Source organism: Peromyscus leucopus, chromosome 23 (assembly GCF_004664715.2).
Source record: "Peromyscus leucopus breed LL Stock chromosome 23, UCI_PerLeu_2.1, whole genome shotgun sequence".
Classification (NCBI taxonomy): domain Eukaryota; kingdom Metazoa; phylum Chordata; class Mammalia; order Rodentia; family Cricetidae; genus Peromyscus; species Peromyscus leucopus.
In genome coordinates this window covers 21,313,624-21,457,079 of record NC_051082.1, presented here as the reverse complement: position 1 = coordinate 21,457,079, position 143,456 = coordinate 21,313,624, and the positions used below count along the sequence as shown (strand labels likewise).

At 45.0% G+C, this 143,456-nt stretch overlaps 3 protein-coding genes across 6 annotated transcripts in view; all 3 read left to right on the top strand.

The window, feature by feature from the left end:
• LOC114693664 (protein-tyrosine sulfotransferase 1-like) overlaps positions 1-11,274 on the top strand; it is a 32,936-nt gene extending 21,662 nt beyond the window's left edge. For all 3 annotated transcript variants that reach the window (XM_028870150.2, XM_037198279.1, XM_028870153.2), the window contains exons 3-4: positions 7,576-7,774; positions 10,267-11,274. In XM_028870150.2, coding sequence (XP_028725983.1) covers positions 7,576-7,774; positions 10,267-10,416 — 349 coding nt within the window. In that variant the 3' untranslated portion in view covers positions 10,417-11,274. The remainder of the gene's footprint in view (positions 1-7,575; positions 7,775-10,266) is intronic.
• Positions 11,275-55,689: 44,415 nt separating this feature from the next.
• Positions 55,690-105,494, top strand: Tpst1 (tyrosylprotein sulfotransferase 1). 2 transcript variants are annotated; one of them, XM_037198280.1, is made up of 5 exons: positions 55,690-56,566; positions 75,741-75,939; positions 99,206-99,256; positions 104,244-104,286; positions 104,989-105,494. In XM_037198280.1, the coding sequence occupies exons 1-4, from the start codon at positions 55,722-55,724 to the stop codon at positions 104,259-104,261; spliced, it is 1,113 nt and encodes a 370-aa protein (XP_037054175.1). In that variant the 5' UTR covers positions 55,690-55,721; the 3' UTR covers positions 104,262-104,286; positions 104,989-105,494. The 2 variants fall into 2 exon arrangements, with proteins under 2 accessions (XP_037054175.1, XP_028725990.1); XM_028870157.2 differs by lacking the exon at positions 99,206-99,256.
• Positions 105,495-117,961: 12,467 nt separating this feature from the next.
• Positions 117,962-130,506, top strand: Kctd7 (potassium channel tetramerization domain containing 7). Its single transcript, XM_028870149.2, has 4 exons — positions 117,962-118,451; positions 121,311-121,480; positions 125,558-125,736; positions 126,241-130,506. The coding sequence occupies exons 1-4, from the start codon at positions 118,308-118,310 to the stop codon at positions 126,615-126,617; spliced, it is 870 nt and encodes a 289-aa protein (XP_028725982.1). The 5' UTR covers positions 117,962-118,307; the 3' UTR covers positions 126,618-130,506.
• The last annotated feature ends 12,950 nt before the right edge of the window (positions 130,507-143,456 follow it).

Here is a 143,456-nt window from a genome sequence, read left to right as displayed (position 1 = left end):
GGGCTGGCTGGCCACACACCAAGATGTTGCTCCACAGAGAAAATAAGACAACCAGGGGCGAACTGCAACACAACTGCTTTGTCCCCACACAAAAGAATAAAGGCTGAGGCATGGCCAGCATGTGGGGGAGCTGCAGAGAAGACTGAAGGGAGGCCTTTTTCTCCTTACTCTTGTGTTAACTGTTATTGTAAACTGAGAAATGCTCATATTTCTGAAGAATAGAAACAGATTTCCCCAGTTTCTTTTATTCAGTAGATGAGGAGAAATAATCGGATATAAAGTGTATTTAAAGCAGTCATGAAAATGCATGTTTATTAATTTCATTCTAGAGACAATCACTGATTTTACAAGATGGATATTGAACTTAAACAGGTTGATTAGCATCAAAGAAATTAAAGATGGTGAAGAGATGTCATTTATAAGGTGATCACAACTAGATTGTTTCCATCCATTAGAGAACAGATAGTCTGTTACATAAATTACTTGAGAGAGGGGGAGAGGGAGAGAGAGAAAGAGAGAGAGAGAGAGAGAGAGAGAGAGAGAGAGAGAGAGAGAGAGAGGAGAGAAAGAAAGAAGAAGAAGAGAAGAAGAAGAAGAAGAAGAAGAAGAAGAAGAAGAAGAAGAAGAAGAAGAAGAAGAAGAAGAAGAAGAAGAAGAAGAAAGAAGAAAGCATTGTGGCTGACACCTGTAGTCCCAGCACTTGAACTAGACGGGGGATCAGGCGTTGAAGGCTAGCTAGGGTCTGATCTATGGAGAATTGGAAACTGTCTCAGTCAGAGTTACTAGTGCTGTGATGAAACACCATGACCAAAAGCAAGTCGGGGAGAAAAGGGTTTTCAGCTTACATTCCCATATCACTGTGCATCTTTGAAGGAGGTCAGGAGATAAACTCAAGCAGGGCAGGAACCTGGAGGCAGGAGCTGATGCAGAGGCCATGGAGGGGAGCTGCTTACTGGCTTGCTCCTCGTGGCTTGCTCAGCCTGCTTTCTTATAGCACCCAGGACCACCAGCCCAGGGATGGCAGCACCCACATTGGGCTCGACCCTCCTCTATCAATCAATAATTAAGGTGCCCCACAGCCAATTTTATGGAGGCATTTTCTTAATTGAGTTTCCCTCCTCTCAAATGATTTTAGTTTGTGTCAAGTTGATACAAAACTACCCAGCACAGGCACTAACTGGGCTACTTCAGACCTTATCTCAAAAGCAAACAAAAATCTGGGAAGAGTTTGGAAAAAACGACCCAGAAATTAATAGGGAATTCTGCTTTTGCAGAGGACCCGTTTGAATTCCAGAACCCATGTCAAAGTAATTCTAATTCCAAGGGATGTATTGTATTGTATGTGGTTTTAATGTCAACTTGCCACAAGTTAGACTCATCTGAGTAGGGAGCCTCACCTGAGGAACTGTCCTGTTCGCCCTGATGGATGTGGGAAGACCCACCCCCATTGTATCAGTGCCTTCTGGTGGGAGCTCAGAATTAAAAAAAAAAAAAAAAAAAGTGTGTTTTTTTGTTGTTGTTTTGTTTTTTTATTTTTTGAGACAGGGTTTCTCTGTGTAGCTTTAGAGCCTTTCCTGGAACTCAATCTCTAGACCAGGCTGCCTTCGAACTCACAGAGATCTGCCTGGCTCTGCCTCCTGAGTGCTGGGATTAAAGTCGTGCACCACCGTTGCTGGCGATAAAGAAAGGTTTATGGTGGAAGACTTTTGCCTGCTTGGCTTCCCTCCTCATGCTGATGGATTTGCCCTTTGGTTGCTGCTGACTCCTTAGATAGCAGAATCAGGGTTTCCATGCTTCCACTGTGGAATAGACCAGTGGCTCTCCAGGTGTGATTTGGCTGTTGTTACTGTTTAAACCCCTTGGTTCCGGTCATCTAGAGAACTCTGATTAAAAGAGGATCTGACACCTCTGACCTCTATGGGCACCTGCACTCACAGGCACACACACAAACATACACACAGTTAAAAATAGAAATAGGTTTGGGAAGATGTCTCACCAGTTAAAACTTGCTCCTTTTCCGGAGGACCTGGGTTCCATCGCTAGCACCTGCATGGCAGAAAACAACCACCTGAACGTCAGTTTCAGAGGATTCAGTGTCCTCCTCTGACTCCTGTGCTCAACCACACCTGTGATGCACAGACATCCTGGCAGGAAAACACCCGTACACATAATATAAATATAATAATTAAACTTTTTTCTTTAGTTTTTTTTTTTTTAATTAGAGTTTCTTTGTGTAGCCCTGTCCTGGAACTCGCTCTGTAGACCAGGCTAGCCTCAAACTCACAGATCCTCCTGCTACTGCCTCCCAAATGCTAGAATTAAAGTCGTGTGCCACCACCACCCGGCTTTAAAAAATTATTTTTTTTTAATCTTTAAAAAAGTGTCATTTTATGAAACCTTTATTTAATCACAATACTAAGTAGAAATTACAGGAAGGAAATTTCAGATAATATCTATTAGATGCTTAAACCATAAACAATAGCAATAAGAAGAATTCAATTGTGTATCAAAGACTGTTAAGATATCGTGACCAAATAACTTTTATTTTAGCAACTATCAACATAATTTACTTCATCAGTAAATTAAAGAAGAAAAAAAAAACACTGGGTTATCTCATTGGTTCTGAGAAGACTTCTTGGTTAAAATTTCTTTGCCTTAAAGAAGGAAGAGAAAACCTTAAATATAACATTTTTTTTTTTTAATTGCTCACCCTATTACATGCTAGGGAGTGTTTTCCACCATGGGTGACAGCAGCTAGCGAGACATACAAAGCAAATCTTCCTCCCTCCTTGGAATCTTATTAGCATTAAGAAGCCTTCCTATATAGTAAGTTGGAAGCCAGGTTAAATGTGTTTTGTGAAGTGGTAATAAACACTTGATAACAAGCAATAAAGCAAAGGGCTGGATATTTGGGAGAAACTGGGCTGAAGGAGCGTCAGGAAGAGCGTGGTGACATTTGAGTGGAGAACTGTAGGACAAATGGACCAAGCAGACAAAAATAAAAGCACAATAAAATCTGTATAAAATAAGAAAACCACATTGTAGCGAGTGTAGTGAAGAAAAGGAAGAAAATCGGTGATGAGGAGTCCCTGCCTCAAAAACAGAACAGTACTAATTTGACATGTTTTATGTTACCTCGTCTACAAGTTTCCAAGTGCTCCATTCCTTTCTTTACCATACATTAAAAAAAAAAAGAATTAAAAACTTTTTTTATGGCTCTATGTTATATGTCCATGTATCTGTGTTTTAGTGAGAGTATGTGATGTGTCATATTCCTTCAGCCCAGTTTCTTTCTTTTTTCTTTTTCTTTTTTTTTTTGGTTTTTCGAGACAGGGTTTCTCTGTGTTGTTTTGGTACCTGTCCTGGATCTCGCTCTGTAGACCAGGCTGGCCTCGAACTCACAGAGATCTGCCTGGCTCTGCCTCCTGAATGCTGGGGTTAAAGGCACGCACCACCACCGCCAGGCTTTCAACCCAATTTCTTACAAATATTCATCCTTCTGCTTTATTGCTTGTTATCCAGTGTTTATTACCATCTCACAAAACACACCTTTAACTTGTCTTTTAACTTACTTAATAGGATGGCTTCTTAATGCTAATAAGATTCCAAGGAGGGTGGAAGATTTGCTGGTACCTCCTGGATGGCAGAATAGGGCATTGTATCCCCTGTAGCTGGGCATACAGGCTGTTGTGAGTTGCCTGGTGTGAGTGTTGGGAACTGAACTCAGATACTCTGCAAAGGTAGGAAGTGCTCTTAACTGCTGAGCCATCTCAACAGCCCCTCTTTACCACTCATGTAAGATATGATTTTATTTGTTGGGAGGATCACACAGTGTAGCCTTGGGTGACCTGGAACTGGATCTAGCCAGCCTCAAACTTATGGAGTTCACACTTCCTGAGTGCTGGGTATTTTTATTTTTATGTGTTTGTATGTGTGTGTGCATGTCATCTCTCCGTAGGCCTGTGAAAACCAGGAAAAGTTGTTGGAGCTCCTAGAGATGTGTTTCTCAACCTGTGGGTCTTGACCCCTTAGGGGGTCAAACAACCCTTTTGCGGGAGTTCCTGACATCACTGGAAAACACAGATATTTACATTAAGATTCATAACAGGCCAGAGAGATGGCTTAGAGGTTAAGAGCACCAGCTGCTCTTCCAGAGGTCCTGAGTTCAACTCCCAACAATCACTTGGTGGCTCACAGTCATCTATAGTGAGATCGGATGTCCTCTTCTGGTGTGCAGGCATACATGCAGATAGAGCACTCATATACATAAAAATAAATAAATCTTATTAGAAAAACCATCCATAACAGTAACAAAATTATAGTTATTAAGTAGTAATGAAAATAATTTTATGGTCGGGGGTCACTACAACATGAGGAACTATATTAAAGGGTCGCAACCTTAGGAAGGTTGAAGGTTGACAACCACTGCCCTGGAGCCATATGTTATGGGTGGCTGGAGACTGAATGTGGGATCTTCTGCAAGAGCAGCTCTAACCTTAGAGCCATCTCACCAGCCATTTTTTTTTTTTTACTATATATTTTATTTTTGAAGGATACAGGGATAATAGTCTAATGTTATTTGTGGCATGCTGATTGTCCCACACATTCTTCTCAGTTCTATACTACTTACCAGTTGGCAGCTGAATCTGGAGGCTTAGGCAGGCCCACAGTCTGATTTGGCAATGTTAGCATTAGTGTGTGGTTCTCTTTCTTCCATGATGTTAGCATGATGTTGATCTTCCATGCCTAGATTTATCAGTTTGCTGTATTTTGTGTCTTTTTACAATCTAATTTTGATTGCTTTTTCATATATTAGTTATAAAACTTAATGACCTTTATCCCACTGCTCTATTTGTTAGCATTTGTGCATGGTTCTTTGTGTGCACATTGCCCACATGTGTAAGCAGTTATGTTATATATCTATCTATCTATATCTATATCTATATCTATATCTATATATCATCTATGTATAGCACATTTTTTTATTTTCATATTGACATATTTTGTTTTATGTGTATGGGATTTGTCTGCATGTATGTGTGTCACCTGCATGCCTGGTGCCTGTGGAGGTCAGAATAAGACATCACCCGGAAAGTGGAGTTACAGATAGTTGTGAGCTGCCATTTGGATGCTGGGAGCTCAATCTTGCTCCTTTGCAAGAACATGTGCTCCTAACTACTGAGCCATCATTCTATCCTATAATATAACACATTTTAAAAAAGATTTTATCTGTGCATATGTGTGTGTCTTTGTGTACACCCATGTGCTCTGTGGGTGCCCACCCAGGCCAGAAGAGGGTGTTGGATCATCTGGAGCTGGAGTGACAGGCAGTCATGAGCCACCCAAAGTGTGTGCTAGGATCTGAACTCTGGTCCACAATAAGAGCAGCAAGTGTTCTTAGCTACTGAGCCATGTCTCCAGTCCCATAACACCTGAATTTCTGTTGTATATGCATTTAAAAATACGTTTGTTAGAATTATTAAAATTAGATGTATTTGTGTGTCTGTGTGTTTCTGTCTGTCTATACACATGACGTGGTGTGTATATGTGGAATCAGAGGACAATTGTAGAAGTTACTTTTCTACCATGTAGGTTCCTGGGATGAAACTTGAGTCATCAGGCTTGGCGGAAATACTTTTCTTGGCTCAGCTATCTCATTGGTCTTGAGCATTTTAAAACCATCTTTCTTGGGCTGGAGAGATGGCTCAGAGGTTAAGAGCACCAGCTGCTCTTCCAGAGGCCCTGAGTTTGATTCCCAGCAACCACATGGTGGCCTACAACCATCTATAATGAGATCTGGTGCCCTCTTCTTATCTGCAGGCATACATGCAGGCAGAACACTGTATATATAATAAACAAATAAATTAAAAAAAAATCTTTCCCAAAGAGAAATCCTGAACATTTTCTAATATTAGCCTTTAAAAATATGGCTTCTGGTGGCATTTCATTGTGTATTTCCCTGTGATCATCTGGCTTCGGTTTACTGACTTTCATTCATTCCTCTTGGCATGTCCACTCCAACACTGATGCTGTAATATGGAGGTTTTGAGTTCTGGTAGTAGTTGCTGCATACTGTAATTCAGCTGCGGCTTGACAGACAGTCTGGCTGTGGTGTTTAGTTACTCAACACAGTCATTAAGGGCTTTGTCCTTGATCCCATTTTTTTTTTTTTTTGGTTTTTCTTGTTGTTGTTTGTTTGTTTGGTTGGTTTGGTTTGGTTTTTTGAGACAGGGTTTCTCTGTGTAGTTTTGGTGCCTGTCCTGGATCTTGCTCTGTAGACCCAGGTTGGCCTCGAACTCACAGAGATCCACCTGGCTCTGCCTCTTGAGTGCTGGGAATAAGGTGTGTGCCACTGCCCCCCCCCCTTGATCCCATTTCTTGAGATGGAGCAGCTATCACAGGGGTGGCTGGGCAGAGGCTAATGGGGGTGATGGCTGGTTCATGTGGGTTTTTGAAGCACACCAATGTGTCAAGCTGTGTTTTAAGGTTCCAGGGAGATGGAGAGTGCCAGAATCATAACCGAAAGCCCTAGTGCATATCAAGACTACATGTTGGCTACTTTCTAAAACTGAAGGAGACACTCTTCTGTTGTCCATTCTTTTAAATTTTTTTATTATATTTAGTTGTGTGTGTGTGTGTGTGTGTGTGTGTGTGTGTGTGTGTGTGTGTGGTCAACCAGTGGGAGTCAGGTCTCCCCTTTGACCCAGTTGGTCCTGGGGATCAAACTCAGGTTGATAGGCTTGTTGGCAAGTGGAAAGACTAAACCATTTCACCCGCCCGTATTGTCCATTCTTTTTTCTTGAGACAGGTCTCACTAATTAGCCTTGGCTGACTTTGAACTCACTATATAGACCAAACTGGTTTTGAACATAAAGAAGTCCTGTTGTTTCTGTCTTCCAAGTGCTGGGATTAAAGGTGTATACCACCATACCTAGTTCCCATACCATCTATTCTAATGAATCACGACAACATCCATCTAACCTTTTATAATTGCTTTATAAAATAGTGCCAACAATTATGATTTTATTTATTTCCATGTGTGTGGTGTGACTCTCTCTCTCTCTCTCTCTCTCTCTCTCTCTCTCTCTCTCTCTCTCTCTCTCTGTGTGTGTGTGTGTGTGTGTGTGTGTGTTAGAGAGAGTGTGTGAGTGAGTGAATATGGGCACATTGTTTAGCTCAGAGAACATATACACACAGAGATAGAGATATTTGGTGGAGGGAGAAAGTGGAGAGAGAGAGAGGGAGACAGTATATCAACACACTGTATGGGTCAGAAGACAAGGTTTGAGAGTCAGCCATCTTTTCCATTAAGTGCTTTTAGCCATCTTAGCAGCTCAGACAGTTAAAGAATTTAAAGCTGTCAAAGAGAATTTACAATTGTTTAACTGTTTTTGAGATGAGAGTCTCATGAAGTCAGGCTGACCTCTGATTTGCTCTTGTACACAGGGTTATCCTGGAACTCCTGATCAGGAGTCCTGCCTCTGCTTTTGGAGTGCTAAGATTATAGGTGCCTGCCACCATGTTTTGGTTTTCTTTAGATTTGAAGTAAGTTATTGTTCATGTTGTTGTTTTCAGAATGGAAAGATCAACAAACGAAGTCATCAAGCCTGTCAATGTGGGGGCTCTATCAAAGTGGGTTGGGAAGATACCCCCAGATGTTTTACAAGACATGGCAGTGATTGCACCCATGCTTGCCAAACTTGGATATGACCCATATGCCAATCCCCCTAACTACGGAAAACCTGACCCCAAGATCCTTGAAAACACCAGAAGGGTAAGTGAGACTCCCAAAGTAACTAAGGAAACTAGACCTGGAATTTGGTTTTGAGTAGATTTTTCTTGTTTTGTTTCTTACTTTTTATGACCAGAAAATTATTTTAAATTACCCTTGTTGTAACTTGTTGAATGCTCTATCATCAGAAGTCTGCAATGTCAGCAAAACCCTTCTTTCAAAGAGCTGTGGAGACAGTTCTGACCTGTGCTCTGCTCAGTTTGTAGGATGCTGTCCTCTGACTCCCGTTTGCATGCTGACATCTGTTCCCATAGCTGATTACCCCAAATTCGCACAAACACCAGAATTTTAGTGACCTTACTTCTGGCTTCTTTTTCCTTTCCTTAAGTATGAGGAGCACTTTACTTTTAAGGCTTTGTTTAGATGAGATGTGATTTCTTGACCCCCCGGAAGGCCAGACGTTAGCTACATGAGAAGAAAGATTAGATATGCTAGCGCTCTGTTCAAAGTTACTAGTTAGGGCTGGGGGGGAGATGACTCAGTCAGTAAAGCTTGTTACTCAGATAGAAGGTCCTGGGTTCAGTCCCCAGAACCCACAGAAAAGCTAGGTGTGATGTCCACCTCCACACACATGTGGACATGCAGTTCCCCCAACATATATAGTCACACACACATTAAAAATAAATACATTTTGTCGTGGCGAGATGTCTCAGGAGTGAAGAGCACAGGCTGCCACCTGGCAGCTCACAACTGCCTCTAAGTTCAGCTCCAGGGCATCAGATGCCATTTATGGCCTCCAAGGGTACTCTGTACACATGGTGCACTACATCCATGCAGGCAAAACACTTAAATACATACAACAAAAATAAACAGGGTTGCAGCTTTACAGAATGTTGTTTCAGAAAGTGCTAAAGACTTGAACTAATATGAATAAATACATTGGTGGTTAGGTCTGGTTTCAAATCAGCATTTTATATTTTTGCTGAAAGTTTTTATTGGGTAAGATAAACATGAAATTTACATTTTTTTTTGACATCCTGGTTGGGGTTGGATTTGGTCAGAGTCTCCTATGGCTCAAGCTGGCCTTTAACTCACTGTATAGAAGAGGTGCTGGGTACTGAAGTTAAGTTATATATTTTAGGGTTTTCATTAAGGTTAGATTAATAAAGGTGAGATTGAACAGGTCGAAGTCTCTGAGATTTTTTTTTAAGGTGCTTGATATATGTTGCTGAACACACATGTATACTGCAGAAACTTTTGAAAACCAACATAATGGAGGTGATGTAGATTTTTCCTAATTCTAATAGGCATAACTGATTAATATAATTGAACATTTTCAGTTTATCAGCTGTTTGTATGTGGATTTGTTTGTTTGTTTTGTTTTTGTTTTTTCAAGACATGGTTTCTCTGTGTTTCTCTTGGCTGTCCTGACCTTGCTTTGTAGACAAGGCTGGACTTGAACTTAGAGATCTGCCTCTCAAGTGCTGGCATTAAAGGTGTGCGCCACCAATGCCCAACTCTTGGCATGTGTTTTATGAACTGCCTTTTAAGTTTCTAAAATGTTTTAGTATTTCATATATTGAACTTTTGAACTACAGTTTGCTAAAGCCAGCCAACATTAGTCTAGCCTCCCACTTGGCAATCCCTGACTGTCTTTTTGTAATGGGCTGTAACCAGTTGCTTTCTCCTGTGCACAGGACTCAAAGGGATTTCTGTAAACCAAGATACGTGTGTCAACAATATTTCCAGAGTCCCAGGACAGTAGTCACTACAGTTTCACATGTGCAAGTGGTCTTAGCTAGATTACTCTTGGCTTTCTTGAGGGGTAGTTGGGAAGAATGCTGTGGTTTGAATCCATGTGACTCGAGAATGTGTTTTATACACACTGTGGCTTTTGAAAGGGTTTCTTAATGCATCCTTGGGGTGGAGAGTTAAGAAAGAAAAGAAAAATTCTATTATTGATCCCTTTGTAATAATGTATGCAATACTAGTGTGTTTGGATTTTTGTTTGTTATTGTACATTTACTGTGTATGCTATGACATGCATGTGGAAGTCAGAGGAGAATTCTGTGGAGAAAATTCTCTCCTTCCATTTTACATGGGTTCCAGGAGTCAGGCTCAGCTTGCCAGGTTTGCACTGCTAGCTGTTCAAACCTCGTGTACCATCTTGCTGACCCCAGCCTTGTTTTTGAATTTGAGTTTCATTGTCTGTCCTACTAGCTAGCTGAATTTCAAACCAAATCCTGTGTATCTTCAATTTTTTTCCTTTTTTTCCCTCTTTTTTTCTTTTGCCTTTGATGACTGAGATGCTGCAGGTGGCAGGCAGATGGACAGACACCCAGCTTCACAGACCCATTTTATGTGCATGCTTTGGCTAGGTCTGGGGTCTGAGCTGGCTTCATCCTGCCGTGGAACCTAGATGAAATCCTGGCTGGCTCAGGACCAGGGTCTGGGCTGGCACTGGACAGCATGGCTGGGGTGGGCCATGATGGGAGGCTTCCCTCTAAAGCCCTGACAGCTTCCTTCCCTTGTAGATGGTAGAAGAGAGTGAAGAGCGGCTCACGGAGGAGCAGATTGAAGCCCTTCTGCTTACTGTCACCAGCATTCTGCCTGCGGGCCCAGAGGATGAGCAGAGGAAAAGCACTAGCAATGATGTGGCCATGGAAGAGGAAGACCCGGCATAGATGTGCACAGCTGGCCAGGATGTTCGTGAAGTTCGAAACCCAACAGCCATTTCCTGGATGTTCAGAGGATTGTGTGTTTGGTTTTACCCCCTCTCTCAATATGCCTGATCTCAGGGTGGGTTGGGAAAATCACAAAACTAAGATAAAAAGAATCTTTGTGCCTTGGGATCAAGAAACATGGGATCAGAGAAGGGCAGAGAACTCAAGATGAGGGAACGTGGCCCTCTGGGGTAGAAAGACTTCTGTGGCCTCTGCCACACTTGTACACAGTGGTGAACCAGCCAGTCAGGTGCTTTGTGTTGTAGGCAATGTCAGGAGCTCCTGGGTGAGAGCAGAGCTGTGGGAATGGGCTCAGATGGTTGAGAGCGCCCAGAGCTGCACACAGCTGCTCCAGGGGAATGACCCAGAGCTTAGCTCACTCTACAGGAATGTCCTCAGCAGAAACAGGAGGTGAGAAAAGGAGATTAAGAGCCCAGCCTGGTCTACATAGTAAGGAACACGCATGTGAACACAGCTAACATGCATGCATGCCACATACATACAAAAAAATTAGTCCATTTTCTTGTTGCTAAAAACAACTCTATAGCCTTGGTAAGTGACAAGAAAACGAGACTTATTTTGGCTCATGGTTCTGGACCAAGGTCATAGGGCATCCTGGGTTTGCACCTCTTATTACTAGACTGCTGGGGTAGCATAGGATACCAGCTGATGGAAAATGAGAAGCACTTATTTTCAGTCTCTTGTAGCCCAAATTGTCCTTGAACTCAGTATGTAACCCACTCTGTCATTAGACTTTTGATGATTCTTCTGCCTCAGCCTCCTGAATGCTTGGATTAAAAATGTGTGCCACTCACTTGAGAGACCAGGTAAAGGCCAGCCTGGTCCACATAGCAAGTTCCAGCCACCCAGAGCTCCACAGTGAGACCCTGTCTCATAAAAACAAAAATGAACCAGTGTGTGCCACCACACCTGGTGTGTGTGTGTGTGTGTGTGTGTGTGTGTGTGTGTGTATGTGTGTGTGTGTGTGTTGGGGGGAGAGGAGGTTAATTTCTTTTGATTTTTTTTGAGACCTTTTTTTTTCATATTTAATAGGAGTTTAATGGAGTTACTATATAATGGGGAGAGAGTTTCTCTCCAGACACCATGGTCTATCAAATAAAATGTGCATTGCAAGGTATAGGTAATCTTTTTTGAGTCCCATAGATGTCCCCACCTCCCACCCCCCAAAAAATGACAGGACATTGCTATGGCTCTTTAAAAGTCAGTGGTGGATCCTCTTGCTAAAGACATCTATAGTTGGGTCATAGGACATAAAGGAATCAGTGTGGTTCTAAGCCACATGTTCTTCCTCCAGAAGTACTAGGTAGTGGTTCTTCATCAGAAGCACCGGGTTCAGTTTTCAGTACCTTCTTTCATCCTCTCTTTCAGTCTTTCTCTTAGGTACTGGGTAAGAAACGAATACTGTGTGGCCTCCAGCTGGGCCCAGCTTTCCTCATGTGAGTCCCCAGGGAGGCTGGAAATGGACAGTTGTATAGTCACTGTCACGGTTACTTTTTTCTTGGTCTTATTTTCTGCATCAAGGACAGCATGCAGTGTGGTTTTTCTTCAGAGCTGTTTATTAGGTAGTGGCTCTCCCACAAGAACGCCGTTAGCTGCAGTTCTTCCAGAAAGTCCACAAACTAGCTTTGTGTTTCTTTTTTGATGGGGCTGTCACCTTGTGTGTACTTTTGCTCCGTCAACACATCGTCACTCCTGTCCTCAGGAGGAAGTCCAGGAGGGGAGGCAAAGATTCTCTGTCAAGTATCTTCATTGCTGGGTCTGCAGAGGCATACATTCTTTACGGGTATTTGTCCTTCAGAGGGATGAGGGGGTGGCTCTCCCTGAGGACCAGTGAACTTCATGTCTTCTTAAAAGTTTCCAGCCCCCTTCTCTACCCTTCTTCTGGCCAGCTTGATCCCCTGTGAAAACCGTGATGAAGTTTGATCAAGAAAGAGATGCTTTCTTGTGCACAGAGATATGTTCTCTATCATTGAATTTCATTTGTGGGTCCTCAATGTTTTCTTAGTAACAGAGTGATTGTCCCTGTCCTCTGTCGCTTGTCAGGGAGCCTGATAATGACTTCTGTTTGCTATTGTTTTTTGTTTTGATTTTTTTTTTTTGAGACTCTTTTTTGTCTTCTAGTTTTTCGAGACACGGTTTCAGTGTAGCCCTGACTGTCCTGAAACTCACTCTGTAGACCAGGCTGGCTTTACACTCAGAGATCCACCTGCCTCTGGCTCTGCTGGAATTAAGGCGTGTGCCTCCACCTCCTGGATTTGTTTTGCTTTTTGGGACAGGGTGTCACTGTGTTGCTCTGGTCTGCCTCAAATTCACAGAGATCTACCTCTGAAAGAGGGAATAGCGCACCTCTGGGTGTATCTGTGAGGGTGTTTCCAGAGATAGATCATGAAGACTGAACTAGGCTTGATCCCCTCATGGATTAGAATGTTGAATGGATAGTTGGGGATAGAACGGTAGAAAGTCCTTTCTGGTTGGAGGAAGTAGGTCACGAGGAACATATCTTGGTGGCTGTGTTGGCCTGTCCTCTTCCTATCATTTCTCCTCTTTGCTTCCTGTTGCTGCCTGCTCTCCCACCACCGTGATGTTCTGCCTCACACTAGGCCCAGAAACACAACCAACCCAGCAGCCACTCAATTTTGTCTAGTTTTGCTTACAAAAGTCTCTAGTATGGAGGGGCAGCAATTGGTGGCTCACATGCATTGTTCCTGAGTCACAGATGAAGACCCTGCCGCTAACAGGGAGAAAGAAGCGATGGCCTGAAGAATCAGAGCCAGAAAGCAGCTGAAATGGGGGTGCACACCCCAGGAGTATCTGATCCAGATATAGATATGGATTGGATTGTCAGGCCTACTAATCAAGCCTGGTTCTTTTCTTTCAATTGTTTCTTATTAGCTGGGAGTTGAACCTAAGGTCTCATCCATGCCAGACAAGTGTTCTGCCACTGAGCCACGCCCCTGGAAACACTGGGGGCTCCTAGGTAAAGCTGTCTTGCTGAGCCACACTGCTGGCTCCTCACTGGAGGAGCATTCTAGCAAGCACTCTCCCACTGAGTGGCACTCTTCAGGCCTTCCCTGATAGATTCTAGGAAAGTCATACTGCTGAACTCCATCCCTTGCCCCTTTTGAGACAGGCTTAGCACACAGGCTCATGATCCCCCTGCTCTAGTAGACCCCGCAAGTGAGTCGCTGGTCTGAGGCTGCATCACCATACTTGGTGAAGCAATCCCTTTACTGATTTTTCTTCCTTGGTTCCTGAATACTTGAACAATTGAAAGGGGTTGTTTTACTTAGGGTTGGTTGGTTTGTTGTTTTTGGTAGGGGTTTCCTGTTGTAGCCCTGGCTGTCTTAGAACTCGCTCTGTAGACCAGGCTAGCCTCAAACTCACAGAGATCCACCTGCCTCTGCCTCCCGAGTCTTGGGTGTGTGTGTCACCAGTGCCTGGCTGGTTAGGATTTCTATTGCTGTGACCAAAGGCTATGACCAAAAGCAACTTAGACTTCCAGATCAGAACTGAGGAAGCCAGGTAGGACTGATGCAGAGGCTGGAGGACCACTGCTCACAGATTGCTCCCTCCTGGTTTGCTCAGCCGGCTTCATATGTGTTACCCAAGACCACCAGCCCAGAGATGGTGCCACTCAGAAATGGGCTGGGCCCTCCCACATCAGTGACTAATTAAGAAGTGCACCACAGATTTTGATGCAGGCAAGTTTCATGGAGCTATTTTCTCAGTTGAGGTTTCCTCTTCTACTGTAAAGAGTTGACATAAACTAGCCAGCATAAGGGCAGAGCAGGCAGTCTTGGGCTGGAGGCTGACATGCTGGGTGGTTATATTCTTTAGTCTGTAGTTAGTTCCTGGATGGAGCTACAGCTATTCCTGCCTAGAGCCTCGTTAGGCACCCGCATGACATGTTTTTGGTGTCCTGTGTCATAGTTGGGTTGGTAATGGTGTTCACAGACTCAGAAGCTCCAAGTTGTCCTTTTTGAGGGCGGGCTGCAGGGGCCTGGAAACCTGGGAGATTTGGGATTAAATATTCCAGTTCTTTCCCAGTGAGGGCCTCAGAGGGGAGACCCAGAGCATGCATAGGCAGGGTGGGGTCGTGGGGCAAGGAGCCAATGTCCTGAGTCATAGGGGAGCCAGGGAGTCAGGGCCAGGGCAAGGCGCACAATGCCAGAACTGCTGAAGGAAGGAAAGCCAGGGACTGCACTATCATGGGATGTCAGCAGCTGGAGGCAAAGTCACAGGACAGAGCTGCAGTCAGGCCGGGGCCAGGAACAGACCTGACAAGCAAGGTCTCAAGGACTGGGCCAGGCGAGGCTGGTGTGTCTGCAGATCCCAGAGCTGCTGCCTGGTCTCAGGGTGGACAGTGGCCTAAGCCCGCTGGACTGATTGGTCCCGTGCTGGGAGTGCTCAAGACTAGGGAGAGAGGATCAGATCGGGGTGTGCCGGGCTGGGAGGGAGCACCACATAGGGTGTCTGGAGCTCTCCAGCTATGGTGAAGCAGCTCCAACAGACCCCTCAGGCCCAGATGAACCTAACTACATGCAGGCCCAGCTTCTCTGGAGTCTTCTCAGTTGGGGGCACTGGACGCTGCAGCTCATCTGTGGCTTCTCCATTGACCCCAGCTTCTCTTTGGAGGTACACTACATTTCTCAAGAACCTTCTTCTATGTCATGACTTTTTCTTTTTTAAAATATGTGGAAACAAATTTATAAAATGTGATAAAAATAAAAGCAAGTGATATCAAAATAAATGCACATGTTTCTTGAATTCTCTGTGTGTGCATAAGCACTTGTGAGAGCGTGCGCTGGTTTATGTGCGCATGTGTGCAGTTGGAGGTCCAAGGACAGCCTCGGGTGTTGTCCCTTGGGAAGCATTCATCTTGGCTTTTGCTACAGTGTCTAGTTTCTGCCTCTGGATTCTGGGGTTACAAATTCGTCTCACCACACCTGGCTTGTTTTCTTTTTTTGTTTTTTTGTAAATTACATTTATTTATTATGTGTGTCGGGGATGCCATGGTGTGCATTTAATGACCATCTTTAGCTGCACGGCGAGTTTGAGATTAGTCTGGTCTCCACAAGACTCAAGCTAAAAACAAATTCACTGAATTATTTTGGTGTTCGAATTGCCTCAGATTTGTTAGTAGAAACCTCTTCCAGATGGGTCCTTGTGGCATAACCCTGTCCTTTAAAAAATCACTTTGTGACTCTTTGATAGAATCAGATGTTCCCACTGTCTGTCTTGCCAACTGTGGATTAAACTACTACTTTAAAGTGATTCAAACAAGCAGTTTAATTTCTATTAGCAGTGAATGGTGTTAAAGGTCAAGGTGAGGGTGTTGGGGTCATTGCTACTAGGAGGCAGTATAGGCTTTCTTCTGCTTAAAAAAAATTTTTTTTTTTTTTGTCTTTGTGTATGCCTATGTGTCTGTGCCTGTGTGCGCATGATTGCAGTGCTGGTGACGGCCAGAAGAGGGCACTGGAGCCCTAAAGTGGAGTTACTGGTGGTTGTAGCCTCCTGACATGGTTGCTGGCGACCAAACTCACTCATTTGCTCTTAAGTGCTGAGCCATCTCTCCTGCCCCTCACACATTTAGTGTCTGGGTTTTTTTTTTTAAATAATATTTTTATTTTATAATTAATTTAATTTCACATATCAGCCAGGGATTCCCCCGTCCTCCCTCCTCCTACCCTTCCCTTTTTAAAATATTTTTATTTTATAATGTGTAGCCCAGACTGGCCTCAAACTCGTGATCCTCCTGCCTCCGCCTCCTTCAGCAAATCCTACCAGCGTGTGCCATCACAACAGGCTGGGCTTTGTTTATGGAGCCAGGGTCTCTCTATTTAGTCCAGGTTCAAGCTTGTAATCCTCCTGCCTCATTTTTCCAAATACTGAAATTGCACATGTATACTACCACACCTGATCTTCCCCGCCCCCATTACATATGTTTATATTTCTTCCTCTACGAATCCTGGCTTCCGACCACATCACCATATAAACTCCGTCCTCTATTCTGTCTCTGAATGGCTTCATGCATGCCCTTAGAAACAATAGCTATTTTAAAGAGTTTAGGGGCTAGTCAGGGACTTGGGGTAAAGGTGCTTCCTGCATAAGCCTGGCCCCAGACCTGCATCCAGGTGGAAGGAGAGAACCCACTCCACAGAGTTGTCCTCTGACCTCTACATACCTGTGTCACGGTCATCAACACACAGCACAAAACCAGTAATACACTTTTATTTTGAAAAATAAGGGTTTAAGGCCTGTCAGTGGTGGGCATGTGGATCTCTGAGTTCCAGGACAGCCAGGGCTACATAGAGAAACCCTGTCTCAAATGGGGGAAAAAAAAGTTTAAGCTAGGCATTGGTGGATCACACCTTTAACCCAGTAATTGGGAGGCAGAGGCAGGTGGATGTCTGTGAGTTGAAGGCCAGCCAGGTCTACAGAGTGAGTTCCAGGACAGCCAGGGCTACACAGACCTTGTCTTAACAAAACAAAACAACCACAAGTAGTTTGGGATTTGTTGATTCTTCTCCAACCACGTCCTCTGCCCCCAGCTGAGGGTATGGAGTCAAATGCTGTGCAAGTTAGTGGAATTTGTTCTTTAGAAAATTTCAGTGTGGTTGTGGAACTAATTTGAAATCAAATTGGTTTCATTATGTGCAATCTGCCTTCAATTCTTGCTTTCTTTCCATTGTTACTGATTTATATCTCTTTGTTGTTTATTTTTGAGACACTATAGCTTAGGTTGTTCTAGAACCTGTGTGTGCTCTATTCTGTAATTCTGTATTATGTAATTCAATGTATCTATTTAAATCTTCTCAAAGTTATTCCATACCACTTCATAGAAATACTCTCTCTCTCTCTGTATGTGTGTGTGTGTGTGTGTGAGAGAGAGCGTGCGCGCGCACGTGCGCGCGCGTGCTTTTTTTGTTTCGTTGATTTTATTTTGTTTTTGAGATGGGTTTCATGTGTCCTCAGCTAACCTCAAATTGCTGTGTAGCTGAGAACTAAATTGAACATTTCTTTGTTTTGTTTTGGTTTGGTTTTTTGAGACAGAGTTTCTCTCTGTGGCCCTGGATGTCCTGGAATTTGCTCTGTAGCCCAGGCTTGCCTGGAACTGTCAGAGATCCGCCTGTCTCTGCCTCCCAAGTGCTGGGATTAAAGTTGTGTGCCACCACCGCCTGGCTTAACTTGAATTTATCCTCCTGCCTTCACCTCCTGAGTCTAAGATTACAGGCCTGTGACATTACTTGCCTGCTTTCTATATTGCATGGAATCAAATTCAGGGATTTGTACATGCCAGATAAGTACTTTAAAAGGTAACTGAGCCTCAGCCCCAGCCTCCAAACGATGTATTTATTACCAAGTCCTTGGTGCCACTGGTGATGACACACACTTTAAATACCAAGCATCTATAACTACAGTTCATCTGGAAACACCACCTTCATTGTTTAGTCCTGCCTGCTGGGTCAGATAAGACTTCTTGACACGTAGCAAAACCCCCTTGCAGTTAGTTTGCACAGGAAAAGCACCTGTTACTGGGCAGTGGGAAACTGAGAACCACCTGCAACTGAGCCTGCAGGAACAGTGCCCAGACGACGTGGCAGAATGGGCCTGATGAGGACACCAGTATTCTCGCCACAGAGCTGTGGACGTGGCTGCCAAAGGATAACCACACCTACTTCTGTCACCAGCACCAATGCTGCTGTGTCTGTGTCGAAGTCACCCTTACAGCAATTGCCCACCCCAACACTGGGTGTACCTTCCTGGCATCTTCACTGACAAACGCATTCCTCATGGAGCCTGCTTCCTTATTTCCTCTCCCTTCCCTCATTTCTCATGTAGCTCAGGCTTGTCTCAGAATTGCTATGTAATCAAAGATAGCCATGAACTCCTGGTTCTTCGGTAAGTGAGATCTAATGAATGCTTTGGACCGATCCACTGGGCAGTTGTGATTCCCCCCCCTGCCCCCCTGACAATGGAATCCCAACCGTCCCAATCTCAGAATGGTTGTGGGGCTCTCCCTTGTGGGAGCCCCCATGCCGCTGCTTTTAGTGTTTCACCCTAGAGCCAGCTCAAGAGATCCTTACACGGTGGGTGGATTGTAACACATGTAAACACACTGGAGGCCTTTGTCTGTAATAGTCTTAAGTATATTCTCTCTGTTACATAGTTTCAAATTTAGTTTTCAGTGCTGTGGATGAAACCTAGGGCCTTGCACATGGTGGACAAGTGCTCTACCACTGACCCACACTTCCAACTTCCTCATTTATGTTTTTTTTTTTCTCTTTGTAACAGGTATTTGTGAGCCACCTGGCCTGGGTGCTGGGAGCCAGAGTGGGTCCTCTTCAACAGCAGTATGTGCTTCTTAAGGGCTAATAAGTCTCCACCTTATTATTATTATTTTTGAGACACTATTGAGGACTTAAGGTAGAGTCCACCCAGGCGTTCTCTGCTTCCATGTCCCTGGGACTACAAGTGCATTCTCCCACATCCAGCTTTCTTACCTGAGGTCTGGAGGGTCAAGTTCAGGCCCTCATGCCGTTGTGACCACAGTAACTGAGCCACTTCCCTAGCTTTTGTAGGTGACCGGATGCTGAGGCTGCCTCGTCTCTCAGAGTACCGGGTAGATTTTGTGACTCCAGCCAAGGCTGGAGCAGATCTATGTGGTGGGAGGTCTCTGCCTTGCTGCAGCATGGGGTGAGAGAAAGGACAGCCAGCATCCCGTGACAGCCCAGCTGGAGCGCTGAACCCCTTCCAGACAAAGCGTGGCACTGGAAGTTGTGCCTGGCTTCGTCCCAGGCTCCCAGGCCAGCTTCTCCCAAGTCCTTAGATGCTCCTTTATCATCTAACCTCTCTTGTGGGTAGCACCGTTGCATGATCTGGGGTTCTGAACTACATAGAAAGGAGATAGTGAGCTGAACATCAGCGTTCATCTCTGGATGCTTCCAGACTGGATGAAGTGGACCAGTTGCCTCATGCTCCTGCCCCCTTGCCTTCCCTATCACAGCCATCTGTATCCAATTGTGAGCCAGAACAAATCCTAACAGTTATCTAACTGTATCGTGTCAGGATTTGGAACTGGCAATGAAAAAGGTTAACTTACATGTCAGTCTTTTTTTTTTTTTTTTAAAGATTTATTTATTATGTATACAGTGTTCTGTCTGCACATATCCCCACAGGGCAGAAGAGGGCACCAGATCTCATTACAGATGGTTGTGAGCCACCATGTGGTTGCTGGGAATTGAACTCAGGACCTTTGGAAGAGCAAGCAGTGATCTTAACCTCTGAGCCATCTCTCCAGTCCCACATGTCAGTCTTTAATTTGAGGCTTGCCATAAGAATCTCCATGGTCTTTTCTCATATAATGTGGACAAGGCTCCAGATCCAAATGGGTGGGATTAGAGTGTGTGTTGGGGGGGGGGTCTATATTACTTTTCTCTTTGTCATGACAAAGCCACGCAAGGAAAGGTGTATTTGTCTCAAAGTTGCGGGGTTCCATCATAGCTGGGAAATGATGGTCACAGAGCAGCTGCAGTCAGGAAGCAGAGAAAATGAATACTGGTGTTGAGATCTACCTTTGGAGTGGGCCTTCCCTCCCCAGTTAACACAGGCTAGAAACTCACAGGTGTACCCAGAGTTGTGTTTCCGTGGTGATTGTAAATCCCATCAAGTTTGAAATCAAGATGGTCACACCTTGAAGCAGCTGGCGCACTTTAAGTGGTGGCACACGCGTGTTAGCCCCACACATGAAAGGCTCAGGCGAGGAGATCAGGAGTGGGAGGCCAGCCTGGGCTACAAAATGAGTTCTGTGGCAACCTGTGCTACTCAAACCAACTAAACAAACAAGTAACAAGCCAGAATGAAGTCTGGAACCAAGGGTGTAGTTACAGCTGTATGTGACATACGAGATCACTTTTTACAGCTGCCACGTTTTGTGATGCAGTTTGGGCCAAGAAATGAGCTCTGGTTGGATTTCAGGAGCACAGGGGAAACAGGGTCATAGCTGGCCTGTGGAGGCCGGCCTCCTCTGTGGCCTCCAGACCCAGAAGACTGTGGTCTCCCTGGAAGGGGCTGGCTGCTGGCTCCTCTTCTCATCCATCACACCCCTTTGCATACACCCCTCCTGAGAGCTGGCCACCATGTGAGGGCACAACTTCCCCTCCAGGCTTGCCTGGCTCTTTGGTGTCATCCATCAAGAAGGGCTGGAAAAAGCGAGAGGGCAGGGTTTCTTGGAAAGCAATCTGGCCCGCATCAACGCTAATGAATAAAATGTGTCATCGTCCATTCAGAACTGCAAATTCCAGCATTCCTATTTCCAGTTCTTGAAGTCTGGATCCTTTTTACTCCAGAGAATGTAACCTAGATACAATTGCCCAGAACACTCTATAGGCTCCATGAAATTATCTATCTTTCTGTCATCTATCTATCTATCTATCTATCTATCTATCTATCTATCTATCTATCATCTATTATCTATCTAATATCTATTATTTATCAAATCTTGTCATCTATATTATCTATCAACTCTATTATTATTTATCACCTTTCTGTTTTCATGTATCATACATAAAATAAATCTTTTAAAGAAGAAGCTAATCAACTTGTATATTATGCACAATCCTTATAAAAAATGTCAGTATATTCCTCCTTTTGGGTTTTTGAAACAGGGTTGCACTCTGTAGCTCAGCCCTAGAACTCACTATGTGAACTCATAGCAATAGTCTCGCTTCCAATCCTGGGTGCTGGAACAGGAAGGGCATGACGCATAGCTCAGCATTTTTCCTAATAGAGTTCAGGAAGTAGATTTTAAGTTTATATGAATGTGCAAAGCAGGGGGCTGGGGAGATGGCCGAGTGGTTAAAGCATTGTTCTACAAGTTCAGATCCTCAGGATCCACATCAATTTTGGGTGGGTGTGGTGGCCCACCTGCAACTCTGGCCCCTGAAGGCAGAGACGGGGATCCCTAGAGCAAGCTGACTAGCAAGGCCTGCTATCCTAGCAAGTTCTGGACTTGATCTAGAGACCCTACTTCAGTGACTAATGGGATGGAATAATCCAGCATGATTCCTCGTGTTGACTTGGGCCTCCATATGCACATATACATACATGCCTACACATGCACCCTCGCCCCACACATGCAAAAGCATGCGTACACACATGCACATCACACACAAGAAAAACAAAAAAAGTAAAAAGAAAATTCAAATAGTCAAACATACTGGTCTTTCTGGAAGCTCTAGTCTGTGAGGTGATCTGGTTCTGACAAGCTGGAGAGGTGACCAAAACAAAAATGAAAGTGAAGTGTGGTTGGGCATGCTTGTGATCCTAGCACCTGGAAAACTGAAGCAGTATGGTCAAGTGTTCAAGGTCAGCATCGGCTATATTGTAAATTCTAGACCAGCCTCCACAGTAGGATGCATGAGATCCTGTCTCATATATACATATACACATACATACATATGTATATGAAATTTCTAATGGTTTATAAATATATTATTGTATTAGAGACTAAATTAAGGAAAACCAGTACAATGTGTCAATACATGCATGTATGTGTGTATGTGAATGCATGCACAGAATCATTATTAACACAAAAATAAGATCTTTAGGTAATTTGATCACTATGCATAATGTTATAGTGTAGATGGATTTTTCTGTGGGCCACCAGCTCACAAAAAAAAAATGACAGAAACTTATTAATTATGAAAGCTTGGTCTTAGCTTAGGTTTGTTCCCAACTAGTTTTGTTGTTGTTTTTTTTGTTTTGTTGTTGTTGTTTTTTGAGACAGGGTTTCTCTGTGTAACTTTGTACCTTTCCTGGAACTCGCTTTGCAGACCATGCTAGCCTCAAACTCACAGAGATCCACCTGCCTCTGCCTCCCAAGTGCTGGGATTAAAGGCGTGCGCCGCCGCCGCCAGTTCTTTTTTTTTTTTTTTTCCGGGTTAAGGGGACTTGCAGCTTTTTTTTTTTTTTTTTTAACTAGTTCTTACAACTTAAGCCATTTCTATTAATTTATGTTCTGTCACGGACTGTCCATCTTGCTTCTACTGTGCCTACTGGCTTCTCTCTCATGTACCTAGATTCCTCCTCCTTTCCCTCTCTACCTGGAATTACCACCTATACCTCCTGCCTAGCTATTGGCCATCTAGCATTTTATTATACCAATCACTCAATACACCTTCATACAGTGGGCAGACATCCCACAACATTATAGTTTCCTTTCTGTTACTGTTATAAAAATCTCTAACCAGCCGGGCGGTGGTGGCGCACGCCTTTAATCCCAGCACTCGGGAGGCAGAGGCAGGCGGATCTCTGTGAGTTCGAGGCCAGCCTGGTCTACCAAGTGAGTTCCAGGAAAGGTGCAAAGCTACACAAAGAAACTCTCTCGAAAAAACCAAAAAAAAAAAAAAAAAAAAATCTCTAGCCAAAAGCAGTTTAGGAGAGGACAGGGTTACTTGGCTTATATATTTCCAGCCATAGTCAGTTGTTGAAGGGGATCAGGACAAGGAAATCAAACTTTAACCTGAAGCAGAAGCCTTGAAGAACTTTCTGGTTTATTCACAGACTTTTACTCAACTAGCAGTCTTATACAGCCCAGGGAATGGTGCTGCCCACAGTGGGCTGGTCCCTCCTCCATCAATTAACAATCAAGACAATCCCTCCACAGACGTGCCCACAGGACAATCTGATTTAGCCAATGTCTCAGGATGACTGGTAGGCTGTGTCACACTGACAATTATTGCTAACTAGGATGCTAAGACCACAATGCCTAAAAGAAACCATGCAAATTTGGGGCTTGCAGTTCTAGGGTGCTTTATTCTGTACCTATTTGGCCCCATGTGTTTGAGGAGGATGGCATGGTAGTGGGAGCATGTAAAGGAACCGCTCACATCCCAGCAGACCAGGATACAGAGAGAGACAGGCAGGAGCAAAAGCTGAGTCCTGTCTTCAGAGGCACACCTCTTAAGGGGCTGGAGGGTAGTGCAGCCAAGCATGAGGATCTGAATTTGATCCCCCCAGAACCTCTATGTTAGAAAGTCACACATGGGCTGAAGAGATAGTTCAGAGTTTGAGAGCAAAGAGCCCAGGAATATGAAAAATTGTATGCCTATAGCCTATACGCATATTCTAGGGGTATTGGGGCTGCATTAAACAAGCTACCTGACCCTTTGCCTTACATTCTTCCCAGAGATGGGAAAAGCAGTTAAAACTGAACCACAGTTATGTAAATATCTTGAACTAACACCTTGTAATCAGAGGTTGTAAATCCCAACTGGGCGGGGAGGACACTCCCTAGATATAGATGTAACCAACCGTCCCACCAAATAAGAAACACAGAAACAATGCGGAAAGAGAAAGCCGAGAGGTCAGAGCTCAGAGCCAAAATCTCACCCTTCGGCCTGCGGTCTCCCAGCCTCCCGAATGAGAGCCCTATTTCCTGACTGTTCGTCTATTTAAAGAGACAGAACAAGCCACAGCTATCTCACCTCACCAGTTCCTCAGCTGGTCCTGTTTCCTCAGACTGGAAGCTTCTGTGTCCTCATCCCAATAGCTCTCAGCTGAACTGTGTTGCTCCAAAGCCTGAAAGCTTAACCAGCCAAATGCTTCTAGTTTCTGGGTCTCACGCCTTATATATCTTTTTGCTTTATATCACCACTCCCAGGGATTAAAGGCTGGTTTTCTGGGATTAAAGGAGTGTGTCACCACCATGCTTGGCTATTTCCAATGTGGCCTTGAACTCACAGAGATCCAGAGGGATTTCTATCTCTGGAATGCTAGGATTAAAGGCGTGTACCACCACCGCCACACTCTTGCTATAGCTCTAATAGCTCTGACCCCCGGGCAACTTTATTTATTAACATACAATCAAAATCACATTTCAGTATAATTAAATTACCACCACACCTAGAGGCTGTCAATCCTGACCCTAGGAATGCACTTCCCTACCGTGTTTATGGTCTTTTGCTATAAAAAGACATTTATGGGCGGGGCTGTGGTGGCGCACACCTCTAATCCCAGCACTGGGAGGCAGAGCCAGGCGGATCTCTGTAAATTCAAGGACACAGAAGCACTGGGGCGGTGGTGGTGGCACACGCCTTTAATCTCAGCACTCGGGAGGCAGAGGCAGGCGGATCTCTGTGAGTTTGAGGCCAGCCTGGTCTCCAGAGCGAGATCCAGGAAAGGCGCAAAGCTACACAGAGAAATCCTGTCTCGAAAAACCAAAAAAAAAAAAAAAAAAAAAAAAAAAAAAAAAAAGACACAGAAGCTTCTAGTTCCCTGGTACTTGGAAGATTTAAAGGAACTGGAGAATGATGATTTCAGGCCCAACTACTATGTGGAGCATTGCTCCAGCTATAAGGATTGCAGCTCAAATGGAAGGGATTCTGTCAATCAGGAGCCAAGAATTACTAAGTGTTACAGCTCAGATGGAAAAGTATTCTGGCCGTCGGGAGCCAAGGAATCCCACAGCTCACAGTAAGCATAGCAACTTACAGCCCTGCTCCAGGGAAAGGCTTCTCCAATGCAATAGCTCTGCTTCAGCAAGGGAGGGTTTCCCCCGGAGGAAGCGAAAGTGTTACAGACTTGCTCGGTTCTGCTCTGCCCAAGCCGGAGCCTGGGCGAAAGAAGGTCTCACCCAAACCTCATTCAGGAGAATTATTGGGAGGGAAGAATCCAGAGAAGTGGCTGCCTCCACCAGGGTGGAAAAAAAAAGGGCAGCAGCAAACTGAACAGACGCAGGGTTTATAGAGGTCTTTTGGGGGAGCGAGTTTTCTCAGGGAGATTTTCAGGGTAGGAACTGGTCAGATTTCAGTCCTTGAGCTCAGATTGCCTAGATCTCATGTTCAGGGATTGGTTGGTTTTCTGCTTAGGGATTGGTTGGTTTTCCTGCCCAGGGATTGGTTGGTTTTCTGCTTAGTTGGCCAGGGGAAGATTTGACTCTGGTTTCAGGGCCAAAGTGTGTTTCTTTCATTGGCCCTTTTTAGCCTTTTGGCTCTAGTTTCAGGGCTAGGGCATAGTCTTTTGCTGGCTCTGATTCTAGGACTGAAGTGTGTTTCTTTGACTCTGGTTTCAGAGTCAGGATGTGTTTCTTTGGTTCTTGGTTCAGTGTGGAAGTGTTTCTGTCACTGGCTCTGGTGTCAGGGCCAGGGTGGGTTTCTTTGGTTTGGTGCCCTTTATACCAGCAAGTCCTAAATCCTCAAAAAAAAAAAAAAAAAAAAAAAAAAAAAAAAAAAAAAAAAAAAAAAAGAAAAGGAAAAAAAAAACTCAGGACTGGAGCGATGGCTCAGCACTTAAGAGTACTTACTGACTGTTCTTCCTTTCAGAAGACCCAGGTTTAATTGCCCACACTTAAATTGCAGCTTCTATCTGTAATTCCAGTTTCTGGGGTTCAGTGCCCTCTTCTGGCCTCCAGGGGCACTGCAAACACATGGTGCATAGTCATACATGCAGGCAAAACACCCACACACATTAAAAAAAAAAATTCAGGGCTGGAGAGATGGCTTAGTGGTTAAAGCAATGTACTGCTCTTCCAGAGGACCTGAGTTTGGTTTCCAACATCCATGTTAGGTGGCTCACAAGCCGTATGTTTAGCTCCATGGTGATCTGACACCTCTGACTTGTGGGTATCCTGCACACACACACACACACACACACACACACACACACACACACACGTAAATCTTTAGCTGGGTGTGATGCACACACCTTTAATGCCAGCATTTGGGAGGCTGGGGCAGGTGATCAATGTGAGTTCCAGGCCAATCAGGGTTACAGAGTGAGATCTTTCTCTCTCTCTCTCTCAAAAAAAAAAAAAGGAAAGATAGAAAAAGAAGAAATGTTACCACTGGGTTGGAAATGACTCACTTATTAACTGGCACCCTAGGAGATTAATAGACCTTCTGTCAAACATAGAGTGACTTGACGCATGGCCAATTTGTCCAGGGTTGTGTTTGTATCCTGTGGGCTTCATGCTTGCTTCCTTCCCCCATTCCATATTGACTATCAGCCTAGGGCCAGGAACAACAGCACAGCAAATATTTGCAGAGAGCTGAGCAAACTGGCAGGGGCATGTTGAGTTACCGTGGAGGAGGCCACGCCAGACCCAGAAGCTCGTAACCGATTTGCTGAGCCTCCGAGGATTCTAGAAATGATGCAGGACTTCTGTCCCAGGCATATTCACCCCAAGGCATCATCAGAGACCAGAAGAGGGTGAAGAGGGACTTATTGGTCTCGGGTCCCTTCTTTTCCTGCAAACTGGTCCCTGTGCAAGGCATGAAGGCAAAAAGGTAAGCCCCATTGGGGTGCCCAGAGGTTTGTGATGGATAATGAAGGGGAAGGAAGGGTGCCTGATACCTACCCCATTGAGACACTGCTCGGCATACAATCTGTCCCATGGCTCTAGGCAGAGATTTCTGCTCTGATTACTTTCCCTTCCCTGCCCAAACCTGGCACTGGATCTTGAACCCTGGCCAGCTCCACTTTCCTTGAATGACTGGCAAGCTCAGTAGGGCTGGGCATGGAATCCTCAGTGGCCAGCCCAGAGTACTTCCACAGACTCGAAGGATCTCTCCATTAATTGTCACCAAGGCCAGCATGGTAACTTTGTACTGGAGACACTTTGCAGATTCTGCCTTCACCGAAGATGTGTATGTCCCCAAAGTGAGACAGGCAGACAGACAGACTTGTTTCTACTGAGAAAGGCAACGTACTGCAGCTGGGACAGATAACTACTCTGCCTTCTCAATGAAAGAGAGAGGAAATGGCCCAGAGTCAGAGAGATGAGGTAATAATTCAGGGAAAACATCATGTGAGAATGGTGTTTGTTAGTAATAGAATCAAATTAATGCTAGATTCTTGAAATTTTTTTTTTCAGATATGGTCTTACTATATAGCCCAGGCTAGTTCAGGACTCACAACCCTTCCGCTTCAACTTCTGTACTGCTGGTTTGCAAGCTTGCACCGACACGCCCATTTTACATTTCTTTCATGTCATCATTAAATAAGAGAATGTTCTGTGGCTGGAGAGCTGGCCCGGCTGTTAAGAGCAAATACTCCTTCTCCAGAGGACCCAACTTCAGTTGCCAGCACCTGCAATGGATAGCTCACAAGCATGTGTAAGTCCAGCTCTGTAGGCTGCACTCTCTTTGATGGCCTCTGTGGGCACTGCACTCATGTGGCATACACGGACACATACTTGTAAATTAAAAAAAATAAACATAGAGATAAAAATGTTTTTTTTTTTTTTTTTTTTTTGGTTTTTCGAGACAGGGTTTCTCTGTGTAGCTTTGCGCCTTTCCTGGGACTCACTTGGTAGCCCAGGCTGGCCTCGAACTCACAGAGATCCGCCTGGCTCTGCCTCCCGAGTGCTGGGATTAAAGGCATGCGCCACCACCACCTGGCTTAGAGATAAAAATGTTTTTAAAAGAGTGCTCTTATCGTTAGGTGATACTGTTTATGTATTTGGGGGAAAAGAACACAAGACTGCCTGAAGTTTACTCTCAAATGGATCAGTGTGGTAATGGTGGTGAAGTCTGTCTGTCCATTGTCTCTGCCTGTCATCTGTCAGTCATCTACTTATCATCTGTCTATCTAGCTATCCATCTATTATCTATCTATTTATCTGTCATCTGTAATGTACCATCTATTATCTGTCTACCATCAAGGTATCTATCCATCTATCATCTGTCACCCATGTATCATCCATTATCTATCTATTTATCTATCTATCTACCTTCCTACCTATCATCTGTCTATCATCCATCTATCTAGCGTCCATCTAGCATCCATCTGTCTTCTCTTTTTAGCAAATATGATATTATTAACAACTACCGAACCGACAGCTGGTTCCCTGCTGAAGAGTAAGCATTATGAAGTTAATTTCATTCTCATCATTGATTTTAATGCTTACTATGTTTTCTAAATAAAGGGTTTTGCTGGTCTTTTTCATTTTATTTTTTTGAAGCAAGGTCACACTGTCACCACGCTAGCCTTGAACTCCTGATCCTCCTGCCTCTAACTGTGAATGTATACCACCGTCCCCAGTCTTTATTTCTTTAAGGCTGTGTAAATGTGCATATAATATGGAACGCTCACTAAGTGAGTGAACTGAGTAACTGCATCCTAGTCAAGAACAATATCACTACGTGCCATAACAGCAGTGCCCGCCTGTCCTCTCAGCCTCTGAAGGCCGAAGCAGGAGAATCAAGAGTCCAAAGCTATCTTTGGTTATATAGTAAGCTTGAGGCTAGCCTGGGACACATGAGGATCTGTCTCAAAACAAAACAAAACAAAACAAAACAAAACAAACAAAAAAACAAAAGTAAAACTAGAAAAGCCAGGTGTCTTAGCTCATCCCTATAATGCTAGCAATCAGGAGGCCTGAGGTAGGAGGTTTGCCTCAAGTTACAGGGCTACATAATGCAAAACAAAAACACCCAAGTAAAACTAGAGGGTGCTTGAAGTTTTCAGCCTGAGGCTTTGCTCTAGGAGCATCCTGGTCTGGCTTACCTTCCAAGCAGTAAGCATTTCCTGTCTGGGGGGGTCTGTAGAGCACGTGGTGGTAGCTCCTGGGGCTTAGGACATCCCATTGGCTGGTTCTAGCCTGGGCATGTGGCCCTTGTTCCCTGGCATGAGTTACTCCAAGTGGTATTTTTGGAAGGTGCCAAGTTCTGTAGCCATTCGGAAAATGCCTGCTCACAAGCTGGGCTGGGTTTTAAGATGCTGATGTGGCTGAAGGGCCTGACCTGGCCAGGGCTCTGGGATCCAGAGGTGGGGAAAAGTGAGGAGGCATGCTCATTTCTCTCTTTTTCCTTGAAGTTGTATCACTAGTTTCTCTTTGCCTCCACTCCGTCTATTCCACAGGCTTCAAAAGGACGGTGAGGGGGTCTCCTGCAGCTTGCGGCGTCTTTGATGTTATCTGCAGGTAAGCAAGCTCTTTCTTGTCCCAAATTAGCCAAGGCTCTTGGATCCCTTTATGGAATGCAAGTTTACCTTTCAATCCCTACATCGCAGGTCTTGGCTCTGAACCCCTCACCTGGAATCTCCCTTCCTTTCCCTGGCCTGGCAGGACCCCTCTGCTCTCCTGTTTCTTCCCTGTATCTCTGGTCGACCCCATGAATGACTGCAGACTTGTTATTCATTCATTACTTACTCGTCCATCCACCCGGCCACCCAAGCACCATCCAAGCAGTGGCAGGTCAGAGTGGAAAGTTGGACAGACAACCATCTGTTGCCATATCGTTTCTCTGCCCTTCACGGCCCTCTTTGTGCCCACGGTTCCACTCATGGCCGTGTCTGTATGCACCTCTGAAAAAAAATCTCTGTACCTTCCCTTCCCTTGAGGACCTAACCTGCCTTTCCATTTCCGTTTGCGAGCCCTTTGCCATAGCCTCCCCATTTCTAGATCCTCAGGGGCTCAGTTTTTCACTTCTGACCTCCCCATCTCCCCCTCTGCTCCACCATAGCATCCTTTTGCCCAGCCAGAGCCTGGAATGACGATGTTATAACAGTAGACCCTGTCAGTGTTTAGGTTTGTTTTGTTTTCAATACTGGGATTGTTGAACCCGGGGATTGAGTGATCTGGACAAGGCTATACTGCTGAAGCCCCTTACTAGGGATTCTAGGCAGGTGCCCTACCACTGAGCCACACCCCAGCCCCTCACTGGGGGATTCTAGGCAGGTGCTCTACCACTGAGCCACACCCCAGCCCCTCACTGTGGGGTTCTAGGCAGGTGCTCTACCACTGAGTCACACCCCTAGTCCCTCACTGAGGGATTCTAGGCAGGTGCCCTACCACTGAGTCACACCCCTAGTCCCTCACTGAGGGATTCTAGGCAGGGGCTCTACCACTGAGTCACACCCCTAGTCCCTCACTGAGGGATTCTAGGCAGGTGCTCTACTGCTGACTTGCACCTCCAGCCATTCACGGGGGCCTTCTAGGAAGAGCTCCCCCACTGAGTGATGCCCCAGCCTCTTACAGAGCTCAAGGAAAGCTCTCTTTGAGGCTTTTGTTTTTGAGACAGGGGCTCCTCAAGTTACCCAGGCTAGCTCTGGACTCACATTATGACCCCAGCTGGTCCTGAATTTTCCACCCTCATGCCTTAGCCTCTGGAGTAGCTGGGATTACAGGATTGAGCCACCAGGCTTTGGCATTTTTGTCATTTCCAAAAGCAACGCCAATAACCAAGCCGTGAGTGCTTGAGGTCTGTGGTGCCTTTTCACCTCTCAAACCTCGAACATCTCTGTGTATAGCATGGAGACTTCCTTTCCAGAGGTGACGTTACTGTAGCAAGAAACCCTTAACCTCAGCTAGACCTTCTTCTTTGGACCAGTCTCTGAGGGACAGTTACTGGTCCAAATGGGACAGGCTTCTGGCTCCTTCCATGGGTACCAGCAAGCACCTCTTCTCGCTTCTGAGACTGTAGGCACTGCCTGGGCTATTCCCCCAAATAGACAGGAGCTATGCCTTTTGAGCTCCTTGTTCAAAGGTGCCTGTAGCCTGCAGTCTCTGGTGAGAGTTTTATGAGTCTCATCTGATTACCTGGAAGAGGTAAGTCTGGAGCACAAAAATAGATACAGAGGCAGAATTATGAAAATATTTAGGGCTTTAGCTTTTTTAAAAAATGTGTTTGTGTGTGGCTTATGCATTCACTTGCAGGTGTTCATAGAGTCTGGAAGATTGTGTTGGATCCCTTGGAGCTGGACTTTACAGGCCTTTGATAAAACCTGGCATAGATGTGCAGGGGGGTTGTAAATGAGAATGATTGTTTTTCAGTTCTGCAGTTTCAGCCCTCTGCTCTCCCTCTCATTTCTCTTTACCTTTTTCACTGTGTCCTTTCATGCAATGACTTACTTATCACCTTTTATTTATTTATGTACTTATCTATAGCTCAGACTGGCCTCAAACTCAGTATGTACATAAGGATGACCCTGAACGCCCTATCCTCCTAAGTGCTGGGATAATAGGCATGTGTCATCATTTCTAGTTTATATGGAGCTTGAGATGGGACTCAGGGCCTTATGCACATAGGGCAAGCATTCTAGTAGCTCCGTTCCATCCCTGACTTTCCTCTTTAAAAAATTTAAAGTCTGAGACAGGATCTTCTTCTTCTTCTTCTTCTCCTTCTTCTTCTTCTTCTTCTTCTTCTTCTTCTTCTTCTTCTTCTTCTTCTTCTTCTTCTTCTTTTGTTTGTTTGTTTGTTTTTTCGAGACAAGGTTTCTCTGTGTTGCTTTGTGCCTTTCCTGGAACTCGCTTTGGAGACCAGGCTGGCCTCGAACTCACAGAGATCCACCTGCCTCTGCCTCCCGAGTGCTGGGATTAAAGGCATGTGCCACCACTGCCCGGCCAAGAGATAGGATCTTCTTGTGCAGCCCAGGCTGGTCTGAAATTCTGCCCTGCCTTGGCCTCTAAAGTCTTGGGATAATAGGTATGCACCACTTTGCCTGGCTTCTGGGCAGGTGGCAAAGGGGGGTTGAGATAAGATCTTGTTCTGTAATAGACATATTTGTCTGGAACTTACTTTGGAGCCCAGACTGGCTTCAAACTCCTGGCAATCCTCCTGCCTCAGCCTTCTGAGATATTACAGATGTGAGTCATCACACCTCCTTTCATTTATACGTTTTTTTTTTCTTCCCCCAGACAGGGTCTCACACTGTCCAGGATGGCCTCACACTCCCTTTGTAGCCAAGGATAGCCTCGAAGTTCAGATCCTCTTGCCTCTATGACCTCAGTATTCGGATTAGAGACGCACCGCCACTTCCAGTTCATGCAGTGCTGTGGTTGGAACCCAGGGCTTCACTCTAGGCAAGCACGCTACCCACTGAGCCCCATCCTCAGCCCTCATTTACACTTTTCTGTGGTATGGAATATTGTGCCAATTTTGATTTGAGTGCTTGACTGCTGTGTCAAGGCGGGGAGGGGTCTTCCTAGGAACGCTCTTTTGTTTGTCCCTCCCTTGGTTTAGGGATGAAGACCTTCTTGGACATCCCATGAGGGCTCAGGACGCTGTCCTGGCTCCCTTCCAGTTAGGCCACCGGCTCCGTTGCTCTAGCAACAAACCACCCCTGCAGGTAGTGGCAGGGGAGCCCCCTCCGGCCGGTTGGCCAAACGCTGGGCCCGGATGTCAGACCCCACCCCCAGCGCCTGCCCCACCAGCTCTCCCAAACCCCGCCTCTCCCGGGTCGGACCAATCAGAGAGGCAGAGACATCGAGCGGCCGAGCTCGGGGCAGCCAATGGCGGCGTGCGTGAGATCCTGCGGCCACGCGGCGGCGGCGGGAGGGCGGGCCGGCGGGCGGCAGGCGCTGAGGCGGCGGCGACCGCGGCCAGTCGCTGCTGAGGCGGCCGCGGGTGCGCTTCTTCTCGGCGGGGGCCGGGCAGGGCCGTCGCCTGGCGGTGAGGAAGCGCTCCCGGGGCGGGCGCCATGGCCACCAGCTAGGGCGGCGGGAGAAACGGCCGAAGCCCAAGATGCCGGAGCGTCGGCACGGCTGCGCCTCCGCCATCGTAGGTAAGCAGCGCCGAGCCCCGGCCGCCGCCTCCATCTTCCATCCTCCATCCCGCCGGCCCCTTTCCCCCCGCGCCCCGGCCGCCCGTACGTCCCGCTCCTCTTGCCCAGCAGTCCCGGGCGCGGCTGCTGCTGCTGCTGTCTCTGCCCAGCGGGCATTCGGACTCTCTGGTCGCCGTCCGCCGCCTCACCTGCGCACACTTACATTGGCATCCCTGGCCTGATGGAGACCGTTATCCCGTTTATGTGAGACCCTGCCCCCCATCCCTCCCCACTTTTATGAGACAGTTCGCTTTGTAGCCCAGGCTGGCCTTGAACTCAGTGTTGGCTTCGAAGTCGATTCATTGTGCAGCCCACTTGGTCTTCGAACGCGTTGTGTAGCCTAGGCTGGCTGCAGACTTACCCTTTGTAGCTCAGGCTGACCTCGGAATCACCGTCTAGCCCAGGCTGGCCCCAGGGTGATGGTCGTCTTTGTGCTTCTGCCTCCTAAGTCCTGTGATGACGAGCATGGGCCACCGTGACCCCCCTTTTCCATGTCCGTCGCTGACTCCCCTTCATGGGGTGTAGTTCACATACCTTTTATTCGGAGACCCTTCATCTCTCTCCTCTGCTTAACTCTCCTGACTTGTCAACCTCCATCTCTTGCCTTTTCTTCTTCTCGACGCGTGACCCTTCAGACATTTCCCACGGTCCTGATGCCAGTTCCTTTTTCCTTTTTTTAAGTTTTATTTTATACGTATGCATGTCTTGTCTTCATTATGAGTGCACCATGTGTGTGCCTAGTGACCCAGAGGGCCAGTAGAGGGCGTTGGGGACCCGGGAGTTGGAGTCACAGATGGTTGTGAGGCACCCTGTGGGTACTGGGAATTGAAGTCCCATCCTCTGCAAGAGGAACAAGTACTCAAGCCTCCGAGCACTGGGTCCAGTTAGCGCCCTTCCCATGTGAGTCAGGGCCTCACACCGGTTCTGGATTGGCCAGAACGGACTGTGTAGCCTTGAACTCCAAACAGTCCTGCTTCAGCCTCGCACTGGTTGGGATGACAGGCGTGAACCACAGTGAGCAAATTGAGAGCCTCGTTGATGATCGCTCACACAGTGGTCTAGCACATGGAAGGTAGTCCCGCTTTACTTAGTACTTGGAGATCCTTTGACTGGCTCTCCCCATACCTCTCTCTCTTTGTGCCTCCCCCTCAACAGAAGAAATTGGTGGGTATTAGGCCTGGACTCTTAAGGGTTTCTCATTTTTGCCTGTTGTTCATGCTTATTTGATTCTTATCTATCCTTTTATCTCAGGAAGAGGGGTCCTCATTCCTAAGGAGGAGCCACCTGTCTCTGTCTTCTGAGTGCTGGGATTAAAGACTGCCGTGCCTGGAGTATTTGTGATCTTAAAAGATGTTTATTCAGTCCTTTCTGGTGAATCTCAGGTGTCAGTTTTCATCTCTGCTGGATAAACTTGCCATTACAAATATGGCTGTCATCTCTTCCCTCCGTTCCTCTTCTCTGTACCCATGACATCTAAGCACACACACACATCCATTTCTTCTCAGAACTAGTGAGTTGTAGATAGAGATGGCTCAGGAGTGCAGAGTTTGTACTACTCTTAAAAAGGACCTAAGTTCAGGTCCCAGAACCCACATTGGGCAGTTCACAACTGCTCAGGAGATATGATGCCCTCTTCTGGACTCTGGGGCACCTGCACCCACATGCATGTATCCCCACACACATGCACACTTACATGCACAAAATTAAAAATAAGTCTTTAAAAACAAATATCAGGATCATTTTCTTTCCCCTTGCTTTGGGTATGTCATATATTCTATTGTGATTTCAGGTCTTATTCTTTATTCATGGACAGAGGCATTGGTTGTGCCTAATGAGGAATATGACCTGCTGTGTGGGTGATGGGAATTGAACCTGGGTTGTCTGGAAGAGCAGCAAGTGTTCTTAACCACTGAGCTATCTCCCCAGCTCTTCCAAAGTTTTATTTATTTATTTATTTGGTTTTTTTTGAGACAGGGTTTCTCTGTGTAGTTTTAGTGCCTTTCCTGGATCTCGCTCTGTAGACCAGGCTGGCCTCAAACTTGCAAAGATCCACCTGCCTCTGCCTCCCAAGTGCTGGGATTAAAGGCGTGCACTATCACCGCCCGGCTTCAAAGTGATTTTTTAAAAAAGATTTATTTATAGGTGTGTATGTGTCTGTATGTATGAGTGTATGCACATGTGTATGTTGGGGGTCCTTGTGCCAGTGTATGCACAGAGGCCAGAAGAGGGCATCCCTGGTCCTTGTGACTGTACAGCAAGCATTCTTAGCAGTGAACCATCTCTCCAGCCTCCAGAAGATTTTGACTCTTTACCTGAAGACTGGGGTGGGAGACAGCGGGTGAATTGGGGGATTCCAAGTGTAATAAAGGGAACGGAATGGGCTGGAGTCAATATAGCCCATTGTGTGTCTAGTTTATAGGAAAGCTTTTTTTTTTTCTTTTTCAAGACAGAGTTTCTCTGTGTAGCCCTGGCTGCCCTGGAACACTCTCTGTAGCCCAGGCTGCCCTCTAACTCAGAGATCCACCAGCCTCTGCCTCCTGAGTGCTGAGACTAAGGGTGTGCACCATCTCCCCACCCCTTCTTATAAAAAAGCTTTCAATTTATCTTCCTTTTATGGATATTTGTGTGAGTGTGGGTGCACATGTATGTGGTCCTCACCTTCTACCTTGTTTTCCTAAGGCAAGGTCTCTTCTGTTTCTTTACCAGATCATGCTGGCTGGCTGGCAAGCTTCCGGAGGTCCTTTTTTCTCCACCTCCCACCTAGCTGTGGGAATGTTGAAATTGTAGGCACACACAACTGTGTCTGGTGGGTTCTGGGGATCCGATCTAAGGTCCTCATGCTTGTGTGCAAACACTTTACCCCACTGAAACATTTCTCTATCCCCCTGCCTCAGGGTCCTGAGTGCTAAGATGACAGGCATGAGCCACCACACTGGGCTATCTTATGCTTAATGTCTACTGTCCAAAGTACCTGTGATTGTGGCTTTTGCTTGTTTATGATCTTTTTCCTCTTTCTCTGCCCTAAGGGTAGGGCTTTGAAATCAAGATGGGCTTCCATTTCTACATCCTCTACTCTGGCAGGTCACATGAATGAGAACAGATTTTTAAAAAAAGATTTATTTTATTTTTAATTGTGTGTGTTTCTGTATGTGAGTGTGTACACGTGAGTGTAATGCCTGTTAAGGCCAGAAGAGGACGTCAAATCCCCTGGAGCTGGAGTTACAGATGGTTGTGAGCCGCTTTATGTGCTGGTAATCAAATTTGGGTCCTCTGCAAGAACAGCCAACGTCGAGCCTTCTCTCCAGCGTGGAGAATCTGCTTTGAAAAGAGTCTTCTGATCCTGGTAGCATTGTGGAAGATCAGTTAAAGAGAGACAATACTGCCTTCATGGAGGTCACCACAGGACACTGGGTCGGATGATGAGGCCAGTAGGGCTGAGGGGGTAGATTGGAGGATAGAGACTTTGGGGGACTTGGGTATCAAGTTCTGGGTCTTGAGCCTGCTAAGCAAGCATGCTGCCACTGATGTGAGCTACATCACAAGTCCTAAGACGACTTCTCCATTTCTGGCTTTGGTAACTGTCCTAACCATGTTTCTATTCTTCCTGTTAGGAAATGCCAGAATAAGAACAGGTTTTGAAGGGAAAAGGAGCAACCCAGGGGTGTATCTGTTACATTCACTGTGCTCGCTGAGTCGGCCCTTGCATAAGCAGTCCCTGGAGATTTGTAAGCCTTTGGTGAATTTTCAGAGTTCTGAGAAAACTGATCCCAATCATTGTCAGGGTTCGTGTTACTTCCATGAAGAGCAGACTTTGGAAGTCTCACCTCCACCATCCTAGAAGTACAAGAGTGTGTGTGTGTGTGTGTGTGTGTGTGTGTGTGTGTGTGTGTGTGTGTACACTCCTTTTGTGTACCACCAGTTTGCCATTGTGCCTTAGTTCATATTTTCTCTTCTCTTTGTACAGAACATCAGGTCAAGCAGTGCTGAGAGACATTCCCATGGCATTTTGGGGGTTCTTCTAGGTTCTATGAATGTCTCATTCCCCAAATCTTTAGTCTTGACTGCTCCCTATGTGGTTGCCATTGCCTGAAGCTGTGACGTTAAGTAGTTGTCTTTGAATATTTTTAACAAATGCTTTGGGATATGACCATTTGTATGAAGGGAGCTGATTCCATTCAAACCAAGAGAAGTCCTAAGAATGGAGCTTTGTCAGTGAGCCACCTGACAGGGTAAGTAGCGACAGCTCTCTGAGGGCACTGTTTTGTTGGGAGCTGCGGTTCTGTTCTGCTCCAGTCAGTGGCTCCTGGTGTTCATAAGATGTTTATGAGGCTGTTGGTTTTCAAGGTTCTTCAGAGCTGAGGAAAGGGAGTAAGGCAAGTTATAGTGCTATAGTGCTCACTGCTTCCTGAGAGTTGGGCTTTTTTCTTGTATAAACATTCCTTGGATTTTTGTAAGCCTTTGGTGAATATTTAGAGTTCTGAGAAAGTTGGTCTTGACCATTCTGTCAGTGTTCTATACTTTCATGAAGAGCAGACTTCGGAAGTCCCTGTTCCACCATCCTAGGAGTGCTTCCTCCTGCCTCTCCTTCTGTTTATGGAGGACAAGGGGCTCTTGCACTATGGTTTATTTTTATTTTTTTAATATTGATGTATATACTGTTCTGCCTGCATGTATGCCTGCAGGCCAGAAGAGGACACCAGATCTCATTACAGATTGGTTGTGAGCCACCATGTGATTGCTGGGAATTGAACTCAGGACCTCTGGAAGAGCAGCCAGTGCTCTTAACCTCTGAGCCATCTTTCCAACCCATATTCTATGTCTTTTTTTTTTTTTTTTAGCTAACCCCATTTTAAAGTTTATTGGAACAAACATCATTGTTTATAATGAAACACTTTACATTCTCTATAACTAAATTAGTATAAAATGATAGTATTTACACTACTTATTTTGATTGAAATTAGTTCAAAACATATAAAAATAATTGAACTAATTTTACTATGATTGGCATGGTCAGATGGTGAATTACAAAGTAAAATAAACCAGAGTTCACTTAAGTCACCCTGAAGAGAAGAGGTCATCAAATTAAAGTGTCTTAAGAAATCATTATCCCCAAATTTATGCTCCTAAGGTATCTTGGATCTTCTCTAGAAAATTCTGAAGTTAGTCATCTTGTTATCATTCCCAAGAAATTCATTTATGACCTCTTCTCTCTTAAAGACAAGTTTATGCATATAAACTCTCCTCTCTCAGAGATGACAGGTACAAACCAATGTCACACCATCATTAATGAATTGTCCATAGTATTCAAAGGTGAAATGGGCAAAATATTATGCCATTAAGAAGCTGATTGGAGGGCCGAGGCTCCTAAGGACGAGTGGCCTCTGAATTTGACTTCAGAAGTTCATTCAGTAACGTGTCACTCTGTAGTTTGCCTGAATTTCCAGAAACTATCCCTATCTGCCATTTTTGGATGAATGAGCAATTTCCATGAGGCTGTGGCAGCCCAGCTCTGAATAGTTTAGGTGAAGACTTCCTTTTTGTGTAAAAAGCAAAGGATTAGCAAGGAAAACTCCTCCAACATCTGAGCAGCTACTGTGTTAAGAAGACCAGCTTTTGAGCCCTACACAACTGTACTTGCAGTTACTTTTTTTTTGAAAGTGCTTTTCCATATATTATTCAAATGAACTATTAAAGTGTTAGCATATATCCATATAAGCATATTCTTTTTTAATTCTGATCTTAAGTGAAGGAGGGGCTGTTCAGCAGAAATCTTGACAAACTCCAAACCCTATGAAGTTTCTCAATTTGGAAATAATCTCACTTTCATTTCTAGGATGTAGGACGAGCAGATAATATGAAAGAAGCCATGGTCAGTGCTCATTGTGAATCTAGAATGCAGAGTCACATCTTGAAAAAAAAATACAAAAACGTATTCCCTGTGTGTTCTCATAAAAGGACAAAACAAGTCCTTAGCATTCTTTAACCCAACATTAGGAATAAAGTAAAGAATTCAATAGTGCGTCCTCATTCCCAAATACTCTTCCATGAAACTGTTATACAAACAATATGCCTACACAGTAAGAAATCACTCTCAGAAATTAACAAAGGAAAAGCTCTGTACAAAAAAACCAAAACCATGAGGCTAACTGTGGCTAATACCCAAAGAAGAGCTGACCTCCAGTTGAGGATATCCTAGCTCGTATACACACCTTAGGCTTATTCTTTCCACAAATGTTGTCTGTCATCCTTAAATATCCCAGGTTCTGGCTCAGCTTATATTTCCAACAATTTAAGCTGACATAGGAGACTGCCAATCTGGACACTTGGGCAGATGGCAGATTTGCATACAAAGATATTATACAATACACCGTGTTGTTCTTTTCGCATAGTTCCTACCCAGGTTCATCTTGCCAAAGCATAATGATTGTTGTCACCCTGCTCTGCCCCCTTGAGCAGCCAGTGCTCTTAACCTCTGAGCCATCTTTCCAACCCATATTCTATGTCTTTTTTTTTTTTTTTTAATGTATACAGGTGTTATGTCTGCATGTATGCCTGCAGACCAGGAGAGGGCATCAGACTGTGAGCTGCCAAGTAGGTGCTGGGAATTGAACTCAGGACCTCTGGAAGAGCAGCGAGTACTCTTAACTGCTGAACCATCTCTCCAGCACTGTGTTTTAGCACATTTGTTTAGGCCCCTGACAACTCTGAAATACTACAGATCTATTTTTCTGTTTCCGTTTTGTGCCGTTATTTCTGTTCCCTGAGAGTTAACTTTAATAGTCCCTCAATATGTGTTCTTGCCCTCCTCTGCATTGTCCTTCCACACCAGAGTGGGGCTGTTAGGGACCCTTTCCTCTAGTGCCATTTCCTCTGTCCTGCCCTTCCCCAGCCCATCGACCTAACTCTTCCTTAGACTTCTCTGCTCTCCGTTCGTACCTCCTGTTTGACCTTTTTATCATTCTGTCTCGGCATGTGTGGAGGGTCTCTTGTCTTCTTCCCCGCCAGCTCTTGGCAGGCAGATGGTGGGTCCTGTTTGTTTGTATGCTCTCTGTGTTTGACTGAAATGTAGGAGTCCGAGCTCATGGCAAGAACAGTCTACGGTTAAGATACTGTTACTATAGATTGCGTTTTGTTTATTCAGTACCAAATTAAGGATGTTTCCTACCCTAGAGAAGGTATATGGGCCTCTGTCATGAAGTCCTCAGAAAGGTGCAAGAAGATAAAATAATAAGGTGTTTCCATTTTGCTCTTAAATTTTGTAATTATAATGGTTTCTGATGAGCAATTTCATGTCTGTCTTTGCAAAAAGAAGATGACAGAATTTCATCTATGAGTAAGTAGGTTGGAGGCAGTAATTTCCCACAACAGAAGTATAGAGCCAGTTTATGTGGGATAGTGATGTGATAAGTAAAAGTACACTGGGGCTGGAGAGATGGCTCAGTGGCTAAGAACACTGGCTGCTCTTCCAGAGGACCTGGGTTTGATTCCCAGCACCCACAGGGTAGCTCACAACCTCCTATAACTCCCACTGCAGGGGATCTGATGCCCTCTTTTGGCCTCCAAGGACACTGCTCATGTGCTCGTGCATGCGTATGTGTGTGTGTGTGTGTGTGTGTGTGTGTGTGTGTGTGTATGTGTTTACAAAGGAAAAATTATACTCATTATAATAACAGATAGGGCTGGAGAGATGGCTCAATGTGCAAGTGCTGCTTGTCTTAATCACTGTTCTATTGCTGTGAAGAGACACCATGACCAAGCTCTTATAAAAGAAGGCATATTGACTGGGGGCTTACTTACTGTTTTGGAGGTTTGATTCGTTATGGTCATGGCAGGAAGCATGGTGGCATGCAAGCAGATGATGGAGCAGTAGCTGAGAGCTACATCATGATCTTTAGGCAGAGAGAGAGAGGTTCTGGTCTCAACAGGGGTTTTAATCCTTTCAAATAATGCCACTCCCTGGTGACTAAAGCCTTCAACTATATGAGCCTTTGGGGGCCTTTGGGGGCCGTCACACTGCTCTTGTGGAGGACCCGAGTTTGGTTCCTAGCACTCATTCCAGGCAGGTCACAAACTGCCTGTGACTTTACATTTAAGGATTTGATGTTCTCTTCTGGCTTCTGAAAGCACTTGTGCATACCAGGTATACATAAACTCATGTAGGCACATGCATTTGTATAGAAAATCCTAGCTGGGCCTGGTGGTGCACTCCTTTACTCTCAGCACTCAGAAGGCTGAGGCAGCTGGATCTCTGTGAGATCAAGGCCAGGTAGGTCTATATAGTGAGTTCTAGGTCAGCCAAGGTTACATCGTAAGACCCTGTCTCAAAACAAAACAAACAAAAATCTACAAACAACAACAACAACAACAACAAAATCTTAACAAAACTAAACACAGGAAAGGCAGAGCTACTTGTATGTGCACTCTCTGGCCTCCATACAGATCTGCTACCTCAAGACCAGACCTAGTTCTCTGTCCTTAAGCTCATCCAGGTGCAATCTGTGGAGAGGCCAAAGCTGTGGGAAATGTGTGCTTCTTACCTGTGAAAGTAGAGTGTATGCGCGGTTGAGGCTTTCCTCCATCATTCTAAGTATATTTGAGATGGTTCCTCCAGAGAAAAAGGGAACTGTTTGCTTATGAAAGGCTTATAATGTCAAAAATCTGAAATCATTTCTCTTACAACGCACACATGGCTTTTTGCTCATGTCATCCCTAGTGTCTGGGAAGCACTAGAGAATACCAAGTCAGACGTAGCTGGCTCCTGGCTTGGCCAACAGTTTACCAAGTAGATGCATAAAGAAAACCATCCTCCTGAGCCTCAGTTTCTTCACATCTAAAATTATTATTAGAAATGTTCTTTTACTTTGGTGCTCCCCTCCAATGCCACAGTGCATGAACTTGACCTAGGTTCTGATGCTACATGGCAGGTGCTTTAATGGCTGAGTTATATGCACAGCCCACCTTGTTATTTCTTGTATTAGACATAAGTGATCACAATAAAGGTAAGATTGTTTTATACATCAGTGGGCGTGGGAGTTGACACAGGCAAATGTAACAGACTAATAGATGAAGAGAGCATTAGTTAGGGGCCGGAGAGACGGCCCAGTGGTTAAGAGCACAGAGGATTTAAGTTCAGTCCCAGCGCTCATGTCAGGTGGCTCACAGTCACCCGTAACTCCAGCTCTAGGGGATCTCCAGTCGCTCTCCTAGGTCTGTGGACACTGTACTTATGTGCACACACATTCATATTTAAAAATAACAAAGAGCCAGGCGGTGGTGGTGCACGCCTTTAATCCCAGCACTTGGGAGGCAGAGGAGGATCTCTGTAAGTTCGAGGCCAGCCTGGGCTACCAAGTGAGTTCCAGGAAAAGGTGCAAAGCTACACAGAGAAACCCTGTCTCGAAAAACCAAAATAAATAAATAAATAAATAAATAAATAAATAAATAAATAAATAAATAAAACAAAGACCTCCTTTCAAGGAGCTCACAGTTTATTGGAAAAGCAGACAAATTAGCCATGTAATGTAATGGAGTGGTGTAATCGATGTTAGTACATGACACTAAGGAAGGCATTGAATTGAAAGGATGAGTCGGGGTTATACATAGACGTGGTGCCTTGCACAAGCAACTTGGAGATGCTTCAGGTTGATGCAGGCAGGCAGCGTTGGGTGAGAGAGAAGGGGAGACCAGTGCTGGAGGTGAGAGGAGTTAGAGACCAAGGCAGATGCAGGCTGAGGCTGGATCCCAAAGAGTTTTCCTTACAATTCAGTGAGAGGTTGTTTTCCGAGAGGAACTGCCCACTCCAAGGTTTTAAGTAGGGAATGTTGAGTGTATTTGCACATTGGAATAGTGAAGGAACTGAGTGGAGAAAGTTGAAGCTCAGGCATGAGGCTGGGGATAATTGGTGTTTATATTTCATTCTGTGTGTGCACACATGCCATGTAATGTGTGCCATGTACAGAATTCTGTCAGAGGACAGCTTGAGGGAGTGGCTTCTCTCCTTCTGTGGGATTGAATTCAGGTTGACGGGCTTAGTGCAAAGTGTCTTTACCCACGGAGCCATCTTGCTGGTCTTGCTGTAAATTTTGTAGTTACTTTCTTGGGAAAAAAAAAAAAAGAAGTAGGCCAGATGGTGATTGAGCATGCTTTTAATCCCAGCAGTCATAAGGCAGAGGCGCAGGGGATTTCTGAGTTCGAGACCAGCATGGTCTACAGGGTGAGTTTCAGGATAGCCAGGGCTGTTAGACAGAGAACCCTTGTCTCAAAAAGAAGAAGATGATAGTGAGCTACCAACAAGTAGGGCTAGAGAGATGGCTCAGCTGTTAAGTGCACTGGCTGCTCTTCCAGAGGACCTGGGTTCAATTCCCAGCACCTGCATGGTGTCTCACAGCCATCTGTAAATCTGGTCAAAGGGGGTCCATCATTCTCTTCTAGCCTTCCTGGGCACCAAGGCATAAGTGGTACACAGACACGCCCCTACACATAAAATAAAAATAATAAGAACCCTTTGAGGATAATGTTTATAATTGCAAAACCTTTTCATTGCTTTCAGATTACTTTGTTTCTGTTTACTTGTAGTTCATTGTTTTACTTTTTGATTACTTTGTTGAATATTTGCTTCATTTGTCTCAGATGACTTTATAGGTGTTTCAAGAACATTTAGGAAATGACCCTTCACTGCTTTATCTCTTTACTTGGTTTTATCCTTACCCATTTTTCACATATAATACTGGATGATGATGGGTTTTCACAAAGATTGCAGTCTACTAGAGGAAACTAACCACATGCAGTGGTCTGTCTGAGTGGACACAAGATGTTTTCACCCAGTAGTTTGAGGTTGCAGAAGGGGAAGTGGTTGATTTGGGGCTGAGGATGGAAAAAGAGCACCCCGAGAAGACGTCCCTGAGGGATGTATAAAGGAAAAGGAGAACAACACCGGAGGCGAGCACAGGCAGTTGTTGACAAGCTGGAGCTGGTGTGAGTTGTCCTGAGGGCAGGCTCGATGGCACCAGTCCTGCTTGGGAGGTAAAGGCCCACAAGGACCAGTCCGTGTGGGCACCCTGGAAGCTGCTCTTTAAAAAGGAGAACCCAGCAAGTGTGCTCCATTTCCTCTGCTCCCTGCTCTGTCCTTTCGTAATTTCTCCTCTGATTACTGTGAAAAAGTTTATTATTGCTCTCGTTTTGTGACTATGACTCAGTGCTTTATCTAATGCCAAGTGACGAAGAGTAAGTCTTATTCAGACCAAGCTCAGTTCCCCCAGCTCTAGTAACCAACTGGCTGTTAACTATCTTGGTGCCCTCTTCTTGTCTCCTTTTCCTTGTCTCCATTCAATCTAGAATTCACAGAGTTGATAGTAAGGCATAAGCTTGCACCACTGGGTGGCAAGCACCTTTACCCACTTAACTGAACCATTTGGCTGCCCCATTCTAGCTTCTTTTGACAAATGTCATATGTATTCTAAAATGGATTGTTCTATTGAGACCTCAGACCCTTGCTGAGTTTCAGCAAGCCAGCTCACCGGTCTCCTGTTAGATGCCCTCTTCCACCCACCTGCCCTCAGTGTTCTTCTGTCTGTTTGCTTGTTTTTGTTTTTCCAAGAGAGAGTTTCTCTGTGTAGCTCTGGCTCTCCTGGAACTCTGTAGACCAGGATGGCCTTGACTCAGAGATCGCCTGCCTCTGCCTCCCAAGTGCTGAGATTAAAGGCATGTGCTACCACAGCCCGGCCTCTCCAATGTTCGTAAAACAACTCCCAAACATTAGTTAATTTAACTTGAACTTTCAAAAGTGATTGAGTGTTTACCTTGTGCTCCCGGGCCTTCAAGTGTATCCTGGATGTTAGGGGCAGTTGTTAATGCCTGGCCAGCTCTCTGCTCCTGACCATAGGGCCTATTGAAGTCTGCTGCCTCCAGTCAGGTCCATCCATCCTTGGAGTTCTTTGTTTAGGCTTGAGGCCTCCTGAACGTGCCTCCTTCCACATTAGCGTATCTGTTGGTGTCCTCCTTGTTCACAGCATGGTTAGGCTCATGTTGGTGCAATTTCATGGGTGGAGCTTCTCTTGCATTTCTAGGAGAGGGAATCTCACAGCAGCTTTTTGTTCCTCTGGTCTTACAGTGTTTCTCCCCCTCTTCTACACTTAATCCTTGAGCCTTAGGTTTAGAAGTTGTGTTGAAGATGGGAGATTTATTTATTTTTATGTTCTACATATGGGTGTTTTGCCTACATGTATGTCTGTGTATCACATGGATGCCTGGTGCCCACTGAAGCCAGAAGAGGGGGTCCCCTGGAACTGTAGTTATAGACCGTTATGAGATGCCATGTTCTGGGACTTTAAGAGTAGTCATTGTTCTTAACTGTTGAGCTGAAACACATTGCCCCCACCCCCAATCAGCAAAACAACCACAGAATCCATAGCAGGGTCAGCAAGATGGGTCAGTGGAGACACTTGACACCAACCATCTCTCTGAAGTTGCACAGTGTGGCATTTGAATTTCACTTTTTATTATGTGTATGTGTATAGGAGAGGTGAGTGGCCTTGGGCCATGGCCAGCTTGTGGAGGTGAGAGGACAACTTAACTTGTAGGAGTTGGTTCTCTCTTATTTTAATGTGAGTTTGGGGGGTTGAGTCAGGACATCAGAATGGCAGCAAGCACCTTTACTCAGAAAGTCACCTTGCTGGCTAATCATTACTGGTTTTATTTTTCCGTTTATTTATTTGAGTTCATTTTGCTTGTTTGTTTGTTTGTTTGAGATAGGCTCTCACTCTATAGCCTTGGCTGACCTGGAGCTTGCTATAGGGCTTCAAACCCGGAGAGATACACCTGCCTTGGCCTCCTGAGTGCTGTGGTTAAAGGTGTGCCCCACCACATCTGGCAGTGCTGTGTTTAATGTTTATTCTATGAGTTTGGGTGTTTTGTCTGTTTCTGTGGCTGTGAACCACATGCATGCAGTGCCCCTGGAGGCCAGAAGAGGGGTGGGTTCCCTGAGACTGGAGTTACAGACAGCTGTGAGCCACCATATGGGTGCTGGGAATCCAACCTGGTTTCTCTGGAAGAGCAGCCAGTGCTCTTTACCTCTGAGCCGTCTGTCTCTCCAGCTCAGTGCTGTTTTTAATTAGCAGCAGGACTTTGGAAATTTTGCAAAGATTTTGGGGAGTGAGTGTAAATGCTTGCCTAGCATGTGAAGTCTTTTATTTGGTCTCCAACACTACATAAACAGTGAAAGAGGAAGAAGACAGGGAAAGAGAAATTGTGACCCTGAGTCTAGAAGCTTTCTGGTCTTTCTAAGCAGTCGATGTCATTTGGACTGCAGAGACAGCACATGCTGCAGGGAGCAGTTCTATTAATAGTGTTTTAAGTTGTGTTTTTACAGTTTCTGTTCTTTCTCTTGACTAAAACTGAAACGAAGCATCCTAGGGTTCTTTTCTGGTTCTGTTTGAAAAGACATGATGAAGCATTTAAGGTCCTGGGAAGAGGCCTCTCTCTCTTGTCACACAGATGTCCATATACACTTGCATGTATGGAGTGTTAGGATGTGTAAAGGAAATGGTCAGGTCAGCCTTTACTGTGCTTTTTTTTTTTTATTACTTCGCCTCTCTCTCTCTCTCTCTCTCTCTCTCTCTCTCTCTCTCTCTTACACACACACACACACACACACACACACGTGTGTGTGTGTGTGTGTGTGTGTGTGTGTGTGTGTGTGTATATAGATGTATGTATATATGTATATAATTTTTCATCATACCCTCCCATTATCCTCTCTTAGTTCCTTCTCTCGCCTTCCCAGCAAGCCCTCCTACTTCCATCATATCTTTTTAAAAAGATTTATTTTTATTATTTTATTATGTGTATGGGGCTGTATGGACATGGGTGCAAATGCCCACAGAGGTCAGAGAGGTGTAAGATTCCCCTGGAGCTGGGGTTACAGGCAGTTGGAAGCTGACTGATGTGGTTTCTGGGAATCAAACTCAGGTCCTCGGGGGAAAAACAGTATGGACTCTTAACTGCTGCAAGCCACAGGAAAATGTAATGGAATTCAGCTACTATCACAAAAGCTACTACTTGGAAAACTCAAGGACTTCTGCAAAGGTCAAGCCCTGGTTTAAGAAGTCTTGGTGATCTTTTAGCTTTTGTATATATATTAGCTGGTTCCTACAGTGATTTTCTTGGAATGCTGTGCATGCTTCCAATAACTCCTAACAGTGTGTTTATCTAAAATACCTACAAGAAAAAAAAAAAAAAAGGCCAAATGAAACAATACCTGTCTCCTAGGTGAGGATAGCTTTACTTCTTGTGCAATTTAGGATGAGACCCTCCTTCCTTACAGCCTTACTAATAGACTCCTAATTTCTTACCTAACCACTTCTAGGAATGTAGATTGAGCACATAAATTCCCTTCTTGATATACTAACCAAACATTAGCTCTCTATTGACCTCCTCCTTTACACTCCCGTTTTTTGGTTGTAAAAGAAAGCCCAGTGGTCACTACCTGAGGAAAATTCTTACCTGCCTTTATGACACCGTAAGAATTCAAGCCTGATGACCTTGCTCTGTGAGAGGATTGTTGTTACTTGGGTTTATAACTGGATTCCTGTGAGAATTAGGAAGAACTGAGAGAATAAGGAGACTGAGAGGAGGAAAGAGAGAGGAAAAAAGAAAACAGAAGAACTAGATGGGTAAGAACTGGAGAGGAACGGACTAGATGGGAAGAACTAGATTGAAGGGCTAAGAGAGGAACGAGATGGAAGATGAGGAAGAGCCAGATGGAGAAGAACAAGATGAGAGAGGAGCTAAGATGGGAAGGAACTAGATGAATGAGAACCTAGATGGGGCAGAACTAAGATAAGAGAATTAAGATTATTAGAGAATTAGAGGGGACAGCAGATAAATGTAGAGAGAATTAACAGAAAGGAACTAGGCTTGAGTACAGAGCTGAAGCTGTGTAGATAGGATTTTATCCCAGAGGAATAAAGTAGACGGACAAAGAGCTTAGTGTACTTAGATTCATTTCCTGAAAATAGTTCTGTTGTTCGTCGTTTCTCTTCTGAGTCCCTGGGAAGTATATTATTAAGTTTGGTCCTTTAATATTATACAAAACTTAACCACTGAGGCATCTCTCCAGTCCCTGCCATGTCAGGTTTTTTGTCTGTTTGTATGTTTTTTGTTTTGTGTGTGTGTGTGTGTGTGTGTGTGTGTGTGTAGGCCTAATCTCAATGGTGTCTTCCTCAGTTTCTCTGCACTTTATTGAGGCAAGGTCTCTCACTGAACCATGACCTTACTGATTGAACCAGTTTTAACTGGCCAGCTTGCCCTAGGGAACCCCTGTCTCTGTTTCCCAAGTGGGAAGATCACAAGTAGCTACCATGCCTGGCCCCCTTTTTGTGTGGACTCTAGGGATCTAGACTCTGGTTCTCACCCTTGCCTGGCAAGGGCTGTACCCCTCGAATCATATCCCCAGCTGTGTGCTTTCTTATAGGGCTATTAGCCAAGGCTTTGGAAGGAAGAACATCAAGGTGTAGGGACCTCAGCCTTGACCCTTTCTCTTATCTAGAGAAAGGTACTGCCAAATGGGTTCTTTTGGAAGCTTGCTGGAGATGCCTTAGACAGTGTGAGCTGGCTCTCTGCTCCACCTGCTGTGGTGGAGGTGAGGTGTAGACAAAGGCTTTGGGCTGTAGGGATTGAACATCTTTTGGAGTAAATGCAATGTGTAAGATGAAATGTAAAAGGACATTTGAAGATTTGGTTGGCTCTGGAGAACTGTTGAGGAGAATCTACTGCCTGAGCCTCGGATTGTTCATCTGTGAAGTGGGGTGACACTGAGGCCCCTTGTAGCAGGGCTGCAGTATGAACCTGTGGTCTTCAGTTTGAGAAACATCCAAAGAGGAAGTCAAGCTTTATAAGTTAGTGAAAATGTGCAGAAGCCAAAGACCCCTTCTTGGATTTTTTGGTGTTTTTGTCTGGACAACATGCCCAAGGGATCCTTCTGTCCTAACTGAATTGGGGTATCCAGTGGGTGATGGGTTGATGGTCTGGTAGGTATACAGAAGTCACTTGTAGGATCAGGAAGATCTGTGTCTGAGTATGTTGGAGAAACTGTTAGCACTTGTCAGTATGCTCCGAATGGGAGTTGAGATGTTTTAGTAGAAAACTGGTAACGGTAGAAGATACTGCAGACATTAGCTATGTTAACCTTTTCTTTTCTGAGCTCGAGTCTCTAGTTCAGGATGGCCCCAATTCCATTTGTAGCTAAGGATAGCCTTGAAGCTAAGTATGTCTTTTTATTCCTCATCTTCTTACCTCAGCCTTCTCAGTACTGGGATAGTAGACATGACCATGTTGTTAATTTTTTTTTCTTTTTGATTTTTTGAGACAGGGTTTCTCTCTGTAGCCTTGGCTGGCCTCCAGAGATCCATTTGTCTCTGCCTCAATGCTGCGATTAAAGGCATGCGATACCATGACCAGCTCACCTTGTTAATTTTTGGTAAGATATACTTTTTATTTTTTATTTTAGTGGGGTAACTAGTCATTTGTTTTTGTTTTACAACTGAGTGGGGTTTTTCCCCCTCGTGGGGAGAGAAGCCTCATGCATGCTGCACAATCACTACCACTGAGCCTCGCCCTGACGTGGCTGCAGTTGACTTTCACCTTGCTGACTTCCAAGGTAATTTTGAAAGACGTTGAGTCACCTGTCACCTATTGTATCCTGACAGTTGTCAAAAGTTTGCACGTTAAATGTGATTGAACATGTGAAGTGTAGGTTTTTATCAAAAAGCCTTGCTCGTTCAGAATAATTCTGGCTAGTTTTACTTCTGCTCTCCTGTAGTATGCTTATACAAACCTAAAACAAATGGAGTCTGTTAGAAAGCCACTCCTGTGACAATCCAAAGATAAAGCAACCGTTAGTAAAGCCCCTAAATCAGCTCTGCTCTGTTTCGTTTATTTTGAAAATTTCATTAGTTTGTAAAATAGACATGACAGCTTTTTTCCCCAGGATCATTTCTCTGTCAGTATCAGTGAAATTTATCATTCACTTCGTTCATTGCCACCAGACTCATGCCTCTATGTACTGTTTGATCAGAAACATTATGTAGTGATTGGAAAATTTAGGGCCATGGCCTCCTGACTTAAATCCACCTTCTTGTTTTCCATGAAAAGCGTTGTGTTTTCCCTCAAATTTCCCTTCATTGAAAAGAAAAAGCAGCTTGAGAGATGCCTCAGAAGTTATGCTCTTGCATCACTTGCATTCTGCTCTGACACCCAGGTCAGGCAGCTCTCACAGCTTCTTGTAACTCTAGATCCAGAGGATGCAACACCCTCATCTAGATTCCTCCAGCACCTGCACTCATGTGCAAGCACGCATGCACACACACACACACACACACACACACACACACACACACACAGACGGTCATACACAAAATTAATAATAAATATAGTCCTTAAAAAAGAACCAAGCCAGGCAGTGGTGATGTAGTGATGCATGACTAAATCTCAGGATTTCATTAAAAGAAACCCTGACTTGAAAAACCAAAAGGAAAGAATAAGAAGGAGGTGGAGGAGGAGGAGGAGGAGAAGAAGAAGAACTAAAACTTACATATAGCAAAACTGACCTTTTTTCTACACAGTTCTGTGACCTTTTTGTTTGTTTGAAATGCTTTCATGTAGGCAAAGGCTGGTTTTCCCGCCTCCACCTCCTAAGTGGAGAGATCTCTGGTATGTGCCACCATGCTGGGTTTATGTGGTACTGGAGATGAATCCCAGGGATTCGTGCATTCAAGCAAACACTCCCCCAGTTTTTGTCTGTCCAGTGCACATGTGGGCGCATGTGTGTTGAGAGGCCAAGTGACTAATTCCAGTGTTGTTCTTCTGGTGCCATCCACCTTTCTTAGCCAAGCAGGTTAGACAGGTGGCCAGAGTCCTGCCTACCTCCACCTCCCTTTGCTGAGGTTGCACACACATGCTCTGTGCATGTGCCTTGCTTTTTAAATTTATGAGTGTGTGCATGCATGTGTGCACATGTGCAAATGTAAACAAGTGTGTATGGAGGTAAATAATATTGGAAGTCAGTTCTCTGCTTCTACTGTGAGTTTTAGGAATTGAACTCAGGTTGTCAGGCTTGCACAATAGATGCTTTTACCTGTTTACACACACACACACACACACACACACACACACACACACACACAAACACACACACACCCCTATCTTAACATGGATTCTGAGTGTAGAAAAGTGGTGCTAGTGCTCTCAAGGCAAGCATTTTGCCCATTGAAATATCTATCTCCTCAGCCCTCCATCTTTAAAAGGTTCCCCTTGAACTCCTTGTCATGGCACATGAATCCTGAATCACAGCCTCTTGCTATTTCCAAATAAACTCATTGCTCTGGACAGCTCGTCTTTCTGTTAGCCATTTTAGGTTGGCGTCATTCTAATAGCTTTGTCGTTCTGAAACTTCAAAGTGTGAGTCCTTCAGCTTTATTCTTTGTTGAGGTTGTTTTGGCTAGAGACAAGTTTTATTACGCTAAGTTTGATCGAGTGACTCCTTGCTTAGAATCGGTCACATTGAATTCTGTTGTACAATTTCACATCCCTTCCTTGCACTGTGAGTTTTGTAGTCCAGCCCCTGCCTGGTTTCCTCTCTTCTTCATTTGCCCTCTTGCTCCCGTCTTGTAACTACACTGGCCTTTTCCTCCTGACAGCTTTCCAGTGCCTTCTCAACATGGCCCTGGGGCTTGGCATGCCCTTCACCTCACACTCCTCACTCCTACACATTCTTCAAGTCTTAGCCCAAGTGCCACTTTAAAGGAGAGACTGGTTTGAGGGATGGCTTTAGTAATGCACTAGCCTAGCAAGCATGAGGATGTGAATTAGACCCCCAGAACCCATGTGAAAACCTCTGAGTGTGGTAGTGCACGCCTGTAATCCCAGTGCTGGAAAGGTAGACAGGTGGAGCCTCAGGGCTCACTGGCCTGCCAGTATGACACAATGGTGAATCCCAGGCCACGGAAATCCCTGTCTCAAGAGGTGGGTAGTGTAGTGTTTCTGAGGATGACACCCAAAGTTGACCTCTCACCTCTACCTACAGGCACACTCTCACAACACAAACACACGCATGCACACCCGCGCGCTCGTGCATGAACGGGCCGACGGACGGACGGACAAGCATTGAATCGAGACATCTGGTGTCAACCGGTTATTTGGCCCTCTGGTTCTTGGGTTTTTCTTGATTTTGTTTTGTTCTGTTTTGTTTAGTTTTTAATGTGTGTTGATATTTGACCTGTGTGTCATGTGAGCTGCCATGTGGGTGCTGGGAATTGACGCGGGTCCTCTGGTAGAGCAACCAGTGCTCTTAACTACTCAGCCATCCCTCCAGCCCCCTCTTATATTCTTTTTATCTGATGTCCTCCTGAATTATTTCCTGCATGCTTAAAAGTGTCATGCTATGTCTTCCTTGGGCCTGTTGTCATTTGGTCCCTCTCCTCCTTATAAGAGTGTGACTGTTCTCCGGGCAGTGGTGGGGCACGCCTTTAATCCCAGCACTCAGGAAGCAGAGGCAGGCAGATCTCTGTGAGTTCGAGTCCAGCCTGGGCTACAGAGTGAATTCCAGGATATGCTCCAAAACTACACAGGGAAACCCTGTCTCAGGAAACAAACAAACAAACAAACAAGAAAACCCGAGTGTGACTTTTCTAGGGTTGGATCTTACTGGTTTCTGTTTCTTGGTCTTCTTGCCATTGCTTTTCTCCCCATAATCTCCCTTTGAAATTGAACTCTGGGATAACATCTTAAGTGTGTCTTCCATACAATGGATACCATTTTATATTAAGATTCTTTAGTGCTGTATTGCTACCAATTATCTTAGTTAATGCTTTTTATTTGTAGTCTTTTTTATTAAGCCAATCTTTTAATCTCAACCGATTCTCCAGGATTCTTGATTGAAGTTCTGTGCAATGCCTGACAGAATAGTATATGCTCAGCGACATCAAATGAATTAACATATGAATAAACAAAATCCATATCTCAGTTGGTATAGCTCACTGAGACTATTAATACAATTTTAGTTGTGTATTCATGTTTAGAACACGGCTGTGTTGAGGTGTGATTTGTATGGCATGATGGTCACCCATTGTTAGAGTATAATTCAGTGATTTCCTTAGATCATATAGTTGTGCAGCTGTGACAGCAGTCCAGGCACATAGTTCCCATCTGCTGTGGAAAGTCCCACATTGCAGATGGCAGTTAAAGTCTTGATTCTGCAGTCTGTTCTCTCTCTGCGAGCTTGCCCATATGGGTATGCTGTATATGTGTGTGTGGTCGTTACTTTTTAGATAGTTAAATGGAAGTTACTATATATATATACTGCTCTGTGGTGATGGCGCATGCCTTTAATCCCAGCACTGGAGAGGCAGAGGCAGGAGGATCTCTGTGAGTGTGAGGCCAGCCTGGTCTATAGAGGAAGTTCCAGGACAGCAAGGGCTGTTATCCAGAGAAACCCTGTTTCAGAAAAAAATACACACACACACACACACACACACACACACACACGCACACGCACACGCACACGCACATACACACACATACAAACACTATTATGAACGGCTTAGACGTACCCCACCCCTATTTGTGTAAAGTGTCTGTGCTCTTGTAATTGGTTTTCCAGCATGGTTTCTAGGAGTTGCCTCTGTCTGCCTAGCTCAGTGCCCAGAAGTCAGCTGGTGCTTGAATAGTGCTTGGATTAGACAACTGAGCCATTGAGCTTTTCCACCAGGAGATCTGAACTCGATCAGGGGAGCTGTCAAGTTCAGGCTGTTTGGACATCTACTTGTTTCCTATGCATTCCCTTCCTTTCCCTTTCCCATTCCCCCTTTTCCCCTTTCCCTTCTCCTTCTTTAATTATTCAGACAAGGTATCACACTAGTCCAGCCTGACCTGTATATAGGTCAGTATATAGCCCAGGCTAGTACCAAACTCCCAGCATTCTACCTGCCTCCAATTTCTGAATATTGGGATTATAAATCTGAGCCATCCAAACTTCTCCTTTCCCGACTCTTTGGTGCCTGAGTTGCCCAGCTAGTCCTGCAGCCTCAGCCTGCTAGAGTTGCTCACCTTCTTGTTCAACTTGACAGTGCACATGGGCATGTGTCTTGTTCACCACCTCAAATTAGCAAGCTCCCATCCACTTTCGAGCAAAAGCTGCCAGTGCTAACTGTTTACGCTGCCCTGCTGCCCTTGGTACCTCCTGAGTTGGGAGATGGCGGAGTTACAGATTCTCGCTTGTTCTGACCAGCTTCTACAGTGTTTAGTTGTAAATGTTCTTCAGTTGTTCATTCCTTTGATTTCCAGAGCACTGAAAAGCCCAATTGTTAATCAGGCTTTATAATTGGTTGGGGTGGGGAATTGACTGCATTGTCACTAGGCCAGAGCTGGAAGTCTTGACTCTCAGAATATCTCCTCCTCCTCCTCTTCCTCCTAAGACTTTTTTACATTTTTATTTTATGTGTGTGGGTGTTTTGTCTATGTGTATGTATATGTATCACATGTGTGCCTGGCACTTATGGAAGCTGGAGGAGGGCATCAGACCCCCTGAAACTGGAGGTACAGATGAATATTAGCCACCATGTGGGTGCTGGGAATTGGACCCAGGTCCTCTGAAAGAACAACAAGTGTTGAACCATCTCCCCAGTCCCTTAGAATAAATTTTTTTCTCTAGTATATCCAATCATTTCTCTGTTTTTATTAGCATCATGCTGGGAAATAGAGCCAGTAGGGTATGTTTAGGGAACATACACACACACACACACACACACACACACACACCCGGGGTTGGGAGGATGGAACTGCTAAAAGATTGATTTTAAGGAACTGGCTTAGTGATTATGAGACTACAAATTGAAATTCCTAGGACAGTTAGGCATATATGAGTTAGGCACTCTGGACTCCTAGTTAGGTAATTTGTTTTTATAATAGAATGTGGAGCTAGTGATAGTGGTATTTGTGTGTGTGTGTGTGTGTGTGTGTGTGTGTGTGTGTGTGTGTGTGTGTAGCAATTTAAATACAAGTGATCAATATTAGATTGGACTCCCAACATTTAATACCTGTTGGGATGAATGGATGAATTAAATATTTGCTAAATTTGCTGCTAAAAATAGTTTTGGTTTTTCTACTGTGAGCCAGGTGCACAGCTTCAGATCTGTGAAATCAAAAAAAGCTGTTTCTGATTATAAGCATTTGATTATTGGAGGGGGTGGGGCTCTCTTCTAGAGGTTGGACCTGGGTCTTCATGCTAGGCAAGCACTCTGCCATTAAGCTGTATTCCCAGCATCCTTTTCTTTTGAGAAAAGATCTTGTGAAGTTGCCCACACTGGCCTGGAATGTACTCTGTACTGTAGGCTGGCCTTAACACAGTCTGCTTACCTCATCCTCCTGAGTAGCCAGGTTGTAGGCCTGCCACACAGTGCTTCACTGCCTCGTTTGTGCCCACATGTGTGGATCTTATATTCTTAGGATAGTAAAGCATCCAGATTGCTTCTGCTGCTTTCTGTCTAAAATGTTGATGACTGGCTTGTAAACATCATAATGTGATGGTAATCTTTGTTTTTTTCTTACCAGATGCTGACCATCTTTCTGAAGTAGAATCTCCATGGCCTGAACATTTCTTGACAATCATTTTGAGCAAATCATATGTTTAATAAGAAGATAACCACATCAAGATGGTGGGAAAGCTGAAGCAGAACTTACTTTTGGCGTGTCTGGTGATTAGTTCTGTGACAGTGTTTTACCTTGGCCAGCATGCCATGGAGTGTCATCACCGAATAGAGGAACGTAGCCAGCCAGCTAGACTGGAGAACCCCAAAACAACTGTGGGAACTGGCCTGGACATCAAATCCAACAAAACACTCACCTATCACAAAGATATGCCTTTAATATTTATCGGAGGTGTGCCTCGGAGTGGAACCACGCTCATGAGGGCTATGCTGGACGCACATCCTGACATCCGCTGTGGAGAGGAAACCAGGGTCATCCCTCGAATCCTTGCCCTGAAGCAGATGTGGTCCCGGTCCAGTAAAGAGAAGATCCGCCTGGATGAGGCTGGTGTCACTGATGAAGTGCTGGATTCTGCCATGCAAGCCTTCCTTCTGGAGGTCATTGTTAAACATGGGGAGCCAGCGCCTTATTTATGTAACAAAGATCCTTTTGCCCTGAAATCCTTGACTTACCTTGCTAGGTTATTTCCCAATGCCAAATTTCTCCTGATGGTCCGAGATGGCCGGGCATCAGTACATTCAATGATTTCTCGAAGAGTTACCATAGCTGGATTTGACCTGAACAGCTACAGGGACTGTTTGACCAAGTGGAATCGGGCCATAGAAACCATGTACAACCAGTGTATGGAAGTTGGTTATAAAAAGTGCATGTTGGTTCACTATGAACAGCTTGTCTTACACCCTGAGCGGTGGATGAGAACGCTCTTAAAGTTCCTCCATATCCCGTGGAACCGTTCAGTTTTGCACCATGAAGAAATGATCGGGAAAGCTGGGGGAGTGTCTCTGTCCAAGTGAGTAAATGCAATGTTTCTACTTATTTTTTAACCCTGTATTCAACTGATAAAGTTACGGAAGCATGCCACTTACATTGGCTCAGGCCAGTACTTGAGAGGCAGAGGCAAGCTTCTGTGAGTTTGAGGCCAGCCAGGTCTAGGAAATGTTGCATACCAGTCAGGGCCACAGAGAGACCCTGTCTCAAGAAAGAAAAGATATACACAAGTGTATGTTTTGTTTGTTTTTCATTGTTGAGGTTTCGTTTCTTTGGTTCATTTGCTACCAGTTTATTTTCTGTCCTTCAATTTTGATCATATCTAGTGATTTGTGTCTGTTTGATCAGTCCAAACCCAAGCTACATGCAGTGAAAAGCTTTTTCACTGACCTCAGGCTTCAGTGTCCATCATTCACGTTCAGTGGCTTCTGATTCCTAGGTAGTTCTGCAAATAAGAATAATTGGCTTTTTTTGTAGCTTGTATCAGGAAGTACATATACCTCGTGTGTAAGCACTTAGTGAATTGAAAGCTTTTAGATTTTTTTTTCTTGTCCCTCTTTCCTTCTGTCTCTTTCCTTCCTTCTTTCCTACCCCCCCCCCCTTTCAGGCTAGCTTCAAACTCACTTGTTAGCTGAGGGTGACTTTCAACTTCTGGTGTTCTTGCAGTGCTGGGGATAGAACCCAGGGTTTCATGTGTGCTGGTCAAGCCCTTTCCTGACTCACATCACTAAGCTGAGTTTAGAAAACCCTACAGGAAAGAGATTGGTAAGCCACAGAAAGAGAAGGCCAGAGTCAGGATCCAGAGCTTGCCCTTGGTGGGCTCTCGTATTTTCCCAAGGGATTGTACCCCATCCCTTGCTGCTTTGGTTATGTGAAGCATACATCGTGTTTTTACAGAAGGCTAGAGAGTCTCCAGATTCTGGGCACCTAGTTCATATAAGAAGTTTGTAGATTCAACGTGCATACAACAGTGATTTTAGCATTTAATGCAATGTCAGTGTCTGCTTTCTTTCTCCTGAACTAGCTGTCCTGAGCCTGATAACCTGATCGGTGAGTTTTATTCCTACAGGGAGGCTATGCAAATGGAAGTTGCTGTTAAATTTGGGAGAGTGAATTGGTTATACTTAATGTCACTTTTATCCATATATATTCCCTTATAAAATTGAAATAAAAAAGCAGATCACATACCTCCTACACACAGTAGCACAGGACATACATTATAGCTCCAAAATGTAGGAAGGGAGCATAGTGAGGAAAAACTGGACCAGAGCAAGACCAAAAACCAGCTGGACAAACCCCATACTCTGTGCTCTGTCTTTCTTTGTGTGTGTGTGTGTGTGTGTGTGTGTGTGTTAATTTATTGTAGTTTTTCGAGACAGGGTTTCTCTGTGTAGTTTTGGTGCCTGTCCTGGATCTTACTCTGTAGCCCAGGCTGGCCTCGAAGTCACAGAGATCCACCTGGCTCTGCCTCCCGAGTGCTGGGATTAAAGGCGTGCGCCATCCCTGCCCTAGCATGTTCTTTCTTCCCTCCGTCTTTCCCTTCCTCCCTATTCCTCCCTCCTTCTCTCCCTCCCTGTCTCCCTCTCTGTCTCCTTCCCTTCCTCCCACTTTCTCTCTCCCTCCTGCCCCCCTCACTGTGGGTGTGTGTGGTGCATGTGGGAGTAGAGGTGAGTATGGGTGTGTGGGTGTGTCTGGTTGTGTGGGTGTGTTTACCGGTGGGTGATCTTACTGTTTCATTCTGGAAGCTCACTAATCTTAAAAAACAAAAAAAAAAAGAATTGTTATGTTTGTGTGGAACATGAGTACATTGCCAGTAGAGACCAGTAGAGTATATCCGATTGGATTGGAGTAATGGGGTTGTGAACTGCCCACCATGGGTTCTGTTAGCCAAACTGAGGTCCTTCACAAGAGCAGCAGGCACCTTGACGACTCCCAGCCCTCATTCATCTTATCTATTGCAACATATTCCTCTACTAATTAATCCCACTTTAACAAAAACCAATACATAATACCTAATCATTCAAATTTTGATTTGATGACGGGCATGGTGGCATATACCTTGAATCTGAGAGCTCAGGAGCCAGAGGCAGATGGATCTCTATGAGTTAGGGGCCAGCCTATCTACATAGTGAGTTTCAGGACAGCCAGTTGACACTGTTCAGTTAGACCCTGTTTCAAACAAAACAAAGCAACCCCCCAAAAAAAACCTATCAAAATTTTGTTTGAGGTTTTTTTTTTTTTTTTTTTTTTTAATGTCCATGTTGTTGCTTGGATAACTATTTAATGAAAATCTATGGAACTAGCTTTTAAATGTGTTTCATAATTCTAAATTTATTTCAGTTTTGTTTGATTATTTTCCTCATTATTCATTATGTTTTTCTGCTGCTTGTGTGGCAGACATTGTGAATATTACTATTTTGGGTTTTGGATATTTTTGTACTTTCTATAAATACTCTAAAATATTCTATAAATATTCTAAAAATATTGAGCTTTGTTCTGGAGTTCATTTAAATTACTTGGCCAGTTTGAATGTTGAGAATTTTGTGTCTGATTTGTTTGGTGAGTCAAAGAACTGCTTACTTTATGCTTTGTATGAGTAAGGCCTTCCTGAGTACTGTCTGCTGAGCAGTTTTCCCACCTGGATGGTAGAGTCAGGCCCTGTTCTCTTCCCATATAAGGGCTGGACACAATTCCCTATTGATTGATTTGGATTTTTTTCCCCCTTATCACAGCTCAAAAATCCCTGTGTTCAATTTTGTCTCTGTCCTGAAAGCTCCAGCCACTCTTCTTTCTTTGGACTTTCTGCTTCTTTTTTTTTTTGGGGGGGGGGGGTTTCGAGACAGGATTTCTCTGTGTAGCTTTGCGCCTTTCCTGGATCTTGCTCTGTAGATCAGGCCTCGAACTCACAAAGATCCGCCTGCCTCTGCCTCCCAGGTGCTGGGATTAAAGGTGTGCACCACCACTGCCCGGCCAAAAAAATGCCCTGTGCATCTCTTCTCTTCTCTGTTTATCAAGAATCTTGCTTACTTAGGATTTTTTTTTTTTTTTTTTTTTTTTTTTTTTGGTGTTTTGAGACAGGGTTTTTTTCTGTGTAGCTTTGCTCCTTTTTGTAGACCAGGCTGCCCTCGAACTCACAGAGATCTGCCTGGCTCTGTCTCCCGAGTGCTGGGATTAAAGGCGTGGGCCACCACCGCCCTTTTTTTTTTAAGTGCCCACTGACCCAACCTTCATAGTGGAACATGTATTATGTAGCCCAGATTGGCCTTGAACTCCTTATATAGTTGTATCAGTCAGGGTTTTGTAGAGTAACAGAACGTATAGAATGAATATATATAAATATATATTTAAGTATTTGTGTGTGTGTGTGTGTGTGTGTGTGTGTGTGTGTGTGTGTGTGTGTGTGATTTATTGGAATGACTTAAATACAGGCTGCAGTCCAAATAATCCAACAATGACTGGCTGTGAATGGATAGTCCAAGAATCCAATAGTTGCTCAGTCCACAAGACTGAACATCTCAGCTGGTCTTCAGTGTATGCTGGACTCCCAAAGAAGTAGGCGCAATGAGAATGAAGGAATGGATGTGCTAACAAGGCAAGGGCAATCAGGCAGAGAGCAACAGTTTCCGTCTATGTCCTTATATAGGCTTCAACAGAAGGTAGGGCCCAGATTAAAGTCGAGTCTTCCCACCTCAAGACCTGGATCAAAGGCGTGTGTCTTCCTTTCTCAGAGGTCCAGACTTGAGGTGGATTTACCCATTTCAAATCAAGCAAACTATCTCTCACAGGTTGCCTCCATTTCTGGATTGCAGTTTGCTCCAGATGTAGTCAGGTTGACAACCAAGAATAGCCCTCCCAATAGTTGAGGATGGTTTTGAATTTCTGACCCTCCTACTTGTATTTCTGGACCGTTGGGATTCAGGCATGTGCCACCAATCCCGTCTCTTCTTCCTGTCATGTGTTAATACGTTCTGTTTTCTGTGGTGGTGACTTTCCTGTTCTGAGTGCTCAATTTTCTGCTCTGTCTCTGTAACACAATCATGTTACTTTTCAGTATGCATTCCTGATGTGTAGAGGCTGAAGAAAACCTAAGGCTATTTTTTCTCTAAACAATTGTATCTCAGCCAACTTGGATGCTGTGTTAATCACAGCTGGACTGCATGTCACAGTTACTGCAGTTTCCTTTGAAATCCTGTATCTTCTATCACATTATTTGAGGACAAACTTTTCTTGGTATTGTTTTCTCTTGGCTACACAACATTGTAAATTCAAGTTAAGTGCTTGATACATTGATTTAATAGGAATTGAGGAAAGAGGCACCTTCAGATGGTTTTAAATGTTTTGCTGGGGACTGAAGTGATGATTCAGTGGTTAAAGAATACTTGCTGCTCCTGCAGGGAACCCAAGTTCAGTTCCCAGCATTCACATTGAGTGATTCCTAGTTTCAGGGGCTCTGATGCCCTCTTCGCCCTCCACTGACAACTGCACACATGTGGTGCAGGCACACATATACATACTCAGGTACACAATACAATAAAGTAACTAAATATCCATAAATCTTCAAAACAAGACCGTAATGAGGCTGGAGACATGGCTCAAGAGTTAAGAGTACTAGCTGCTCGTGCAGAGAGCTCAGGGTCAATTCCCAGCACTCCCATGATGGTTTACAACAGTATGTAATTCCAGTTCCAGGGAGATCCAAAGCCCTCTTCTGGCCTCTGTGCATATCAGGCACACACACAGTGCATATATATACACGCAGGCCAAACATTTGTATACATAAACTAGAAATGATTCAATCTCAAAATGTTTTCTGAGGATCAGTGAGTTAGCTCAGCAGATAAGGGGGCTTTCCGGACCCATATGGTGGAAGGAGAGAACCAGTTCTTCCCAGTCCTCTCACCTCCATAGTCCTCACTGCATGATCACCTCTAAAAACATAAAAATTATTATTTCAAAATAATAATAACTTATGAAAATGTTTTCCTGGGCAGGTGTGATGACTCAGTGGATAAAGTCAGTCTTGCCTTCAAGACTGATGACCTGAGTGTGAGTCTAATCCCGGAGCCCAACTGGTTGAAGAAAAGTGACTCCTTACAAGCTGTCCTCTGACCTTCATATGTGCAACACACGCACGGGCACACACACACACACACACACACACACACACACACACACACACACGCCAAGTAAGCAAGTAGTAGTTAAAAATAAAATATTTTACTGTTTTAGGGTGACATCAGAAAAAAAAAATGGTTCAGGAAAGAGCTGTGGGATTTTCTTCTTCCGTAAGAGCAATACACACCTCACGTGCAGACACAACCCACAGGAAAAAAACCAAACCTGTAAGAATCAAGTTTTTTGGAAATCTAGAAATTAGTCAAAAGCTCAAAACATCTAGACGCTGGAGAGATGGCTCTCTCCATCAGGTAAGAGCACTTGTTGCTCTTGCAGAGGACCTGGGTTTGGTTCTCAGCACTCCAAGACTCTGAACCGCCTGTCACTCTGGTTACAGAATCTGTCACTCTTCTGGCTGCAGCAGGCACTGCATGCCTAGGGTGCACAGACATACAATCAGGCAACACTCATACACATAAAATACAAATCTGCTAAAAAACATCTCGGGGAGTACTTATTCATAAAGTATCAGAATTTCAGTGGGAAGGTTGATATTTGTGGTGTTTTATTTACCCCAGCTCTGCTTGTCAGATCAGCTGGACTGAATCGACAGCCTGGATTATTGGTACTGGTTTTGTTTTGTGGTAGTTCCTTGGAAAGCCAGTTTAAAAGTCTCTTTATAACTGGGCGGTAGCAGCATACACATGTAGTCCCAGCACTGGGGAGGCAGACGCAGGTGGATCTCTGTGAGTTCGAGGCCAGCCTGGTCTGTGAGGGAGATCCAGGACAGGCTCCAAAGCTACACTGTGAAAGGCTGTGTCGAAAAACCAAAACCAAACCAAAACAAAACAAGTCTCTTTATTCCTTCTGACCCAGAACTGTTTCACCACTGAAGCTGCTGAGAATGTGGAGGCTTATTACCACCAGAAACATTTATGGGGTTTTGTCATGCTGCCTGAGTCAGTAGATAGCAATGTGGACAAACAGCAGAAACCCTGAAAACATATAAGGACTCTGACATGCTTCTGCAAGCACAGATGGCCAAGGTCCTGGACATGTGTGCATGCCCGGGGAGGACTTCTGGCTGATCTCAGGGCTCCACAGCAGCAGGAAACAAAGGCAAAGGCAGACTTATAAACCAGCTAGATGAATGCTGTGCCCCAAACACACATGGAGCTCTTGTGGGTTTAGTAGGCATATAAGAAATTTTGTAGCTGGGCAGTGGTGACACATGCCTTTAAGCGCAGTACTCATGAGGGAGAGGCAGGTGGATCTGAATTCAAGGCCAGCCTGGTCTACAGAGTGAGTTCCAGGATAGCCAGGGCTACACAGAGAAACCCTGTCTCGAAAAGCAAACAAAGCAAACAAAAAAGAAACTGTGTGTGGTTGTTGGCTGACCACCAGTTTGACAAACATCGACTTCAGCACCACATAACAAAAAAGAGATGCAGACTTTGTAGAGTCAGTTCTGAATAAAACTATACACTGAGCAACAACTCGGGCAAACTGTGTGTGTTCATTCACTTGGGGTACACCTATATGCTAATGACCACACACTGTGTATGTGTGCAGGTGGAGGCCAGAAGTCAGCCTTGGGTGTTGTTTCTCAGGTGCTGTCCAGCTGTTTTTTGGGACAGGCTCTCCCATTGGTCTGGAATTCCCTGATTCTGCCTGTCTCTACTGCTCCAGCACTAGGATTATAAGCATGTGCATTTTGCATATGTTCTGAGGACCAACACTTGCAAAGCAAACACTTTACGGATGGCGCCATGTCCCAGGTCCTAAGTAATTTATTTTTTAATTAAAAACAAGCCAGAAGCAGGTAGATCTCTGTCATTTCAAGACCTGGCTTGTCTAGATAGTGAGTACCAGGACAGGGTTACATAGAGAGAAACCCTGCCTCAAACAGCAACAAAACAAAACACAAACAAAAAAGCCAAAAACGTCAACCTAAATCTAAGTATGAGTCTGTTGGTTCCTGTGCTGCTTAGTTGGAACTTTTTTCTTTTTTTGTTTTTTGTTTTTGTCAGCTTGACACAAGCCAGGGTCATTTTGGGAAGAGGGAACTTCAGTTGAGAAAATGCCTCCCAGGGGATCTGTAGAGATAACTTAACAGTTAAGAGCATTTACTGCTCTTGTAGCATCTGGATTCAGTCTCCAGCACCCACATAGTGGTTTATAACCATCTGCAACTCCAGTTCAAGGGATCTAATACCTTCTGATTTCCACAGGCACTGAACACATGTGGGCCACATACATACGTGCAGGCAAAACAGTAACACATACAAAATAAAATGAGTAATTCTGAGAAATAAAGAGAAACATTTCGTTTTCCTGTAGGCAAGTGTGTGGGACTAATAATTGTTGTGCCCACTGTGGGCAGTACCACCCCTGTGCAAGCGATTCTTGGTTCTGTAAGAAAGCAAGCTAGATAAGCCACGGAGAGAGCAGTCCAGGAAACAGTGGCCTTCCCTATTCTCTGCTTCAGTTCATGCCTCCTGCAGATTCCTGCCCTGACTTCCCTCAAGGATGGACTGTGATTGGGATGTGTAAGCCAAATACACCCGTCCCTCCCCAAGTTACTTTTGGTCATGGTGTTTAATCACAGCAACAGAGAGCAAATCAAGACAGTTCACATACTGGATCTGAGTTAGCGTTTTAGTATTTGGCCTTGTGTTACTCCTGAAGTCCAGGACTAATTGGAAGTCCAGCATAATTGGAAGCAGCCTTTTAACAAACTGGTTGTTACTTCATGCTGGAGGGCCAATGCAGAATGTGTTAGTGAGGGAACATTTGAGAAATGGAATGCAGTGTTTTTACAATCACATTGGGAAATAAAAAAACAAACAAACAAACGAAATCAGATTTGCTGTTTGTAAAGAATGCAGGGCTGGCTGGCCACACACCAAGATGTTGCTCCACAGAGAAAATAAGACAACCAGGAACAAACTGCAACACAACTGCTTTGTCCCCACACAAAAGAATAAAGGCTGAGGCATGGCCAGCATGTGGAGGAGCTTCAGAGAAGACTGAAGGGAGGCCTTTTTCTCCTTACTCTTGTGTTAACTGTTATTGTAAACTGAGAAATGCTCATTGTTTCTGAAGAATAGAAACAGATTTCCCCAGTTTCTTTTATTCAGTAGATGAGGAGAAATAATCGGTTATAAAGTGTATTTAAAGCAGTCATGAAAATGCATGTTTATTAATTTCATTCTAGAGACAATCACTGATTTTACAAGATGGATATTGAACTTAAACAGGTTGATTAGCATCAAAGAAATTAAAGATGGTGAAGAGATGTCATTTATAAGTTGATCACAACTAGATTGTTTCCATCCATTAGAGAACAGATAGTCTGTTACATAAATCACTTGAGAGAGAGAGAGAGAGAGGGGAGAGGGAGAGGGAGAGGGAGAGGGAGAGGGAGGAGAGAGAGAGAGAGAGAGAGAGAGAGAGAGAGAGAGAGAGAGAGAGAGAGAGAGAAGAAAGCATTGTGGCTGACACCTGTAGTCCCAGCACTCGAACTAGAGAAGGGGGATCAGGCGTTGAAGGCTAGCTAGGGTCTGATCTATGGAGAATTGGAGACTGTCTCAGTCAGAGTTACTATTGCTGTGATGAAACACCATGACCAAAAGCAAGTCGGAGAGAAAAGGGTTTTCAGCTTACATTCCCATATCACTGTGCATCTTTGAAGGAGGTCAGGAGATAAACTCAAGCAGGGCAGGAACCTGGAGGCAGGAGCTGATGCAGAGGCCATGGAGGGGAGCTGCTTACTGACATTCTCCTCATGGCTTACCCAGCCTGCTTAATTATAGCACCCAGGACCACTAGCCCAGGGATGGCACCAACCTCAATGGGCTGGACCATCCTCCATCAATCACTAATTAGGGTGCCCCACAGCCAATTTTATGGAGGCATTTTCTTAATTGAGTTTCCCTCCTCTCAAATGATTTTAGTTTGTGTCAAGTTGATACAAAACTACCCAGCACAGGCACCAACTGGGCTACTTCAGACCTTATCTCAAAAGCAAACAAAAATCTGGGAAGAGGGTGGAAAAAGCGACCCAGAAATTAATAGGGAATTCTGCTTTTGCAGAGGACCCATTTGAATTCCAGAACCCATGTCAAAGTAATTCTAATTCCAAGGGATGTATTATATTATATGTGGTTTTAATGTCAACTTGCCACAAGTTAGACTCACCTGAGTAGGGAGCCTCACCTCAGGAACTGTCCTGTTCGCCCTGATGGATGTGGGAAGACCCAGCCCCACTGTATCAGTGCCTTCTGGTGGGAGCCCAGATTTAAAAAAAAAAAAAAAAAAAAAAAAAAAAAAAAAAAAAAAAAAAAAAAAAGGTGTGGTTTTTGTTGTTGTTGTTGTTTTTTGATTTTTTGAGACAGGGTTTCTCTGTGTAGCTTTAGAGCCTTTCCTGGAACTCAATCTCTAGACCAGGCTGGCTTTAAACTCACAGAGATCAGCCTGGCTCTCCCTCCTGAGTGCTGGGAAGGTTTATGGGGGAAGACTTTTGCCTGCTTGGCTTCCCTCCTCATGCTGATGGATTTGCCCTTTGGTTGCTGCTGACTCCTTAGATAGCAGAATCAGGGTTTCCATGCTTCTTCCACTGTGGAATAGACCAGTGGCTCTCCAGGTGTGATTTGGCTGTTGTTACTGTTTTAAACCCCTTGGTTCCGGTCATCTAGAGAACTGATTAAAAGAGGATCTGACACCTCTGACCTCTATGGGCACCTGCACCCACAGGCACACACACAAACATACACACAGTTAAAAATAAAAATAGGTTTGGGAAGATGGCTCACCAGTTAAAACTTGCTGCTTTTCCGGAGGACCTGGGTTCCATCGCTAGCACCTGCATGGCAGAAAACAACCACCTGAATGTCAGTTTCAGAGGATCCAGTGTCCTCCTCTGACTCCTGTGCACAACCACACCTGTGATGCACAGACATACTGGCAGGAAAACACATAATATAAAAATAATAATTAAACTTTTGTCTTTGGTTTTTTTTTTTTTTAATTAGAGTTTCTTTGTGTAGCCCTGGCTGTCCTGGAACTTGCTCTGTAGACCAGGCTAGTCTCAAACTCAGAGATTCTCTTGCTTCTGCCTCCCAAATGCCAGAATTAAAGTCGTGTGCCACCACCACCCAGCTTTAAAAAAATTTTTTTTTAATATTTAAAAAGTGTCATTTTATGAAACCTTTATTTAATCACAATACTAAGTAGAAATTACAGGAAGGAAATTTCAGATAATATCTATCAGATGCTTAAACCATAAACAATAGCAATAAGAAGAATTCAATTGTGTATCAAAGACTGTTAAGATATTGTGATCAAATAACTTTTATTTTAGCAACTATCAACATAATTTACTTCATCAGTAAATTAAAGAAAAAAAAACACTGGGTTATATTATTGGTTCTGAGAAGATTTCTTGGTTAAAATTTCTTTGTCTTGAAGGAAGAGAAAAAACTTAAATGTAACTTTTTTTTTATTGCTCACCCTATTACGTGCTAGGGAGTGTTTCCCACCATGGGTGACAGCAGCTAGCGAGACATACAAAGCAAATCTTCCTACCTCCTTGGAATCTTATTAGCATTAAGAAGCCTTCCTATATAGTAAGTTGGAAGCCAGGTTAAATGTGTTTTGTGAAGTGGTAATAAACACTGGATAACAAGCAATAAAGCAGAGGACTGGATATTTGGGAGAAACTGGGCTGAAGGAGCGTCAGGAAGAGCGTGGTGACATTTGAGTGGAGAACTGTAGGACAAATGGACCAAGCAGACAGAAATAAAAGCACGATAAAAATCTGTATAAAATAAGAAAACCACATGTTAGCGAGTTTAGTGAAGAAAAGGAAGAAAATCGGTGATGAGAATAGGAGTCCCTGCCTCAAAAACAGAACAGTAATAATTTGACATGTCTTATGTTACCTCGTCTACAAGTTTCCAAGTGCTCCATTCCTTTCTTTACCATACATTAAAAAAAAAGAAGAAGAATTAGAAGAATTAAAAACTTTTTTTATGGCTCTATGTTATATGTCCATGTATCTGTGTTTTAGTGAGAGTATGTGATGTGTCATATTCCTTCAGCCCAGTTTCTTTCTTTTTTCTTTTTCTTTTTCTTTTTTTCTTTTTTTTTTTTTTTTTTTTTTTTTTGGTTTTTCGAGACAGGGTTTCTCTGTGTTGTTTTGGTACCTGTCCTGGATCTCGCTTTGTAGACCAGGCTGGCCTCGAACTCACAGAGATCTGCCTGGCTCTGCCTCCTGAATGCTGGGGTTAAAGGCATGCACCACCACCTCCAGCCTTTCAACCCAATTTCTTACAAATATTCATCCTTCTGCTTTATTGCTTGTTATCCAGTGTTTATTACCATCTCACAAAACACACCTTTAACTTGTCTTTTAACTTACTTAATAGGATGGCTTCTTAATGCTAATAAGATTCCAAGGAGGGAGGAAGATTTGCTGGTACCTCTTGGAGGGCAGAATAGGGCATTGGATCCCCTGGAGCTGGGCATACAGGCTGTTGTGAGTTGCCTGGTGTGAGTGTTGGGAACTGAACTCAGATACTCTGCAAAGGTAGGAAGTGCTCTTAACTGCTGAGCCATCTCTCCAGCCCCTCTTTACCACTCATGTAAGATTTTATTTTATTTGTTGGGAGGATCACACAGTGTAGCCTTGGGTGACCTGGAATTGGACCTAGCCAGCCTCAAACTTACGGAGTTCACACTTCCTGAGTGCTGGGTATTTTTATTTTTTTATGTGTTTGTATGTCTGTGTGTGCATGCCATGTCTCTGTAGGCCTGTGAAAACTAGAAAAAAGCTGGGCGGTGGTGTCGCACACCTTTAATCCCAGCACTCGGGAGGCAGAACCCGGTGGATCTCTCTGAGTTCGAGGCCAGCCTGGGCTACCAAGTGAGTTCCAGGAAAAGGAGCAAAGCTACACAGAGAATCCCTGTCTCGAAAAACCAAAAGAAAGAAAAAAAGAAAGAGAGAGAGAGAGAGAAAGAAAAAGAAGGAAAGAAAGAAAGAAGAAAGAAAGCCAGGAAAGGTTGTTGGAGTGCCTAGAGAAGTGTTTCTCAACCTGTGGTTCTTGACCCCATAGGGGGTCAAACAACCCTTTCACAGGAGTTGCCTGAGATCATCAGAAAACACAGATATTTACATTAAGATTCATAACGGGCCAGAGAGATGACTCAGAGGTTAAGAGCACCAGCTGCTCTTCCAGAGGTCCTGAGTTCAATTCCCAGCAACCACATGGTGGCTCACAGCCATCTATAGTGAGATCAGATGTCCTCTTCTGGTGTGCAGGCATACATGCAGATAGAGCACTCATATACCTAAAAATAAATAGGACTGGTGAGATGGCTCAGCGGTTAAGAGCACTGGCTGTTCTTCCAGATGTACTGAGTTCAATTCCCAGCAACCACATGGTGGCTCATAAAAATAAATAAATAATTTTTTTTAGAAAAAGATCCATAACAGTAGCAAAATTATAGTTATGAAGTAGTAATGAAAATAATTTTATGGTTGGGGGTCACTACAACATGAGGAACTATATTAAAGGGTGGCAACCTTAGGAAGGTTAAGAACCACTGCCTTGGAGCCACCTGTTATGGGTGGCTAGAGACTGAATGTGGGATCTTCTGCAAGAGCAGCTCTAACCTTAGAGCCATCTCACCAGCCATTTGTTTTTTTTTTTTACTATATATTTTATTTTTGAAGGATACAGGGATAATAGTCTAATGTTATTTGTAGCATGCTGATTGTCCCACACATTCTTCTCAGTTCTATACTGCTTACCAGTTGGCAGCTGAATCTGGAGGCTTAGGCAGGCCCACAGTCTGATTTGGCAATGTTAGCATTAGTGTATGGTTCTCTTTCTTCCATGATGTTAGCAGCTGTTGATCTTCCATGCCTAGATTAATCAGTTTGCTGTATTTTGTGTCTTTTTACAATCTAATTTTGATTGCTTTTTCATATATTAGTTATAAAACTTAATGACCTTTATCCCACTGCTCTATTTGTTAGCATTTGTGCATGGTTCTTTGTGTGCACATTGCCCACATGTGTTAAGCAGTTATGTTATAGATATATTATCCATGTATACCACATTTTTTATTTTCATATTGACATATTTTGTTTTATGTGTATAAGATTTGTCTGCATGTATGTGGGTCACATGCATGCCTGGTGCCTGTGGAGGTCAGAATAAGACATCACCCGGAAAGTGGAGTTACAGATAGTTGTGAGCTGCCATTTGGATGCTGGGAGCTGAGTCTTGCTCCTTTGCAAGAACATGTGCTCCTAACTACTGAGCCATCATTCTAGCATTCTACAATATAACACATTTTTTTTTTTTTCAATAATTGAGTAAAACTGAAATTTATTATATGCCACAGTCGTCCTAGGGACCTCCATGCTATATATATATAGCCTTTATGGTTCTATGGGTTGTGGTCTGATTGTTCATTTTATATCTAGAATCCACCAATGAGTGAGTACATACCATAACTGTCTTTCTGGGTTTGGGTTACCTCACTCAGGATGATTTTTTCTAGTTCCATCCATTTGCCTGCAAATTTCATGCTTTCATTGTTTTTCTCTGCTGAGTAGAACTCCATTGTGTATATGTACCACATTTTTTTCATCCATTCTTCCGTTGATGGGCATCTAGGTTGTTTCCAGGTTCTGGCTATTACAAATAGTGCTGCTATGAACATAGCTGAGCATGTATCTTTATGGTATGTATCAGCATTCTTTGGGTATATGCCCAAGAGTGGTATGGCTGGGTCTTGAGGTAGTTCGATTCCTAATTTTCTGAGAAACCGCCATACTGATTTCCACAGTGGTTGTACAAGTTTACATTCCCACCAACAGTGGAGGAGTGTTCCCTTTGCTCCACATCCTCTCCAACATTGGTTGTCATTGGTGTTTTTGATCTTAGCCATTCTAACGGGTGTAAGGTGGTATCTCAGAGTCGTTTTGATTTGCATTTCTCTGATGATTAAGGATGTTGAGCATTTCTTTAAATGTCTTTCAGCCATTTGTAGTTCTTGTTTTGTGAATTCTCTGTTTAGCTCTTTAGCCCATTTTTTAATTGGATTGTTCAGTGCTTTGATGTCTAGTTTCTTGAGTTCTTTATATATTGTGGAGATCAATCCTCTGTCAGATGTGGGGTTGGTGAAGATCTTTTCCCAATCTGTTGGCTGTCTTTTTGTCTTATTGACTGTGTCTTTTGCCCTGCAAAAGCTTCTCAGTTTTGAGAGGTCCCATTTATTAATGGTTGTGCTCAGGGTCTGTGCTGTCGGTGTTTTATTTAGGAAATGGTCTCCAGTGCCAATGCGTTCAAGAGTGCTTCCTATTTTCTTTTCTATTAAGTTTAGTGTAACTGGATTTATGTTTAGGTCTTTGATCCACTTGGACTTGAGTTTTGTGCATGGTGACAGATATGGATCTATTTGTAATCTTTTACATATTGACATCCAGTTATGCCAGCACCATTTGTTGAAGATACTTTCTTTGTTCCATTGTATAGTTTTGGCTCCTTTGTCAAAAACCAGGTGTTCATATGTGCATGGATTAATGTCAGGGTCTTCAATTCGATTCCATTGGTCCGTATGTCGGTTTTTATACCAGTACCAAGCTGTTTTTATTACTATAGCTCTATAGTAAAGTTTGAGGTCCGGGATGGTGATGCCTCCAAGGGTTGCTTTATCGTATAGGATTCTTTTAGCTATCCTGGGTCTTTTGTTTTTCCATATAAAGTTGAGTATTTTTCTTTCCAAGTCTGTGAAGAATTGTGTTGGGATTTTGATGGGGATTGCATTGAATCTGTAGATTGCTTTTGGTAAGATTGCCATTTTTACTATGTTAATCCTACCTATCCATGAGCATGGGAGATTCTTCCATTTTCTGATATCTTCTTCAATTTCTTTCTTTAGAGATTTAAAGTTCTTATCAAAAAGGTCTTTCACTTGTTTAGTTAGTGTTATCCCAAGGTATTTTATATTATTTGTGGCTAACGTAAAGGGTGATGTTTCTCTGACTTCTTTCTCAGCCCTTTTATCATTTGTGTATAGGAGGGCTACTGATTTTTTTGAGTTGATCTTGTATCCTGCCACTTTACTGAAGGAGTTTATCAGCTGTAGAAGTTCCCTGGTAGAGTTTTTGGGGTCACTTATGTATACTATCATATCATCTGCAAATAGTGAAAGTTTGACTTCTTCCTTGCCAATTTGTATCCCTTTGATCTCCTTTTGTTGTCTTATTGCTCCAGCTAGAACTTCTAGCACTATATTGAATAAATATGGGGAGAGTGGACAGCCTTGTCTTGTTCCTGAATTTAGTGGTATCGCTTTGAGTTTCTCTCCATTTAATTTGATGTTTGCTGTTGACTTGCTATAAATTGCTTTTATTATGTTTAGAAATGTTCCTTGTATTCCTATTCTTTCTAAGACCTTTATCATGAAGGGGTGTTGGATTTTGTCAAAGGCTTTTTCAGCATCTAGGGAGATGATCATGTGGTTTTTTTCTTTCAGTTTGTTTATATGGTGTATTACATTGACTGATTTCCGTATGTTGAACCATCCTTGCATCCCTGGGATGAATCCTACTTGGTCGTGATGGATGATTGTTTTGATGTATTCTTGGATTCGGTTTGCCAATATTTTGTTGAGTATTTTTGCATCAATGTTCATGAGGGAGATTGGTCTGTAGTTCTCTTTCTTTGTTGCATCTTTGTGTGGTTTGGGTATCAGGGTAATTGTAGCCTCATAAAAAGAGTTTGGTAGTGTTCCTTCTGTTTCTATTGTGTGGAACACTTTGAAGAGGATTGGTATTAGTTCTACTTTGAAAGTCTGGTAAAATTCTGCACTGAAACCATCTGGTCCTGGGCTTTTTTTAGTTGGGAGACTTTTGATGACTGTTTCTATTTCTTTAGGGGTTATTGGTCTATTTAAATGGTTTATCTGGTCTTGATTTAATTTTGGTATTTGGTATTTATCCAGAAAATTGTCCATTTCTTCCTGGTTTTCCATTTTTGTGGAGTACAGGTTTTTGAAGTATGATCTGATGATTCTCTGGATTTCCTCATTGTCTGTTGTTATGTCTCCCTTTTCATTTCTGATTTTGTGAATTTGGGTGCTCTCTCTTTGCCTTTTGGTTAATTTGGCTAGTGGTTTGTCTATCTTGTTGATTTTTTCAAAGAACCAACTCTTTGTTTCATTGATTTTTTGTATTGTTCTCTTGTTTTCTATTTCGTTGATTTCAGCCCTCAGTTTGATTATTTCCTGGCGTCTATTTCTCCTGGGTGAGTTTGTTTCTTTTTGTTCTAGAGCTTTCAGTTGTGCTGTTAATTCATTGGTATGGGATTGCTCCATCTTCTTTATGTGTGCATTTAGAGCTATGAATTTTCCTCTTAGCACTGCTTTCATAGTGTCCCATAAGTTTGGGTATGTTGTACTTTCATTTTCATTGAATTCTAGGAACTCTTTAATTTCTGTCTTTATTTCTTCCTTGACCCATTGATGTTTCAGGTGGGCATTATTCAGTTTCCATGAGTTTGTGGGTTTTCTATAATTTTTGTTGCTATTGAGTTCTAACTTTAAGGCATGGTGGTCTGATAAGATACAGGAGGTTATTTCAATTTTTTTGTATCTGTTGAGATTTGTTTTGTGTCCAAGCATGTGGTCAATTTTTGAGAAGGTTCCATGGGGTGCTGAGAAGAAGGTATATTCTTTTGTGTTAGGATGGAATATTCTGTAGATATCTATTAGGTCCATTTGAGTCATTACATCTGTTAGGTCCTTTATTTCTTTGTTAAGTTTCAGTCTGGTAGATCTATCTTTTGGTGAGAGTGGTGTGTTAAAATCTCCCACTACTAATGTGTGGGGTTTGATGTGCGTTTTAAACTTTAGTAGTGTTTCTTTTATGAATGTGGGTGCTTTTGTATTTGGAGCATAAATGTTTAGAATCGAGACTTCATCTTGGTGGATTTTTCCCGTGATGAATATGTAATGTCCATCCTGGTCTCTTTTGATTGATTTTAGTTTGAAGTCTATTTTATTTTTAAAAAAGATTTTACCTGTGCATATGTGTGTGTCTTTGTGTACACCCATGTGCTCTGTGGGTGCCCACCCAGGCCAGAAGAGGGTGTTGGATCATCTGGAGCTGGAGTGACAGGCAGTCATGAGCCACCCAAAGTGTGTGCTAGGATCTGAACTCTGGTCCACAATAAGAACAGCAAGTGTTCTTAGCTACTGAGCCATGTCTCCAGTCCCATAACGCCATACATTTAAAAATGTTTGTTAGAATTATTAAAATTAGATGTATTTGTGTGTCTGTGTGTTTCTGTCTGTCTATACACATAATGTGGTGTATATATGTGGAACTCAGAGGACAATTGTAGAAGTTACTTTTCTACCATGTAGGTTCTCGGGATGGAACTTGAGTCATCGGGCTTTGCAGCCAGTGCCTTTCTTGGCTCAGCTATCTCATTGGTCTTGTGCATTTTAAAATCATCTTTCCCAAAGAGAAAACCTCAACTTTTTCTAATATTAGCCTTTAAAAATATGGCTTCTGGTGGCATTTCATTGTGTATTTCCCTGTGATCATCTGGCTTCGGTTTACTGACTTTCATTCATTCCTCTTGGCATGTCCACTCCAACACTGATGCTGTAATATGGAGGATTTGAGTTCTGGTAGTAGTTGCCGCATACAGTAATTCAGCTGCGGCTTGACACATAGTCTGACTGTGGTGTTTAGTTACTCAACACAGTCATTAAGGGCTTTGGCCTTGATCCCATTTCTTTTTGGTTTTTCTTGTTGTTGTTGTTGGTTGGTTTGTTTTGGTTTGGTTTTTCGAGACAGGGTTTCTCTGTGTAGTTTTGGTGCCTGTCCTGAATCTTGCTCTGTAGACCCACGTTGGCCTCGAACTCACAGAGATCCACCTGGCTCTGCCTCTCAAGTACTGGGAATAAGGTGTGTGCCACTGCCCCCCCCCTTGATCCCATTTCTTGAGATGGAGCAGCTATCACAGGGGTGCTGAGCGGAGGCTAATGGGGGTGATGGCTGGTTCATGTGGGTTTTTGAAGCACACCAATGTTTCAAGCTGTGTTTTAAGGTTCCAGGGAGATGGAGAGTGCCAGAATGATCCCCGAAAGCCCTAGTGCATATCAAGACTACATGTTGGCTACTTTCTAAAACTGAAGGAGACACTCTTCTGCTGTCCATTCTTTTAAATTTTTATTATGTTTAGTTGTGTGTGGGGGGGGGGCAACCAGTGGGAGTCAGTTCTCCCCTTTCACCCAGTTGGTCCTGGGGATCAAACTCAGGTTGATAGGCTTGTTGGCAAGTGGAAAGACTAAACCATTTCACCCGCCCGTATTGTCCATTCTTTTTTCTTGAGACAGGTCTCTCTAATTAGCTTTGGCTGACTTTGAACTCACTATATAGACCAAACTGGTTTTGAACTCAAAGAAATCCAGCTGTTTCTGTCTTCCAAGTGCTGGGATTAAAGGTGTATACCACCATACCTAGTTCCCATACCATCTATTCTAGTGAATCATGACAACAGCCATTTAACCTTTTTAATTGCTTTATAATATAATGCAGACAATTATGATTTTATTTATTTCCATGTGTGTGGTGTGACTCTGTGTGTGTTAGAGTGTGTGAGTGAGTGAATATGGGCACATTGTTCGGGTCAGAAGACACCACACAGAGACAGACCGAGGTGGGGGGATGCAGTATAGCAACACACTGTATGGGTCAGAAGACAAGGTTTGAGAGTCAGCCATCTTTTCCATTAAGTGCTTTTAGCCATCTTAGCAGCTCAGACAGTTAAAGAATTTAAAGCTATCAAAGAGAATTTACAATTGTTTAACTGTTTTTGAGATGAGAGTCTCATGAAGTCAGGCTGACCTCTGACTTGCTCTTGTACACAGGGTTATCCTGGAGCTCCTGATCCTCCTGCCTCTGCTTTTGGAGTGCTAAGATTATAGGTGCCTGCCACCATGTTTTGGTTTTCTTTAGATTTGAAGTAAGTTATTGTTCATGTTGTTGTTTTCAGAGTGGAAAGATCAACAGACCAAGTCATCAAGCCTGTCAATGTGGGGGCTCTATCAAAGTGGGTTGGGAAGATACCCCCAGATGTTTTACAAGACATGGCAGTGATTGCACCCATGCTTGCCAAACTTGGATATGACCCATATGCCAATCCCCCTAACTACGGAAAACCTGACCCCAAGATCCTTGAAAACACCAGAAGGGTAAGTGAGACTCCCAAAGTAACTAAGGAAACTAGACCTGGAATTTGGTTTTGAGTAGATTTTTCTTGTTTTGTTTCTCACTTTTTATGACCAGAAAATTATTTTAAATTACCCTTGTTGTAACTTGTTGAATGCTCTATCTAATCAGAAGTCTGAAATGTCAGCAAAACCCTTCTTTCAAAGAGCTGTGGAGACAGTTCAGCCCTGTGCTCTGCTCAGTTTGTAGGATGCTGTCCTCTGACTCCCGTTTGCATGCTGACATCTGTTCCCATAGCTGATTACCCCAAATTCGCACAAACACCAGAATTGTTAGTGACCTTACTTCTGGCTTCTTTTTCCTTTCCTTAAGTATGAGGAGCACTTTACTTTTAAGGCTTTGTTTAGATGAGATGTGATTTCTTGATCCCCCTGCAGGCCAGACGTTAGCTACATGAGAAGAAAGATTAGATATGCTAGCGCTGTGTTCAAAGTTACTAGTAAGGGCTGGGGAGATGACTCAGTCAGTAAAGCTTGTTACTCAGATAGAAGGTCCTGGATTCAGTCCCCAGAACCCACAGAAAAGCTAGGTGTGATGTCCACCTCCATACACATGTGGACATGCAGTTCCCCTAACATGTATAGTCACACACACACATTAAAAATAAATACATTTTGTCGTGGTGAGATGTCTCAGGAGTTAAGAGCACAGGCTGCCACCTGGCAGCTCACAACTGCCTCTAAGTTCAGTTCCAGGGCATCAGATGCCATTTTTTGGCCTCCAAGGGTACTCTGTACACATGGTGCACTATATCCATGCAGGCAAAACACTTAAATACATACAACAAAAATAAACAGGGTTGCAGCTTTACAGAATGTTGTTTCAGAAAGTGCTAAAGACTTGAACTAATATGAATAAATACATTGGTGGTTAGGTCTGGTTTCAAATCAGCATTTTACATTTTTGCTGAAAGTTTTTATTGGGTAAGATAAACATGAAATTTACACTTTTTTTTTTTTGACATCCAGGTTGGGGTTGGATTTGGTCAGAGTCTCCTATGGCTCAAGCTGGCCTTTAACTCACTATATAGAAGAGGTGCTGGGTACTGAAGTTAGGTTATATATTTTAGGGTTTTCATTAAGGTTAGATTAATAAAGGTGAGATTGAACAGGTCCAAGTCTCTGAGATTTTTTTTAAGGTGCTTGATATATGTTGCTGAACACACATGTATACTGCAGAAACTTTTGAAAACCAACATAATGGAGGTGATGTAGATTTTTGTTAATTCTAATAGGCATCACTGATTAATATAATTGAACATTTTCAGTTTATTAGCTGTTTGTATGGATTTGTTTTTTTGTTTTGTTTTGTTTTTTGTTTTTTCAAGACACGGTTTCTCTGTGTTTCTCTTGGCTCTCCTGACCTTGCTTTGTAGATGAGGCTGGCCTTGAGCTCACAGAGATCTGCCTCTCAAGTGCTGGCATTAAAGGTGTGCGCCACCAATGCCCAACTCTTGGCATGTTTTTATGAACTGCCTTTTAAGTTTCTAAAATGTTTTATTATTTCATATATTGAAGTTTTGAACTGAAGTTTGCTAAAGCAAGCCAACATTAGTCTAGCCTCCCACTCGGCGATCCCTGACTGTCTTTTTGTAATGGGCTGTAACCAGTTGCTTTCTCCTGTGCACAGGACTGAAAGGGATTTCTGTAAACCAAGATACGTGTGTCAACAATATTTCCAGAGTTCCAGGACAGTAGTCACTACAGTTTCACATGTGCAAGTGGTCTTAGCTAGATTATTCTTGGCTTTCTTGAGGGGTAGTTGGGAAGAATGCTGTGGTTTGAATCCATGTGACTCGAGAATGTGTTTTATACAAACTGTGGCTTTTGAAAGGGTTTCATAATGCATCCTGGGGGCGGAGAGTTAAGAAAGAAAAGATGAATTCTATTATTGATCCCTTTGTAATAATGTATGCAATACTAATGTGTTTGGATTTTTGCTTATTGTACATTTACTGTGTGTGCTATGACATACATGTGGAAGTCAGAGAACAGTTCTGTGGAGAAAATTCTCTCCTTCCATTTTACGTGGGCTCCAGGAGTCAGACTCAGCTTGCCAAGTTTGCACTGCTAGCCGTGTGAACCTAGTGAACCATCTTGCTGACCCCAGCCTTGTTTTTGAATTTGAGTTTCATTGTCTGTCCTACTAGCTAGCTGAATTTCAAACCAAATCCTGTGTATCTTCAAATTTTTTTTTTTTTTTTTGCCTTTCATGACTGAGATGCTGATAATATGCAGCAGTCATGAGCAGTCATGATCATATACTTCCAAAGAGATCTCTGTCAGGTTTGGGTGGCTCCAGAGAAAAACGGTGGCTGCAGAAATTGTGCCTTTACTTATGGTGGTGAGAGGGGAGGAAGAGGGAGAAAAATCACATTTGACTGGGAATGTAGAAGTCCCTAGTTAGGCCTAAAAATGCTGGTTGTCATAGAGTTTGCAGAGCCCAGAAGTAATGATGTCTGAGTCAGCACATCTTCGGAATACATTGTCCAGTTCTAAATCAAAGTCATGTGTGTTGTGATTGCAGTGACTCACACAGTAAACTAGAAACGAGATGCTAACACGTTCCATGCCCTCTCCCACCACTCTAATCCCCAGACAGTGGACACTTTTATAAATAATGCTCCCTGGGTCACATTTCAGCTTCTCCCTCTCCCATAGCTTTTTAACCTTTTTAGACTTAGCAGCTTATTTGAGAATGTGACCAAATATAGACCCTCCCTACCTCAGAAATGTAGGCACATGCATACATTGAATTTCAGTGGACACAGATTATAGTCTCCTGTATCATGGTGTTCTTGTCAAGCTCATCCTTCCTTAAGACTTTTTATTACAACCTATTTCCTGATGACTGTCACTCTGTGGGCTTTTTCTGGGGGGAGGTGCTTTTGCTGAGCGGAAGGTTCAGTTATTCCTAACTGGTGCTTGGGTGCACGAAAGAACCTCAAAAACCTAGCGTTTTTACTGTCCAAACTTGCTGAGAGTTGGCTGGAACTGTCCCCAGCTGGAAGAAATCCAGACTAGATAATAGGACTGCAGCTGTGCAGCCCACATGTGCAGAGTCTTCGAGTCAGAGAGCAGATCGGAGCTGGTGCACGTAGGCCAAGCCCAATGCTGTTTGAAGGCCTGGTGCTAACCTTGAAGAAGCAGGGTCTTGCTTGTAGCTCAGTGGTAGAGGACTTTGCTAGCATGTGTGAGGCCCTGGATTCAATCCCTTGTGCTGCTACAAAATGAAGTAAAATTGAACAGTGAGCTGAAAAGAAGTTCCAAGCCAGGTATGGTGGTGCAGGCATGTAATTCCAGCCCTTGGGAGGCAGAGTAGAAAGGTCATCACACATTTAAGCCACAGTGGTCTACCCTGGGATTCCGGGACCGCGTCAGCTACAGAATAAGATCTTGTCTCAAGAAAAGGTATATGTGGGGCTGGAGAGATGGTTCAGTGGTTAAGGGCACTCGCTGCTCTTGTGCAAGCACCCACATGGCAACTCACCAACAGTCTGTACCTCCAGTTCCAGGGGATCTGATACCCTCTTTTAGCTTCTATGGGCACCAGGTACACATATACATGCAGGTAAAACATCATTCACATAAAAAAATTTAAAAAGAAAAGCTATGTAACAGTAATAATTGAAGAGGTTACGAATTTGAGAGAGGGTGGGGAGGCGTGGAAGAAGCTGGCGTGGGAGATGGGGTAGAAATGTTGTACATGCAGTACTCATGTATGAAACTCTCAAAAACAAAAACAAATGTTTCTTGTTTCCTAAACAAGAAAGCCAAGAGGGAAGAGGAGGTAAAGCAGCTTCAAGTATGAACGGCATATCCTGCGCTGACCCTACTGAGAAAAGAAGTCGTCGTAGTCAGTGGGAAGCAAGGGTCAGGATGCAGAAGGTGCACTACAAGACAAGAGGGAACTTGCAGTCAGTGAGGGAAGCTGGGTTAACTGCCTGACCCCTGTAGTCGGAAGCCATATCCAGGGCCACAGACATGGCTCAGTTGGTAAAAGCACCTGTCAGCCTGACACCTTGAGTTCTGTCCATGGAACCCATGGTGGATAGAGAAAGCTGTTCACTGACCTCCATACATACACCAAGGCACACACACAAGTACACACCCAGTAACACGCTCACTTTAATAGGTTATTTAGAAAAGAAAGGAAGAAACTGCAGCAGGTGAAACAAGTACTTTTAGATCCTAGAAAGTACTGTCGCATGTTCCCATGCCTGTTCCCAGCCAAAGCCGCGTCTGCTTGCGTCTGTCTCTGTGCATGGCATTCTTGTTTGTCCAGCTGGTCACCTTAGGATCACCTAGCATTGCAGATCCCATGTGAAAATTCTTGAGTAGGGGCTGGAGAGATGGCTCAGTAGTTAGAGTGCTTGCCCCTCTCGAAGAGGTCCTGCACTCCCCACCTACCTCCACTTCCAACTCCAGATCTGATACCTTCTCTTGGCCTCTGCAGGCACCTTAACTGTGTGGCACACACACACACACACACACACACACACACACACACTCCTACCTAAAATAAGTCTTAAAAAAAATATTGTTAAATATTTAATAATACTTGGCTGGGCAGTGGTGGCACATTCCTTTAGTCCCAGCACTTGGGAGCCAGAGGCAGGTGGATCTCTGTGAGTTCAAGACCAGCCTGGGCTACAGAGTGAGTTCCAGGACAGCCAGGGCTACACAGAGAAACCCTGTCTTGAAACAAACAAAAAGTAGCCCTACTCTTAGTGTGGTGTATAGTCTAGACTTCTTAGAACAACATTTACTTTTTAAATATTTGGGGATTTTTTTTTAAATCCCAGTTTTTAATGTGATTGTTCTGTGGTCAGAGAACATACATGCTATGGTTTCAGTTCTTTAAATATGCTTAAAACTGCGTTGTGGACAGCCTGTGACCTCACATTCATGCAGGAAAACTGTTGTGCAGTTGTGATATTCTGTAAATGTCATCATGTTGTTTAGTCTGATAACTCTTAGTGGTTTATACGTTTTGAGAAGAGTGCTATGGTTGTGGCCGTTTTCTTTTTATTGTCAGTTGTGTTTAATGCGTTGTGAGTCTGTATTGCTAAGAGAATAAGCAGACAGCTGAGGAATTAGCTCTTATCATGAGGTAACCTCAGCTCTGAAGTTTCTCCTAGAAGTTGGCCTTGTCTGATGAGAGCAGAGCCATATGTGTGGTCTGTTTCCCCTAGCCTCTAATTTTTAATTCTGTGTCTTTAATTTCTGTGTCTTTCTATTTAAAGTGATTAAGCGATGGTATTGTGGCTAATGTTTGACCGTCCCTTCATTTTAAATGAGGTGTGTAAGTCCTTATGTGTATCGCAGTTGCTCATCTGGTTGGGCTGCATGAGGTCTGCCATCAAGTGTTTGTTTCTTAGTTTTGAACTGTCTGTCTTTGTCCTTTGTTTTCCTGGCTTCTTTTGGATTAATCCAGTATTTTTAGTATTTTGTTTTATCTGCTGTAGCAATTATCTCTTCATTTTAGCTATGTTTTCTGTTTGTCTGTTATGGTTGCTCTAGAACAAGGGCTGCAATTCTTTCTGTAAACAGTTATTAAATATTTTATGCATTGTGGACCACATGTTTTTCTTGTTACAGATTTCTTCCCAGCATCTTTTCTCTTTATCCAGATGCCTGCCTTATTAGGGCTTACTAGCTACTAATTCTCTTAGTTTGTTTTTAAGCTAAATGTTTTCCTTGGGAATTTTCCATTACATTTATTTATTTGGTATGGGGAGAGGTGCATATGCACTGCCGTGCCTGGCTCTAAGTGTGTGTATCGGTGAGGGGGATTGTAGGCCAGAGGCTGACGTTAGATGTCTTCCTCATTCCCTCCCCACCTTACTCATTGAGGCAGGGGCTTGCTATTGAACCCAGATCTCACAGATAGACTAGCCAGCTAGCTCTGGGGAATCCCTGTTTCCACCATCCAATCACTGGGATTGCAGGGAGACACCTCACCCACCCAGCTTGTATTTGGGAATCTCGGGATACAAACTCATTCTTGCATAACAGTGCTTTAGCTACTAAACCATCTCCTAGCCCCTCTGACTTTTTATTAGTTTTAAATCAAATAAACCTAATTTTTAATTCATGAACCTTTTTTCTTCTGAACCTAATTTGCCACCCAGTGACATTTTCATTTCAGACAATGCATTTTCCAGTTCTTGAATTTCTATTTCTCCTTGGAATCTTCCATCTCTTCATTGTGTTCATCTTTCTGTGTTCTTCAATATGTCAGTGACACTGGCCAGAAACATATCTGTGTGCTGTTGCCCAAGGAGTTTGTTGTCCAAACTCTCTACTCAAGTGAAGCCCAGATTTTTGACCTCCTTCAGCACGAGTATGAAGTAGAGTTGGCGATTATTATGAAGAGACTTTGACATTGATTTGAGGTTAGCATAGATTTAGAAATAGAGGTGCTCAGGGACAGATCAGGATAGGATACACTCAAGTGTGGGTTCCTTGAGAGACACTTGCTTCATTGTCTTTTTAAATATAATTTTGGAAGGTTCTGAATTTGTCTCTTCAAAGGAATGCTAAGGAATTTAAATGAGATGCTAGAGTGGTTCCTGATGTGTACTGCATAGGATTACAGCTGAGAAAGGAAAACCCCAGATCACAAGTTTGGAGAAGTGGGATGATTTTACTGTAAATTAAACAGTTTTGTTTGTGAGCTTGAGATAGTTCCATCTGGGAAAGGAGTGAAGCCGTATTCAAGATTATATTTGCTCAGTTGTTGTTCCGCATGGTTCCTTACTGTGCTGACATTGTTTGAAGTGTCTCTGTGTAAAAGGCCTACTGTCTCCATGTCAGCAGCCTTCACAGCATATGCCGTTCATTGTTTGGATTCTTGATTCTCTGCTGGTGAGAGTCTTCAACCAGACTGTGGAGAGACGGGTCTTTCCCTTCCCATCTGTCTTTCTATCCAAGGCCAGTGCTTCAGAGATAGCTTCACGATCAATGTCTTCACCCATGGGCCCCTGCTGACCCTTTAGAATTATGGATTCTATTTATTTACTTCTCTACATGCCTTTGATGTTTGTTGCTATACTGGACCTTTTGTATGAAAGTAGAGTTATGGGACTAGAGCAATGGCTCGTTTCATAGAGGTCACCCTGCAGCTGGGAAGACCTGGGCACAGTGGCATGAGCCAGCAATCCAAGTGCTACACAGATAGAGAATGGAGGATTCCTAGCTGGCTACTTTAGCTGAATCAGTGAGCAACAGTTCAGTGAGACTGTCTCAAAAAATAAAAATAGAGAGTGCTAGAGGAATGCACTCAGCATTGATTTCTGGCCTCTGCATACATGTGCACATGTCTTCACACATGGACACACTCATGTGAACATATATATTACATAGACCCCAATAGGAAGTGAAGTAAATACTTACATTTTCCCCAAACTGTCTTTTTTTCCTCCTTCATTTAGCTGGAGTGATTGTTCAAATCTTACAGTGAACTTCTCTGGGGTTGAACACTAGCTTTCTTTCTGGAGTTAAGTAAATCAAGGGAGATAGTGACCTTTAGCCCACTTCCCACGTCCCCACACCCCTGTGCTATCTTGATGAAGGTCTGATTTCCTTGGTTTGCAGCAGGATTCCTCAGGGAGGTAGTCTGCTGCTGCAGTCCTCTTCCCAGCTCTGCCCAGTCACCCCTCACTCTGCAGAACCCCGTGGGGACAGTTGCCCACTAGAGATTGATTTGTACCCTGGTGTCCTTCCACAGTCTTGTTGTTTGAGACAGTCTCACCATGTAACACTGGCTGGCCTTGAGCTTGCTACGTAGACCAGGCTGCACAAACTCACAGAGATCTTCCTGCCTCTTCCTTGTGAGTGCTGGCATTTAAAAAGGGGATGGTGGGCAGGCACTGGAAATGTGGACTCACCATGCTGCGGGGCTAGAACGGCTAGGTTTACTTAATCCTCCCACCTCAACTTACCGAGAGCTGGGCCATCCCAGGGCATGTGCTGTCCTGCAGACTTCCACTGCGGGGGGTGGGGGGGGTGGGGGGGGTGGGGGGGTGGTTTGGGAGCAGGGGGGAGATAGGGAGAGATGGGGGGTGGCTGCTGTTTTTTAGCTTTCTTTCTTTTTTTTTCTTTTTGTTTTACATATCAACCACAGATTGCCTTATCCTCCCCCCCCCAGGCTCCCCCCTCCATTCCCACCTTCTCCAAGGCAAAATCTCCCCTGGGGAGACAGCAGAGCCTGGTACAATCAGTTGAGGCAGGCCCAGGCCCCTCTTCTCTGGACCAAGGCTGAGCAGTGTCTCACCATAGGCATTAGGTTCTAAAAAGCTGGCTCATGTACTAAGAACAGGTCCCGGTCTCACTGCCTGGGGGCCTCCTAAACAGTTCAAGCTAAACAGCTGTCTCACTTATCCAGAGGGCCTGGTCCAGTTCCATGGGGGTTCATCAGCTATTGGTTCACAGTTCATGTGTTTCCACTAGTTTGGCTAGTTGTCTCTGTACATTTTCCAATCATGGTCTCTGTATCTCTTGCTGCTCATATGAGCCCTCCTCTCTCTTGTCAGTTGGACTCCTGGAGCTCTGCTTGGGGCTTGGCCATGGATCTCTGCATCTGCTTCCATCAGTCACTGGATGAGGATTCTATCATGACAGGGTGTTCGGCCATCCGATCACCAGGGTAGGTCAGCTCAGGCACCCTCTCTACCATTGCCAGTAGTTTATAGTGGAGTCAACTTTGTGGATTCCTGGGGACCTCTCTAGCACTCTGCTTCTTCCTATTCCCATAGTGTCTTTATTTATCATGGTATATCTTTCCTTGTTCTCCCACTCTGTTCCTGATCCAGCTAGGACCTCCCGCTCCCCTAAACTCTCTTTCCCCCGACCCTTGCCCTCCATTACCCCCCCCCCCTTCACTCCCAGTTTGCTCATGTAGATCTCATCCATTTCTCCATCGCTGGGCAATGCCTGTGTCTTTCCTAGGGTCCTCTTTACTAGCTAGCCTCCCTGGAACTGTGAGTTGCATTGTTTAGCTTTCTTTTCTTTTTGAAACCAGGGTTTCATGTAGTCTAGGGTAGCTGGAACTCACTGTGAAGTTAGGATAATACTGAACTTCTGATCCTCCTGCCTCTGCCTCCCAAGTACTAGAGTTACAGCCATGCTCCCTGACACCCACTAGCTCCGTTGTAGTTTTGTTTGTTTGTATTTAGATTACTTATTTAATTCTATGTGTGTGTTTTGCCCACATGTATGTATGTTTGTCACATGCATGCTTGTTGCCTGCATACATCAGAAGAAGGCGTTGGATCCCCTGGAACTGGAATGATGGATGGTTGTGAGCCACCATATGAGTGCTAAGAACCAACCCTTAGGTCCTCTGCAAGAGCAAAAAGTGCTCTTAACCACTGAGCCATCTCTTCAGACCTTCCAGTCTGTTTTAAAGGGATTAAAAGTGTTAGAAAATGATTTGTTCACAGGGTCAGTGTGAAAATCCCAAGACTGCCTCAGTAAGTTGCTGTGGCAAGGCCTGACTCATTCATTCTTTTTTTTTTTTTCTTTTGGTTTTTCAAGACAGGATTTCTAAGTGTAGTTTTGGTGCTTGTCCTGGATCTCACTCTGTAGACCAGGCTGGCCTTGAACTCACAGAGATCCATCTGCCTCCCAATTGCTGGGATTAATGGTGTTTGCCCAGCCGCCTGGCTGGCCTGGCTCATCCTTAAAACTCATATCATTCAGCTGGTGGTGGTGGTGGTGGTGGTGGTGCACACCTTTAATCCCAGCACTTGGGAGGCAGAGGCAGAAGGATCTCTGTGAGCTCGAGGCCAGCTTGGTCTACAGAGCAAGTTCCAAGACAGTCAGGTCTACACAGAGAAACCCTGTCTCGAAAAACCAAAACCAAAGCCAAAATAAAACAAAAGCAAACAAACCCCATCTTTTTTGACTCGTTTTGACACTCTTCTTTATGTCTACCAGAAATCCTCTTCGGATCAATTCTTTCCTGAGCTCCTGTCTGCTTTATAAAGCAGTTTGTTCTCCTTTTCTGTATACAGCAGGGAGCCCCTCTGTTGTGTGTTTAAGTTCTTTTAAGCCATTCCTGATGTATTCTGTCTTCTTTCACAGCTGTTGGTCAACCCATCTGAAGGCCTGTAGAGCCTCACCCAGAGGAGGAGGTTCCAAGCCTCCTCTGCCTTCATTAGTTAGACTGACTTGTGAAAGCAAGCTGGGTAGCTATTTACAATTTCCCCTGGAGTTTTAAAGAAGGAAATCAGTTCTCTTTATATCAACAGACAGCTTAGAATTTGCAAAAATAGTTGCACTAGCCATCAATGACTAACTCTTAGAAGACCCAGCATCTAAGGGGGGGTGGGGATGGGCAAAGTAAACCAGTATAACTAGAAGTTGGTTTTTAAGACCCACACTGCTGTTCATGGCACAGTGGAGAAAGATGGCACCTGGGTTAACTGCAGGTCTGATTTCCAGTTCCTGAAATAGTTTCTTCAAATACTTTTTCTTAAAAAAAAAAAAAAAATCTCTAAAAACAACTTCGGTTTTAGCTGGCTGTGTTATGTACTCCTGTAATCCCAGTACTTGATTTAGGAGGGTTGCCATGAGTCCAGAGACAGCCTAGGCCACATGGTGAGTGCCGGGCAATCAGAGTTGGGGCTCTGTTTTGTTTTCACCTCTAACCATACCCTAACTTTTTATAAAGACATTCGAAAATAAAGACATGAAGAACTATGCTGCAGAGTGAGCAGTGTTCCCACTACCTTTGTGACCGTGCCGTGTAGTTCCTTAAACCAGGACATCACTTCTAAAACAGGGAGACAGAACAAGACTGACTCATCTTTACTGCACCTCTTATCCAAATCGGAGGGGCCACCCTGCCCAAAAAGTCAGACAGCTAAGGGACAAGCCAGTCTGTTGAAAACTGCAACCATGACATCTCCCCTCCAGCCTCACCCGTGCACATTTCAGGAGCAGGAACATGTAAGGACAAAGCAGAAGTGTTCGAGTGAGGGACACAGGCACACTGTAGATGCTCTTTCAGGATGCAGAGTCAAGGGCTAGAGGAGAGGAGGCTGGAGGGATACCTCAGCCATGAAGTGCTTCAGACAACTGGCCACTCTTCTAGAGGACCTGGGTTCGATTCCCGGCGTGCACATGGTGGCTGATAACCATCTGTAATTCAAGTTCTATGGGATCTGAAACCCTCTTGTGGCCTAGGCGGGTGCCAGGTACACACGTGGTACACAGACTTACATGCAAACAAAACACCTATACACACAAAAAATAATGGTTAAAAATTTTAAAAGACTAGAGGTGAAGGTGATAATTAGAGTAAACTCACACACATGAAACAAATAACTACTAGATGCCTCCAAAGGAGAGAAGAGGGCAGTGGAAAGCTTTCTGGGCTGGCTGCAACCTGACAGGTACACACTCTCGCTGATTCTAAGAAACACCGTGAAGAGGCAGCAGAACCTGGATAGATTTGGGGAGTGTTTTTAAATCTCAAGGATCTTGAGGGGTTGGTATCAAGGAAAAATAAATGGAGGGAGGGAGGGATTCTCAGCAAATAGAAATAATACTGGCTGCATGCAGTGTTCTCACTTGCGATCCTAAATGTTAGCAAGTGGCAGGCATGTAGTGATTTTAACTGCACATGTAGTTTTCTTACTAGCTTTTGAGTAGGTTGTATTTGTCATGCCCCTTAGTCTCTGGTTTCTTTTCATTTATTTATTTTCTGGCTGTGCAGCCCGAATTAGGCAGCAACTCGCTATATATGGCCCAGTCTAGGCCCTGATTACAATCTGCTGTCTCAACCCTTTGAGTGCTGGAATTGCTCATGAACGACACCATGCCCAACCCACTGCCTTTTATAGTTTTTATTTTTAGAGTTTTAAATTTTTTATGTGTATGAGTGTTTTGCATACATGGATGTCTGTGCATGATGTATGTGCAGAGTTCAGAAGAAGGAGTCAGATCCCTTGGGATTGGAGTTATAGGTGCTTGTGAGCCACCATGTGGGTGCTGGAAACCAAATTCAGGTCCTCTGAAGTAGCAACAAGTGCTCTTAACTGCTGAACCATGTCTCCAGATCCTCCATTGCCTTTTAAATAGTCTAGGGATATTTCCGAACAGGAATAGCACCTGCTGCAAAATAGTATCTCCTAAACTTAGCAGGGAAGCTGCCCCAATGAAATCTCAACAATATAGTTACCTAAACAAGACGTGCTTAGTGACTACATCAGTCAACATGCCAGTGTGGTTGGGGGACATTTCATAAGCCTCGACTAAATGGAAGAGCTACGGCCACTTGGTGGCTGCTGAGGTAGGGAGTCTGTTTTCTCCAGGGACAGGCCCCTTGTTATGTTATCCAGTCCCAAGTGGTCATCCCTAAATACATGTTTATACAAGCCACACTAAATGAACTTAGGATTTATACATACATGTATGCACACATACATATCCCCCAGCCTTTCCACAAGAATAGTGGAGAGCGAAACCAAGAGAACAAACAATAAAAAAAATCAATGAAACAGAATTGGTTCTTTGAAAAAAATAAACAAGATAGACAAACCCCTAGCCAAATTAACCAAAAGGCAAAGAGAGAGCACCCAGATTAACAAAATCAGAAATGAAAAGGGAGACATAACAACAGACAATGAGGAAATCCAGAGAATCATCAAGTCATACTTCAAAAACCTGTACTCCACAAAATTGGAAAATCTGGAAGAAATGGACAATTTTCTGGATAGACACCACATACCAAAGTTAAATCGAGACCAGGTAAACTATTTAAATAGACCAATAACTCCTAAAGAAATAGAAACAGTCATCAAAAGTCTCCCAACCTAAAAAAAAAAAAAAAAAAAAGCCCAGGACCAGATGGTTTCAGTGCAGAATTCTACCACTTTCAAAGAAAAACTAATTCCAATACTCTTCAAATTGTTCCACACAATAAACAAACTGAAAGAAAAAAATCACATGGTCATCTCATTAGATCCTGAAAAAGCCTTTGACAAAATCCAACACCCCTTCATGATAAAGGTCTTAGAGAGATCAGGAATACAAGGAACATTCCTAAACATAATAAAGGCAATTTACAGCAAGTCAACAACCAACATCAAATTAAACGGAGAGAAACTCAAAGTGATTCCACTAAAATCAGGAACAAGACAAGGCTGTTCACTCTCCTCATATTTATTCAATATAGTACTAGAAGTTCTACCTAGAGCAATAAGACAACAAAAGGAGATCAAAGGGATACAAACTGGAAAGGAAGAAGTCAAACTTTCACTATTTGCAGATGATATGATAGTATACATAAGTGACCCCAAAGATTCTACCAGGGAACTCCTGCAGCTGATAAACTCCTTCAGTAAAGTGGCAGGATACAAGATTAACTAAAAAAAAAAAAATTAGTAGCCCTCCTATACACAAATGATAAAAGGGCTGAGAAAGAAGTCAGAGAAGCATCACCCTTTACAATAGCCACAACTAATATAAAATACCTTGGGATAACACTAACTAAACAAGTGAAGGACCTTTTTGATAAGAACTTTAAATCTCTAAAGAAATAAATTGAAGAAGATATCAGAAAATGGAAGATCTCCCAAGCTCATGGATAGGTAGGATTAACATAGTAAAAATGCCAATCTTAGACTCAAAAGCAATCTACAGACTCAATGCAATCCCCATCAAAATCCCAACACAATTCTTCATAGACTTGGAAAGAAAAATACTCAACTTCATATGGAAAAACAAAAGATTCAGGATAGCTAAAAGAATCCTGTATAATAAAGCAACCTCTGGAGGCATCACCATCCCTGACCTCAAGCTCTACTATAGAGCTATAGTAATAAAAACAGCTTGGTACTGATATAAAAACTGACATACAGACCAATGGAATCGAATTGTAGACCCTGACATTAATCCATGCACATATGAACACCTGATTTTTGACAAAGAAGCCAAAACTATACAATGGGGGGAAAAAGTATCTTCAACAAATGGTGCTGGCATAACTGAATGTCAGTATGTAAAAGATTACAAATAGATCCATATCTGTCACCATGCACAAAACTCAAGTCCAAGTGGATCAAAGATCTCAACATAAATCCAGTTACACTAAACTTAATAGAAGAGAAAGTAGGAAGTACTCTTGAACACATTGACACAGGAGATCACTTCCTAAATATAACACCAGCAGCATACACACTGAGCACAACAATTAATAAATGGGACCTCGTGAAACTGAGAAGCTTTTGTAGGGCAAAAGACACGGTCAATAAGACAAAAAGACAGCCTGCAGAATGGGAAAAGATCTTCACCAACCCCACATCTGACAGAGGCCTGATCTCCAAAGTATATAAAGAACTCAAGAAACTAGACATCAAAATACTGAACAATCCAATTAAAAAAATGAGCTAAAGAGCTAAACAGAATTCTCAAAAAAAGAATCACAAATGGCTGAAAGACATTTAAGGAAATGCTCAACATCCTTAATCATCAGAGAAATGCAAATCAAAACGACTCTGAGATACCACCTTACACCTGTCAGAATGTCCATGATCAAAAACACTAATGACAGTCTATGTTGGAGAGGATGTGGAGCAAAGGGAACACTCCTCCACTGTTGGTGGGAATGTAAACTTGTACAACCACTGTGGACATCAGTATGGCAGTTTCTCAGAAAATTGGGAATCAATCTACCTCAAGACCCAGCCATCCCACTCTTGGGCATATACCCAAGGAATGCTCAATCATACCACAAAGATACATGCTCCACTATGTTCATAGCAGCGCTATTTGTAATAGCCAGAACCTGGAAACAACATAGATGCCCCTCAACTGAAGAATGGATTAAGAAAATGTGGTACATATACACAATGGAGTACTACTCAGCAGAGAAAAACAATGACATCATAAAATTTGCAGGCAAATGGATGGAACTAGAAAATGTCATCCTGAGTGAGGTAACCCAAACCCAGAAGGACAAACATGGTATATACTCACTCATAAGTGGATTCTAGATATAAAGCAAAGAACAGTCAGACTGAAACCCACAGAACCAGGGAGGCTATATAGTAGGGGGAATCCTAGGATGATTGTGGCTTAGAATAAGTTTTGGTTTTACTCAATTACTAGGCAAGCCTCAATGAAACATTTCACTATTAGGATAAGAATTTGTACTGTATCAAACTGATGATAGAAAAAGAAAGAGGGAGGGAGGAAGGGAGGGAGGGAGGAATAATAGTGGAGAGCTGGATACCAGTTTTAATATGGTAGTGGCTGGTTCTTTGGAGCACTCAACACTCATAGCAATGTGGCTATCGTAGTCCTTGACAAGCATGGTTCGGCACACTGATCTTGAACTGTAGTCTTTAGAACCTTATCCGGTGGGCTGGAGAGATGGTTTCACAGTTAAGAGCATTAGCTGCTCTTCCAGAGGACCCAGGTTCAATTCCCAGCACCACCTGGTGACTCAGAACTGCCTGTGACTCCAGTTCCAGGAGGGATCTGATACTCTCTTCTGGACTCCATGGGTACTACATGAATGCTCTAAACAGACATATATGCAGGCAGAACACTGATACACATACAATGAAAACTAATGAACTATATGTATTTTCCTCTCCACTTCCTAAGGTCTGGGATCAAGGTATGTGTCACCATCCTGGGCCTGAAAATCTAAGTTTTAATGCTAATTTCATATATTGGTCCTGCTTACTGTGCTGGGAAGTTTTCTATTTTACACTGGCCAATAGTCCCGATTGAATCACTTTCTGACTCATCTTTATCCAATAGTTCTGGCACTGTAGCTTTGTGTGTCTGTGTATTAAAGATATGTTCAGAGTGGATTTTTGTGCTTCTGAGCTAATTATGCATTTTCTTCACAGTGTAGGAAACATTAACATCTTCTTGTTGTTTCCAGACAGGACAAGACTGTTGAACTTTCTAAGAACCAATCTGTGATGTGCACAGCTGCCAGAATCCTTAGAGTCAGATGAGAACATGTAAACACGAGTGTCACCAGCTGTTAGACAGCATTTCTGTTTTGGAGATAACGAGTCTCTTCTGGGTCACACAAGCCCAGAGGGACTAGGAATGTAAACTTCAAAGCTAGCTTCCTTCCTGTATTGTCATTCCTGGCTAGGATTGTGTTTTCTCTGCATGTGAAACTACCAAGTCATAATTCCTCAAGGGGAAAAGTAATAGAAATAATGAATTGTATTAATGATGAGTAGCAGGCAAAGCATGTACTGTTGGTGAGGGTCTATCAGGAACTGAAATTTAAAACTAACCCAATTCTGCACATAATTATGTTTAAGCTATTCTGTGCACTTCAGTGCAATTGGGAGGACCAAAGCAGGGACTGTAGTGAGTTTAGAGGAAGAAAGGCAAGGGATAACGGATGTTCTAATTTAGGGCAAATCTTGAATTTACGACCTTGGATGGGAAAAGACTGTGAGACCAATCTTTGGCCTTTGCAGTTGAAAATATGGAGTTGGACTCTAGTGAGTGGTGTAGGGCCTGTCTGGGATGTGCAAGGCCCTGGGTTCCATCCACAGCACTGCAAAAAATAAAGGAAAACATAGTATGTGTACTTTGAAGAAAACTGTGAGCAGAACTTTAAAGTCTGAGGTGTATAGTACAATACTAAGCATGTAATCTAGGGACCAGTACATACTGCTGGAGGTTGTATAAAGCTTTCTCATTCTAAGGATATTTTTTTTAAGTTCTAGAGATTGGAGGTCATTGCTCACAGGCAGATCTATTCTGACACCCTGTTTTGTAGATCGGTTGTTACCAGAGCATGCCACATTGTCTCATTTGTATGTTGTGCAGGATTGTGTGTGCCCTACAGGGGTGGAGCTGGGCACTGAGACAGAGACTGTGTGGCCCCACAAAGCCTGAAATAGTCTCTGCCTGTTATATAGTATACTTATTCTTGGGTTTCAGTCCCTCCACAAATGATGCTCTCCACCCCTTCCCCCCTCCCTCTCTGAGGAGGAGGCATCAGGGCACATACTTGTTTTAAGATTTATTGTTTTATTTTTCTTTTTTAAAAGATTTTACAAGTTTGGGGGGGGCAGTAACCACAGAGGCCAGAAGAAGGTGTTGGATCCAGTGGAGCTGGAGTCGTAGGTGGTTGTGAGCTGCCCAGTGTAAGTGCTAGGGACTGAACTTGGGTCCTCAGAAGAGCAGCCAGTGCTCTTAACTGCTGAGCCCTCTCTCCAGCCCCCTAATATGATTCTTTTTTTTAATGTGTGTGAATGTTTTGCTCACATTTATATCTGCTTGCCACACGTGTGCCTAGTGCCTAAAGAAGTCAGGAGATGGGGTCTGATCCCCTGGAACTGTAGTTATGGATGACTGTGAGCCACAAAACCAGATCCTATGCAAGAACAAATGCTCTTAGCCACTGATCCATCTCTCTAGCCCTGATATTTACAATCTAGCTCAGTGAGTTTTGTAAGGTTAATGCATTTATTGTTTAAAAGAGTTTTTATCTTCCTGACTTCACTCAGGGAACACTTATAAGAATAGTATGACTTTATACCCTTAACATAGACTTTGGGTCTTACTATTTTCTCTGATTGCCTTATTTCTCTTGTGTGTGTGACACAGGACTTTGGCTTCAGCTGTTTTATTATTTGAAAGTTACAAATACTCCACTTCTTTGGCACATACATCTGGAAGAAAGTTGTCCATATAACCAACTGAGTTAAGATTAAGTGACATGGGGTGGGTGGCCATGAGAACTTGGGGGGTCAGGTTGGGGGGGGTGGAGGGGACAGCACTAGAAGAGATGACTGGAAAGGGGGCTTTTGTGGGTCAGCTAGAAACTGGATATAAGGGAAATGCCCGTGAATCTACAAGGATGACCCTAGCAATAGTGGATATGTAGCCCAAACTGGCCATCCCCTGTGACCAGATTGGTGACTGCCTCAATTGTCATCAGAGAGCCCTCATCCAGTAACTGATGGAAACAGATGCAGAGACCCATGGCCAAACATCAGGCCGAGCTCAGGGAATCCTTCTGTAGAGAGGGAGAAAAGAGTGTAGCAGCCAGAGGGGGCAAGAACATCACAGGAAAACCCACAGAAACAACTAGCTCATAGGAACTGGCTCATAGGAACTCACCGAGTCTGAACCAGAAACCAGGGATCCTGCATGGGACTGACCTAAGCCCTCTACATATATGTGACAGTTGTACAGCTTGGTCTGTTTGTGGGACTCCTAACAATGGCAGCAGAGGCTGTCCCTAATGCCTTGGCTGGCTCTTGGGAACCTAGTCCTCATACTGGATCACCTTGCCCAGCCTAAATACAAGGGGAGGTGCTTAGTCTTACTGCAACTCGATATGCCATGCTTTGTTGATACCATGGGAGGCCTGCCCCTTTATGAGCAGAAACAGGAGTGGATTGGGGGGGGGGATGTGTGGGAGGGAGGGGAGGGGAGGGAATGGAAGGAGAGGAGGGAGGAGAAAATGTGGTTGGGATGGAAGATAAATAAATTTTTAAAAGATTCAAGGACATGTGTGAGAGGGTTTTTTTTGTCGTTTTAAAGATATATTTATTTTTAATGGTGTGTGTATGTGTGCGCGCGCGTGCAGGCACACATGTCAGGACAAGTACCTTCAGAGTCCAGAAGAGGGTATTAGATCCTCTAGACCTGGAGTTACAGGTGGTTGTGAACCCCCTGATGTGGGTACTGAGAATTGAACAGGGTCCTCTGGTAAAGCTCTCCCTGCCTCCATGTTATCCCTCCCATTCTTTAAAATGCTCATAGGTAGGCTCTTTAAAGTCCAGGATCCCACCTGCTTCTTCATGGTGATACTGTCCACATTTTAAGTATTTGTTGCAATATAATAATTTCAACCCTGTTGCTTATCTGCTGAGACATAACACATTGCCCTCAGGCCTATTAGCAGTTTAAAACCACAAACACTCATAATCTTAGCATCTAGGGATGGGACCAGGTGCAGCTGAAAGGCCTCAGATGCGGGTGCAGGAGGAAACTGAAGAGATGGTTTGTTGGGAGATGTTTATTAGAAGAGTTACTAACGCCAAAGACAGGCAGACAACAACATGGTTAGGGCTCCAAGGAGAGTTGAACCCCCAGCACCGGAGACAGACATTATGGTAAGGTCTCTGCCGATAAGAATCAAGCCCACGTGGCTGAAGATGGGTCTTTTCTTCTAGCTCTCTGAACACAGGAGTGGTTTCACAGTGCAAGCCTGTTGCCAGGGAGGGTAGTAGGGAGCAGGCTGTGTGGCCACAAATACTTCCTTTCATGTAAATTCACTTTCCCAGTTCAGAAACTGGACCTGGAAATGTGACAGCTAGAGATTGACAGATAGTGTCTGTCTAGCAGGTACCTGTCAGTATCCATGATGGGGGGAAGCAGTGCTGCAGGTAGGGTAACCTAAACAGCAGTCAGATTGTAATATAATCTTTTAAAAACGTGTTTAAGGTCTTTTATTCTATTTGAGGTGTATGAGTACTTTGACTGCTTGCATGTGTATGTCCCAAGGTCAGAAGAGGGCATTGGGTCCCCTGGAAATGGAGTTAAGGACAGCTGTCAGCCAGTATGTAGGTGCTGGAAATCAAACCTGGGTCCTCTGCCAGAGCAGCTACATCACTGAGCCCCTCTGTTATTACATCACAGTCTTTTGTTGTTGTTGCTGTTTTTTTTTTTTCTTGTTTTGTTTTGTTTTGTTTTTTGAGACAGATTTCTATGTAGTCCTGGCTGACCTGGAACTTGCTGTGTAGACCAAGCTTGGCCGCCTCTACCTCCCAAGTGCTGGGTTTAGTGGCATGTGCCCATGCTATCACACCTGATTGTTCTTCTTACAAAGTACCTGAGTCCTATTCTCAGCACCCACACCAGGCAGCTCACAACTGCTTATAACTCCAGCTCCAGGGTATCCAACACCCTTTTCTGGCCCCTCTGAGCATATTTCCTCATGTGGCATAGACAGACAGACAGACAGACAGACACACACACACACACACACAAGCACAAATAAATAAAAAAAAATTAAAGAATTTTGATTTGTTGTTGTTGTTGTTGTTGGCTTAGTGGCTACACATGAATTGATATTTTAATTATCATCTGTGGCCCAGTGGCCCTGCAGTCAGCACTCTGCTGGCCACTCAGGCCATGGCCTGGAGGGCCTTTCGGTCCCAGGGCTCCCGCTCTGCTGCAGCTACAATATGTAGGTTTAAACTAAGTCTCTATTGTTCTATTTACCAACAAAGACTCAGAAGTCAGATGTGAGGGTGAAAACCTGCTAGATCAGAGAGGCCGAGAAGCAACCAGCAACCTTGCTTTTTGGCTGGAGACCTAACAAGAGACATGTCTCTTTACTCCTCCCAAAACCAAAAGGAAGCGCCACACTCAAGTCCCTGTTCTTTCCTTCCTGTGCGCTTTCTCTATCCAAATTGCTGGCTTCTCTATGGCTAATTCCAGTCAGCTAGTTGCTGGCTCTGCCCCCTGATTCAAAGTAAACTTTATTTGACAGTCTCGGAGTGTCAAAATGTGATCAAATATCCTGCAACAGAATCTAATATCGAATTCCTTTTGGTTTAATTCCTCCTAGTTTGTGTTTGCTTGTTTCTTTTTAATTAATTCTATTTCTAAGTTGTTGTTGTTATTATTATTATTATTATTATTATTATTAGTTTTTGTTTTGTTTTGTTTTTTTTGAGACAGAGTTTATTTGTGTAGCCCTGGCTGTCCTGCACCAGGCTGGCCTTGAAATCAGATCAGTCTGCCTCTGCCTCCTGAGTGCTGGAATTAAATGTGGGTGCCACCACCACCCAGCTGTTTGTTTTTTAACCATCATTTAGAACATGTCTTTGTATGCTGGGGAGCTATCTGGTGATTCTCATCAGATGTATAGGTTCTTATCACAGTAATTCTGAACCCAGCAGCTGTCAAACGTGTGTGTGTGTGTGTGTGTGTGTGTGTGTGTGTGTGTGTGTGTGTGTGTGGTTTTTCAAGACAGGGTTTCTCTGTGTAGCCCTGGCTGTCCTGGAACTCACTTTGTAGACCAGGCTGGTCTTAAACTCAGAGAGATCCACCTGCCTCTGCTTCCCGGGTGTTGAAATTAAAGATGTGAGTCACCACATCGGGCTCAAACTTTTTTTTTAATAGACTGCTTTTCCATTCTTTATGACATTAATAGTTCTTAAAAGAACAGAAACAAAGCTGCAAACTGTGTTGAAACATTTTTATACTTAAACAGTGGGTATGTATGTGTTTTAGTAGCAATATATTTATTTGTCTGTTTGTTTTGGAGAAAGAAATAGGGTCTCACTGTGTAGCCAAAGCTGGCCTCAAACTCAAGATTCTTGTGCTCCTGCTTCTGCTTTTCAAGTACTGCATACTAGATATGTACCACCACGACCAACAAGCAACCACTGTTTTACATTAAGCCACTGAGTTAATTTGATTATTAGTTTTTCCTACCAGCCTTAGAGCACTTGCCTAGCAAGCGCAAGGCCCTGGGTTTGATCCTTACCTCCGAAAGGAAAAAAAGAAAAGAAAAAGAAAGAAATGCTCTGCTTAAGTATATATATATAGTAAGTATATCCAACACATCACTAAAAGATCACAGAATCTTTACACCTGATAATGACTGCAATATCAAGACTATATTTCTTAGGATCTGCCCCCCCAACACACTGTCACGATTATGTGTCGAGAGTCATCTCTGTCAGTAGTAGTAGTATAGCAATTCATATTATTTTCACTGTAGAGTATACACTGTATGCATTGACTATGTTTAATAATTTATTATTAATTATTTATTATTATTATTGAATGGTCCTGAGGATTAAAGCTAGGATCTCATACATACTAGGAAATTACCAATGAGCCACACCCTTTTTTAGACAGGCTGTCGCTGTGTATCCCTGGCCACCCTGCCTCTGCTTCCCCAATGCTGGCATTAAAAGCATATACCATCACATCCCACCTATTTGGAGTTTTTTTTGAGACAGGGTGTCAAGTAGCCTGTGCTGGCCTAACTCACTATGTAGCTGAGGCTGGCCTTAAACTTGAGATTCTCCTGCCTCTACCTCCCAGCTGCTTGGATTATGCATCCCTGTTCCTGGTTTACTTATCCATTCTGAGTGTGTTGTTCCTCTGTTGGCCGTACTGTACTGGAAGGGAGGGTTTGTTATACTGTATGCCCTCATGTCAAAACTGTATTGTCCTAGTTATAGATGCTTGTTTAGTGCAAATTCATGTGGTGTGTGTGTGTGTGTGTGTGTGTGTGTGTGTGTGTACCATATTAGTTACTTTTCAATTCCAGTAACCAAACACCATGACCAAGGCAATACATAAAAAGAAAGCAGTTAACTGGGCTTAAGGTTTCAGAGGGCTAGAGTCCATCATGAAAGTTGGCATGACAGCAAGCAGCAGGCATGTTGGCACTGGAGCAGCAACTCAGAGTTCATTTCCCAACCCACAAACAGGAAGCAGAGAGAGAGCACACTGGGAATGGTGTGAGTCTTTTGAAATCTCAAAGCCTGCCCCCAGTGACAGACCTTCTCCAACAAAGCCACACCTTCTAACCCTTCCTGAACAGTTCTGCCAGCTGGGGGACCAAGTATTCAAATATATATGCATGGAGTCAGAGTTTGTAGAGTGCTTACCTAGCATGCCAAAAGTCCTGGATTTGATCCCCAGGACTGTACACACCAGGCATAATGATGCAGGCCTGTAATCCCAGCACTCGGGTGGCAGAGACGGGAATTAGAAGTTCAAGGTAATTCTTGGCTAAATGATGCATTTAAGGCCAGGCTGGGATAACCTTGTCTCAAAAGAAAAGATCTATGAGCTTTAAGTAGATGTCACTTTAAGGGTCAGCTAATACAGCTTAATAGGACTCTTGGGTAAATTGAGGAACCTGAAGTTGACTCCAATCCAGGGTTGGAACTGGAAAATTGATGGGCAGCCAGGAGGAGCTTGCTCCAAACCCAGATGAATTCTGAGGGAGCTTACCGTGGCTTGCTTTTTCCCAGCTCCTAGGAATGGCAGTTTTAGTTTGATTCCCTCCCTGCCCGTTCTTAGCCAGCCAGCTCAGGAGCATGGGGGTAGACTGCAGGGGGTTGGGGTCTCCCTAAGTTCTGTTTCTCTCCCATCCCAAATGACCCAGAAGTGAAGCAGCAGCCCAGTGGCTGCAGATGTGCACCAGGAGGCTCCTGTTCCCTTAAACTCACTCCTGCTCTGTTCTTTCCAGGTCTATAAAGGAGAATTTCAGCTCCCTGACTTTCTGAAAGAAAAACCCCAGGTACTGTACACCACTTCTCCTTCCTCCTCTCTTAGGTCAGAGCTGGCTCTTCCATAAAGTAAGCTTTTGGAAAGACAATGAAATTCAAACAAGAAAACAAAAGCCAGGTGTGTGGTTTATACCTCTAATGCCAGCCGTCAGCTGAGATGAGAGGATCACTATAGATCCAAGGCCAGCTCCTTCTCAACATGCAAACAAACAAACAAGTAAGGGAAATAGAAAAAGACGGTGACCTGTGCTAGTGGTAGCTAACGGTCGTGATTTGAGAGAGTTCAGGGTCTTCCACAGCTAGGGAAGTGCTTTGTTGATAACAGATCTGATTGCATACACAGCCACACAGTATTTCACATGTAAGTAAGGAGAATGTCTGAGCGGCTGCCCAGTCTCTGCAGCATCTACTTTGCATTCATAATATAGGCACCTTTGGTGTTTTTAGTATGTTCACATCTGTGGTGTTTTAAGTGTTCTCACATTGGAAACCAAAAGACCTATAATACACAGTGCACACAGCAGTTGGCCGTCAGCAAACGGTGAGAGTTCAAAGCTTGTAACCCTTATGCTTTTAAAAATAATTAAAACTACTGGGCATGGGGATACAGGCCTTTTACCCCGCTTGGGGCAGAAGCAGGTGGATCTCTGTGAGTTCGAGGCCATCCTGGTCTACAAAGTGAGATTCAGGACAGCTAGGGCTAGTCAGAGAGTCCCTGACTCCAACAAAGAAACCAAGAAACCAACCTTGAACTAGGCAGGTATGGTGGTACGTGCCTTTAGTCCCACTTGGGAGGCAGAAGCAGGCAAATCTCTGTGTGTTCAGGGCCAGCCTGGTCTACATAGTAAGTTCCAGAACAGCCAGGCCTACATAGGAAGACCCTGTCCCAAAAACAAAAAGGAAGCCAGTTTTAATTGCAACTGTTAATGTTTCATTTCACTTGCATTCCATTGTTGTGTCCTGAGCTGAAGAAAAACAGAGAATGTTGTGGTGGATGTGCCTGAAGTAGCACATAGTGTCCTGTCATCCCCTGTCACCTGTGTAACAGCTGGGAGAAGTGACGTCACTGTCTGTCTGCATTAGCCTTGATGTTCGGCATGGGGCGAGGCGTACTGTGTCTAGAGAGCTGCTGTCCATACTCTCCACAGTTTCAAACTGTGCTTCAGTTACGATCTCAGGGGAAGTGCACCTTCTGTACCTGTGTGAGCTGTGTCTCGGGCAGCAAGCCTGGTGTAAGCAGGCTGTTTTTTAATTGGTCTCTCCCACCAGGCATGAAGGCTGGGCCGACCTGACCACTCTCAGTTCCCAGCCCTCCGCAAGGATGCATGACACCAGAGCGTTTCAGAGTACATCCAAGCCATGCTCTTAGCAGTATAGATTTAACCTCTCCCATTCTTTTCATGTATTCAGCAGTAGTTTGCTAGGGGTCTGTTATGAGTGAGAAATTAGGATGCGTCCTCAGGTGTTGGAGGCAAAGGGAAGGTCTTCTCAAGGAATTCTTGATCCTCCTCAAAGACCTGACACTTACTTATCTAGAGAGGAGAGCTAGGCCAGGCCCAAAGTGTGCTTGACATCCCAGAGCCCTGGGTGAATTCCCAAATGAACTATTACTCACAACCTTGGAAATTAGAGCCAGAAAGCAATCCAAGAGGCGGGATAAACTTGAAGAAACCAAGAGAGGGTTTAAGACCCAAACGGAAGGCATTCCTGTGCTGCAGCAAGTAACCCATGTCATCTCCAGATGGAGAAGGAAGTGGGTAGAACATACAGGAGAATGTTCCGTCCTTCAGAAGGAAAGATGTCTTTAGTCATAAAGACAGGATCGTGAATTTAAAGAATGATAAATTGCAGGGCAGTGGTGACAGACATCTTTAAGCCCAGCACTCTGGGAGGCAGAGTCAGGCAGATATCTGAGTTTGAGGCCAGCTTGCTCCACAGAGTGAGTTCCAGGACAGCCAGAGCTACAGGGATAACTTGAGAAACCCTGTCTGGGGGCTTGGAAGGAGACTGACAAATTACACACCAGAGTTGAGAATATTTATTTATTAAAACTTTTCATAGCTGGATATAGTGACACATGCCTGTTTTCCCAACACAGGGAAGATGGAAGCAGGAGGATAATAAGTTCAAGGCTAGCCTGGGCTACAGAGCCAAACCCTATCTTAAACAAACACAAACAATGAATAATGCTAGAGTTGCTGAGATGGCTCAGTGGGTAAAGGCATTATCACCAAGCCTGACAGCCTGAGTTTGATTCCTGGAGCCCACATAAAGGGGGAAGGGATGAACTGAGTCTCTTCCACTTATGTGCTGTGGTCCACACATTCCCTCCCCCACAGCATTCACACAAATATCCATCTACACAAAAATAAAGAAGTAAACAAGCAATTTTTAAAAGTGAATGCCTTGAAACCTCAGCACCTGGGAGGCAGAGGCAGGTGGATTTCTATAAGTTCAAGGCCAGCCTGGTCTATATAGTGAGTTCTAGGACAACCAGTGCTACATAGTGAGGCCTTGTCTCAAAATAGTAGTACTAATAATAAACTTTAAATTATTATTCTTAAGGGTATGCATGCTTTGCCTGCATTCATATCTGTATACCACATGCATTCCTGGTGCCCGAGGAGGCCAGAAGAGGGTGTCAAATCCTCTGGAACTAGGGTTAAGAGACGGTTGTAAACTACCATGTGGGTGCTGTGAATCAAACCTGGTTCTCTGGAAGAGCAACAAATGTTCTTAACCACTGAGACTTCTTTCCAGCCCAATAGTAACATTTGTTTTTGTTTTTGAGACAAGGTATTTCTATTATGTAATGTTGGCTGTCCTGGAACTCACTCTGTAGACCAGGCTGGCTTCAAACTCATAGAGATATGACTGCCTCTGCCTCCCAAGTGCTGGGATTAAAGGCGTGTTCCCAACTCCAAGAATAAAATCTATAAGAATTATAAATAAATGGTAGAAGATAGGCTCTCAGTAGGACACTATTTTTGAAACACAACACTGATTTATAGAATATAGAGAAGTCTTATAAGACAATAAGAAAAAGGTTTTCAATGCTTTGATAAGCATTTGATGTTGCTATGGTGACTGTTTAATCTTTCATACAGACACATTTAGAAAATGAAAGACTGTGGTTCAGGGCTAGATGACTCAGTGATTAAGAGCACTGGCTGCTCTTGCAGAGACCCTTGGTTCCATTGCCAGCACCCATGTCAGCTGACTTACAACTGGCTAGAACTTCCGCTCCAGAGGATCTGACAGTCTCTTCTGGCCTCTTGGGGCATCACACTCAAATGTATGTATTCTTACACAGACAGACAGACAGACATGCACATACACATATGTTGAAAAATAGAAATTTTGAAAAAGCATGCTATAGCAATGTATCAGCAGTTAAGAATAATGGCTATTCTTCCAGAGGACCCAGGTTCAATTCCCAGCCACCCACATGGTGGCTTCTAACTACTTGTCCAAGGAATCTGATGCCCTCTTCAGGTACCAGGCATGCACATGGTGTATAGACATACATGTAGGCAAGATACCCATACACATTAAACAAATAAAAATGTAAAAGAAAGATTATGGTTTAAGTAAGAAATGGTCCAAGTGTGGGCACATAATTTTAGTCTCAGTCCTTGTAAATTGGAGGCAGGGGAATCAAGATCCAGGTCATCTTCAGCTACACAGAGTGTTCAAGGCCCTCTGGGATTACATGAAACCATCACAAGAAAGAAAAAAGAGGGGCTGGGGATTTAGCTCAGTGGTAGAGTGCTTGCCGCACAAGCGCAAGGCCCTGGGTTCGGTCCTCAGCCCTGAAATAAAAAAAAAAAAAAAAAAGAAAAGAAAAAAGAAATAGAAACTGGGTAGGCATGGCAGCACATGCTTTTAACCCAAGAATCGGGAGGCCGAGGCAGGAGGATTGCTGTAAGTTCAGCCAGCCTGTTCCACATAGTTGAGTTCAAGGTCAGTCAGAACTAAGGAAGAGGTGCACAGACTGGGTCTGGGAGGGCCCTGGAGACAACCATGTGTCTTGTCCCTGTGGGGTCAGAGTCCACACTCTTTCTGCCTGGTCATGTGTGCAGTAACCACAGGCTCCTGGACTGTAGCTCCCAGCATTTGACTTGAGGCCAGGCTGACTCGACATTTCAAACATCCGGCCACAGGGTTGATCTTTCTGATAATTAGCCCACCCTGTCATTTTATGTCCTAACATAGACTTAGATGTGACTCATGGGGCTTGTGAGGAACAAAGGCATCCCTGTTACTCAGTAGATGCCAAGGATTTAGTCTCCCTGGAGTGTGGGAAAGGCCCGTCCAGTTTCTTTCTTTAGAAAATTACAGGCTGAATTTATCTAAAAGTCTGAGAAAACCCTGTTATGGGTCTGGGGTCGCTCAGAGGGTCATTCGCCATGACCATGATTATATTTTAATAATAAGAAGAGGCTTTTTATCTAGGTGCTGGCCCCCAATATGGGGCCAGGACTGTCCCTGAGAGCACTCCCAAGATGCAGCCCCTAGCCACATCAGCCCAGGGCTGCCTCATAGGGGCAAAGCCATAAGATTACATGTATTCTGTCGGTGTAGGCAGGATCTTACTTTAACATATGTGTCTTGCAGTTGTCTGGTCATCTTTGTGAGCAGAGTAAGCAAACTTGGTCACAAAAGCAGAAATACCAGTCAGTCTTAAGGCCTACTATCTTACTAGAACAGCAGAGTTGACAAGATCAGTCAATTTTAAGAATAGTCTTCAATGTCTTGGGAAAAAGGGAAGTGGGCTGCTAGAGTACAGCCTATACAAGCCAGGGGCTTAGGTGTTAGAGGCTTTTTCTTTTTTTCTTTTTGGTCTCTCAAGCATAGTAAGTTTAAACCTTAAATGTAATGTTAGCCGTCACAATCCTTTGGGCCATACATGGTGTGTTGGTGAGAGCAGTCATCACCTCTACTGATCACCTTGCCTGACTGCAAGGATTTTAACATATCTATGGCTTCCTTCCACAGACTGAGCAAGTGGAGTAGCTGATCTGGAACTTCCCACAGTAAGGTGAGGCCTCCGGGTGCTGCTGGGTGGGATTCTCCACTTGGGCTGGCAGAGACAGCTGTGTGTCCGGATAGAGAGCACAGCTCTGGCCTCAGGCAGCCTGGGTTGGCATTAGCTCTGCCACTTCCTGGCACCAAGCAGCTTCATTCTGTGTCTGTTTCCTTATCTGAAATGATGAGCAGCTAAGCAGAGCTCCATGGTAAGATCTAACTGATATAACTTCCTCCGAGTCTGGCGTAGAGTAGGTGTGGAGATGGTGTTGGGAAGGGGGCTTTAACCGTATGAGGGACTGAGAGACAGAGGCCCAGTCACCTGTGTGCTGACAAGAAGAGTGATCCCAGAGAGCCCACTTATCTGTCAAGGTCATGTCACAGAATGAAAAGTCAGTATGGACTTTGGACATTGGACATTAGTGGTAGCTTCGGGTGCAGGCGACCATTGCCATCATTAGAAAGGGTCTGTGGCAGCCCCTGTGCTCTTTGCTTTGTACCGTGAAGTTACTTGCAGGTACTGGAAACATCACAGATGGGAAGGTGTGCCCCTCATGCCTTCGCTCAGAGGCATTGTGTCCATGGTTGTCATCCTCCTGCCCCTGAACTGCTGGAACCCACCCACCCCCTAGCGCAAACAAGGAAGCAGGTGGGGAGCCGTACAGGAAGGGCTGCTTTGACCTGTGCCCGTGACCACATGCTATGTTTGCCCTAGGACGACTGCTGCCTTTTCTACAGAAGGGAAATCTCTGGAACCGCTGTCCTCTGCTGGGAGAAGTGGGGTGTCCTCTTCACCTGCCAGCCTCCTGTCCCTGAGTGGGTGTCACACAGCCAGCCTCCCTGAGTGATGGCTCTTGAGCCCAGTGACATGCATGGCCCTCAAGATAAGGAGCCCAACAGGGACACAGTTCTGTTACAGCTCCTCTTGGTCTTGTCTTTTCTTACCAGATTCCAGTCTTTCATTTCAAGAGAAGAAGGGTTTAAAGATGGCATTCTGTTAACAAAACTGGCACTCTCGTTCGGAATAGGTTGTCTGTACACGTTCTGGTATTTTGTAGAAGACTCGTACCTGTTTAAATGTATTGATGTGGATAATAGTAAATACCTTAATTATTTAAATAATTCATTGTATTGTTTTAGAGACATTGGGAAATTACTGTATACATTTACAACTTAATGACTTTTGTATTTTATTTTTCAAAATAAAATCTTCAATGTGAAGCATTCGAGTGGTTATGTTTTCAGTACAGTCATTCAGAGGCACAAACCACCTCAGATGGCACTAAACCAGCTGCCTGCGGGCTGCGCTGTAGGTTCCCTCTCTGTACCCTCTCTCCCTCCCTCCCCCCTTTGTGTGTGTGTGTACATTTATATTTGGGGGTGTGGGGGTATGTACACATATTTAGTCATGCGTGTGTGTATGGCCAGAGGTTGATATCAGGTGTCCTCCTCACCCTTCACTGTATTTTTTGAGACAAGGTTTGTTTCTCAATGAACCTGGAACTTGTGGTTTTGGCTAGGCTGCTAGACTAGCTAGCCAGCAAGCCCTGGGAACCTGCCTGGCTTTCCTTCATCAGCTCTGAGGTTATCGAGCCTTGCCCCACTGTCAAGCCTGGCTTTTATGGGTGTTAGGAATCGGAACTCAAATTCTCACACTTGCACAGCTGGCACTTTACCTGAGAGGCCATCTGTCCCCCCCCCCCAGCTCTAATCTACCTGAGAAGCCATCTGTCCCCCCCCAGCCCTAATCTACCTGAGAAACTATCTGTCCCCCCCCCAACCCTAATCTACCTGAGAAGCCATCTGTCCCCCCCAGCTCTAATCTACCTGAGAAGCCATCTGTCCCCCCCAGCTCTAATCTACCTGAGAAGCCATCTGTCCCCCCCAGCTCTAATCTACCTGAGAAGCCATCTGTCCCCCCCAGCCCTAATCCACCTGAGAAGCCATCTGTCCCCCCCAGCTCTAATCTACCTGAGAAGCCATCTGTCCCCCCCAGCCCTAATCTACCTGAGAAACTATCTGTCCCCCCCAACCCTAATCCACCTGAGAAGCCATCTGTCCCCCCAGCTCTAATCTACCTGAGAAGCCATCTGTCCCCCCCAGCCCTAATCCACCTGAGAAGCCATCTGTCCCCCCAGCTCTAATCTACCTGAGAAGCCATCTGTCCCCCCCAGCTCTAATCTACCTGAGAAGCCATCTGTCCCCCCCAGCCCTAATCCACCTGAGAAGCCATCTGTCCCTCCTCCAGCCCTAATGCACCTGAGAAGCCATCTGTCCCCCCCACAGGCCCTGGCATGATCATTTCTTAATGAGCTTATTTATTTGTTTTGAGGCAGGGTCTCTTTGTGATCCTGGTTGGTCTGGAACTCACTCTGTAGCCCAGGCTGGCACTGATCTCAGAGAGATCTGCCTGCCTCTGCCTCCAGAGTGCTGGGATTAAAGAGGGCACCACCTTCCTAGTGAAGTTTTCTGTAACTTATTTCTAAGACCGATTGCCATTCTTCTATGAATCCTGTTCTGTTTGATGCTGGCATGCTATGTTGAACGTCAAAGAACATACTGTTTCCAAGAAGCCATTATTGTGGAACACAGAACAATGTGCACAATAATAATCACTTTTATTGATTATGTTTCACATGCCAGGCACAGAACAAGATGGTTTACGTATTATTCCATCTGCACACCTCCTGGTTCAGTCATATCTGCGTCACCAACGACCGCACTTTCTGCCCAGTCACTCAGCCAGAAACTTAGTCATCTTTGTTCTCACCCGCTTCTCTTTCCACCCATGCATGTACAACAGTACAAGACCTTTGATCCTACCTTCAAGTATTTATTGAATGTATCCCCTTGCCTCCAGCTCCTCTGTCCCATCCCTAATCAAAAATTCACCATCTGTCACCATGACATCATTACAGCGGATCATTGAAGCAGTATCTCCAGTCCCACTCATGTCCCCATCCTTTCCACTTAAAACTCCGACAGAGTACACACTCTGCTGTGATCCAGCCCAGCCCTCTGCTCCATCCCACCATAGGCTCCATACATGTTGGCGCTCTCCTGGAATGTCTCCCCTCTGCTCCTGGCCCGGTAGCCGCCTCCTTATCCTGAGGTCTCTGCATGTCCTATGTCCTCAGGAAGATTCTCCTAGCTCTTGCACTAAAACTAGTCACCTGTGGTGGTTAATTTTGCATTACTGTGACCAACTTCGCAGGAAGAAAGGGTCTTTTTTTTTTTTTTTTTTTTTTTGGCTTACAGTCCATCATGGAGGGAAGACATAGAGAGTGGATGTTGAGTATGGTTGACCAGGAAGGACAGTGGCCAGAGCCAGGCATGGGTATAACCTTCAAAGGTGCACCCTGGAAGAAGGTAATGTTAGAATCCAGTTGCTGCTCAAACCCCACAGTATTCCAGCACTCTTCTCCTTCCATCCCAACAGGCTCCTTACTGAGACATCTGTTGAGTCCCTGGCTAACAGGCTTCCATGATGATCAGCTTTCTGACCTGGGGATGTTAACACTAAAGGGGGTCTTGGTGGCATCCATCCTACTTCCTATTCTCTGCCTCCTGCCTGGGATGGGAGAGCCTGGCTGCAGGATTGTGTTCCCATCCTCAGAAAAGTGGGAGAGACCCTACTTCTGCCCTGTAGGCCCTGATGTCTCCCTTCAGCTAGCTCATCATGCTGTCTGTCTGTCTTGCGGTGACTGGGGCCAATTTTCTTGAGAGCTGTGACATGTTTTGTCTGTCTGTCTACAGCATTAATAATTCTTCTGGTAAACTTAACCTCAACAGTCCTTCTTAGTGTTCCTCTTAAACCCATGTCCAAGACCTTCCACACCCCTGATGACATATTAATACTTCCATTAGGTTCCTGAAGTATAGTTCCCACTTACAGCTGACCAAAAATCTATAATGTGGCCTCTGTACCCCACTGCATCCCTTTTTCATAAAATCTTTTTTTCTGGCCTAAGTATATTTCTTTTTCCTTCCTCTCCACCCCGACCCCACTCTGGACAGGGTTTTTCTGTGTAGCCCTGACTACCCTGGCTCTCATTCTGTAGACCAAGCTAACCTCAGACTCAGAGATTTGCCTTACTCTGCCTCCTGAGTGCTGGGATTAAGGGTGTGGGCCACAATCTCATGGCTCTTTTTTGAGACAGGATCTCATTCTGTAGGCCAGGCCAGTCTAACTATGTAGTCCAGGCTGGCCCCAAAATTGTAGCAACCTTTCTGCAAGGATCATAGGTGTGAGCCACTATGCCTTGCCCTGATCTAAGCATATATTTCTTGAGCTCTATGAAGAAAGACCTTTCCCTTCCATATAACATAAGAGACTCCCCTAAGCATTTTATTTTATTCATCTACTTATTTATTTTTCAGACAGGATCTTTCTTACTCTATATAGCCCAGGCTGACCTGGACTATACTATATAGCCTAGGCAGCCTTCAGACTTGCGGACATTTTTCTGCCTTATCCTACCAAGTGGCCTTAATCATTTTATAACCATGTCTATATCTGTGAAAAGTTAGGGTTTCACAGAATCAAATGAAGCCCTATAGAATAACTGAAAAGTGACCAGAGTAAAGTTGAAGAACAGATAGCTGGATAGGGCCAAACATGAAGAAACTGGGAAGCTGAGGCAGGCGATTTACAATTTATGGGACTAACCCGAGACAAATATAGAGGTCAGGCAAACCTGGGCTATGAAGTGAAAAACAGTAAGTGGGCATGGTAATACATGCCTGTAATTCCATCACTTGGGAGTATTGGGAATTCAGGGCCAGCCTGGGCTACATGAGACCTTTCTCAAAATAAAAAAGGACCCAAGAAATGGCTCAGTGATTAAGAATACTTGCTCTTCTTGCTCTTGCACAGAACCCAGTTCAGTTCCCAGGACCCATGAGGTGGTTCCCAGCTGTCACCCTTTTCTGGCCTCTTCTGGCACAGCACACAAGGTGTACAAATACACAGGCAAAACACTCACACACATAAAATCTAAAATTTCGGGCAGTGGTGGTGCATGCCTTTAATCCCAGCACTTGGGAGGCAGAGGCAGGTGGATCTCTGTGAGTTCAAGGCCAGCCTGGGCTACAGAGCGAGATCCAAGCGCAAAGCTACACAGAGAAACCCTGTCTTAAAAAAAAAAAGAAAAAAAAAACAATAAGTGAAAATAAAGCTTAAAAAAATAAAAAAAATAAAATCTAAAATTTGTTTTTAAAAATAAAAACAAAAAGTAAGGAAGCAGTGTGGTGGTTGGGGGGAGGCATTCTGAGGAGGGTTACCCAGAGCTCCTTTAAGGTCAAGGCCCAGTGCAAACCACTTTGCCTGGAGCTGGAGCCTGAATGATAGATAGTGGGTGGGTGCCATGCTGAGACCTACATTTGTCAAGATAATGAATGAGTTCAGGGAAATAAAGTATCTTGCCCAACGTTGTCCATTGAGCAAATGTTGGGGGTGGAGCCCAAGTGCAGGCAGCCTGGCCCCAGAGCCTGGGTCTTAATTACCACTTATTACCTTCCAATGACCATCTTTACATGAGACGTTTGTCTTTACCCATCGTTAGTACTTAGGGGAACATTTTAAATACCACTCCAGACTTGGTCATTTCACAGACGTGATTGTGTGCTAAGAACTTGTAGATTACTGTCCTTAGAACTTTAAGATAGTGCTGGAAATCAAGAAAAACATATGTAAACCCTCAGCTCAAGCAGTCACAAAGCTGATAATGTCAGCTACCAAAAACTGGTTGGTAGGTGATGGGCTAGGCAAGACATTCCTTTTTGCTTGTTTAAGTTTTTGTTGTCACTTTAGTCTTTTTGTTTCTAAAGACTCATTTATTTATTTTGGTTTTTCCAGACAGAGTTTCTCTGTGTAATCTTGGCTGTCTTGGAACTCACTCTGTAGGCTAGGAACTCACAGAGACCCACCTGCCTCTGCCTTCTGAGTGCTGGGACTAAAGGTGTGCACCACCACCACCTGGTTTCATGTATTTATTTTTAAATTTTAATTTTTGCCTGCATGTATGTCTATGCAACACTTGTATGCCTGGTACCCATAATGGCCAGAAGAGGGTGTTGGATCCACTTGGACTGAAGTTCCAGACAGTTTTGAGCCACCATGTAAGTACTGGGAATTGAACCCAGGTCCTCTGGAAGAGCAGAGTCATCTCAGCCCTAAAGATTTTAATTTGTAATTGTGTGTGTCTTTTGGTGTGTGTGCATGCACAGATGAGTGCAGTGCCTGTGGAGGCCAGAAGAGGGCATCAGATCCCTTAAAGCTAGAGTTACAGCTGGTTGTGAGTTCCCACCCCCACCCCCAAAACACACAATGGGAGCCAAACACTGGTTCTCTGTAAGAGCAATGTTTGTTTTTTTTGAAACAGGATTCACTGTGTAGCCCAGGCTGGTCTAGAGCTTAACTATGTAGCCCAGGCTAATCTCAAACTTAAAATCCTCCTGCCTCAGTTTCCTGAGTGTTGGGATTACAAAAATGTCACCAAGTCTAGCTTTAGAAATCTGTATTTCTAAAGAACTCAGAATTCTGGCTTGTCTGGGCTGTTCTAGGGGTTCAGTTGCTTCTCCTGCTACATTGTCGTACGTTCACTGTAGCCTTCTGGGACTTTGTGTCTTTTCATAGAGAACACTGCCTTATGTGGAGTTGGGCAAAAGAGGTACATTTTATTCCTTTAGAACTTGTTTTTATTTCTGTTTCTCCTTAAGGTCTAAATTATTTAATGATTCTTTTTCTCCATAAGGTTTAAATCATAGCAAAGTAGTTCGTGATTTTGAACAGTGTGTGTGTGTATGGCAGAGAGAGAGAGAGAGAGAGAGAGAGAGAGAGAGAGAGAGAGAGAGAGAGAGAGAGAGAGAGAGAGATTAGGCTTATGTTTAATTTTATTTTTGGTTGTCTGAGGTAGTCTCAGGTAGCCCACCCTGGCTTCCAACTCTCTTTGTAGCCAAGGATGCCTTTGATTCCTTCCTCCTCTAACCTCTGCCTCCCAAGTGCTAGGTCTCAGGAGCTCACTACCACGCCTATCTTGTTAGAAAAACAAAGGAGGCTCATCCTTTGCAGGGTTATTACTAAAGAGCCAACGTTGGTTCGTTTTCATAGCAAAGCCTCTGTTTTGTTACAGTGTAGAAATGGCCTCATGGTCTGGCTTTGCTATGGAAAGCCTAACGCGCCCTCTGTTGGCTAAACTTGGAATGACTTCGGGATCTGAAAATGGTATTTGGCCTGCAAGGAAATGGATCAGAATGTATTGAAAGCTTTGTCTATGTTGGGCCCAGTGAGATCACTCAGTGCATTGCTGTCAAGCCTGGCCACTTGAGTTCTATCCCAGGAACCCCCACGATGAGAGGAGAGACCTGAATCCTGCATGTTGTCCTCTGACCATAACACAGAATGAGGAAAAAGAAATAGATGAAAAAACTGTTTTTAAAAAGAGACAGTGGGACTGGAGCTATGGCCCAGCAGAGGACCCGGTCTGTTGTCAGCACTTCATGGTGTCTCACAACTATCTGTGAGTCCAGTGCCGGGGATCCAATGCCCTCCTCTCAACTAGGTGAGTACTGGGCGGCATTTGGTGCATAGACATACATATATACATACATACAGGCCAGACATTCACACAAACAGATCTTAAATTTGTTTTTTATAATAGCAAAAAGGATAAAGTTTTGTTTACAAAAAAAGTCCACTATGATGAGCCTATTTTTTCAAATGAGCTGGGTATAAAGTTGTTATTGATTTTCATGTATATGGGTGTTTTGCCTGCATCTATGTCTGTGTACAGTATGAGTGGCTAGTACACACAGAGGCCAGAAGAGGGCTGATGGTTGTAAGCCCCCAGGTGGGTCCTGGGAATTGAACCTGGGTCCTCTGGAAAAGCACTCAGTGCTCTTAACTGCTGGCTGAGCCATCTCTCCAGTCCCAAGACATTTCCTTAGATGGAAAAAAAAATCAAGAGATTGAACTCTCTAATTTTACAGGTGAAAAAATACCTGTGGTTTTGAATAATGTGATTGTCATGACTGCTTAAACGTAATACTAACCCATCTCTTTGTCTTTCTCCCCCCCCCCCCCAGTCTTCTTTTTTAAAGTGATGTTCTCATGTATCCCAGGCTGGTGTTTAATTTTCTAGGTAGCTGAGGACTGCTCTGAACTGCTAATCCTGCCTCAAGTTCTGGGATGCCAGGCACGTAACAACACCCCACTTGACTTGACACGTTTATTTTCTAATGACTTATTACATAACCTGCCCTTTTGAGTTAAGATTAGCAATACTGATGCTGTCAAGACTTTTTGATCTTCACAACTACATCATTGAAATGTGACTCAAGACGAAACAGATTCTCCTCTCTACAACTTGGACGGAGCTGGCTTGGAGAGATCACTATGGGACTAGGATTTATGTTTTCCTTTTGCAGGGGTGGTCAATGACAGCCAGAGAGCCAAGTCTGGCCACACATGCTCATTTCGATCTTGTCTGTGGTTGCTTTCCTTTCTACAATGACAGAAACCAAAAGACTTGCCAATTCTAGAGACCTTTACTCTCTGGCTCTGGTCAGGAAAGTCAGGCCGACCTCTGCTCTTGCTATTTTAATCCTATATCGCCTTGGGACTAGTATTTCCCTGGGCCTGAAGGTTTCTAGCCAACTAAAAGAGTTCAATTGAATTCAGTTCCAAACAAATGCCAGAACTGGAGAGCTAGTCAGGTGTGATGGTGTATGCCTGTAGTGGAGACAGGGGGACTCCAAGTTCAAAGTCATTCTGGAATGCTAAGGGAGTTCTAGGCAAGTCTGGGACATGTCAGACCCTGTCTCAAAATAAAATAAGGACTAGAACTATGGCCTAGCAGTTAAAAGCACCTGCTGCTTTTCCAGAGGACCTGAGTTCAGTTTCTGGCTCCTATGTTGGGTGGCTCACAACCACCTGTAACTTCAGCTCTCAGGGACCTGACACTCTTTTGGCCTCTGCAGGTACCCATACACAGGTGCATAAACACACAGAGATACATAAGGAAAAATAAAATTAGTAAATAACACCTGAATGGGCACTCAGGTTCTTTCCTTTAAAAAAAAAATGAAAAAAAAAAATATGAGGCTGGAGAGATGGCTCAGCAGTTAAGAGCACTGGCTGCTCTTCCAGAGGACCTGGGTTCAATTTCCAGAACCCACATGGCAGCTCACAACTGTCTGCAATTCCAGTTGCAGCTGATCTGACACCCTCACACAGACATGCATGCAGGCAAAACACCAATGTATGTAAAATAAAAATAAACCATTTAAAATTTTTTCTTTGGGGAGAGTTGGCAGAAAACAGTACAACTCAGTGCCTGATTTCAGGGCTTGATGTCATATGACTTATTTATCTGATTCTTGGGGGAGTTCCAGAGCATAACAGCCTCTGTTCTCGAGAAGAGACCCACCCAGCCCATCCTCAGAGGCTCCCTGACCCTTCTGCACAGCCTCCCTGTGAGCTGGCTGGAAGTCATCCCTGGGGTGGTGTGGAGGGTAACTGCTGCCAGCGAGCTGTCCTTCCAGAACGCCTCCTTTATCCCTTCCTAATCTCCCAGCAGCCCTCACTCCAGGCTGCTGACCTTGGATTTCCCAAACTGTATAAACAACACCAAATGGGAAAGTACATTCCTAAAGGAGATTCTTGACAGAAAACAGAAGAGAGCTCCAGCACATAAAAATGATTGCGTATGCATTGTCTCTCTTTCCTTCTTTCTTTCTCTCCCTCACTCCCACTTTTTTTTTTTCTTGAGACAGGGTTTCTCTGTGTAGCCCTGGCTGTTTAGAACTCGCTATGTAGACCAGGCTGGCCTCGAACTCACAGAGATCCGCTTGCCTCTGCCTTCAGAGTGCTGGGATTAAAGGTGTGCGCCACCAGTGCCCAGCCCACTTTCATTTTTGAAACAGGGTCTTGCATAGCTCAGGCTGGCCTTGAACCCACTATGTAGCTGAGGATAAACTTCAACTTCTGATCCTCTTGTTTGTACCTGAGTGCTGGGAGTTATATTTCTTTGTGTGTTTGTGCACATGCGCACATGTATGCCATGGTGTGCGTGTGGAGGTTGGAGGACATCGTTCAGGAGTTGGTTCTCTCCTACCATGTGGGCTCTAGCGTTTGAACACAGGTTAGTGGCAAGTGCCTTGACCTGATGAGTCACCTCATCGGCCCAAGTTTTATTTTGATGATTACCACATCATCCAGTTAATATGTCACTGGGGGTGGAACCCAGGGCTTAGTGCATGGTAAGCACTCTACCAACTAAACTACAACTTCAACTCTTTTTTAAATCTCTCAGATGTATCCCAATCTGGCTTCAAATTCTTCCTGCCTCAGTTTCCCAAGTGCAGGGGTTGCAGGCCATTGCCACCTTACTCAAATTTTCATTAGCTTGTCAGAATGTCTACTCCATGCTCCTTAGCTACCTGATTTTTTCACACAGACTCCTAAGGGAGAAAAGGCCCCCTGGCAGAATGGATAAATGAAATAAAGTTGATCCAGTGAACCAACCTTGGGCCTGCTCAGATTTCTTGTCATGTATGATAAAATTCTTTTGTTACCTGAACCAAAATTTGGTTGCAATTTCTGTTGCCATGGAAACACTCTAATTGTCATGAGGAGGAGAGGAAATTGGTTAGGTTGGTGGGTTTTGTTTTTTCTCCCTTGACAGGACTTCAAAAAGTCCAGGCTGGTTTTTCAAGACAGGGTTTCTCTGCGTAGCTTTGCACCTTTCCTGGAGCTAACTTGGTAGCCCAGGCTGGCCTCGAACTCACAGAGATCCGCCTGGCTCTGCCTCCCGAGTGCTGTGATTAAAGGCATGCGCCACCACCGCCCGGCTTGGCCTCTAACTCTTTATGTAGCTGAGGAGGACCTTCTGCATCCATGTCCCAAGTGCTGGGATACCAGGTCTGCGTCTCCATGCCCTGGTTTCATTTTCCATTTCTGTCAAAAGTATGAGAGCACATTAGGAACTCAGTGAAAAAGTAATTTAAAAGCTAAAATCTGGGCTGGAGAGATGACTCCGTGGTTAAGAGCACTTGTTGCTCTCTCCTAGGACCTGAGTTCTGTCTGATCCCAGCCTGCTCATTGAGCAGCTTAAAGAACCTTAACTCCAGCTCCAGGGGATCTGATGCCCTCTTCTGGCTTCCAAGGGTACTGCACATCCACAAAGCAGCACGAAAGCCTGACTGACATCAGCGTCCTCATTTTGTCTGTCTCCTTTTCTTTGTGTCAGAGTCCTGGTTGATTCTACATAGGCATGTTTGTCCCGTGAGTTATCTGCCTAAACATATCCCAGTCGCCTCACCATTGAAAGCAAAAAGATGACTGAGACATCTGTCCACTTTTGGCAATGTCCTCTTTCGGGTTCTCCTCATTGTGTTCAGTTATTGTTCTAAGTCTGCAAGTCATCTTAGATTCTAGCAACAGCAGATGCTCACAAATAGACACCCACTCACAATCCCTGGAGAGGATTGTAATCCTTGTCTCAAGCTGAAAGGATTTCTTTGGACCGCCTTACAGAGTCAAAACCAAGACAGCCCACACCTTGACTGGGCTGCTTCGTTATGCATAGCCCTACTCTTCTAACCCAATCCATCTGCTTAAACCTCAAGTTCATGTCAGTTTTCAAATGAACTTGGAAGTACCAGGACTCTTCCCAGTGTGGCCATTTTGATTAGATCTCTGATTTTCTCTCTACGTGGTTTACCCGAACAGGAGACAAAGCCTGTTGGAGCTGCTGAGAGGCACAGGGCTTTTCCTGAAGGAGCCTTCCTCAACAGAGGTCACGGTTGCCCAGTGACTGAGGTGTGTTGCATCTGGCTAGCTGGGAAGGGCCTCTGGAAGAGCCTGTTTCCAGCTGTGTCCTGGTGCAGAGGTGATGATACCATCATGGTGAGGTCATCTAGAGTGGCAGGTATGGATTCTTTTTCTCTGTCCGGTCCAAAGAATGAGAAAGCAGGAAAGGCAAGGACTCAGCAGTCAGCCCCGTTTTATTGAAGTCACACGCACAGCAAAAGACAGACTCCCCACCAGGGAAGAAGGGAGTCAGAAATTCAACCTAAAGGAGGACTTGAGTCTTTTAGTGATACAGGACGGCTCTCCATCCCCTTATATCTGATTGGTCAATTTAAATAAACAGGAGGGAGCTGACAGACCCATAACATCATGAAAGCCATGGCATGTCTGGGCAGGTCTAAGTGAGAAGGGGACCCTGCTTGTGGGGAGGGGCTAGGGGATGGGTGTGGGAGTGCTGGCTTTTGCTCTTGGTGAAGCGCCTGCTCTGTTTGCCATCTTGTCGTCTACCTATAGGGCTTCTTTGCCAACCTGTCAGGAGGCGCTGTCACTCATTGATCTCAATGGTTCCTATTTGGGGTTTTCTTTTTTTTTTTTTTTTTCTCCATGGTTTTTATTTTTTCCTTGTAAGTGGATTTTTTTCCCCCTCTTGCAACCCAAGATGGACTCAAATATGCTACCTATCCAAGGCTGGCCTTGACTCCTGTCACCACCTCCCAAGTAGAGTATGAATCACCATGCCCAACTCTATCATTATTGTTATATTATTATTATTATTATTATTATTATTATTATTAGATACAAGAGTTGAATTCTCAGAAATCCTTCTGTCTAAGCCTCCCAAGTCGCTGCGATTAAAAATGTGAGCCACCAAGCCTGGGTTGTTTTTTTTTCTTCTTCTTCAGATTCCTGTGTGAGTCCACGCCTAGCACAGCAGCCATGCCCTTGTGGTTCCAGAAGGGCCAGCCACGTTGTTGCAGGGCTCGATTTCCATCTTCTCCACCGCCTGTATCTTCAGCCCTCCTCGACATATCCTCAGAGACACCCTGCCCAGGCCTCTCTTTACTATGGAGCAAACCAGCTAGAACTGGATGGGCGCTTGCCCAGGACGCACAAGGCCGGTGAAGGCAGAGTGGCCTGGAGCTTCGCGCTCTCTAATGAGAGAGCCAATGAAAACCCGGCCGAGGCGCTGCCCCTATGAGCGAGCTTCCTGCCAATCAGGGGCGGAGCCACCGAGGGCACAGCCAATAGCAGGAAGCAATTGCGTGGTTGGTCCTTGCGGTGGCCGCGCCCCGGACCGGCGCTGTCGTTGAGCATCGGGAGTGCAGAGCGCGTGCCCATTAGTTATTTGGCCAATAAGAGTGGGGCCGATGGGCAAGCCGGCTGCCAGCCGTCACTCCGGCTCAAGGCCCGAACGTGTTTCCTCTATGGCTGGACCAGACCTTTAACAATCAGGGCGGGGCTAAATCGCACTCTACCAATAGCAGAAGGCGGCCGGGTCAGGCCAGAGATACTCCCTGCGTTGTGATCGCTGGGGAAATGCAAGTCCGCGTAGAGACACCGCTGCCCTAGGTGAGCGGCCTGGACCAAGGGAGGTAGCGCTCCCGTTAGTCAGCGAGCCAATCAGAGTGGAACAAGCCAAGCCGTCGACCAACAGCCACCCCGCCTCGAGGCCAAACGAATCTCTCCTCTGATTGGGCGATGTCCTTGACAATCACAGCGGGAGCCACGAAATCTCGGCCAATAGCAAGAAGCGCCCGGTTCCGATTTGCGGCGCCGGGGCCACGCGGCGGTTGCGATCGAGGTCGGCGCTCGGTGATCACCTCCCCTTAAGCCAAACCCCTGGAGCAGGCCGGCGTCGCGCGCGCGCGCTTGTTAGTCAGAGAGCCAATCAGAGTCGGGCAAGCCCGTGGCCACTGCGGCTGCAGGCCGACCTGTTTCCTCTGTGATTGGGCGAGCCTCCTGACAATCAGGGCGGAGCCAGCGAAGGCTCGGCCAATAGCAGGAGGCGGCTAGGTCAGCAGCCCTGCGACTAGCTGTAGGCGCGGTGGTCGTTAGGCTGTTTGGGAGGCTGCACCCACGACACCCTACCTGCGCGCAGGCCCTCGGCGTCTGGCGCCCACCGGCGGCCCATCTCGTCATGTCAGGCCCCGCTTGGCTTTAGTTCTCCAGGCCTCCGCCCACCCGCCTACCCGAAGCCGCGCCCACCGCCCAGAGCCAGAGGGATGGTGGTAGTCACCGGGCGGGAGCCAGACAGCCGTCACTCGGACGGTGCCATGTCCAGCTCCGAAGCCGAAGACGACTTCCTGGAGCCGGCCACTCCTACGGCCACGCAGGCGGGGCACGGGCTGCCCCTGCTGCCCCAGGAGGTACCTGGACCGAGCGATGGGGGGAAGGGAGGACGTGATGGGAAGCACGGGAGAGACCGGTGCCTTGTAGAACTGACCTTGGGAGGTGAGCCTCCCCCAAGGAGCTATCCACCCCTGATGCTTCTCCTGCACTAGGTGTGTCCTCCCTGCCCGGGGTCACCTGCACCACTCCTTCCCATTCTCTGTAGCCACCAGGATGTTCGATTCCATCCCTGTATCCTATCTCACCTTTTATCCACTAGAGGAGGACTCCGGACTCCTCAGCACATAGCATGCTCCATACAATCCAAAAGGAGGCCCTGGGTTTCCCAGGTGTATTCGCCAGCTGTCTAGAGAGTGGTGGAAAAAGCTGTGTTCAGATACACTGTATGGTGCCTTGGTATGATTTAGGAAAAGGACACACCCGAGCGGGCCGACCACTCCCATCCAGTTGCTTTCCTGCAGTGAACAACCGTCCTTACCACATGGGGCAACTAATTTCATTTGCTAGATGGATAGAAATGAGTGGTTGAGCATTTGGGGCAAAGAAAACAGCATGAACGAGGACATAAAGGTGATAAATTCGGGAAAAGGAGGCTTGAACTCTAGAGCAGAGATGGTGGGATCGGGGTCCTCGATCGTCTGTTGCTGTACTGTGGCACACTGTGGCTTCATTAGCAGTCCTTCATGTGTGTGACACTTTGCACCCGAAATGACCCTCGAGATTAAACAGGAAGATGAATACAGAAGTGGAGACTCAGCAGACAGAGTTGTCTGAAGGGGCTGGCTGGGTGAGGCTCTCAGGTAGCAGCTGCTGTAGAATACTTTGCGTTAGGGGTCAGAAGCCCCGGATTGCCAGCATCGTGGGAAACTTGTGAAAATCAGCAAAATTCTAGACATAACTCTGCAGTCGGGGAAAAGAGCCAATAGAGACACAGTGGTGCTATTGTGTGTGTGTGTGCGCGCGTGTGTGTGCACTGTCATTGGGCAAAAGATGTGGTTTGAGGGAACAGGCACACAGCTCACAGACTGCAGGCCAGGTGCTCACTCCCAGCTTCCTGTGAATCACATCCCTCCATGCAGTATCTAGAACTCTGTTCAGTTTTTTTGTTTCACATATGGTACCAAGAAGTGGATTAGTATGAACTGCCTCTAAAAAAGAACTCCAGAAGTGCAAAGCATCATACTAAAATGAGATCTGATTGACATGTACCGAGAATGGGTTTAGGGTTTCTGGAGAAAAGCAGAAGGTGCTTTGCACTGTAAGAGTTGAATTTGCTGGGCGTGGTGAGTTCAAGGCCAGCCTGGTGTGAATAGTGAGTTCCAGGACAGCCAAGGCTATAAAGTCAGACTCTTTGTCTCAAAAACAGAGTTGAGTTCTTACTTAGAATTGTGAATCCTGCCTGTTTCATTATTTGACTTTGTGAAGTTTAGTTTTTACTGTAAGGCAGGTCTTAGGTAAATAAGCTTTATTTCATCATTTGTACCATTTTGTTTGTTTGTTTGTTTGTTTGTTTTTTTCCTATGAGACAGGGCCTCTCTATGTAGCCCTGATTAGCCTATCTCACTATGCAGAACCAGGCTGGCCTCAGAGAGATTATCCAGCCTCTGCCTCCCAAGTGCTGGGATCAGAGGTGTGCTCCACCATGCCCAGCTCTGTCCTTTGTGGTTTTTTCAAGCAAAGGATTTGTGAAAACGGGGGAAAGGATTGTTTAGATACACATATACACTTTATACTTCCACCATAGCTTGAGTGATGTTATAACATTGAAAAAGACATAAAATTGATGCTGGGATAAAATTTTAGTCGATTTGGAGGCAGTTTGTGGGAAAGTTAGACCTGGAGACAGTTCTTTCATATATAGTTTGGAAAAAATAGAGCACTGAAAGATTTTTTTTTTTCTTTTTAATTCTCGAGCATTTTAAGAAGGGGCCCTTGTGAGGGTCCCAAGGCTGACCTTTGCCCTCATTGTTCTGTCCTCACTTAGCCCTTGCCACCAGAACCTTAGTTGACTTGGAGACTAAGCAATCACTACAGACCGAGCAGGAGAGGAATGGAGTGAGGTGGAGCCTGAGGATTGGGGGTGCTGAGGGCGAAGTTCCACGGTAGAGCTCCAGCATAGCATATGTGAAGTCTCTGGATAAAAAGAAAAGATTGAGGACTGAATGCCTCGATGCATTCAAAACCAGCTCTTGGTCTCTGTTCACGGCTGGCCAGCACACACCATCTTTGTGTCTGTGGGATGCCTGGCATCTAGTAAAATGGGTTCACAGGGAAGTGATTGCCATTGTATCGTTCTAGTTGGCATGTCATGAAGGCACGATGAAGGAATATGTACATAATTCTGTCTTGGGGACAGGAAAAGGATGACAGAGCAGTAGCGGTCACAGAAACTCAGGGAATAAACCAATACTGCTAATTCCTCCGGTGCCTTGGTGTAAGTTAGACAAGGGCACACACCTGGGTTCACAGGCGACGCTCATCCAGGTGCTTACACAGTCAACAACCTGCACCACTGCATTTGGCAATTTCATTCGCTAGCTGGACAGGAGGAGGCCGGTAAGAGCGTTGGTGGCCAAGGAAACAGCATGAATAAGGACGTAGAGATGCTGAGTTCAGGAAGGAGATGTAGAGATGCTGAGCAGAGGTTGTGGGGTTGGGCTGAAGGGAGACCTGATTTAAGAGCTATCAGGCGGAACGAGCAGGACTTGGTGGTTGATGCTCAAGGAAAGAGGACAAAAAGACGGTGTTCAGATGGTCCCTGAGACTGAGTAACTAAGTGACCGGTGCGATATTAATCAGACCTAGGCAGACAGCCATGGAGGAGCCCTGCTCTCGTTACCTTGGCCAGTCTGAAAGCTGTGGTGGTCTCTTTCCAGTTTCCTGAGGTCGTCCCCCTTAACATTGGAGGGGCTCACTTTACCACACGCCTGTCTACCCTGCGGCGCTATGAAGACACCATGCTGGCTGCCATGTTCAGCGGGCGACATTACATCCCCACAGACTCCGAGGGCCGGTACTTCATTGACCGAGATGGCACACACTTCGGGTATGTCTCTTCCTTTACCATCAGCTCCATAGTCCTAGCAAGCCGGTAGCCTGGGATTCCGTCTTGGGTGTTGGCGTATTCCAGGGTACCAGAGGAGATATCCTGGGGTGGAATTTAATAACTGTTCTTATTGACTTGCATTAAAATGCTTAGTTGCTTTGCCAGAGGAGTTGGAGATAGCAAGAGAAAAACAAAATTCTTTTGAGACAGGGTTTCCCTGTGTAGCCCTGGCTGTCCTGGAACTTACTCTGTAGACCAGGCTGGCCTTGAACTCGGAGATCCTCTTGCCTCTGCCTCTCAAGTGCTGGGATTAAAGGCGAGCACCACCACCGTGCACTGGCAGGACTTTGTGGCACTTGTTCCATCCTGTTCAGTTTGAGACTTGGGGAGTCATTATCTATATGGAGAGGGATGCACTAGGAGTCAGAGAATGTCAAAAAAACGTCTGGGGAAAACCTTTACATTTAGGTCCTGGAGCTCAGTGATACCCTGTGTGTTGGCACAGTGGCACTCGGCGGATAAGCTCAGCTCTTGAGAGGTGGAAACGGGGATTACAGGTGTCGCTAGGCCAGCTCGGGTTCTATAACAAGACCCTGACTCAACACTCAGCAGATACCACCACCTCCTCAACAGGGAGAGGGCATGGTCTGTAACTGTGACTCTGAGGCTTGCGGTGGTTTAAAACAAAAAAAGGGGAAGGAAAGGCTGATGCCGGATTGCTGTGCCTTCACTTTGCTAAGAAAACCTTAAACAAACAAACAACTTGTATTGTTACTGGGATTTTAATAATGACGACAACACACACACACACACACACACACACACACACCCCACAGCCTCAATATATCTGATATATATATATATATATATATATATATATATATATATATATCTCCTAAAGAAATGTATATGTGATTTGTATACCTTCCCATGAAAACACTTCTGACAAACCTTATACTGTCTCAGTTTCATTGCGGTGTTTTTTTTTTTTTGTTTTTTTTTTTTTGGTTTTTCGAGACAGGGTTTCTCTGTGTAGCTTTGCGCCTTTCCTGGAGCTCACTTGGTAGCCCAGGCTGGCCTCGAACTCTCAGAGATCCGCCTGGCTCTGCCTCCCGAGTGCTGGGATTAAAGGCGTGCGCCACCAACGCCCGGCCAGCGGTTTTTTTTTTTTTTTAAGATTTATTTATGGGTGTGTTTCACTTGTATGTGGATACCCTTAGAGGCCGCAGTAGGATGTTGGATCCCCTAGAAGTGGAGTCTCAAGCAGTTGTGAGCTGCCGTTGTGGGTGCCGAGAACTGCCCTTGGGTCCTCTAGAAGAACAGCCAGTGCTCTTAACCGCTGAGCCATCCTTCCAGCCGCCAATTTCCTTGTTGATATGAGAAATGATTGTTGCTGTGTTGTTGGTTTTTTCTTCTACTCTTTGGTCTTTGGCTCTTTTGGGGGGCCTGCTACCTAGCTCCCAAATAAATCATACAATGAGGCTTATTCTTACTTAAGTGCCTGGTCTTAGCTTGGCTTGTTTCTTACCAGCTTTTCTTAACTTTAAGTTATCTACCTTTTGCCTCTGGTTTTTTTCCTTTTCTTACTTCTGTATATCTTTCTTTCACTCTTACTCTGTGGCTGGCCCCTGGCATCCTCCTCTCCTTGTTCTCTTGCTCTTTCTTCTTTTTCCCAGATTTCTCCTATTTATTCTCTCTGACCGCCAGCCCCGCCTATCCTTTTCCTGCTTCGCTATTGGCTGTTCAGCTCTTTATTAGACCATCAGGAGTTTTAGACAGGCAAGTCACACAGCTTCACAGAGCTAAACAAATGCAACATAAAAGAATGCAGCACATCATTGCCTCATTAGACAGCATAAACAAATATAACACATCTTAAAATAATATTCCACAACATAGATGTCTGGTGGGCTCTGTTCCTTCAGTCTTAACTGTGGAGATGATGGGAGGATTGGCTTGACCTTGAACTGTTGGCCGGGGAAGCAGAAACTCTTCAACTGCTCTATACATCTTTGTGTTGACCTTCAAGTAAGGTTGGCCTACAAGGGTCATTTTTGTCCTCAGAAAGGAGCCTCTGGCCAAATAATTTGTTTTTCAGTGTCTGCTTTTCCCCAGTGGGCTCTCAGCTGCCTCTGATGGTGAGAAAACAAAGTGTCACACCACTCTGTAACTATAAAAAGATTTTTGTTTGCAGGCCATTTGGGGAGGAAAGTGCTGGCCGCAGCTGGCAGCTCTTAGCGGGGCCTTGCCCAGGGCTCTGTTTGTCAGCCCTCAGAAGGGTTTATTGAAGATCCCAGAGGACTGAATTCAAGGGGGTGGGGGTGGCTAGAGGGATGATGGCTCAGTGGTTAAGAGTGTGGACTGCTCCTGCAGACGACCTGAGTTCAAGTCCCAGCCCCTGCGTCAGGTCGCTCTCTGTAGATTGTAACTTCGGTTCCAGGGGATCTGGCACTTTTGCCCTCCACCGTGTGCCTGTCCTCTGTGCACATATTCACACGCTTGAAACCAAACAGTGAACTCAAGATCTTTAAGACGGTTGTAGGGAGGGAGAACAGGATCCAAATCAAGGCTTAGATATGCCGGTGCCCTGTTGGCCTTGGCTGGAAAGTGGCAAAACTGTAGCAGAAAGCAGGATGTAGTGGCGTTCGTGCTTGGGATGCTTCGTGCTTGGGATGCCGGAGGTCTCCCGGCAGTAGATGGAGTTTTCCAAAGATTCAGAGTGTGAGGTCAGGGCGTTAAAAAGGGAACACACACGTCTGCTGCTGTAGCTCATGCATCCACACTGCCGTCCTGGGGGCTGCTAGGGCTTCTGGAGAAGTCCCTCCTTGTGCACACAGGACTTTGGTTTGACTGCTTCTCATGAAGTCAGGTCCATTGCGGTTGTAGGCTCGGAGCCAGGTGTGTCTGGACCTGAGCCTTTGCCAGCTGTGGCTCCTTCAACAAGTGTTTTCCATAACCTCTTAGGGCCCGGGGGGCCTCATTTATAGACCGGAACTAAGAACCTGCCCTATAATGTAATTAAAAGAACCAAATGCACATGATTAGTTGCTAACGCAGATTAATACTTAGTGTTAAGTCAGGTGGTGACACACGCCTTTAATCCTAGCACTCGGGAGGCAGAGGCAGGCAGATCTCTGAGTTTGAGGCCAGCCTGGGCTACAGAGTGAGATCCAGGAAACCCTGTCTTGAGAAACAAAATAACAAAAATAAAACCAAAAAATAGTGTTAGCTCTTGTTGCATTATAGTTTAGATTAATTATTGACGTAACAGATTGATCTGGGGGTTTACTCACTGTCTTCCCATAACTACTGACAATAGTTCTGAGTATTATTACTCTCAGCACTAACTAAAGAATCTGAAGAAGATTAGAAGGATTGAATATTCTGGGTGGTGGTTCATGATTTTAATCCCAGCACTTGGGAGGCAGAGACAGGCAGATCTCTGTGAGTTTGAGGCCATCCTGGTCTACAGAGAGAGTTCCAGGACAGCCAGGGTAGTTACACAGAGAAACTCCATCTCAAAAAACCAACAAAGAAAAAAAGAACTGACCATGTACTTTAAGAAACTAAATATGGCTTTACTTAGTTGTGAAGCCAGTTAGTTTCTGAGTTGTTTGGTATTTTGTCTTCTCCACATAGCTACAGAATACTACTACTGGTAAGGATGTGAGACAAGTAGAATTTTGTTGTTGTTAATACTGGATTTGTAAAGCTACAATTATTGTATTATACATGCATTTATGTTATGATTGAACTTTTTTGTTGTTGTTTTTGAGAAAGAGTTTCTCTGTGTAGCCCTGGCTGTCCTGGAACTCACTCTGTAGACCAGGCTGGCCTCGAACTCACAGAGATCCGCTTGCCTCTGCCTTCAGAGTGCTGGGATTAAAGGTGTGCGCCACCACCGCCCAGTGAGGTAATGTTCTTACTTTCTTTCATTTTATAGGTGACGATACCAAGGCACACAAAGGTCATGTGTTATACAGCTGGCAGTGTGGCCCCCATTCTGCTCTAGCCACCTTGGCACCCCGCCCGCAAGCCCCGTGGTCCTTATCTCCTTCTCACCCTTTCTCCTCACAGAGATGTGCTGAACTTCCTGCGGTCGGGGGACCTGCCACCCCGGGAGCACGTGCGGGCGGTGCACAAAGAGGCCCAGTACTATGCCATCGGGCCCCTCTTGGAGCAGCTGGAGAACATGCAGCCTCTGAAGGGCGAGAAGGTGCGCCAGGCCTTTCTGGGGCTCATGCCCTATTACAAAGGTGAGAGGTCAGCTGGCCTGCACAGTTGGGAAAAGGGGGTGGCAGAGGCTTCGTTCAGATCCTAGGCCTTTCCCAACAGTGGCTAGGTCCAGCATGCATCCAGATTAGGAGGAAACCTTCCCCTCTTTCAGTGACACTGGGGCTTTTCAAGTGGGGAAGAACATCACACACACACACACACACACACACACACACACACACACACACACCCGCCACAGTCTTCCCAGGACTGCCGGCAGATCCAATTTTAAGAGGATTGCCCTCACCCTGTGTGGGTTTCCTAGCTTTGGAAAGCAACTGGGCCTTGTTGAAGGGTGCCCTTCCTGTGAGTCCGTGGAGTCCCCTTGTGAAATCAGCCTCTTCCCCTCTGCCTCCTGTCACTGGGTGTATGTCCCTGTTGTGTGTGTGTGTGTGTGTGTGTGTGTGTGTGTGTGTCTGTCTGTCTGTCTGTCTGTCCCCTCTATTCCACCTCCGTCCACTGACGGCTGTCGTCAAACCCTGCAGACCATTTGGAGCGGATCGTGGAGATTGCCCGGCTGCGCGCAGTCCAGCGCAAGGCCCGCTTTGCCAAGCTCAAAGTCTGTGTCTTCAAGGAAGAGATGCCCATCACCCCCTACGAGTGTCCGCTCCTCAACTCCCTGCGCTTTGAGCGGAGCGAGAGTGACGGACAGCTCTTTGAGCACCACTGTGAAGTGGACGTGTCTTTCGGGCCCTGGGAGGCAGTGGCTGACGTGTACGACCTGTTGCACTGTCTGGTCACGGACCTGTCAGCCCAGGGCCTCACAGTGGACCACCAGTGCATCGGGGTGTGCGACAAGCACCTGGTCAACCACTACTACTGCAAACGCCCCATCTATGAGTTCAAAATCACGTGGTGGTGAGCAGGCCTGCTAGGCAAGGGTCCCATGAAGGAGGCTGTCCGTCCATCCTCTGGGGTGGCTCCGGGAGTCTGATCCCCAGAGGAGCTGCTGACTGTCCCAGAACCTGCCGAGGTGAGGACAGCGTGCTGAGGCACAGATGCAGAGGCTCGGGGGCTGCTGCCGTCTGTCTCCCTGGCTCCGCCACCTCGGGGACTCAGTCTGCTCTCACCCGGTCTTTTCCTCGAGGCATGGCGGCGGCGGCGGTCTTCACTGGAGGCCACGGGACCTAGTGAGGACGTCACTGGGAGTCCAGAGAGGTTCGATACCTTCTTGACACTGTGCGGGAGCGCTTCTGCCCACGGCAGAGCCTTGTCACTGAAGGAGGTGTCGCCACTTTCTCACCCCGCCCCAACATTCCTGTGCCCGGGGTGTTAGTCGGAATAAGGAGTGGGGTAGGGGATTTACCCAAGTATCACCCTGTAGCCCTGGCCAAAGAAGAGAGAGTCCCTTCCCTCCCAGTGTGCTCCTTGCTCTTCCGGTGCCTGAAGCACCTTGTGTTAGATGTGGAAAGATACATCCTGTGCTCCCAGAACATGCCTGTCACCTTCTCTTTGAGATTAACCACCGCTGCCAAAGCCATGTACCAGTTGGGCCTTAGGAAAAAAAAAACAAAAACAATGTTTACAGCCCTGCCCTGGGGCTTTGGCTTTACCTTCCTTGCAGAGTCATCCTCTCACAGGACTGACGATTCCCCAAGTCAGGCAGACACGGAGTCTAGATCTCTTGACATGTAGCATCCCTCTCGGGGGGCCGAGAACACAGCCGGCTGCCAAGTCTTGTGTTAGGATCCAATGTGGTGGACCGCCGGAAGGGGCAGCCTCTTTCTTTGGTATTGTTTCTCCAGGGTCGGGGCCGAGGAACGTAAGTCCTGGGTTGGAGGCGCAGCCATCTTGGGGGCTGAAGGTGATGGAAGTAGACTTATGTGTTCTACTTCCTGTTTCAGAAAGAGAAAACAGCCCACAAGAATTTCTTTCTCTTCAGTCAGGGTGCAACACGGATCCCCTAAAGAGAGAGTCGTGTAGCTCTCCTCTGAGAGCATTGCATGTCCAGGCTGCACAGTGAGTAATCATGGGTGTCCTTGACCATTCCTGGGTAGGATTTTCTTTTTAATTCAACGTTTTCTTTAATGTAAGGAGTTGTTAAGGGCGGCACCACCAATATCAGTCCTGTAGGATCAGAGTGGTCCAGTGAGGCACTCGGGGGTTAAGAGCATCCATGTGCTTCCGAGAACTAGAAGGCCAAGGCCTGGGCACTGAGCTAAATTCCTGCACACAGGTGGAGGGCAGTGGCTTCCCCGGGCTCTGGCGGAAACACATGGCTTTGAATTTGTGCTTCACTCGGAGTGTAACAGAGGTAGAGACTGAGGTCCCAGAGGGAGAGAGTAGCAGTCATCTTCCAGGACACCCGCTCTCTCTGTTCTCCTCAGCAAATAATAGCATCTTCTGGGATGCTGATGCCCCTGCTTGGCGCTTAGCCCAACACCATGGCTCTGGCCTTGTCGTAGCAAAGAAGTTCTTTATTTAAATAGATTTTATTTCTGTTTTTTGGACAGGGCCTCATGTAGCCCAGGTTGGCCTCAGATTAGCTGTATAGCTAAGGATGGCCTTATATTCTTGACCTTCCTGCCTCTACCCCCCTCCCCAGTGCTCTGGGGGTATAGGCATGTCCCACCACACCTGGCTCTGTTCCTTTCTTTTTTAATAGCTAGTGACGCATACTGTTGAGGATGGTGTCCATATGAGTAGAGAGCCGACAGGTAAGCCTGGGGCTGTTAGGAACTGGGCCTGGGACTCTTTCCGTTCCTTCAATGCTTGGAAATTTAGAGCCCACAAATATAAGACAGAGAAAACTGCTCTGCTCAAAAACCAGGCCCAGGCTGCTTGCTTAAGGTCCCAAGGATTCTGGGTAAGGACATTGTGACTTGCTGGAGACACTTTTTCCGTCCCCTCTTTTAGTCTCAGGATGACATGTTCTGTGTCGTTGTGAGAAGAATGCTCCAGGCCACTGGAACAGGCCGAGGAGGGACACTCTATAACCAGCCCAGAGTCCCCTCCCCTCCCCCTCCCCTTTCAATTCCTTTTTTGTCTTAAATAGTTGACTTGATGTTTGCAATATTAGGGCAGACCATGTGATGAATCTTCTTGTGTGTGTGTGTGTGTGTGTGTGTGTGTGTGTGTGTGTGTGTGTGTATGTGTGTTTTTTAATAACAAAACCCTTTGCATTTTTAAGCCAGTGACTTCTGTACTTTCTTGCAGCACAGAAACTTTTCTTTGTACTAAAAAATATATTTATTATAATCACAATTCTTCCTTGACTAGTGAAATAGAAATATGGAATATAAAATAAAGCAATATATATTGGGATCTGGGATGTGGTTTCATGATAGAATACCTACCTACTATGCACAAGGCCCTGGGTTCCCTCCCCAGCACCACCAAAAAAAACCCACCAAAAACAAAAACCAGTATCATGTCAGAGTGTATCTTTGCTGTATGGGCCTCTACGCTCACTTTCTACTCACCTCTCTTGGGGCTTTTCTTAAATGGAATAAAAGAATTCATCAGCCTGTTTGGACCTCTCTAATGAGAAGCTGAAACCATTCTGAAATGTGCTATTGTATGTGGCGGCTGAGGATGGCTTCCAAATAAAAGGGGTCATGTCTGTGGAAATTGTCTGTCTGTCTGATCCCTTTCCAGTTGCAATTGCACAGGCTGAGACCAAAATACTTGTAAGGAAGGTTTGTCCTTGATCTGCAGGAAGTACATCCTTAACATCCTTTGTGCGTCATGTCAATCAATGGTTCTCATCTGGTTGGGGTCAGACCACTCATTGCTGAATCAGCCCTAAGCAAGTGCCTGCCCTAGAGTTTCCCTCCTGCTTCACTTCGGGCATCTTTTCTCCGGGGTAACATGCTCACTGGTTGGGAAGATGAAAGGTTTCATGGCACCACATGGTACAACTTCAGCCACAGCGGAAAGCAATACAATTAGAGTCACAGCCGAGAAGACTGAGGGAGAGCCACATTGAAACAACATCCCAAGGTGTGTGTGTGTGTGTGTGTGTGTGTGTGTGTGTGTGTGTGTGTTGGGGGAGGGGGGAGACTTCACTGTTATCACGGTTACTGATGTAATAGAGGAACCATCACCACCCGCAGCCTACCTCTGTGTGTTCTCCTGGCTGCCCAGTACTTCCTGCGTTGAAAGCCAACAGTCCTCAGGAACCTCCTATTCTTTTCTCTCGGGCTTTAGGCTAATTTCGAACCAACAGCCTGAGCTCTGTGTCCCAGGCTGATCAAGTTCCGAGTGCTCCCTGGAGTACTAACACATACCTCCAATACAGAGCAAGCTGGGTGGCGGGGGAGGGGATGGTTGTGCGATGCTGGGCTGAGTCTTAAGACAAACATCGCCCCAAACACTTTTCACACAAAGCATTTTGGTCCTAGGAAGAATCTCAAGTGTCCTGCATATTTTTAAACCGTGTTTGATCGTAATGTAAATAGTTAAGCTCTCTTGGACTTCTGCACATGCTGTTGCCTGGAGCGGATGCCCATCCCATAACTCTTAAGGGAGCCTTCCCTTATCTGAAGGTAGGATGTTGGGAACTGGGATGGGAGAGAGATATTTTTGGAATTCTGGGGAAAATATATATGTACTGGGGAGAGTTAGATTGGGAATGTGGGAACAGATTGGGCGTGGGAACAGGCACGTACTTCTGAGTGTGGGAGGTCAGCTGGGCCCAATGTCTTCATTTGCATAATTTTGGTCTTGTGTTCAATAACATCGCTATCTGGGACTACTCTTGCATATATAGCCTCAGTTCCCTTGGATGACATTAAAATCAAGGACTACAACCCGGGTGATGTGCCTTTCTTCACTGACTTAGGTCATCCCTCCTTTGCTGGCAAATGTCTCTTGACCACTGCTTTAGATCTGGGGCCTGGGGATGCCACAATAAAATAATAAATAATAACCTAGCTCTCCCTGGAGACCAGCGCTGGACTTCTGGGCTAGCTTGAAGTTGAGGGGAAGTCGCCCTGAGAATGCCCCTGTGGAAGCTCAGACAGGAGCGTGCCCACCCCGGCACAAGAAGTCGCTAACAACAACAAATCCCTCTCTCCAATCACCACTTCTTTTTCAAGGGAGAAACAGTGGCTCTAATTATCGTGTATGAGCCTCAGTGTTTAAGATCAAGACCCCTGAAGAAATGAATGGAATTTGTTTTTTTCCCCCTGAAAGCAGAGTGTGACACCTCCCTGACTAACCTCATCCAGACACGCCTTGGAGTCACTTCCTGGATTGACCACACAGATGGATTCTGAAGTGCTCAGGGCTGCACAGCTGTCTAGTACAATTGTTCTCAACCTGGGGGGTCGTGACCCCTTGGGGATCCTGTATCACATCTTGGCATTACGATTCCTAACAGTAACAGAATTGGTTATGAAGTAGCAATGAACGTTCTTATGGTTAGGGGTCACCACAACATGAGGAACTGTATTAAAGGGTTGCAGCATTGGGAAGATTGAGAACCACGGGTCTAGTTGCTCCCCTTACATCTCTGATTTGTCCGACTGTTAATGAAAGCTGTGCCTCATCCTTGCTGAGTGTTGTCCCTGGCCCACTGACAATATAACACCTTACCCATTGGAGGTGAGCTTCCAGGTCAACCCAAACAGCAGAGCCAGGGTTCAGGTGCGAGCAGAGACCGCCCTCCCTGGTGCAGATCAATAGCGACCTCCAAGGCTCTGGGCATTACCCTGCCTAGCAGTGGAAACTTGAAAAGCACATCCGAGAGCTTCCTTAAGCCAGGCACCCACAGTCTCAGCTACTTAGGAAGCTGAGGTAGGAGGATTAAACCCAGGAGTTCAGGGGCTAGCGTGCCCCAATGATTTTTGCTTTTTTTTTTTTTAATAAAGATGATGGGGCTTATTACAGAATTGAGGCACATTCAAGGGTGAGAGGGAGTAATGACCAAAGGGACCATTGCAGGGGAAAACAGAATGGCCAGAGACAAATGTCTAATTTCTGTCAGGTGCTGTGGGATGTCTTTCTATATGCTGTGAATATTTTGGCTCTGATTGGTTGATAAATAAAGCTGCATTGGCCTATGGCAAGGCAGCTTAGGGGCAGGCAGGAAATCCAAGCAGATATACAGAGAGAAGAAAGGAGAGGAGAGAGAGATGCCAACCACCGCCCAAGGAGATGCAAGGTGCCAGCAGACTGGTAATGCCGTGGCCACATGACAACTTATAGATGAAAAATGGGTTAAGTTATAAGAGCTAGCTAGCAAGTTGCCAAAGGCCATACAATTGGTAATTAATACTAAACCTCTGATTATTTTATAAGTAACTGTGGGGCTGTGGGCTGGGTGGGACTGGAGAAACCTCCTGACTATAGTCAGGCTTTTTTGTTGTTGTTGTTGTTTTAACAATGGTCTTAAATATCTGGATCTGGCCTCAAACTCAGAGATACATACACCTGTCTCTGCCTCCCAAGTGCTGGGATTGAAGGTCTATGCACCACCACGCTGGGCTATTTTTTTTTCTTTTCAGATTTTTATGTGGATGCCTGTTTTGTCTGAGCCATGTGTGTACCAACCAGGTACTCACAGAGGCCGGAAGAGGGCTTCAGATCCCCTGCGACTGGAGTTACAGATAGTTTTGAGTTGCTATGTGTGTGGTGCTGGGAATCAAGCCTGGGTCTTCTGGAAGAGCAGCCAATGCTTTTAAACACTGGGCCATCTTTCTAGCACCCCACCGCTCCTTTTTTGGAGACAGTCTCCCTGTGTAGCTGTGCTTGTCTTTGAACTGGTCCTGCCTCTATTGCTGGAGGGAAGGGGTTACATGGAGAGGAAGGGATTACATGCCAGGCTGCTGCTGCTTCTCTTTTGTTTTTCTTGTTCAGTGCTAGGGATTGGATCCAGTCCCTGCATATGCCAAGCAAGTCTTCTAAGGCCAAGCCATATCCTCGGGCTCAAACCCTGACCTTTTGTGTGTGTGTGGTTGTTTGGTTGGTTGGTTTTTCGAGACAGGATTTCTCTGTGTAACAGTTCTGACTGTCTTGAACTAGCTCTGTAGACCAGGCTGGCCTTGAACTCACAGCAATCCTCCTTCCTCTGTATCCCGAGTGCTGGGATCAAAGGTGTGCACCTGCCGCCGCCACCACCACCACCACCACCTTTTTTTATTATTATTTAACGTAATTTCCTTATTGCATCTTTGGGGATTTCACATCATGCATCCTAATTCTGGTCATCCCCAGTCCCTCCATATCCTCCCCTCCCCATGCAGCACCCCCTCAAAAGAAAATTAAACACGAAATCAAGCAAACAAACAAAAACAAAAAGACACACACACCTTCACTTCTCTGTCTTTCCCGCCTCTCCAACACCTCTTCATTTGTCATGGTGGCATTAGGAACTGAAGTGTGTCACACGGTATTCCCTTTTGTTCAATCAGCTTTAGCTGGTATGGTTCAAGGCCTCTGGAAACCGTGACTCTTAGTTGAAAGGAAACCTTAAGCTCAGAACACTAAAGGGCCCCTCAATTCTTAGCGCTTTTTGTTTGTTTTTCTTTTTCTCTTTTGAAGCAGGCTCTCATGGAGCCCAATCTGACCTTCACCTTGGTATTCCACTGCTGAGTTCTGGGGTCCCTTGTGGGTTCCACCTTGACCTTAATTGATTGTCCTTGTGCCTGTGAGGTGGAGGAAGACCTTGCTGCTGCGACAGTGAGTTCAGGATGACCTCCACGGTGAGTGACGGCTTGCTGGCTGGGCCCTAGGTCTGGGAAAGCCTGAGCTAGTGGAGCTGCACCCCTGCACGTACACACTGGGCATTTCACCGTGTGTCTGGGGGTGGTGGTGGCCAGGATATGGCCTCTCTTCCGGGGACCTGTGGTGTTGGGAGAGTTGGGCTCTATGCTCAGTTGCTCCAGGTCTGGCTTTGGCTCACTGCCCTTAGACTCAGGATTTCTACACAAAGGTGTGAACCTTTGGCTTTGTGAACGTGTCTTCTGAACTGATTTACCTTCATTTTTGGTTGTATTTACAGCAGGATCCCTTCAAGTCTTTGTATCCTTTGTTTCCTGTCTTGTTCTTGAGCTTTTCTCTCTCTCTCTCTCCCCACCTCCCTCCTCTTCCTCCTTCCCATTTCCCTTCTCTGTTTCTGCTTGATTGGTTGTTTTGTTTTGTTTGAGATAGGTGCTTACTGTGTAGCCCAGGCTAGCCTCCGACTTGTAACAATCCCCCTGCCTCTGTGACGACAGGCACACACTATTATCCGCTCACAGGACTTCTAAACAAAGAGCACATGTGAGTAGGATGCTATGAAGGCAGTTGTTAACCTGTGACGGCTGCTTCTTCCCAGTCACCTTGGGAGTGTTCGAATTCGCTGTGAGCTCGTGTGCTTCATTTCTTCCTTAGGTGACTGCCCGCTTCTAAATCTAGGAAACTGACAGTGCTACTGTAGAATTCGTACTGTGGAGTTACCTACCAGTTCCAGGAGCCAGAATTGTACTTCTTTTTCCAAAATCTCATACTCCCCAACATAAAATAACAGTCAGAGTAGCCTTTGGATTGGGGCAGCCCTTTTTTTTTTTCTTTCTATTTTTCTAAGACAGGGTTTCTCTGTATAGCTTTAGTGCCTGGTTGGGATCTCACTCTGTAGACTAGGCTGGCCTGGAACTCACAGAGATCCACCTGGCTCTGCCTCCCGAGTGCTGGGATTGAAGGTGTGCACCACCACCACCCAGCTTGGATCAGGGCAGCTTAACTACTGAGCTGCAAGGATTTTTGCCCCAACACAGTTGTTCTGAAAAAGCATCCAAAGTTCCTGGAATCCACCTGTGCCAGCTTCTGTTCTGCAAAAACAGGGGGTGGAGAGGGGGTTCATCAGTGCACCCTGCTCTCCCAGAGGACCTGAGTTTGGGCCCTAGCACAGATGTCAGGCAGATCACCACCACCTGTGACTCCAGCTTCAGGGGGTCTGATCTCGGGTACCAGCGTCTATGGGCCTTGCCTTCACATGTACATATCCACACTCGGATGAATGAATGAAACAATGAAAAAATTAAAAGCTGCCAGAGATAATCGACTTAGAGAAAAGGTTGATTTTGAGCCTGTGGTGGAGCAAAGCCATTCACCACAAGGTTGGGAATGAGAAGAGATCAGGGCCCTATAATCTGCTTTGAAGGCGTGCCCCTCCAATGATCTAAAACAGTTGGTTCTCAACTTGTGGGTCTCGACCCCTTGGGGGGGGGCAGGACGGGGAGTTGAACGACCCTTTCACAGGGCTTGCTTAAGACCATTGGAAAACACAGATATTTACATTATGATTTCTAACAGTAGCAAAACTACAGTTATGAAGTAACAACAAAAATACTTTTATGGTTGGGTCACCAAAACACGAGGAACTGTATTAAAGGGTTGTAGTGTTAGGAAGGTTGAGAAGCGCTGCCCTAGAACCTCCTGATAGGCCCCCTGCCTCTGAAAGGCTCTGTCACCACTCAGTAGTGCCAAGCTGGGGACAGGGTCTCATGTTTTATTCCTGAGACAGGGTCTCTTGTTCTGTTTCTGAGACAGGGCATCTTGTCTCCCAGCTGGCTTTGAACCCTTGGGAGTGAAGGTTCTTGCTCCAGCCTTTAGAGAAAGCAGGATTATGGTTGCAGGCCACATACCCAGCCAGGGACCGTGCCTGCCTCCTCCAGTCACTAACAGACATCTAAGGTCCAAGGCATATCATTAAAACTCTCCTCCCACCTGCCACCAAATGGAAACAGGGCTTTTGTGTACCAGGGGAACATCCAGCCAAGTGCGTGAAAGACTTGGAACCATCTTGAAACACTGGAAACTGGAAGGAGATTCCATGCAAAATTTCTAGTGTTTTCTGCCCTCTACATTATGATTCATCCATCCACAGAGGGTGACTTAAGACAATTCTCTTAATATATTATAGCCTGTGACTTGATTTTGAGTTTGATTGTTTTTGTGTTTTTTTTAATTAATTTATTTTGAGCTGGTCTCATGTAGCCTAGCCTGGCCTCAAACTTGCTGTATAGCCAACGTTAGCTTTGAACTCCTGATATTCCTGCCTCCGTTTCCCAGGTACTGGGATTAAAAGTATGTGTCACTGTATCTTGCTTTATTTTATTATATTTATTTGTGTTGAGACAGGTTCATGTTGTTCCCTGACTGGTTTGGAACTCATAGCAAACCTCCTGCTTCAGCCTCCTGAGTGCTGGAATTACAGTTACAAGCCATCGTGCCTCACCATTAATTTAGTTTTACACAGTCTCATATATCCCAGGCGGGGCTTGAACTCACTGTGTAGCCAAGGATGATCATTAACTCCTAATCTTTTGGGGCAGTGGTGGTGCACACCTTTAAAAGGTAGGTGGATCTCTGTGAGTTCGAGGCCAGCCTGGTCTACAGAGCGAGTTCCAGGAAACTTGTCTCGAAAACAACAACAACAAAACCCCCAAAACCAAAACTCCTAAGCTTCCTACCTCTGCTTCCTTCCTGGATTACAGACATGTAGCACCTTGCCTAGTTTATACCGTGCTGGGGATGGAGCACAGGCTTTGTGAATGATAGGGGAGCACTACTATGTCACAGCAGCAGTGTCCTCCCACCCTACCCCCCTCCCCGCCCCTTTTAAACTTTCTTTTTGGAGACTTCTCACTATGTAGCCTAGGCTAGCCTCCCACTAGCTGAGACTGCAGGCCTGTGCCTCCACACACATCTCGACCCTGATGCCATTGTGTTTCGTTTTTATTCAGTGGGGGTGGCACACTCCTGTATGGCACATGGAAGTTTGGGGACAGCCTCAAGTCAGTTGAGCATGTTGGGGTTCTCAGGAGGGCCCTCTCACTGGCCCTGCTACAGTTTCTTAAATAGACCTCTACATTCTGCCATTCTGTACTATGTATGTATGTGAAGCGGTGTTCTCAGCACTGAGGATTATTATAAAATCAAAGTAGTAACTCTGAAAAACCACTGGAGATGCTCCATGTCCCGCAGCATCAAGTATTCAGCTAAGATTTAGTTCTTTTTTTTTTTTTTTTTTTTTTTTTTTTTTGGTTTTTCGAGACAGGGTTTCTCTGTGTAGCTTTGCGCGCCTTTCCTGGAGCTCACTTGGTAGCCCAGGCTGGCCTCGAACTCCCAGAGATCCGCCTGGCTCTGCCTCCCGAGTGCTGGGATTAAAGGCGTGCGCCACCACCGCCCGGCCCAAGATTTAGTTCTTTATCCATCTCACTAGAACGCAAATTTGCCCTCATCTTTTATTAGTGACAAAATTGTACACACCAGAGAATTCTAAAATACAGTCTTTTATGATTTGTTTTCAGTAAATGTTTGGCTTGTCTACCTATTTCATAGACCCATATGCCCAATCGTCTAAAAAGGTCAAGGCCCACCCTTAGGGGTCAGGGCTGAGAGTTTAAAATCCTTGCCCTAGAGTTGGCTTAGAGATCAAGGGAAGAATTCCTTTCTCCCTCCAAAACTGAGGTCCAGCTCTTGTTGGAGAAGTCACAGCCATGGCTTACACAGTGGCAGAGAAGTCCTCGGATGCCTGCTTGGGGGCGCTTCAGAATAAACCCATGGGAGAAGAGTGCTGGTTAATGTGGCTGGGCAGCATTCGGGCAGGTGCTGGTGCTGGACGCTGCATGCCCAAGAAGGTAAATAAATGCCTGTCCCCTTCCCTGGATCGCCAGCGCCCACTACCGACAAAGAGGAACATCACATTTTTTTTCTCCATTTCCATCGCCCTCCTCTTGAAACAGCAGTGAGAGGTGCATTTGCAGCTGAGGGACAACGGGTTGATAACTATCACATTTCTATGTTGATTGACCCAGCTTTATAATCCTGCCTAGGCTGCTTTCCTCAGCTTTGAATGATGTATTCACATTATCTGTGTCTACTTATGAGAGGATGTTCTTTACTCCTCTCTGCCGCACACATCTTCATCAGTTTTCCCAATCTCAGGTTGCACTGTCCACCAAAGCCGGCAAAACCCTGGAAGTCATCGTTCTCTCCTATAATAGCCCATTGTGGAGCACGGGCATCTCCAACCAGTATCTTGAATCCATTCGCGTTGTCGCCTGAAATTTTTCAGCTGTTGCTACAGACACCTCTTGGTTTAGCTGAGCCCCCGGATGCTTCCTGCATCCACTCCCTTTCTCACTTCTGCAGCCAAACACCTGCCAGGAACACCGTACAGGAGGAACCGTTTACTGTCTCATCTCGGGGAAAGTTTAGTTCATCAGCATAGAGGGCTGAGGGGCTTGCTGCGTAGTGGACCAGGCTGGCCTTAAACCTGCAGTGATCCTCCTGCCTCTACTCCTGGACCCCCACATGCTGGGATCACAGGTGTACACTATCATGCCTGACTCCGGGTATTTTTTCTCTTCTTTTTAGGGGGTGGGGGTTGAGACAGAGTTTCTCTATGTAGCCCTGGCTGTCCTGGAACTCACTCTGTAGCCCAGGCTGGCCTTGAATTTACAGAGGTCCACCTGCCTCTGCCTCCCGACATGCACCACCACCACATGGCTTTTATTTTCTCTTTAAAAATATTTGTGTGCCTTTAATCCCAGCACTCGGGAGGCAGAGGCAGGCGGATCTCTGTGAGTTCAAGGCCAGCCTAGTCTCCAAAGCGAGTTCCAGGAAAGGCGCAAAGCTACACAGAGAAACCCTGTCTCGAAAAACCAAAAATAAATAAATAAATAAATAAATAAATAAATAAATAAATAAATAAAAATATTTGTATGCAATGAGTGTTTTGCGTGCATGTGTGTCTGTGTACTACATGTGCACCTTCTACATCCAGAAGCCAGAAAGGGTGTTTGGTTCCCAGCACCCACATGAAGGCCAACAACTTTCTATATATAACTCCTGTTTCAGAGGACCTGACACCCTCTTCTGCCCTCCAGGGATGCCAGGCGGTACACATAAATACACACATGTTATTCCCAGGAGGGCCGAAGGTGCTAGGAACTAAACCCCCATCTTCAGCAAGAACAAGAACTCCTCATCACTGGCCCATCTTTTCAGCCATGATCCTCCCAAAGGTTCTGGTATGACTTTGAATTTCCCTAGTTCACCCCAAGAACCCTGAGAACTCTGCTCTTCAGCAGTCTATCTTCACATGGCTGCACTTCCTCTAAATGATCCAACCAGCTTGTAGACATGATACAGAAAAGCCTCAGGCCGATTCCCAGTTCCACACCTTGCCTAGCAAATGGTATTTCCTCACCTGAATCTGGAGTCTTTCTTTATCTTACCATCACCTCTTATAAACGAAAGAGTACCCTAAAATTGACACTTGAATCCTCTCTACTGTGTCCCCTCCCTCACAGTGCTGAGAGACAGGACTGACATAATACAAATGTATCTGAAGGGGAAGTAAAAGGAAGGGCTAGGGAAGCCTCGACTTCTAGTAGACGCTTGTGCAGTTCTGAGGCCACAAGAAGCAGGAGTTTGTGTTCTGAGATCAGACCCGGGAAGACCACTAGGGGATAATCCATCATCCACACTTGAGGCTTTGCTGGTCTGAGGGCCTCGTCCCAAAAATATGGCGTCAAAGCCCTGGAGTAACGTGTGCAGAATTACTACAGACCTAACTGAGCTGGCCTGTGAGGGTGTGTCCCTCTACATAGCTGTGTGCCTTACAAGGGTGGTTGCAGGATAGGAGCAGGGGCTGCTAGTTAGACACTGAGAAATAAAGAGCTGAGGCCAAATCTAAAATATTAAAGAATCAGCTTTGGTGTCATTGGGGACAAGAGGCAAAACTTCAGTGGCCTACTCTGAATTCTGTTCCCTTAATTCCTGAGCCCCTGAATTCTGGCTTTGGGAGAAATAGTACACTGTACTGAACACAATATATGATGTCAACCACAGCCAAGGACAGGCCTCGAGCCATGTGTTCTGGCCCGTCCATGCCTGTAACCCCAAGAGGCTGTGTGTGTGTGGAGGCTGGAGGATCAGAAGTTTATAGTCAATCTCTGCTATCTAATGAGCTTCGGGCCAGCCTGGGATATTAGAGATACCGTCTCAAAAAAAAAAAAAATGCTTGAGGGTGTGCTGTGGGTCCCTTCTTTAGTATCGTAGCTGTCCATAAATTGTGCTACTCTAAGTATTCGTAATTAAACACAGTGGTTCAGCAGGGCAGGCTTGGATGGGACGGTTTCCTTGGTCTGTTGTCTGTGCCCTATCTATGGTGAAGAGACATTTGTTCATGCCTTCCCAGGTGAAGTCATGAGACCAACTCCGTATTACCTTCTTTCCCAAGATAATTGTCTATCCCCTTCCCTCCTACCCAACTTGTGATTTAGACCAACACAGAATTGGAGGGAAAAAGGGAGCCAGTGGATACAAGTGTAAGATGAAACAAGAAAATGTGGATCTTCAGACATTGTAATCACACCAATGACAAGATGGGGTAGGGGGCTGGAGAGGTGGCTCATCGGTCAAGAGCACTGGCTACTCTACCAGAGGCCCCAGGTTCAATTCCCAGCTGCTCACAACCATCTATAACCCCAGTCCCAGAGAATCTGATGCCCTCTCTGGCCTTTGATGGCACTGCATGCATGTGGAACACAGACACATATGCTGGCAAAACACCCATAAATATTAAATTTAAAAAATAGACCGGGCAATGGAAGTTTATGAGCACATCCAGATTAATCATTTTTGGTACTAAGCCAGTGTTTTAACTAAGATATGAGATAGTAACTTAGTAACAGGTTTCCATCTGTGACTGGAGCAGAAAGTACGCAGCATGATCATTTCCCCTTTAAATCAATAAGCAACATCAAAATTGGCAGAGGAACGATAAAGGCATGATGGGTAGATTGTTCCACTAATGGCCTCAATGAGTCAGAACTTCCAGGGTCCATGCTCCAGCTAGTTCCTTCCCATGCTGACCTTGGACTTGTCCACTTACCGCCCTTCCTTCCTTCCTACAGAGTCTTGTTTTGCAGTCAAGGCTGGACTCCAACTCACAATTCTCCCGCGTCAGCCACCTGAGTATTACCAGCTTGTGCTATGGTTGCCAGTCCCCAAAGGCAAATTTCCCCATCGCATTATTCCCTTCCCTGTATCATTTTCTCTCACACATCACCAGCTAATGTACATTTGTTGACTCCACCACCTAGAATTTAACAGTGTTTTTATTTGTTTCCTTTTTTTTTTTTTAAAGACAGTTTCTCTGTATAGCCCTGGCTGTCCTGGAACTCTCTCTCTGTACACCAGACTAGCCTTAAACTCCCATAGATCCTCCTGAATCTGCCTCCCAAGTGCTGGGACCAAAGGCGTGCGCCCCCATGCCCAGCTTATTTTTAATTTTAAAATAAAATTTTGTTGAGTTTGAGAAAGGGTTTCACAATTTCTCTGGCTGTCCCGGAAATTTGCAGTAGCCCAGGCTGGCTTCAGACTTCCAGAACTCCTCCTGCCTCTTCCCCGAGTGCTCAGAGTGAAGGTGTTTACCGCCATGCCCAGATGTTTTTAAGAAGGACATTACGTTTGTGTGTGTGTGCGCGCGTGCGCACATGTGTGTGCTTGCACACGTGCATGCCATGCTACATGCATGGAGGTCAGAGGACAACTCGCAGGAGTCAGTTCTCTCCTAGCTCTGGGTCTCAGGGATTGAACTCAGGTCACCAGGCTTGGTTGAGTGTGTTTACCAAGCTAGCCATCTCACTGACCTGTCCCCTAGAATGTAACTCCTCAGCAAAGGCACCTTTGTTTTACAATCTGTCAGTAGGCACTGAGGGAAAAGCTGAGGAGGAGCCCAGGAATGCCCACTTGGTAAATGATCAGGCTGAAATCAGGGATGGCAGCTCAGGCTGGGGTTTGGTGACTGCACTCGGATGCACCATACCTGGCGTCTTGTATTGAGCCTGTGGACACAGCACAGCACTCACTCCAAATGTGAGTGACCATGGCCTTCTCAGCACTGTCCAGATGGTCCCAGACGATGTACTCACCATGGCAGTGGTTACATGAACATTGTTTTAAAAAGATATGGTCTCATGTAGAGAAGGCTGGCCTCAGACTCACTATGTAGCTGATGATGAATTTCCGATCCTCCTGCCTCAGCCTCCCACGTACTGGGATTATAGGCATGCACCATCATATGTGAACTTTTCATGGTCACTGAGTAAATCATTCACGAATGCATTTGCCAAACACATTGGTGGGGACACCGGGTAGGGAGTTAGAGCAAAGTGGGGGAAATCTCTGCTTTAGGCTTCGGACGCTGTCTGTTTACATTCCCGGCTTTTGGATGGGTGGAAGCTATGTTTGGCATGTACAAATACATTCCAAGGATTTCACCGATGGTCAAAAGGATATTAAGTCAGAGACAGAGTGAGTCATAAATGACTACTAAGCAGACCTAGAGACAGTCTGAGATACGGATCTACAACATTCCAACTCTCCAAAAATCAGTCCACAAAATCTTTAACCCAAGTGTGGCTTTTAGAAAATGTCACAAGGCAGACAACATTGGTCTGTTGCCTCTAACATCCCTGCAACGGGAATTGAAAGTAGGTTCTGCCCACAGGGACAGCTGACCCGAGATCGTGGGAGCTCATGGACTCTGGACCAACATTTAGGGAGTCTGCATGGGACTGACCTAGGCCCTCTGCATGTGTGCGGGGATGGTTGTGTAGCTTGGGTCTCTGTAATACTCCTAGCAGTGAGATCAGGACCTGTCCCTGGTGCTTAGCTGGCTTTTGGAAACCTGTTCTCCATGCTGGATTACCTCGCCCAGCCTTGACACAAGGGGAGGAGGACGGTGCTGCCTCAACTTGATGTGCCATGCTTTGTTCAAGCCCATGGGAGGTCTGCCCCTTTCTGAATGGAGATGGAGGAGGAGTGGATGGGGAGTGGGGTAGATGGGAAGCAAGGGTGGGAGGTGGGGGAAGGAAGGAGAGGAGGGAGGGGAAACTGGTATGTAAAATGAATGAAAAAAAATGTTATTTAAATTTTTAAAAAAAGAAAGTAGGTTCTGTTTGTGCCTCCACTATTAATGCTGTATAACACTGGCTAACTTATTTAACTTTTAGGTCTCAGTTATACTCAGATTCTTTATCTATCTATCTATCTATCTATCTATCTATCTATCTATCTATCTATCTATCTACCTATCTATCTATTTATTTTATCCTGAGGCTTGACCCTAGGGCCTCTGCAGGCAGGAGCTAGCCTTCAATGGAAGGTAGGGAAGGAAAAGCGCCTGTGGTGAAAACTGCAAGTTGTTCACACATATTGCAGTGAAATGCACCTAAGGTTTTAAAGAACATTAAGAGTCCAAGCACCAGCCGGGTGGTGGTGGCGCACGCCTTTAATCCCAGCACTCGGGAGGCAGAGCCAGGCGGATCTCTGAGTTCGAGGCCAGCCTGGGCTACACAGAGAAACTCTGTCTCAAAAAACAAACAAAACAAGAGAGAGAAAGAGTCCTAGCAAGCCCAGAACACTAGGGATGAGAAACAAAGAAGCTTGATGTCAAGTGTGAGAAAACCAAGGGACCCGATGAAACAAGGTCAGTGTCGGCTGGCCTGCTGGATGCTAGGCATTATTGCTTTTTCGTTTTCTTTGGTTTTTTGAGACAGGGTTTCTCTGTGTAGCCCTGGCCGTCCTGGAACTCACTCTGTAGACCAGGCTGGCCTCGATCTCACAGAGATCCACCTGCCTCTCCCTCCAAGTTTTTGGCCTGCCCCTTTCCCCCTCTCTCTGATGTAGCTGATTATAGCAGACTAAATTGTAGGACGGCCTCTAACAACCCTGCCCTTGCTCACTGATGCCGAAAGTG

Bases quoted from the DNA above. Each gene is read 5' to 3' on its own strand.
- Tpst1 (XM_037198280.1), top strand. From the start codon at position 55,722: ATGGTGGGAAAGCTGAAGCAGAACTTACTTTTGGCGTGTCTGGTGATT. The intron at 56,567-75,740 runs GTGAGTAAATGC...TGTTGTTTTCAG, and splicing joins GGGGGAGTGTCTCTGTCCAA to AGTGGAAAGATCAACAGACC. The intron at 75,940-99,205 runs GTAAGTGAGACT...TGTTCTTTCCAG, and splicing joins TCCTTGAAAACACCAGAAGG to GTCTATAAAGGAGAATTTCA.
- Kctd7 (XM_028870149.2), top strand. From the start codon at position 118,308: ATGGTGGTAGTCACCGGGCGGGAGCCAGACAGCCGTCACTCGGACGGT. The intron at 118,452-121,310 runs GTACCTGGACCG...GTCTCTTTCCAG, and splicing joins TGCCCCTGCTGCCCCAGGAG to TTTCCTGAGGTCGTCCCCCT. The intron at 125,737-126,240 runs GTGAGAGGTCAG...CAAACCCTGCAG, and splicing joins GCTCATGCCCTATTACAAAG to ACCATTTGGAGCGGATCGTG.